At 40.9% G+C, this 142,708-nt stretch overlaps 6 protein-coding genes, 1 long non-coding RNA gene and 1 pseudogene across 20 annotated transcripts; 4 read left to right on the forward strand and 4 right to left on the reverse strand.

The window, feature by feature from the left end:
- Positions 1-253: 253 nt before the first annotated feature.
- On the reverse strand, positions 254-12,885 carry LOC139998627 (serine/threonine-protein kinase RIO2-like; annotated as a pseudogene).
- Positions 12,886-13,300: 415 nt separating this feature from the next.
- On the forward strand, positions 13,301-32,140 carry LOC140001233 (uncharacterized). 7 transcript variants are annotated; one of them, XM_072032400.1, is made up of 6 exons: positions 13,301-13,445; positions 13,765-13,853; positions 17,167-17,229; positions 17,773-17,890; positions 20,530-20,599; positions 23,481-29,193. In XM_072032400.1, exon 6 carries the CDS (start codon positions 24,504-24,506, stop codon positions 28,023-28,025), a length of 3,522 nt encoding a protein of 1,173 aa, XP_071888501.1. In that variant the 5' UTR covers positions 13,301-13,445; positions 13,765-13,853; positions 17,167-17,229; positions 17,773-17,890; positions 20,530-20,599; positions 23,481-24,503; the 3' UTR covers positions 28,026-29,193. The 7 variants fall into 7 exon arrangements, 3 of the variants coding, with proteins under 3 accessions (XP_071888501.1, XP_071888503.1, XP_071888502.1); XR_011806322.1 differs by lacking the exons at positions 13,301-13,445; positions 23,481-29,193 and adding an exon at positions 31,155-32,140 and having other exon boundaries at positions 13,586-13,853; XR_011806320.1 differs by lacking the exons at positions 13,301-13,445; positions 23,481-29,193 and having other exon boundaries at positions 13,586-13,853; positions 20,530-21,564.
- A 6,665-nt stretch (positions 32,141-38,805) lies between these two features.
- LOC140001234 (uncharacterized) lies at positions 38,806-43,091 on the reverse strand. The gene is made up of 2 exons (XR_011806324.1): positions 40,295-43,091; positions 38,806-40,056 (listed from the first exon to the last, which is right to left on the reverse strand). It is a non-coding gene; the product is annotated as an uncharacterized lncRNA (long non-coding RNA).
- Positions 43,092-58,599: 15,508 nt separating this feature from the next.
- On the forward strand, positions 58,600-85,445 carry LOC139998547 (ubiquitin carboxyl-terminal hydrolase 42-like). Of its 7 annotated transcripts, none has more exons than XM_072032410.1 (21): positions 58,600-58,850; positions 59,249-59,354; positions 68,674-68,828; positions 68,910-70,537; positions 72,122-72,359; positions 73,103-73,303; positions 73,898-74,008; positions 74,168-74,270; positions 74,475-74,542; positions 74,699-74,769; positions 75,302-75,384; positions 76,302-76,413; positions 76,791-76,931; positions 77,126-77,226; positions 77,690-77,831; positions 78,512-78,793; positions 79,593-79,681; positions 80,569-81,527; positions 82,224-82,534; positions 83,689-83,843; positions 83,925-85,445. In XM_072032410.1, exons 4-19 carry the CDS (start codon positions 70,370-70,372, stop codon positions 82,334-82,336), a joined length of 2,982 nt encoding a protein of 993 aa, XP_071888511.1. In that variant the 5' UTR covers positions 58,600-58,850; positions 59,249-59,354; positions 68,674-68,828; positions 68,910-70,369; the 3' UTR covers positions 82,337-82,534; positions 83,689-83,843; positions 83,925-85,445. The 7 variants fall into 7 exon arrangements, with proteins under 7 accessions (XP_071888511.1, XP_071888514.1, XP_071888515.1 ...); XM_072032414.1 differs by having other exon boundaries at positions 58,603-58,850; positions 68,674-70,537; positions 80,569-80,714; positions 80,796-81,527; XM_072032415.1 differs by having other exon boundaries at positions 58,605-58,850; positions 68,674-69,291; positions 70,421-70,520.
- A 1,706-nt stretch (positions 85,446-87,151) lies between these two features.
- LOC140001245 (uncharacterized) lies at positions 87,152-89,926 on the reverse strand. The gene is made up of 2 exons (XM_072032417.1): positions 89,110-89,926; positions 87,152-88,998 (listed from the first exon to the last, which is right to left on the reverse strand). Exons 1-2 carry the CDS (start codon positions 89,444-89,446, stop codon positions 87,830-87,832), a joined length of 1,506 nt encoding a protein of 501 aa, XP_071888518.1. The 5' UTR covers positions 89,447-89,926; the 3' UTR covers positions 87,152-87,829.
- Positions 89,920-94,946, forward strand: LOC140001246 (cysteine protease ATG4A-like). The gene is made up of 5 exons (XM_072032418.1): positions 89,920-91,421; positions 91,883-91,981; positions 92,775-92,876; positions 93,432-93,504; positions 94,841-94,946. Exons 2-5 carry the CDS (start codon positions 91,921-91,923, stop codon positions 94,926-94,928), a joined length of 324 nt encoding a protein of 107 aa, XP_071888519.1. The 5' UTR covers positions 89,920-91,421; positions 91,883-91,920; the 3' UTR covers positions 94,929-94,946.
- Positions 94,947-95,461: 515 nt separating this feature from the next.
- On the forward strand, positions 95,462-98,048 carry LOC140001265 (cysteine protease ATG4A-like). The gene is made up of 4 exons (XM_072032439.1): positions 95,462-95,646; positions 95,756-95,834; positions 96,720-96,865; positions 97,951-98,048. The coding sequence occupies exons 1-4, from the start codon at positions 95,464-95,466 to the stop codon at positions 98,023-98,025; spliced, it is 483 nt and encodes a 160-aa protein (XP_071888540.1). The 5' UTR covers positions 95,462-95,463; the 3' UTR covers positions 98,026-98,048.
- A 16,183-nt stretch (positions 98,049-114,231) lies between these two features.
- Positions 114,232-125,544, reverse strand: LOC140001238 (coiled-coil domain-containing protein 138-like). Of its 2 annotated transcripts, none has more exons than XM_072032407.1 (7): positions 125,429-125,544; positions 123,735-123,914; positions 122,409-122,564; positions 121,496-121,612; positions 120,369-120,561; positions 118,200-118,382; positions 114,232-114,389 (listed from the first exon to the last, which is right to left on the reverse strand). In XM_072032407.1, exons 1-7 carry the CDS (start codon positions 125,531-125,533, stop codon positions 114,247-114,249), a joined length of 1,077 nt encoding a protein of 358 aa, XP_071888508.1. In that variant the 5' UTR covers positions 125,534-125,544; the 3' UTR covers positions 114,232-114,246. The 2 variants fall into 2 exon arrangements, with proteins under 2 accessions (XP_071888508.1, XP_071888507.1); XM_072032406.1 differs by having other exon boundaries at positions 123,735-123,917.
- Between the last annotated feature and the right edge of the window lie 17,164 nt (positions 125,545-142,708).

Here is a 142,708-nt window from a genome sequence, read left to right on the forward strand (position 1 = left end):
AATATCTGTTTGTAACCTGAGGGCAGAATTTCACATTTAAATTTTATGTTGTAGGAACAAAGGAAAATTTTTAAAGAGGAATCCTCTGCACACCAGAAGATTCTTAATCTATACAAAAACAGTAAAATTGACCTAAAACAAGATACTGCTGGAAATACTGTACTTAAATGATCGTACCTAGTACTACTAATTTATTTTAAATCACAGTCGATATTTTTAACTAGGAACACAAAATAAAATCATGCAAACAAAACCAGAGGAACCAGCGTGATGTTTATTAGTTTCCAAAAATACACGGTATTGTTAAGAACTTTTTCCTCCACTGTATAAAAGGATGCTTGGTTATTAGGTAACTGTTTTAGCTGTATGTACTGTGAGTTTTCTCATGTTCGGTGGCAGCTATGATAAATTATCCCCAGAAACTAGCTGCATCCAAGCTTGACTTAATGTTGTGCATATTTTCTCGACGTTGTTTGGTATAAACGTTTGCCTCTCCTTTCTGTAGTCGTCGCCTCAGAGCAGACTTCTGCTGTTTTGTCAGCTGACGTTTTATCTTCCTTTTCACCAGTTCCTACAAATAAATAAACAATTCAGTATCAGAAGTTTTTGAACATCACTTAGTACTAACATTACCATAATGATACTGTATTCTCAGTACTAACATGAACATGTGGTAGTGAACCTGTCGAGAAGACCACCATGCGCTGAGCAGCTGGTGATCCACACCAGGGTTAACTCGAGTTTGCCCAGGCCTGCCCTGTGCTGTGCTGCCCATACTGTGTGGCCCCAGAACCCCCTGTGGGGCTGCACAAATCCCTTGGCCTGGGGCAAACTCAGCCAGCTTCTTGGGACAGAGGAGCCTGCAGGCAGCTTTCGCCTGGTTCCAGTGATTACCACTGCTCTGTGGTCTTGCCTTTATCTAACAGAGCAGAAAGAAGTTATAATAAGAACTTCACCTCTTCTCAACAGCAGAAATTGAGCAAGCAGAGTTGTTTCTTTGTAAGAAAATCATGTAATTATCTCAACTGAGTGAAAGGGGAGAACCTCTGCTACAGACAAGGTCTACAGTATAGCTATGTGGTTTGGAGTCAGGGTCAGGGCTCTAGCATTTGAAGGGGTGTACGATCACCTGTGCTATTTTTTTTTTCTTTTAGCGTTAGCTCTAATAAAAAGCATCTTAGGTGATATCTTGCAGAGTTTAGGTGCCTTTCATTCAGGAATCATAATGAACCAGTACTTTTCAGTGCAAAACATATGCCTTCAGCAAAAATGATAATGTCCTGTGCTTGGAGATTTGACAAACATCTTGTAAGTAGAAAAAGGACCAAGAGAGTTTGCTCCAGCACAAGGAGAGATCTCCTTGTCCTTATCACAACCCATGAATATTTTTTACGTCATCATGTTTTCTCCCCCTTTTTCCACCTGAGGACAGGGCTAAGAGAAGCATGGAGGAGCTGAGGTACCTGCTGGTGCAAAATTACCCCACAATCTAGTAACATTTCTTTTGCATTTACCCCAATTTCTCTTGCCTTGTTTTTTGTTTATGATACTGTCAGCACATTAAGTAGTAAGTTGGTAGTTAAGTCAGGAACCAGAAAGAATTCTTTTGGCACTGTTTAAAAACTGCTGTGACTAATACAACTAAATTTTGCAAATACAAGGTAGTAAATAAATCCAGGTACCCAATGCTGATTTCAGTAAGAATGCTGTAGTAATTACATAGTATTCACCTGAATAGTAGTTTCCTAAGCTTTACCACATGCAGGTTGACTATCAAAAATGTGAATAAAAAGAGTAGTATAAGATCTGTCTTTCTTTCCTCGGAAGCTTAGCAGAACTCAGTATTTAAACAAGAGCATTTTGGAAATTAAATCTGTGAATGCTCTTTAAAAATATTCCAAAAGGAAAAGCTGGTAAGAGGAAAGCTGGTAAGAACTAGTTTAAACTGGGCCACTGATGTTTTTCTTCTGTCAGTAAGACAATTGTCATCCTCTGCTTTTTATAGGCAGAGCTCTGAAAGAAGGCTTCTCTACTTCTCCCACTTCAGTGGACAGATGACTTCCTTCACAGTTCATACAAGGCTCGCTAGAAGAAACTTTGCAATACAAATACCAGATATTTTCACTATGCAAAAATGTAAATTCACAAAATACTACTGCTCAACCACAGCATGCAAGTCTCACTAGTCTCTCCATCATCCTAAGCCTGACTGTCAGCAAAATGAATAAACAAATCTATCATTTATTATTTAAATTTTTGCATAGTTTACATTATTTCCTATAATTAAATTGCAGCAGTCCCTACAAAGATTTGTACAAGCACAACAAGACATTTTATTTTGTCTGGAATAGCTTATTGTCTGTAACTCATAAGGCTTTCTTTTTGGCACAGTCACCCAGCTATGACTGCACCTACTGCTATTACTGCTATTGTTTATACATGCCCATATGAATTCCTTCTGTGTGTTTAATCTGGAAACCTGCTTATGTTTTAATGTGTTTCTTCATTGAGAAAGCTATATAAACAACAGAGAAGTGCTAGAAGCAGTAACAGGCATTGGCTCTAAGCAGCTCAGTGGGTCTTACTGCAGTGCCTTTTGTGTTTTTCGTTTTGCAATCACGTTCTGATGTTACAAATAGCTCATCATGCATATCCTTTCTTTAGTTCTAGTATTCAAAAGTTCAAATAAGATTTAACAATGGGCAGAAACATTTTACTTAGCGTAAGAGCATATAAATGGAAAGATTACACAAAGTAAATTGACACAGGATGTTTATGTGGCTGAATCTCTTGAAAGCTGCTTCTGCTTTTATCTTTCTTTTAGAACAGAATATTAGGTACTTAAATGCCATTTGAATATTTTAACAAGTTTGATGTGTCTGCCTACAGAAAAAACATGTGTTCGCTAAACAATCTGGAAGGTTTCTACAGTGAGTGACCACTGCTACCACCTACTGGTGTACAGAAATATAATTTCAAATAGGGATCTATAGGCGATTCCAAAAGAAATCCTACACGTTTAGGTTAGCAAACTGAAAGGGAAAAAATATGTATCGCATGGATCAGAAGCCAGGCAATTCCTAGCATTTATCCTAGCATTTATCCTAGCTCTTCTTTACTTCATTTCATAATTCAAGGCTAATTCTTTTTCTCCTTAATAAGGCACCAGGCCATGTCCTACAGTAAGAACAGGGATGACTAACAAAAGTCTCTCTTTCCTTCACACGAAGTCCTGTAAAAGTCTTGCACAACTTGCAAACATGCTGTTCCCTAACACATTTATTTATGCATAAAACTGGCCTTTCTTCCATTTAAAATTTAGACACACTCTTTAAAATGTGATAGAGGTAGCCATACTGGATAGTATACTGAGTAGGGATGAAGAAAGATGTAAAATTCTGCCACAAAGTATTGATTTATGTAATGCTGAAAGTCAAATTCATATTGCCAAAGACACCATGACTACAATGAATTCATATCTATGTTTCAGAAATGTGGTAAGAGATGTGTTAAAAAGACAGATGAAAAAAGGCCAAGTTAAATCTTTACTCACGCATGCAAATTTAAAATACAAAAACATTAATTATGGGCAACAGAATTGATTTCTAGCAACAGAAATGAAATTAAAGTTGCTAATGCCGGAGTAGAGCTTTTGTGAAAGAGCAAAGAACAACACATGAAGTACAGCACTGGATATAATTCACTTGTAAACATGTAGAAAGCATCAGACCTATTTTCTGTGAACATGGAACTACAAACCAAAGATGTACATAGTAGTAATCAATTAAAGACATTTACTGCTAACTAGGTATTTGTAAAAATATCTTCAACAGCTACGTCCTAAGATGGTATCAGAGTAAACTAGACAGTAGCAGTAATAATTACCGGTGGAATGGTTGAACAGCTCCCAACACTGCTGGCTGACGTACTTTTAGTTCTTGTTCTGTGCTCCGCAATATGAACCATACTGTCTTCATTTCTAAAATATGTAAATTAATGTTTTATTCCATTCAGTGAGCATCATGTTTCAGTCATTTTTTTGATATACAATCAAAAGTGCTAGCAGAACATTTGAGTACTACAGAAAGAACATTTACATTTGAAATATTAACACTAGTTCAAAAAACACATTTTATGACAGGAAGGATTATAGTGCAATAGCCACATACATACTACACAAAGTAGTGTAAGAAAAAGAAGCTTCAGAACACTAAAAAGATTAATTCAGATTCTGTACATTGCCTAGGCGTAGAATTTCATGAAAAAGGAAAAATTCAAAAAGAAAACAGGGTATATGAACTTTATATATGCATTCAGGTACATGGGGAGCTTGCAAACTAATAGTTTGAATTTTATATAAGAAGGGGTTAGCTTAAAGGTAAGAAGGAATTTCCAAGTGTGTCAGTAAAGGCATTAAAAGCCACATGGTATGACGTTCAGTAAAATATATTTGAATAATATATTCCAAAGAGCTTGTTCTTGCTAATTTCAGCCGAATGAGGGGCAGAGGCTGAGAAAGAGCACTCTAATTATAAACTCACTTGTCAAAGCTACTTAGCAGCAGCAGCGTTTTAATATAAAAAAAAACTTTTACTCACATTATTACTAGAAATAAAGAAAAAAGAAGAAAATTTCACCACACCACTAGACAGTAAATATAAGTATTTACCTGTAAGGTCTCAATTCCTTATTTAAAGTTGACAAGTCAACCAGATCAGGGCATTCATCGTTGTCCTTATCACTGCTGCCCTCTGTCTGATTTTCAGCAGCATTGTCAGGTATTCTTTTGTGCTCAGAAAAACCAAGTGCACAACTCTCTGCATCTTCACTGGACTTCGAAAGCACAGGCTGCCCTTCAACCTTTTCTAAGGCTGAACTCAACTCTGACATACTCAGTCCTTGTGAATTTTCACTACTTTCTGTGGCTTCAGCATCTTCACTGTGATAACAAGTCTTCAGAGGTTCTGCTTTCAGAAACCACTTCATATATGAAGTCTGCATTGTTTTCTTTATCTTGGCTGAGGAAGTTGGCGTTACTTTCAGCATCTTCTACAAATTCCCTCTCCTCTGTTGTATGATCATCCTCATCAGAGCACTCTGGGAAAAGCAGCTCATCATCTTCCTGCATTTCCTTTGTATAACCACTGGCAGCAATCTCTATGTCAAGAGAACTCTCTCTCCTGAAAGAAATAGAAGTGAGCTTTCTTTTAATATATCAAATCATTATGCTGTATTTTGGATTAAAAATACTATCCAGTTAGACTATAATTACCATGCTATTAACAAAAAGAGTATACTCCATTGGAACATAGGTAACATATTACAGTGCAGGGCTTTGGGTAGTTAGCAGAATGTAGCCTGACAGAACCAGACTTTCATACAAGATGATTCCATCTTCATAATCAGCACTTACTGAAAGCAAACAATTTGATTTTAACAAATATAATACTTAAATTATGCTTGTGCAAACAGAACGATGAAGGACATGTTGACACACACACAGACAATTCCCCTTTGAGAAAGGGCTCAGAGTGATATAAAACCCTTTTAACTGAATCAGCTTTGCTCTTAAAATATGTGAGAAAATTGTTTGCTTTTCAAAAGGGACAAACTACAGTAGGAAAATTTTGAAGATAATATTTGAAGAGGCGGTCACCACATGTACTAGCATTTTGAAAATTAAATTTAAAATTAAAAACTAAGTTAATACTTGATCCCCCAGGACTGTTAACCATGGTTTTAAGAGTCAGAGAAACTAATTCTGCGTCACCGTAACATTTACGGCATTTGGATGTATCTCTTTCCCCTAGCTGCAAGAGGTAAGACAAAGGAGACAGCAGATTTTAAGACGTGCTTCAGTTTTTGGAAACCACTTTTAGTAACTGCCAGTGAAGACAGTATGGATCCTTTTTACTGTAAGAATGACAAAAATATTTCAAATTGGCTCTTTTTCCCCCTGTTCACTTCTAAAATCATCTCTCAGAGGCATCCATTTTTCTCAGAAAACCAACGTAACTACCATAACATGGGGGAATTACGAGTCAGCTGGCATTTTTTACCTGATATCTTGGAATGATGGGAAGAGCTCACTCTCATAGTTGAAGCGTTTCTTAAAAAACTCCTTAATGCAGTTAACATCCCTGTCAAAATACCTGTTTAAAAAATACAGAATTGTAAAAATGCAATAATCAAGGAAATTAAGTCTACTGGTATGACAAACTTTTACTCTACTTTCTTGCCTTTTATTTGAATATTAATAACCATCAGTGACTCGAAGTGAGAAAGTACACGTGTAGGTATACATACATAAATGCAGATTATTTCTATTCATTTCTTAATTGAAAGAAATAATATTAACTGAGAAGCAATTAATTACACATTTATCCTAAGGAGATTTCTACTCATTCATGAAACAAATTGCATTTGTAATGTATGGTGAAAACAGTAGAAAAAGAATTTGAAGCAGGCTTATGAAAACAAATCATGGTTGACTATTTGTTGTTATCAGCACTTAACTGGTTTATTTTGCATACATCATTTGTACGTACCATTCAGCATTTGGATGTGATGTTGATATCATCTGAGGGAAATCAATCATAGTGACATGATCATCATTATCCAGTATGAGATTAACTTCATTGAAATCCCCATGAATCAAACCATGATTGCCAAGTTTTACAATTAGATCCATTAATTCACTGTAGACAGCAGCAGGGTCTTCGATGTGGTGTACTTGGCATCTGGAAAGTTAAATAAAAAAGAAAATATCCTGAACCCTGAAGGAATTAATTTAAAAATATAGACAAGGCATATGAGTTACATCTGAGAGAATGACAGGGTCACAATTTGAGTCGTAAGGGATCTCCAGAGGTTACTAGTCCAATACTCTGCTCATAGCTATGTCAATTCTGAGATTAGATGAGACTAATCAGAGCTCTACCAATGCGGGCTTGAAAGTTTCCAGGGATGGAAACATACTGTGCAATCTCCACCACACTGCCCTCATGGGGAGAAAGCTTCTCCTATCTCCAGGTTAAATCCCTCGTTTTAACTAAAGCCCTTTGTCTCTTGTACTCCTATCAAACACGATGGTTATGCTGCCTAATTTAAACAATGGATCAGCGAATTTTTATGTCTGGATTGTTTTAGGTAACTTAGGTCTTCTTGTATTCAAATGCCATTCAAATGTCTCACAAAAAAGTGTTTTCAAGACTAAGCTGGGGATAAGGCAAAGCCAAAAAAAAAAAAAAAAAAAAAGCTTAAAGCACTCCAGAATATACTCCAGCATAAACTCCAGAATAAAAGCAAAGTATATGTTTTGCCCCAAAAGTGCGCAGAATAGACATCACCTTATTTTTACAAGCAGAATAAATAGGCAGCTGTCTTATTATACCAGGAGCTGTCAAGAAGCCGTCATTTACAGCTAATTTGTGATATATTTTGGCCTGAATGCAACACTGTAGTGTTATGAGAACATATCAGTTGCACATACAAACAAAACACAATGGAATTCAAGCAGCTCTGTAATAGGCTGCTGTTGAATATTTTCATATTAACAGCAAAATTAATTGGTGACATTTCTTATAGCCAGAGGTCTGTATCATAAAATATATCATTTGTTCTTTGAATCTGGAAGTCATCTAAACTGGTATCTTCTGAGATGCTGATCACCTGAAATAATTTCTCATCTAGTACAGCATCTCCTTCAGGAAATGCTTAGTTAAAATTGCAGAACTGGGATAGCATGGTAAGCCTCACCTGCAATGCCCACATGTAACTTTAAAGCTTTCTGTCTACAGGACAGATGTGGAACTATTTAACAAAGGCGGGGAAACGGGATAGAATAAAGTCTTAAAAGGCACTTCTTCAATGTAACTCTTCAACTGTATACTTTGGGATTAATTACACTGAACCTTTGTTACTGTACATTATATAGAGTATCAAATAGCTATTTTGCATTCTGCTATGGAAACAAAACAAGCCATTCATTCACATACAAAATTCAACATTTTTTCATGTTTCTGGATGTTGAAAAACTGAAGAAAAGTAATCTTCCTTGAGCAAAAAACAGCGTTCAATGCACACAAATACATAAAATAAAAAATAAAACAAACAAAAAACAAACACCCCCCAAAAAAATCAACACAGAAGTTCTACAATGGCAACTGTACAAGTTGTAATCCTACCTGAATCTTTACCACAACATGGATCATGAACTGGAGCTCAGAACGTGGAGGATACACAACTCAATACTGAATATTTGATATACTGAATATATCAATATTGAATATCATTGAATAAATAACATATAGAACATAAAATTTCTGTGTAGAAAATGGTTGTAGCACTAACCTCTGTATCACATTGCTCCTCTGATGTATTCCGTACTTAAAAAAAAAAAGTCTATTTCCACCAGTCTTTTTGGACAAAGAGAGTATGTTTTTAGTTTTCCTTCTCTCACAAATTTCTCCAAATATAATGAAGCAGAACCCTAGCCATTCTGGGCCTGACTTTATTCATGCTTTATTCAGCATGATCAGAACTGACTCACACAATAAGGAAAAATGTCATCCCTGCTGTCTTACTGAACCTATCGTTGTTAGGGTTTCTGTAAAACAGACTTCAAGCTTCCAAACTTACTAAGGGTAGCCATCAAGGAGTTCCATAATAACTGCGTGCCTGTTGTAGTCTACAGGTTTTGGAACAGGAAATCCTCTGTCATACAAAGCCTGGAAAGAGACAACATATTGAAAAAATAAAAGATAACCATTAAGAAAACATTACATACCTGACAAACTACAACTATAAGATAAGCAGTTAAGCACCATTGCGGAAGCAGCATCCTACACATTATTCAACTGCTAACTGTAAAAGTCAAATCATGTGCTTAAGGAGGAAGAGCAATCTGAACTTTCACTACTAACTATGCTTCTGTATTTTCCAGAGTTTAGTTATCCTGCAGGTGGCAGGAAAACACAACGGGATAGAAAAACAGCAGAATCGTATCTGGTCTGTTAGCTTAAGAAACCACCAGCAGATAATTGGGAATAGGGTGTTAGAAAAAGGGTCAACAGTTCTTGTAAATACAGTTTGGCCTGGTCAGGTAATCCACACTCAGTCTCAGTAAGGCAAAAGTTTCTTCTTAAATATTAATATCCAGTATTACACTACATTAAAGATTAACTAAAGGTAGGCCATAGTATTTTGTAGCTCTGTTAGCTTGCTCTAACCATATTTACCAAATCATTCACTTGATTCACAGAATGGCTCAGGTTGGAAGGAACCTTAAAGACCACCTGGTTCCACCCCTTCTGCCATGGGCAGGGACACCTCCACTAGACCAGGCTGCTGAAAGCCCCATCCATCCTGGCCTTGAACACCTCCAGGGATGGGGCATCCACAGCTTCTCTGGGCAGCCTATGCCAGTGCCTCACCATCTTGAGCACAGAATTTCCTCCTAGTATCTAATCTCAATCTACCATTATTTTAATTTAAAACTGTTACTCCTTGTCCTATCACAACACTCCCTGAAAGAGTCCCTCCCCAGCTTACCAGTAGGCCCCCTTAAGTACTGCAGGCTGCTATTAGCATTCCCTTAAGCCTTCTCTTCTCCAAGCTAAATAACCCTGACTCAGCTTTTCTTCACAGGAGAGGTGCTTCACCTCTCTGATCACCTTTGTGGTCCTCCTCTGGGCCCACTCTAACAGCTCCACATACTTCTTGTGCTGGGGGCCCCAAACCTGGATGCAGCACTCCAAGTGGGGCCTCACAAGGGCAGAGCAGAGGGAGACAATCACCTCTCTCCACCTGCTGGCCACTCCTCTGTTGATGCAGCTCAGGAGGCTGCTGGCCTTCAGGGATGCAAACAAATACTTCTGGTTTATGTCAAGCTTTTCATCCACCAGAACATCCAAGTCCTTCTCTGCAGGGCTGCTCTCAGTGTGCTCTCCTCCCAGTTTGAAACTCATCGCTTACAGACCTAACAAATACTCTGTAATTATGTTTGTGGAAGTGATCCAAATTGACAAGACTAAAATACTAGTAGATACTTCACGAATTTTCCCTAGCATATAGTCTTTCCTAAGACAAGGTTAAGTGAAATGGCGATAGTTTATTCACTGCCTTTATTAAGACTCAGATGACTGGACAGCTTCACCTGAAATTTTATGGAAATTGCTTCAGTTCCATTCGACTTCCATGGCAAAGTTTGATTTTGTCACTTGAAAGTATACAAAATGCATCAGCACTGTCATTCTCTGAAATGTATACTTTAAGTCCACTAAAAAAAACAAATAAAAAGCATACATCCTAACATATACTGCAAATATGAAGTGATGAGAAGATAATCTGAGAAGTACATTCCAGACTATTACATCGTTGTTAATATGGTGCAAACAACCACCTACCTTCATGTAGGCAAACTCTTTCATTGCTGCTAGCCGGGATAAATACAGCCATGACATTTTGTGCCTGTGCTTATGGTAGTCACGCTTATTTTTCAGGCTGCGAAAGGAAGTTCTTCCAAGCCTGTGCAATTTCATTGCAAACTGCTGCTCGTCTTCATTTGCAACAATATAAATATCTAGGAGAAAAAACAGCAGCACAGATCTGAGAAATGGTATCTGACAGGTATATAATGCAACAGTGCAGTGAGAAATCGGTTACTTGACTTCTTGTAACTGCTATTTCTGGAATAGCAAAGTCTACTACACTTCTTTTAACAGAAAAGACAACCAAATTTGTATATTATGTATTACAAATCTGAACAAGAAGAAGTCATTGGTGAAGAGATTATGCTGCTCCACTAGTAGAATATCATAGAATCATTACGGTTGGAAAAGACCTCCAAGATCATCTGGTTGAACCATCCATCTGATCTGAAACATATTTCAGACTAGGGGATAAGAAGTAACTTAATGGCACACTAGAAAAGACTTCTCTTGACTGGACAGAAAACTCAAGGTACCTCTTACTTTAAAACAGTGTTAGCAATTGGCTATGTTTCATTTTTACCATTTGTCCCCAATAATCCTCTTTTTTTTTTTCGTCCTTTTTTAATGACAAAAGACATGCTGTGCCAAATTACAATCAACATATGAGCATGAGAAACCAAGATAGCACTCCAATAGTTTGGACTGTATATTACTTTTTTTTTTTTTTTTAGGTGGGATGAAACATTTGATGTTAATCTTTTTGACAGAAGGCTTCAAAATTCTTTGCAAGTCACAAGACAACTGTCACCTGTTTGCAAAATACCTTTTAAGGAACCATCCAAGAATTGTACAAAATGGTCAAAGTGGAACAACACTTGTGAAAAAAATCAGATGTAGTCAAGACTCACACAGAACTTGAAGTGACCATAAATTTTGGTGTTTGATAGATTAACTGATATGACTATCCAAAGGTAAATTCACCAAGTTTCCAACAAATTAACAAAAATACAGACCCATTTCTTCTAAAAAAAAAAATTATATACTGAAAACACTTTTTTAAATTACCTGATTCTTTGCCAACACCCATCTGGTTTCCAACAGAACTGATGACTTGCCGGGAAGACAGAGTTCTCAAGGCAAGGTAATCATATCCTGCATTAGTTAACCGATAGCCCTGGACAGCTAGGAAAAAATAAATTACACAACATTTCATTCCATATTATGCATGTGTTTCTTTTAAAAGAAGTTTCATTTTGGTCTCTTTTTTTTTTTCCTGCTTATGGTACACAACACTCAAATAGTATTTTCACTGTTGGCTAGTATCAACCCAACTTGACAGTAAGTTTAAATTCGTGCAAGCCTTTTGAAAACTAACTGGATAAAAAGCAGACATTTTGTTAGCCCCTTGGTAACGCAGGCAGTGACAATGGTTCAAATTGCATAGGATTACTTTGAAAGATGATTACTTAGGAGACACGGCAAGGATTCAGGATTGTTTCAAAGACCTAAACCAAACCTTAATGGTCTGAAAAACGGAGACAAAAAGGAGATGAATTTCATGAAGACTCCCACATTGTGCTTGCAAAGCCAGATGCAAGTGCAAGACTAAAGGAAATCCAACACTACTAACAGAATGGGACAGAATAAATACTACTTTAGTGATTGTTCCTGACTGGCTGAAGGTATAAGGCTTTTGCAGTCCGCTCCAGTTTGTCTGCTGTAAGACTGTAACACATTTGGGCTGATCCCTATGTGAACTTAAATACTACCTTAGCTAACAATTATTTATTTTATCCACGAATTTGGACGAACGAATCCATGAATTTCAGAAATCACCAACACCATTTGTTGCTGAAGGAGTTCACATTCCCCAGCTAGCCCCAAGGCGAGACGGGGCTCACAAACGCCCCGGATACCCGAATGACCAAGCTACCGCACTTCTGTGGCGCTGAAGAACCGGGAGGGCCGGGAGGAGGCTCCCAGCGCAGGCCCCACACTCACTTTTGGTCCGCTCGTAGGCCAGGAGCTTGTGCTTGGCCAGCTCCCGCAGCACCTTGTTGCAGCCGCCGTGCTTCAGGCTGGCGATGGGCGCCACCAGGCTGCCAGGCACGATCTCGTGGTTCTTCATGCCCATCTCCACCTGCCGGGGGGCGAGAGGGAACGGTCGGCGGCATCAGCGGGGAGGGGACGGGAGGGGAGGGGGGGAGCTGCGCCTTGCCTTCCCTTCCCTTCCCTTCGTTCCCTTCCCTTCCCTTCCCTTCCCTTCCCTTCCCTTCCCTTCCATTCCCCTGTCCCCGTCCCGTCCCGTCCCGTCTCACCGCGGTGAGCACCCTGAAGTGCTGCCCGCTGAGGTACCGCAGCACGGCCATGTTCAGCTTCCCCATGGCGGCCGCGCCCGCACCCCCCTCACAGGCCTGGCCGGCCTCACGCGGACGCACCGCGCATGCGCACGCCCCCCTCTCCCCTACCTCGCCCTACCGGCGGAGCCTGTTTTGGGTCCTGGCAGCTACATAGAGACGCGTGTCCTCCGATGTATCTTCGCATACCGAGCCGGTAGCAAAGTCACTTACAACTCAAAATAGAGACAAAACAAGCCTCTACGAATCGAGACAGAATAAGCCTTAAGGTGATGGCTTAACCCCTCGCTCTACTCTAAAAGAGTTAATGGGGTTGCATGTGTATCTGCCCAGACCGATCCAGTGGGAACACCACCCACGGCACCAGACACCCAGAGCGCTGCCCCGGCTGCAACTGCGCATGCGCGGCCACCACCCTCGGCCATGAGGGTGGGGGGGGTGGAGGCTCCCAGTGCGCATGCGCCTGGCAGCCCCGCTCGGTGCGCACGCAGAGGGCAGTGGGGCGGGGCGGGGCGGTTCCAGACCCGGGGGTTGCGGGTTCGAGTCCCGGGGCGGACACGTTTCTTCGCCGTGACACCCCGTTATTGCCATAACTAATACCGGGGCCCAAAGAGGCAGAAATACAGCTGCAGCCATCCCATCCGTGTGTGGTTAGGTAGCAATACCTGGGAACAAATCATGTCTAACCTGCGGTGTGATGTTGCTCACGGAGGCTGGTTTTCCATTATATGTTATCACGGTTACCTCTGTCTGCACCGGTTAACGCGAAAACGCCCAGCAATGTTTCCCAGGCGCTCAAATTTTGCTCGAATTTTGCAAATTTTAGCTGACAGAGCTGCAGCTCGCGAAACGCTGCCTCTGGGGGGCGGCAGTGTTTTAGAGATGAAACTGAAGTGTTTTTTGGTGGTGGTTCCTTCCCCCTCCGTCCTGCAAGATGGCATGGCAGAGAAATTATTTTCTGGTTTCTCATGTAGGTCCTCGTGTAGTCCTTCTTACAAGCTGCCTATATGGACTAGTCTATAAAGTATTTCTGCTAGAAACATGAGGAATATGTGACTGCAACGTGAGTATCCAAATGAGGTAACTCCATGCAAAAAAAGGGGATGTTAACTCCCTGTATAATCAGCTAATTAAGAGGCTGGCTGTTTCAATATATGCATAATATAGTGGACAGTAAGGCTATCCAGAATTTAATTCTTGGCTCTTAAGGCATCTGGAAAGTTGAATTTGTGAAATCAGATCTTAAATTTCAGCATGAACAGACGAACAGTTCAAACAAACAAAAAAGCAAAAAACAAAATGAACAAAATGTGATCTTAAAGTCAGAAGTTTAACCATGAAACTTCTCTAGAAGTCTGTACTGATGTAACTGTTAATAAGCACTGTAAAAAATACTGTTATTTTTGACTGGTCAGTATACTTCTAAGGACCTGGCTGACATCATGAAGAATACACATAAGTACATTCAATTTTTTGTATTTTTAAGCATTATAGGTTTCACCCATTTTATATGCATGCATGTATATGTGTATGTACATGAATGATCATTGTGGTGTCAGAAAAAACTCAGTGTTTATAAAGTTTTTCTAATGAATAGCAGAATCCATGCCAAGTGTACAAATGCTGCACATTCTCTTCTGCAAGGAGTTTTATAAATCCCCAAAAGCTGTAGGTTAGTGTAAGGTTTGAACAGTGCAGTTCATATAGTGGGCTCTTTCATAGTAGTTTTAGGAAACTACTGTTCTCAAGATAGATATGAATGCTTAGCAGTTTTATTGCTTCAGGTGTTCCGTTTCAAATGAAAATTAGTAATAAACCTAAAGGGAATAGATTGTGGGAGCGTTAAAGTTTATAGTTTAGGTAATTGCTAAGGTGTCTGAATTAGTAAAAAAAAAAAAAAAAAAAAAAAAAAAGTAATTGCTGTATGTATAAAGAGCCCACAGTGGTGGCTCTATGTTACCTACATGTTTATATCTGGAATTTTAGATCAGCATTTGGCACTTGTCAAGGAAGTGTTTAGTCACTTCATGAGCCTTAGTTGGTGGTCAGACAGCTCCGTTTGCATTGGAGTTGAGGCTTGTCTGATACGTGTGAGGTCTAGCTGGGGTCTATTCCCCCATCGTAGCTGAAAACAGCCTCCAAAAGGCTGTAAAGCAGGGTAGTGGATATTTTTAGAGTGGATAACATGGGAACCTTTCAGCTTTAATTCAGTGATACAGAATATTTAACACTTAAGTCTTTCCTAAAATACTTACTAATTCAGCTTTTCAGATTCTTTTATTTGTTAAAAACTATAGGGCTTGCAAAGCACACCATTATTTTAATGCTCATGTTGAGCAGTATGTAAAGCTTAGTGCTCGTGCAGTACATTAGTGAGGTTTCTTTCCACACATGCAGGCTTCTCAGCTCTGCCTCATCGTGGTGGTACTGCTCTCATTAGTAGGGATAAACATAAAGTCTGAAAGGTTGGCTCGTTTGCTAAGCTAGTTAAGTTTCTTATGTTTGGTGAGAGACTTCCAACAAGTTCTATACACGGTAGTGTGTTTTTTAGACATTAAACATTTAACATTAAAGGCAGGTAACAGCCCCTTCCTGCAGACTGAGTGGTGCTAACTTAAGGTGTGTGGCAGTCAGAGGTGGGTACAAGTTGATGCCATGTGGTAAAATTGTATACATATATATGCCATTGGCAGTTCTTCTGACTGGTTACTAAGGTTCTGTAAGCCAAATTCTATAATCATCAATCATCTGTTGTTTGCATATGTCTTAAGGAGGGCAGTCATTTTTCTTTGTCATTGTGATAACTGCTTAGTTTTCAAAAAAGGAAGGAAAGACAGAGAGCTTTATTATTATTATTATTATTATTATTTGAATTTGAATTGCTGTCCAGCCAGAGACATGGGTGCAGAGGGAGTTTGTCTGTCAGATGCCATTTAGAGAGCTCTGGTACATAAATTAGAGTGGAGAGATCAGAATGAGCCTTGATACTACTTCATTTATTTGATCACAGTGTGGGGAGAATTGAGACTTTGAAGCCAGTTTCTATGTGTTCAGATGGAGAATAAAACCATGAGAAGAAAAAGAGTAGAGCTCTCTCCTGGGCATAGAAAACTGGCAGGCTGTGACAAAGCGAGAGCTCTCAAAACCTTCCTATCAAACCTCAAACTTGGACCTGTCATTTTCTGGATAGCCAGTTTCCTGCCAGCCCACCTATTAGGTCATTAGAGATTGGAGGTATGTCCCTTCTAGGCCCTGGGTAGACTACCAGAGGGGCAGTGTCTAGCATCAAATGAACGTAGCTGCTCATTTTTGAAGCAGTAAGGACCTAGTGTCAGAAACTGGTTTTGTTATTTGAGCCAGGTTCTACTGACTGCATATGATTGACTCCAAGCCTGGACAGATATTCTCTCCACTTGAATACGTCTTTTACCAGAGCATAACAATCACTTAACAATCAATTAACAATCGACCTCATCGCAGTCTACAACTTCCTAGTAAGGGGGTGTCGAGAGGCAGGAGACCTTTTCTCCATTAACACCAGCGACAGGACCCGCGGGAACGGGGTTAAGCTGAGGCAGGGGAAGTTTAGGCTTGACATCAGGAGGGGGTTCTTCACAGAGAGGGTGGTTGCACACTGGAACAGGCTCCCCAGGGAAGTGGTCACTGCACCGAGCCTGTCTGAATTTAAGAAGAGATTGGACTGTGCACTTAGTCACATGGGCTGAACTTTTGGGTAGACCTGTGCGGTGTCAAGAGTTGGACTTGATGATCCTTAAGGGTCCCTTCCAACTCAGGATATTCTATGATTCTATGAATTTACGCTGACATACTTCTCAATTTTTATGTTTTTCCACCTGTAGATTGCATCTCACTGTAGGTTGCATTTTAGTCTCCTAATTTATTCCCTGATTTTTATTTTTATTTTTGTACCACCTCATTAGTGAATGTAGAAGAAAATGCATACTAGCTGGGCTGCATCCGGAAGTGCAAACCAAAGTGCTAGAGATAGCATGAATGTAGGAAAAACACACTTTATTGTCTTAATGAAGAAAAATAAGCTTTAAACTGACTTTAAATATGTCATAAGACTTCATGGTATTAGAAAACATGCTAAAACAGGCTGAAAAAACTATTATGAATCTCTCGTTTTCCAATACATTCTTAGACCAAATCCTTTGAGATTCAGAGCTATTGTCCTCACTTTAATGTGACCTTCTTTAATGCAACCTTATAATACCTTGAATATACATCTCTATGAGCCTGTGATAATATTAAACAATCATAAAGTCAATTGTTTTATAACTATTACATTATGAATTCTTTGTGTTTGTGGTACACTGAAAATTTGTTCATTGATCTTTTGCTTAATTCTACAGATACTTTTCTTACTACAGCCTGCATACAGAATGTTCTTTAAATGAGCACAGAATGTGCTTCAGGTAATTTAAAGGCTTCCTGGCTATCTTAAAAATTATATTGATTTTCACCTTGAATATTCACCTGTCCTTTATTTTTAGAGATATACAGGGAATGTGGGAGGGGAAGTGCGCCTTTTCCCCTTTTTTTTTTGTCACTCAGCACAAGGACAGTTATTGCCCAGCAATAACAGTATGTTCCATTTAGAGTCCAAAGCACTAATATCATTACTTTTTCTCTAGCTTTGATGTAAAAAAGATCCTGATTGTGGTTACAGAATCATAATCCTTCAGTATTTATTTTGAGGAGCTGTGAAGCCAACTTTTAACTGCCTTTGTATTCTACAGCTTTTTGTTTACAGCCTTTCTTCCTCTCTTTTTTCAATCTTATTTTTAGAAAAAATATAATAATGTTGCTGATAAGAGAAATGTAGCAGTCTTTCAGGCAAGTAAGAATAACCAGTATTAAACAAAAGGTAGAAAATCAGAAAACTATTGGCTAAAAGCTGCTATCTTGAAATGAGACTTGTTTGTTTTCAATAAGTAATTTTCTTATTTCTCTTCAAGAATGAAAGATTCTCAGTGAAAGCTAGTAGTTAAAATTAATATCCACTTGATGTGAAAATGGAACAAACATCAGAAGGACCAAGCATTTTGCTTGGCTAAAGAAACTGCAGTTCTCAAGGTAGGATAATAATTCTAAGTGAAAAATTTTCGTTTTTAAATACTTTTAATATTTCACTTTTAGAATTTGCATTTGCTTTCAAAAAGCAAATGTGGTTGGATTAGAAGGGTGTAAACTTGTACGTTCTAGTTTATTTTTAAAAGTGTTAACTTATGATTTTTTTATTTTTATTTTTTAACAGAGGAGGAATTTATCTACGTTGGGAATTTGTTAATAGATAATTGATGTATACAATGGATATGCATATACCATTTGGATTTTTTTTCTACTGTAGCTTCACGCAATTTTTGGCATTGTAATCTTCCAAGATGTCAATGCTTCTTTATACATTTCATGCGCTTATATGTAAAGTATGTTTAAATAAGCCACTGTTTTCAGTAGATCCTGCTTTTTCAGTGAAACTCTCGTTTTGAATATTGTGGTTGTCAGAATTCTGAAGCAGCAATGCAATAAAAGAAGTTGTATAAGATCTTTTATATACAGAAACCTAGATGTACACTTTGCATATATGTACAAGTGCTTTTCTCTGGTTACAGTGTTTGCAGTCTAGTGCTAGTAATCTTTACTATGAAAGGACTTTCTATTTTTAATCCTTTAGATAATTTTTCTTTATAAAGAAATATAATTAAAAGTGACTTTATTGCGAACAGTTTTGAAGTGCTGAAATTACACATGCTGCCTATTTTTCAAAGCCTGTTACTGCTAATGAGTTTTTTATCATTATTCTGCAAAGAATGGTGATGTTATGAATTGGTATGTTATATTGTCAACAAGCATTGTTTTTGAAGAAAAGGTTTGAAGATATTCAAAACTATCACTGTTGCAACAAATCTATTGCTTTCTTTTAAATAGTTGCGCCATCCATTACAGTCCTTTGAATTCTGACAGTAATTCAGGCAAACAGGAGGAACCAAAGACCAGATGATGCTTGTGTAGCAGGCATTTTTCTGTTCATTGCCAAGTGCACAGTTCACTGTTCGGTCACCTGTGTCGGCTGGTTTAGTGCCTTTAATGCAGTTCTCTGCATGCTCCCTATTCTATAAAGCTTATTTGGGGACTTCAGACATGGCCTGTCTTATTATTCCCTAAGGAAGGGTAAGGCCTTTACTGTCCAGCTGGAAGGATCACTAATTAGAGCCCTTGCTTTGGCACAGAGTGTGTCAAGCCTGCAAGCCTTCCTGCTGGGATCAATGGCATTCATGTTTGCTTTCATGAATGCACAATGGACAGGGATCTTGGCAAAGAACTGCCTATTTAGCTTGTGCTGAGAAGCTGAGTCTTCACAACATTTTAAAGTAATTGTAGAGGTAGAAAGGGAGCTATAAGAATACACCCTTATTATTCTGCTCAAAAAAAAAAAAAAAAAAAAAAAGAAGAAAAGTATTCTCTCTAACGAGAATCCAATCCGCAGTCAAAACCCAGCATATATTTTTGCCCACGTAATGCTCGTAAAGAAATTTAGAGTCATTACTCCTCTATGCTTGCAACTTTCTGAGAATTTAGGATACATTTATATTTTAACCATCTATAAAAATTTAAAACTTACCTTGCAGTAAATGCAAACTCTGTAAGCAATATGATTAATTCAGACTATGTGTGAGGTGTTGCCATTAATAAATAATGGTTATTGGCAGGGCAAATGCTTCATTTAATTCTTTCTTTTTTTCCTCTTTCCCTTTAGAGACAGGTATGTTTCTGCAAAGGGGGTAAGATTTTTAAAATGAGCTTGTTTTGGCATGTATTTTTCATGGAAATACAGACCTGGGTCTGTATTCTGGAGTGTCTCTTCAGGGGTCACCCAAATACACCATGAATATTATTTACCAGTAAAACAGCTTGACCGTGGCAACTGCCAGGTGCCCACCTAGCCTCCTCCAGCCTCCCACACCCTGTCCTTGACAGGGCAGGGTGGAAAAGCTCCTAACCTGTGATAAGAACATGGAAATCACCAATTACCATCATGGCCAAAAAACCCTTGACTAGGGGAAATTTATTATAGTTTATTGTCAAGTAAAAATAGAGAAGCGTGGTGAGAAACAAAACAAAAACAGCTGCCCCTCACCTGCTCCTTCTTCCCAGGCTCAACTTCACTCCCAACTCTTCCACCTCAGCACCCTGAGCCCTGAATGGTGTGAGAGGCTGGCAGTGGAGGTTGTGGTCTCTTCGTAACAGGTAGCCTCTGTCACTCCTTCCTCCTAACAAGTTCCCCTTTCTCCCTGGCTGCCATTCTTCAAGAACGCTCCAGTGGGGTGCAGTCCTCCAGCAGCAGACTGCTCAGGCATGGGCCCAACTTGGGCCACAGTTCTGCCAAAAAAACACCTGTGTGGGCTCTCCATGGGCAGCAGCATTTTTCAGAGCGCAACCAACTGCTGCAGGGGCCTCCGTGGTCTGCAGGAGGACTGCTTCACTGTGGTCTTCTCCACAGTCTGGAGGACAATCTCTGCCAAAACCTTGCCTCATAAACCCAACACAGTGTGGTAGATACTGGATGCCTTCACTTTATGTTCTTTTATCATTAGAAATAATGGATTTTTTAAAATAAACTTTAGAATAAAAATTTGAGCATGATGTTAATATAATAAAGGATGCTAGCCCCAGTAAATGAAATGTTATCTAATTGTATTTATTTGATTTCACAGTGGAGAAGATTTTAAAAATGACTAATCTAAAGATTAAGAAGAACAAAAGGCAGGCTGCAGCAGGGAAAAGGTAAAGTTGCTTTTGTACTTTGCAAGATGTGGTAAAGTATCAGCCTTTTAAGGCCAATAATAATTCAATTCTCTGATTAAAAAATGAAAGAGGTGAGAGGAAATATGTGAATGAAAGGATTATGGATAATGTTGAGTTCTGCTGTGCTTCTGTTTTTAAAAGGCAACCAAAGTGCAATATCTTGTTACATTTCATGTGTGCTGGAAATGAAACAATACATTCTGGGATAGCTCAAGTTTCATATGAGAGAGAGATTTTTAATTTTAATTTTTATTATTATTATATATTTTTTGAGATAAAGGGGCTACATGAAACATTGTCAGGTTGTCAGGACTTGCATTTTAAAACAGAAGTGCATCAAGATTCTGTTCTGGGTCTTCTATGTTTTCTCTGAACTGTGAAGCGATAGACTAAGCAGTTCTCTTAATGCAGTAAAATTTAGTTTTGCATTGCATTTTGTGGATGCAAATGTAGTACTTTAGCACTGGCAGGTAATTGGTGAAAGAGACAGCTGCTGTCTTTCTCCTAACTTTGCTCTCCAATTTAAAATGCACTAGGTGAGTGGGTGAGTCATTTTTTTTTAAATAATTACTAACTTTTGACTCTGTTTTTAAAACCTTAAATATTCTCTCCTGTCTTTGGTGAGATTGTGGTTTTATTGTTGATATTGCTGATCATAGGACACCTGTGCTATTGCTACTATATGTTTTTGCTCCACTGTGATGAAATTCTTGTTTGTACACGAAAGTAGCGTGTGAAGAGTTCCTCTTTCACTTGTGTGTGTGTGTTAGCTCCCTGTCAGATTTAACCCCCCCACCTTCCAAACCAGTAATTTGCCTTTCATGCCAAATGCTATGTGAAGTTACAGTGTTTGAGTGGTGATCACTCATGTGGGTAACATTGCCTGATTTTTCCTAATATGAGAAAATATCTGGATGCTATAATGTGCTGATTTTTAAAAGAGATACCAGAGAAGAGACCTTGTGCTCTGTATCTCTGTTGTGCTCTCATGCCATCATTGGGTGTGCACCCCTTCCCCCGTGTGCCCTCTGTTACGCACTCTCTTCGTTTTACCTCTGGCTCACTTGCTGTCTCTCATTGTCTTGGCTCTTGCCCTTTCACTTGCTGTTCGTCAGTCTTCTGTATGCTCCTTTGTGTTCAGTCATGGGCACGTGCTCTCTTGCTCTGTCTTTCTCACACATGCTTCTTCATGCTTAGTCTTGTGTGTTGCCCAAGTCTTTTTCTTACACAGTCACATTGTCCCTCTTCATCTCTCATACCGTCTTGTGCTCTGGCTCACTCTACTTTAGTGCTTCTTCCAAATTTCTCATTCACTTATACACTACGTACATCAGGTACAGAGGCATACACTACATCAGTTGTTTATTCTAAATAGTGGATATGTTGAACCCTTCTTTGTAACATGTTGCATGTTTTATGGCTAATCTGATGATCCATCAGTGAATGACAAACTGCTCCATTAATTGGATCATTAATATTAATCCAATATTAGTGCTTGGTTTTGTTTACTTCCACTACTTTATTAATATTATTCTCATTTTGTTTCAGAAACTCCAAGTGGAAAATAAAAAATCAAGTATTAGAGAATTTAAGGTCTTTGGGATTTGCTAAATTCAGTTAAGAACTGATTTCATTATTAATTCCAATGTCCAATAAAAATTGAATCTCACTGGGCAGGGTTTAAAATTCTGGCAAGGGTATTATCCATACAACAGCCTAGTCTGTCAGTGGCTAAGCATGTTGCAGTGGAAAAACTGAAGTCATAGCTTCAGGTAGTACTGTAGTCCAGCAGAAGGAATTTAAAAAAAAATAAAAATTAGGACTGTAGGCCTACTGCTAGCTAATATTTATCGACCCTAGCCTTGGTTAAATGATGCAAACACTAAGCAAATGTTTTCAGTAATATGGTCTATCAGAATTCATTGGAACTTAGAACTGAAACGTAATTAAAGTCAAATATAAATTATTGAGAGCAAATAGTTTCAGGTTAAGGAGTTGAACAAAGATAAGTTAGTAACTACTTTCCTCCATGAGAAGGGATGATGTATGAAGAAATTACATATTTCCATTAACTTTTTGTGTGTTGCCTGCAGTCTGCTTTGGAGAACATACCAGTTCCTCAACCTGAACTTATATATCAAATTCCAGGTGTCAAACCAACAAGTAGATGTGTCAAAATGTTTGATTCCTGGGTTCTCAGTTAGAGGTTCTGAACCCTCTACAAAGAAAAATGGGCAGAAATAAATGGGTCATCTTGAAGTTGGGGACTAATAATGATGGAGAAGAAAAAGAAATTTAAGTAAGCAGAAAATGTGACAAAAAGAAGTGGCTATCTCTGAGAGAAAAACAAAACAAAACAAACAAAAAAAAAAACAGGAATCTGTAGGTGCTGCTAAAAGACTTCATGTAGACCTTTGTTGGGAATTGGCATAATTGTTCGATCTAAGCTTGCTTTAAGCAACCAGGGGTAGGCCTTAGAAATCTCAGGGCCTGCTGTAGCTGAGCAAACCAAGCTGCCAGAGTAACTGTGAGAAGCTCCCACGGCAATGACTCCCACATCACCCAATTAAGGAACTCAGAAAATATTGTTATCAGCAGCTGGCCTCAAGGACTAGGCCTACGTGACCGTTAAGCACAAAGGGGGTTGTTTTCCTAACTTCTAATCAAAAGGTGGTGTTATTTTCTTAACAGTTTGTCTGGGTGCTTTTGACCAATAATCTTGTGTGAAACACTGTCCACCCCTGTAAAATTCACTATAAAAGTTGGGCTATTTGGGCAATAAAATGGTGAAGCATGATCTGACTCTGCTGGTGTCTGTTGTGCTTTCGTCTGTGCTTCGCAACAAATGGCGCCCGAACAGGCTGAGACCTGAACAGGGCCTGAACAGGACATCGCAGCGGGAGACCTGAACAGGACCTGAACAGACATCGCACCGGAGCAGGACATCGCAGCACCGGAGCAGACATCGCAGCCGAGCACGGACATCGCAGCGGCGCTGGGGCAAACATCGCAGCGCAGCGGGACACCAGCGGCGCCGGCACATCCGAACGCAGGTAGACCAGGGGACCAGTGGCGTCGGGACCAGCGGCGCCGGGACCAGTGCCGCCGGGGACCAGCGCCGGGGTCACAGCGCCGAGACTGAGACATCGGAGCGGCGCGGGACATCGGAGCGCCGCCGGAACTTCGGAGCGGACATCGGACCGGCGCTGCAGCTGACCAGACACCGAGCCGCAAACGCTGTACACAGGACTCACGGTGAGACGCGCTACTCCCGGTGAGAGACGCGGGACACGGTGGGACGCGGGGACTCACGGTGAGAGACGCGGGGTACGGAACCGCGCAGGACATTGAAGTAATCGCGGGACACTGAAGTAATTGCGGTAGAGGTAAAAGGGACGATAATCCCCGCACCTGCACTCTGACAGGTGAACGGGACGTAAACGCGCAATCCCCGCACCCGGGAGCGCCCGGGAGCACCTATAGACGGTCCCTGCCAGTCACTTGTCTTGCAAAGGTTGTAACAGTATAAACAAAGGCATGGAGAGACAAGCGGCCTATGATTTGCTCAAATGTTTCTTAGAAAAATGAGGCACGCAGGGTATAGACTGCAAAAAGGATTTACCAGGATTATTAGCATATGGAGTAACAAAGGGTTGTTTTATCAATCCGGATACAGTTTTTGAACAAGCAGAGTGGCGCAAATTTGGGGACAAATTGTTTGATGAAGTTATTAATGACAATAAGACTGCTAAAAAATTATCGAAGCCTTGGAAAACAGTCACTAACGCCTTAGCTATACATCAGGCTGAGCAGAGAGTCGCTGCTGCCGCTACAGAGCGACTGGGATTGCCGGGAAGAGCTGGTAGTGTTAATTAACCCTCAGATGGACGAGGAAATAAGAGAGCAAAAACCAGACAGAAAAAACACCAGCCCGTTTACAGACGGTGTTCAACAGAGGCAGAGGATGTGGAACCAAATAGCAAATGAGGCCCTACGTGAGGGTGAACACGAGATAGCTGCACAATTGATTCCAGAGGCCTTCCCAGTAATATACTCACCACCGGACGCCCAGGGTAATGTTATGGTTAATCTAGTGAATTTGGACTGGAAATTGTTAACTCAGCTGCGGTCCACAGTAAATGACTCAGGTCTGAAAGGTGAACCTACGAGACACATGCTGGACTACATTTGGGGAACAAATATTTTGCTTCCAGGAGACATACGCAACATAATGAAGTTAGTTTTGACCCAACACCAGCAGCTTTTATTTAATGCCCATTGGCAGGCTGCTTGTCAAGAATCAGTCGCAGTGATAAGACCACCGGGGGACCCTTTACATGGGGTCACGCTGGAAGAGTTGATGGGGATAGGACCGTATTTTAGGACAGAAGCACAGGCATTGCTGGGACCTGATAAAGCCAAGGAATCAATGAGAACGGCCAGAAGAGCATTGGATCGGATAAAGGAGCCAGGGGGAATACCTTCCTACATGGGAATCAAACAGGGTAGAGAGGAACCATTTGGGCTTTTTATTGATCGCGTTGCAAATGCAATACAGGCGGCAGGGGTGCCCGATTACCTCCAGGGCATGATATTAAAACAGTGCGCAATTCAGAATAGCAACCCCTCTACTCGCAATATATTGGCTTCCTTGCCCGGGACATGGACAATCGAGGAAGGGTTGGAAAGAATGGCTCAGGTACCAGTAGGCCCACAGGCTATGTTAGTAGAGGCAGTAAAGCAATTAGGTGACAGCATGCGAGAACAGGCACAGGCTGTGAAAGAGCATGCTGAGTTTACACAGAGTCAGGTCCTTGCAGCTCTTGCTCCTTTGCAAACCGCCGGTGGTCAAGTACCACCCCCTAGTAACCAGTTACCACACCGCTGCCGATGTTATCGTTGTGGTGCTTTTGGACACGTGAGACGAAACTGCAGAGCTGGGGCAGTATGGTGCTCAAATTGTCAGTCGAACAATCACAAGGAAGCGGCATGTCGACGCAACATGCCGGGAAACGGCCGGAACAGCGGCAAGAGTCGCAAACGCCTCCCGTGGCCGCTCCGCTCCCGGCCCTGGCCCCGGCGCCGGCACCGGCCGGGGCAGCGCGGCCGCGGGCGGCCACCTCTCGGCTGGGGCCGGTCCCGGTCCCTGTGCCCGAAGTTTCCCAAGCCCGCCCCGCCGAGGCGGAGGATGCAGCAGGACGGCGCGGAGCAGGGCGGCTTCCCCTGGCCGGAGCCGCTGCCCGTGGCCGGCCCGGCGCTGCCGGCCCGCTGCCCGCGCTGCGGGGAGCGCGGTCGGTTCGGCCGTGACGCGCATGTCAGGGCGAAGTTCAGCAGGATGGTGGAGGCCGTGGACAAGACGAAGGAGAAGCGGCTCGACAGGCTGACCGGGGAGCTGGCCCAGAAGACGGCGGAGCTGCTGGAGGTGCGGGAGGCCTTCGTGCAGCTCTCGCAGAAGCAGCAGGAGGTGCAGCGAAGGGAGCGGGTGCTCAGCAGGCAGGTGAACGTGGCGGTGGAGATGATCGCGGCCTTGAAGCAGCGCCTCAGCGAGTTCGAGGAGGAGGCAGAAAAAGAATTGCAGGGAAAAGCCAAGCTCCAGCACTTCATTGAGAACCTGCTGCAGCGCGTGGACCTGGCAGAGAGGCAGCTGGAGTATTACCAAAACCAGCAGATAGCCTGCAGCCGTATAGCAGACGTTCCACTCTCTTTCCTAACTAGTAATCATGTGTCTCATCCATTTGTGGTGAATGGTCAGTGGCAAAAAGAAAAGGGGGAGAGTAAGGGGCGGCAAAGACAGAAACGGTACCAGGAGGATGCCACTGACACTGACGGCACGGGTAATAGCAGTAGTATAAGTGACACAGGTGCGGGGCGGCGGGCACCAGTGTCCTGGAAATGTGATGGTGATGAAGACTGCTCAGATGGCAGTGATGAGAGTGCTTGTGTGAAGAAGACATGTGCTGAATCTGACTTTGTGTGCAACAGTGGTCAGTGTGTGCCAAACAGATGGCAGTGTGATGGGGATCCGGACTGTGAAGATGGGTCTGATGAGAGTGCTGAGCTGTGTCATATGAGAACATGCCGGGTAAATGAAATCAGCTGTGGTCCTCAGTCGACCCAGTGTATCCCAGTGTCGTGGAAATGTGATGGTGAAAGAGACTGTGACAGTGGAGAAGATGAAGAGAATTGTGGCAATGTGACTTGTAGTGCAGCAGAGTTCACATGCAGTAGTGGACAATGTATTTCCAAAAGCTTTGTCTGCAATGGTCAAGGTGACTGCTCCGACCACTCGGATGAATCTTTGGAGCAGTGTGGCCGCCAGCCTGCACCTCTGGTGAAGTGTTATGTGAGTGAGGTGCAGTGTGGCTCAGGTGAAAAAGACTGTGACAGAGATCCTGATTGCAAGGATGGAAGTGATGAAATTAACTGCCCTTCTCAGACTTGCAGGCCAGACCAGTTCAGATGTGAAGATGGGAACTGTGTCCATGTGAGTAGGCAGTGCAGTGGTGTGAGAGACTGTCTGGAGGGCACTGATGAAGCAAACTGTAACAATGTTATTCAGTGCTCTGGACCTGGCAAATTCAAGTGCAAAAGTGGAGAATGCATAGGTATCAATGAAGTGTGTAACCAGCAGAGAGACTGCAAGGACTGGGGTGATGAGCCCCTGAAGGAATGCAACATAAATGAATGTGACTGTCCATCTGGGTTTGAGTTTGTAGACAAGAGAAACTGTGGAGATATTGATGAATGTCAAAACCCTGGTATCTGTAGTCAAATCTGTATCAACCTGAAAGGTGGCTACAAATGTGAATGTAGCCGTGGATATCAGATGATTCCTGCTACAGGAACCTGGAAAAGGCCATACCGGTACAAAAATACAAATAACACCTGTGATTACAATGATGCTGCTAAGCAGGGTTTAGGGGTTCATAGCATGGAGACAAGGGGTAACAACTACAGTGTTTGGAACAATTGTACAGCTTTGGCCTTACCTCCTGATGTTTTTCTGATTTGTGGGGATAGGGCCTGGCAAGGTATCACTGCAAATGCTATCAGAAGTCCATGTTACTTAGATAAACTCATTGTATTCGCTTCTAGCTTGTTGCAGTTGCATGAAATCACCAGACATAAATGGGCATTGCTTGCACCGGATAGCAATGATAATGTTGAATTGTGCGGGGTTGCAGCTAGGGCGGCATTGGCAATTTTAGTGCTTGGAGTGGCATCTGTGGCCACACATAACAACTGCTCGGCTGCGGGGATCAGCTGCGGTGTGGACGCCCGTAGGTGCACCCTGAGCGTTTTGTTCGGAGGGGACTCCACTCTCAGCTGCTCACCGCAGGAGCAGACAAAGATCTCCTGTAGCTGCAGACATACAGTAGGTTTTCAGCTGCTGGAGGGATACTAACTGGAGTATTAATAATTATATGTGTTATTCTTAAATGTCCAGGTATTTTGTGTTGAAAGTATTTGTGTAAGGGTAAGGTTTTAAAACAAAGTGTTGCAAGTCACTTCACGAGGAACACAATGAGACACAATACTTGTTTGTTTGCTTATCATTCTAAATTATATTCTTGTGGTATGATTGAGGTTATGGTATGATTGAGAGTGAGATGTGCCAGAGGCCTCTGGGTGTACGATTGTGCTCTGTATGTGTGATTGTACTGTGTACTGTGTGAGTGAGAGTGCATATAGCCATAGTCCAGGTTATCGTTGCCATAGTGCAGGATTCTGGAATATAGCCTTAGTACAGGTTATTGTTGCCACAGTATAGGATCCTGGGATATAACCACAGTGCAGGCTAAAAGCATAGGTAATTGGTGCCAGCAAAAATCATAGAAAAATGGATTTATTAAAAAGATTCAATATGATATCAATCCTTTCAATCAATGGTTCACTGATTTGTTTGAAACAATACATAGATGGTTACTGGGATTAGTCAAAGGGGCATTAAGGATTCTGTTCATTGTGGTGTCAATCATCATTACACGTAGTATTGTGATAAATGTGGGATTTTGAAGTGGTGCCGGGAACAGGTATCCAGTGGATCACTGTAAAGTGGACTGAAGCAGTTTTAGAATCTGCACACGCTGAAGACGACCATGAAGAGGTTCCTGATAATCATTCTGACAATGACGTGGGCTGTGACACCTCAAGGACTGTCAAGAACAGCCTTTGATCACCATCAAGTGATTAGGTTTAAGTGTGTTACTATTAAGTTGTGTTACTTACTATTAGATTGTGTTACCATTAAATGCTTACAGTAATTATAGTATTATTAGGGTTAAGTTATATAGTTGTGTTATGTTGTATATTTGACGCCTGCTGTAAAACCAAGCACTGCCTGTACAAAAAGAAAACGGGGGAATTGTTGGGAATTGGCATAATTGTTCGATCTAAGCTTGCTTTAAGCAACCAGGGGTAGGCCTTAGAAATCTCAGGGCCTGCTGTAGCTGAGCAAACCAAGCTGCCAGAGTAACTGTGAGAAGCTCCCACGGCAATGACTCCCACATCACCCAATTAAGGAACTCAGAAAATATTGTTATCAGCAGCTGGCCTCAAGGGCTAGGCCTACGTGACCGTTAAGCACAAAGGGGGTTGTTTTCCTAACTTCTAATCAAAAGGTGGTGTTATTTTCTTAACAGTTTGTCCGGGTGCTTTTGACCAATAATCTTGTGTGAAACACTGTCCACCCCTGTAAAATTCACTATAAAAGTTGGGCTATTCGGGCAATAAAATGGTGAAGCATGATCTGACTCTGCTGGTGTCTGTTGTGCTTTCGTCCGTGCTTCGCAACAGACCTTCACTCAGCTTGATGCAGAAAGTGGGCTTGTCCTACACATGTATGGAAGACTGGTGACACTGACTGTGTAGCTTTGTGTCAAGGAAGCTGCAGCATAGTCCTGACTGTACGTGATCGTCTCTAGCACAGAACACAATTATCAGATTCAGTTCAAAGAGAAATTCCAGACTTTGGTCAAACATACATTGAAGGTCAGCTTATGATTTTTTAATTATGTATTTTGTTTCCTAGAGATCATTATCATTATAGATGAAATGGCAAAAATTTTTATCAGTTTACTGAAAGCACAAGTAATACAGTTGTAGAGGCTAGTAATAACGTGAAAGAATGCAAAATTATTACACAAGTTTATATTTCAAAGAATCATTCCTGATTCTGTTTCTTATACAGGAATATCAAAGAATGGCATTCATTCAATTGAAATGAGAGTGCACTATAGCAGTTTCCAAATATTAAGATTGCTGGAGGGAACTCCTGTAACAATAAGTATATATCTTCCAACATACTTAGGTATGCACAGCAGAAACCGATGCCATTTACAACAAAGTGTATTGGTTCTTTTCTTTGTAATCGTCTGTCACTTCTTGTCTGGTAGTAACATGCATTATTCATTGATAATAATTTATATTTGTTATAGTTTTTGAATTTTATAGAGGTTTTCCTCATTATTGAAACATTATGTACACAGATTTTGTTAAACTTGGAACTTAGAAAATGGAAAGAAGTGGTTTCAAGTAGAGTATTTGGAAGATCATAAGAATGTAGATGAAGAACTTCATGCTTCTTGTCATCTTAAATGAATTTTATTATTTAAGTTCCTCTTTGGCTGTATATAATTGCTTTATAAATATTAAAGTGTCTAATAATCACTAATATTGAAACTGTGAAGGTTTACAGATATCTTCAAGGCAAAAATGGCAGGGAGAGTAACATTTTTAGCTAGACCAATACAGTTAAAAAAAAAACAGGCAAGCTTTTGGATATGAAGCCATTTTCTGGCACCTACGCAAAAAGACACTTAAATAAGGCATGAAATAAATTCTCTTATGTTCCTGCAAGATTGAGAACTGTTGCAAAACTTTCATAACGAGTTATAATGTAGTTCAGAAACATCTGTCAGTGCTGTTGGTCTAAATTTCTTGATACTTTTAACATCCATTAATAACTTTTTTTCCATTTAATAACTTTTTTTTTCTCTCTAGATTTATAGTTTAAAGAAAAAAATAGCCTATCACAGAAATATTTTCCTATTAAAACTTTATTAACAATATATCTTCTTATTAACAGTCTCTTATTTAAAGAAAAGCAAACAGACACTATATATATATGTTTATATATATGTTTATATATATATATATAGTGTCTATAGATATATAGATATATATCTATATATCTATATATCTATATCTATATCTATATATAAAAACAGTAATGACAAAAGAGCCTCACAACATTTACATCCATATCTTTGTTTTTTTCTTCTTCCTCTTCTTCTGAATGTTTGTGTAGAGTCTGCTTCCACAGAAAAAATGTTGATGGCTTTATTTCCTCTTTCACATAAAAGCAATATTTAATGCAAGAGGCTATCACTGAAAATTGCAGGTTCTGACCATTTCCTAAATTCCTGGTTTTATGCGTGTCTGAGTATTAAAAAGAGTAGCCACTGGGTGGCTGCTGTGGTTGAGAGAATAATGAAATTCTTTGTAATGGTTATAGCATGACATTCTCTTTCAGAGTAAAGAGTGCTGTAGTGGATGAAGATCTTCATTTTCTTCTGTTATGGATTGTCCTATCATATAAAAGAATGCGTTTTATGTGATATAAAAGTATCTTTAAAAATGTATTGGAACTCTGAGAACCCACTTGCAAGAATCTAAATGATTTTCACTTCATTCTTGAACACGGCTAAGTGCTTTAGTTGTTATTACTGAATATGATTTCATCCTGTAATTAAGTAATTCAGTGTGAGGCTAATAAAAGTTGTGTTTTGCAATTTGTGCATAAGAACAACAGAAAATATCATGAGAATCACCTTGACTAATTTTAAATTAATGAAATAACATTATCTTTAATGCTTTGCTGAAAGCAATTTGCAAATTATGTTAAAAAAACAAACAAACAAACAAAAACATAATGGGAAAGAGTAGTTTGGGGGTTAAATAGTAATTAGTAAGATTAGAATAGTAAGACGGAAATAAAGGATCAGTGCCTTAAAAGATGTCAGGGTAAAAACTTCCATTCTCTAGAAGGACATTCTTTCACTTAAAAAGAAAATTTTGGGTGTCTAGTATGGAGGGGGACGGTAAGCTGGTAACAATGTCACTACTAGCAAAGACTGGTACTTGGAACAAATGACAATTATTTGCTCTAACGAGTAATTGCCCAAGATTAGGAAAGGTGCTGGGGCTATATGGGTGAAATTATTTTAATCCCCTTAATAAATAAATAAATAAATAAAAGTTAAAAAAGAAACAAAAATCACTTCAAGATTCATTTAGAATACCTGACTACAAGGTAACATTCAACGAAATCAAGCTCTTCATGATGGATAGATTCCACTGCAATAGTGTAATCTTCAAATTGAGAGTGGAAAAATAGTAAAAGAAAGTGTCAAAAATGAGACTTCGGAAGAAATAATGAATTCTTTTAAACTAACTTAGTACTTAAGAAGAATTAAAAAAAGAAAATGGCAAATGTAGTAAAAATAGCAAAAGAGTAATAGGAAAAATGGCAAGGGAAAAAGGAAGATATAAATACTGATAATAGGGATAACCAGATATGTAACTCCATTGAAGAATGGATTTGATTATTAATTAGTTGTGGTCAGCATGCCACTATAGAGGTGTTCGTGTGGAATGGGGGAAGTCTCATAGACATAGGAACATATGTCTAGACATAGGAACTTGATCTGCTTGAACCCCAGCTCTATAGGTTAACTAATGAAAGTAATTACAAAAATTAAGATGATGTTCAGAGAAAATAGAAAGGAAGCTAAGATGTGTGGTCAATAACATTGTTTCTTGAGTCAGTGAAGTCTGGAAGAGATACTAAGGAATTTCTGATGAGGTAGTTTTTGGAAACTGTAGATCTCTCTAACAGTATTAAAGGGAAAAAAGTAGATAGGAGTGTTCACTCTAGTCATATATGACATTTTAGCTTTCTAAATATGGATTATGGGGAAAAAAATGGTAGTAATAATCCAAGAGCCTAGGTACTGACATTCAACCAGTATCTTCATTGATTTCTTTGCCATGATAAATCTGATATTGAGGATTAAGAAAAATTTTAGGAAAAAACAAAAGAACTTTAGATCCTATGATTCTTCATTGATTTGCTTTAACTTAAATGGGTAAACAGGAAGAGATTCTTTAATGCCCTTGGTTTTTAAAGGGCAAACTCAGAGAAATGAAATATTTACAAATACAACACTGAGGAGCCCAAATACTCAAAAGTGAGACATAAATTCAACATGAAAATTTGTTTTTGTTCCCAGAAATGTAAGTTGAAAGAGGGCCTGCAGCTGTCTGAGGAGTACTGACTTCCAAAAGGGTAGTAAGGAAAGAGGATGTGAGAATCCCAGAATCATAGAATGGTTTGGTTTGGAAGGTACCTTAAAGATAATTGAGTTCCAAGCCCCCTGACAAGGGCAGGGACACCTCCCTGGTGCCCAAGGACCAGGTTGCCCAAGGACCCATCCAGCCTGGCCTTGAATACTTCCAGGGGTGGGGAAGTGTTCCACATCTTCTCTGTGGGTAAGTGCATCCACAGCTTCTCTGGGCAACCTGTTGCTGTACCTCTCCGCCCTCAGAGCAAATAATTTCTTCTTTATATCTAAACTAAGCCTCCCCTCTTTAGGTTACTCCTTGCCTGTAAAGCAATTCCGTGTTTCTCTTAGATAAACATTATTTTACCTAAAGTTACTTAGTAATGCACCAGGAATTTATTCAAAATAGTATATTGCTTTTTGTGTGTACTAATATTTCTAACTAATTTAAAATTTATGTACTTCCTTGCAGTAAACTTACGTTTTGTCTTCTAATCTTTTCTAAATGAAACATATTTGGTAAGGTGTCACTCTCAGCTCTGTTTCCAAGCAAGTGTTGGAAATAGGTGGAGAATTCATTCAAAATTTTAGTAAACTGCACCAATTTTGTGATTCTGGAGATGAATGAGGTTAACATTATTTAAGAGAGAACATGGTGAAAGCAGTATTGGACCATTTGCATGGAATTGCTGAAGTGCCTAAATTCTCCATACAGATAAGAATGTTTGAAATTGAATGGTTTTCACACATGCCAAATAGTGTATGCATGACTTCCCTGCTTAAATGCTTTATGCTTCCTGAAATTTGGTGACTTGTTGCCTCTTCAGGTGTAGGTAGAATATGTGTTGTTCTAAGACATTAGAAAACAAGAAGAGAAATTATTTTTGTGCCCTTATTTCCTTTGTTGGGGAAAGGGGCATAGGCCAGTAAGATTCTGAACAACTGAAATGTTAAAGCTTGTGGGCGTTGCAAAAAAATGACTACATATATAAGTCTTTGCAACTGTTTGGAGCTGCTTTTATGAAAATGGTAATATACAATGAGAAGTAGTCCATGGAAACTAGTGCCTAGAACAAAAAGCCAATGTATTTTTTCTTTATTATATAATGTTCAATTATATGTGCCCGATAGCCATCCTGTGCAAAGAACATATCAAGAGCTTTAAACAAAATCTGATTATAGTTATATTCAAAGCTATTAGAATTGATTTCAGAAAAGCTCTCCATAACATTTACAGAGCCATTTGCAATTCTGGCTATAGCGGTGGGGGGGGGAGGGGACAAAGAGATTGTGGTCTCCTAGAGTACACAAACCTTTACAAAATCTTTTCTTACTCTTTGCTCCTATGAATCTCTGTGGTCAGTAATTCTGAGAAATTCCTTTGTTACCATTAAGATGGCCAATCCTTTCAGTTCTCTGAAGTACACTTGTCTAAAGCTAAACCCGTAAGTATAGACTATGTTAGAGGGAGGACTGCCATTTGTCTGGAAAATAGGAATTAAACCTGTGTTATCCTCATTGCGTTCTGTTAGGGTTTCTAGAAAAGATAGAAACTGCAAACAATTCAGCTTGATTTCCATATCTGTGTGGACATACAACAGGTCAGGTGCTTGGTAATTCCTTATTTTGTAGCTCAACCGTGCATACGAGAGAAACTGACTTCTTACCAAGAGACACAAATGCATGATGTATCTAACTTCAAAACTGCTCACTCAGAATTAATTTGCTGTTTGCTAAGAAATGTGCAGATGCATATGGAGTTCTTTGTCTTTCTTTTTTCCTTTCAGTGCCATGAGCACTAGGTTAATTGAGGTGCTGGGTACTATCATTTAAATGTTAAAATTGCATTGTGGTTATCTTCTTCAACAAAGATATGTGCCTTGATGTAATAAACTTGGCATGATATTTAATTGTTTGTAATAAGTGTGGTAAAATCACGGTCATTCATATTTTACAAAATCACAGAATCATCTAGGTTGGAAGAGGACTCCAGTATCACCTATTCCAACCTCTGACCTAACACTAACAAGTCCTCCACTAAACCATATCACTAAGCTCTACATCTAAACGTCATTTAAAGATTTGTTACAGAAAATGTCCAGTGCCAACCCATTAAAAAAAAAAAAAAAGTAATAAAAAGGTGTGCTTGTATATATATGTATTTAATAGTGGAATTTTAATTTGCAAGTGTAATTATGCAAATACCCAAAATATATTTGAAGGCTTTAAACTTATGCTGGCTTCGTATTTTTATAGCAAACTTTAATCTGAAAATAGACACAGCTCATAGCCTGTTAATACAAATATATCTTCATCAGTATTAATTTATCTTCAATCCATCCATGATTCTTTTTAATTTTATTGTCCACTTCCCATCCCACAGTTAGAAAGACATAGTCTAGAAATGAAAAATTGAAAACAAGTGGTCTGGAAATTAAAAGTTGTGCTTAGATTGATCATAGCAACTATTAAAGAAGTTTCCTATTATTGTTTTTAAGACGTTCATGAAAATTTTAACTTCCATGTTTAAGGTTTCCATGATTTGTCTACTGTAGCATGCAGTAGGCAAGCAAGCATATTGTCCTTATCATTCTGCTTTCTCCTGAATAGGCAGAAGGCACGGTACAAAAACATACCTGGTACAAAAGGCTTGACAAGCAGAGATAAAACAAGGCACTTACAAAGTTATAAGTTGAGAAAAGTAGTATTGCAGTAAACTGACTGCTCCACCTGATCCTCCTGTGCACATTGGATTACTTGCAAACTAGCTGGATGCAGACGTTCTGTGTCTGAAGAAACAGATTGTTCTACCATTTTCTGAATTTGTATTGACCATGTCTTTCATCTTCATTTTATGACGAGATCAGTTGACTGGACTTAAAAAGGTCTAGGAGCTAATGATTTACCTTGAAGGCTTTCCATCATAGCTGTTTTTTTCCTGGTGGCTACAGCCTGTTGCCTTTTTTTTTTTTTTTTTTTTTACTGCTTATAGTGAATTGAGCGTCCTGCCCTAGAAGTGAAGAATGGGAGATAGTTAGAGAAAGAATGAAGTGATAAACTGTTCCCTCCTTGTCACATTCATCCTGGTTTCCTAATAAGGGACTTTTTAAAATTGAGCCTTGCGCTACTGTGCATCAGGAAGAGATCTAAGCAACCAACAGGTGACATACATAGAAGTTTGCTGTGGTAAGTGGAAAGTTTAAATTCGTGATTTAAACTTTCTGGCTCAGCTCTGGCCAGCAGCCAGAACCTTTTGGAGCCGGCCGGAGCTAGCTCTGCTCTGACATGAGGCAGCTGCTGGGCTCTGCTCACCCCTGCAGCCAAACCCTTACCATGTGTACCCAGTACACAAAGCTTGGCTGGAATGCTACAGTACAGTTCCAACAATTCATAGAATCACAGAATGGTTTGCATTGGAAGGGCCCTTAAAACCACCTGGTTCCACCCCTTCTGCCATGGGCAGGGATACCTCCCACCAGACCAGGTTGCTCAAAGTCCCATCCAGCCTGGCCTTGGGCACTTCCAGGGATGGGGCACCCACAGCTCCTCTGGGCAGCCTGTACCACTGCCTCACCACCCTCATAGTGGGTGAAATTTGTTTAATGCACTTCTTCACAGATTTAGTCTTAATTTCTGACTCTGGGATTAAAGCTACAGCTGCCTAGAGGAGCCTGCTAAAAATTGATCAAGGGAACTGTCATCATCTTTCTTTTTCTCTTATGAAGTATGTATTTCTGTATGGACACCATTGGCACACAGAGATGAGGTAGGAATGGAGCACAGATGTGTTAAAACTTCAATTAAAAGCAAATTTCAAGCCTTAGGAGAGGTGATACTTTGGGATAGGGTGCGTGTGTTTTTCTTTCTTTGTTTTTCATGAAAAGCAGATAAAAACACTCATATCCTTATGGACAGTACTTAATAAGTTTATCTTTTTATTTGACGTGAGGGTATGGAACTGGATTTAATTTTTTTTTTGACCCATACAAGTGACTGGAAATTTTGGTACAGTTGCCAGAGACAACATCTGATTTTTTCACTGGTCTCTATTGCAAATTATATTTCCATCAGAGTACTTTTCATGACGAATTGTTCATGAAAATGATTTCAGGAGGTAGAGCACCTGCTGAAGTCCTGCATTGCATATTAATGTAAAGGCGACAGGTCTTGCAATTCTTGTGTGATGTTCAACTCTGGCAACATGCAAACTGCTTTTTGTTAATGAATTGTGCTAAGTAATGCTTTACTCTTTTATGTATGTAATTATTAATATGTAAATTACCAATGCAGGTTGGCAGTTTGGCAGAGCAAGACCTTTTTATAGTTTGTCTTGTTTAGACTGAAGAAAATCAGAGGCACTTATGGAAAAAAAAGGAAAATGGCTGAAATATATAGTTGCAATAGTTGTAAGCTGTGAGTAGGCATGAAACATTAGTTAAAATACATTAAATGTTTACTTAGTCAAATAGTGACTTCAGTCATGCAACAGAATGGTTCCCTGCTAGTTCAATAAATCTAATGAGGCAAAGCAGTACCTTTCCTGATGTTACTGGTTTACAGCCATTCAAAGGATACTACAGTGAGCAAATGGCTACTTCATTTCTTGATGCCAAGGACATTTAGCATAGCTAATGAGGGACCAAGACAAAAAAGGCTGTAAATTATTTTTGACGATTGGAGCTCCTGGATTAGTGAAAAACTCAGAGTTAAATCTCGGTGTCTGTTGCAGGAAATCTGTGCTTTTGGGTCTGTTCTTGTTTTAAATATTTATTGCCATATGAAATCAGGCTATGTCTAGCAAAAACATTGGAAGACTTGCAGAGAAGCAGGATCCAGAAAGATTAAAAATTTGGGCAAGTGCTTGGGTTATTGAAAGACCAAAGCAAATTTTGTCTGTAGACTTTCAGACTTTGGAAAGAGTTCAGTTACTTTTTGTTTGTGATTGCTATTTTCTGTCTCTTAATGAAATAAAATAGAAATCCATGTGTTCATATGAGATGTTAATTTGCATGTAATTATGAGAAATAATGATTCAGAACACTTCGAATCAAAAACAGTGATAGGATTCAAGTTTCCATAAAAATATCATCTTTAAGTGGTAGTTTTAATTCCAGGTTCTTTGCATTTCAATATGAAATATAAGACTTTACATCAGAGATTTTACATTACTTTACAAGCTATGTAATAAGTTGTAATAAAAACTTCCCATTTAAAAAAAAAAAAAAAGAAAGAAAAAAAAGAAAAAATAAAGATAACCAGCTGATGCATTGCCTGAGTACATATTTTCTCAGCCATTTGCCTCATTTTATGTACAGCTGAAATGTATGTTATGTATTTTCTCTCTACTTTGTCTATAAATATATATTTTCATATCCATAAGAATATACTCATGTTCTTAGTAAATGAAGGCATGCTTTCAATAAATTGAATGTCCAGCTGGCTGAAGATTTAAACAGAAAAAGGATACAAGAAGATATTTGGTAGATAAACATGTTCTTGTTTAGTCTTTTTTGATACTGATTGTTTAGAACTCTGAATGCTTGCTTATGCTAGCTTTGGGCTGTTCTTCAAAAAGTCAATCAGCACAGTCTAGATGGTGGCTTTGATCTTTGTTTTTATATTTGTTTTAAGAGACTAAAAGACACGAAATTTGTGATTACATGGTTTGTGAGATCATCCCCCCCTCCACACATTATCCACAGATGGTTTAAGGGGACTAAAGAAAGGCTGCCCGCCTGAGGTTTTGACATCTTCATTATAGTCCCAGCAGGCTACTTTATAAACATCACCATTTTTGCAGTTGTTCTTGCAGGTGCTTAAAGGAGATTGTGGCCTTTCACCTAGCATAATCAGCTTCCTTTTATTTCACAACATTTACTATTCCTTTGCATAGCCTTATTGTTTTTACACAGTGCTCTTAAAGGAAAACTTAACGAATTATTCCAACACCTGCTTGCCACAAGGCAAACACTGATCTTCATGTTAGTCCTATGAGAGCTTACCACAGCCTCCCTAAGGCACATTTATCATGCAACTAGACGTCATCAGTCTCTGAAGGAATGTGATAGTGACTTGCTTACTTTCACATCGTGTGTCATCTGCACTGTGCAAAATTTACATTTCTAAACTTTGTATTTTATAGTTCAGTAAATAATAAAACCAACTTTTACAGACTTTTGGCAGAATATTTCTTAGGTCCAAATCCTTACATTTTAAATCACCTAAATTATGCTTGCTGCATTTGTCTGTTGCTTTTATGCATATCATTTTCCCATGTTTCTAGTTATGCTTCTCTATGCTTTGGATAAGTGGATAAGTATGATAATCAAAGTTTGTTTGTAATTTAAAATATTTATCAGCATGAAGAGTGATGCACATAAGCAACATTACACCCTGGAAAGGAACTGTGATAAAAAAGCAGATATGTTAACAACTGTTAAACCAGTGCAGAAACTAATTTTGCTTCTATTACCTTCTAAGCTAGCAGACTTAACCTTTGGTCTGAAAGTGGTCAGACTTTCTGTTTGGACGTTATACTGCCGGATAAAGCAACAATATTGTAAGATCTTGTTAATGAACTCTTGATAAAGCATAGACTTACAATGAACCTTATTTTCTCACTGCTACAGTACCGATGCATAGGCAACAGAAATTATTCAAAAAAACCTTTTTATCCGGAATTAATACCTATAGACACACACGTGCTTGAAAGCCATCTTCTGCTTACAAGGGCCAAGTATTTAGAATTTCAGAAGCACAGAAAGCTGTCGTGTTGCTTACATGGGGGGTATGATTTTAAATAGTTGTGATTACTACACACCAAGCATTCCTCTGATTTTAATCCGTCTGTTTATGCCCATATGGAACTATTTTTTATTAGTTATATATTTCAGCAACCATGGCTCCTTATACTGCCCCCCACGGATTAATTCTGAAGCACAAGAAGAAGCATCGAATAGGATTTCTTTACAAATGTCTACCAGAAACACTCCAAAGCCTCGATGGGTATCAAATGCTGCCGGATCCCAAACACATCTTCTGCTCTTCTCTTGCTGATTCTCAGTCAAGGAGGCTTTGCAAGAGCCTGAAATCCTGCTCATTTCAGAAAGGGCACGGCAATCACGAGCAGATACTGAAAACTTACTGACTCCCCCCCCCTCCCAAAATGACACCCAAACCAGTCGCGGGAGGGGAGGGGCGGAGGAGGGGAGAGATCCCATTTCCTACTTCCTCAAACAAACACCAAGCAAAATGCCGGCTCAGCGGCGCTGTGGGGCGGCTCCCCCCAGCCCCAGCCCCGGCCCCGGCCCCGTCGCTCCCCGCTCCAAACCTGCTCCGGGCGGCGGGAGGCAGCCTCCGGGCGGGCTGAGGGGCCGGCGGGCCGCGCCTGGGCCGCCCGCGCTGCTGGTGACAGCGCCTCGCTAGGCAACGGCCGCAACCTTCGGCGGCGCCGCCCCGCCGCGCACAGCGGCCCCCCGCGGCAGGAGGGCGCAGGCGGAGCGGGGGTTGAGGGGTGGGTGTGAGGGGACACCGGGGGGCAGCCCCCGGCCCCCAGGGACGCGCACAGCTCGCCCTCGAGTCCTGGGGAGGGTGGAGGGGGCCGTCTGCTTGTGGTCAAAGCAGGGGTGCGAAATGCGGCTTCCATCGCCGCGCTCGTCATGGAGGAGAGCGTCTCCTCACGGCTCCGGTGGAGCTCAGCGGTAAAGGCTGAGTTTTCCCTCAAACACAAGCGGTCTCCAAGTAGGCGAGCCACGCTCACAACTGCTCGCAGCTGCTGGCCCAGCAGCCGCCGGGAGTGCCCAGGCACACGTCCACACACAGACACATCTGTAGACACAATGCCGACAGAGCTCAAGGAGCAAAACACGAACGGATTCTGTCCGATTTGTATATGAAAAACAACAGATAAGACCAAGTCGGTCCCATTCATGACATGGAACACTGCTTTAGCAATTTGTAAGTGCACAGAGCTTACTCCACCCTAAAGACTTGATAAACAAAGAGACATTTAGAAAGCTAAGCTGTGAAATGACTGAAACAAAAGGGTGTATTTCCAGCTTCAGTTCCCTAAAGCGTGTAAGTACTTCTCAGAAACATAAGACAGGACAATGTAAAGATGTAATCTGCGATTAAGTAGTTCTTCTTTCACAGGGAAAACCAAAACCAATGACTTTTCAGGGACAGCAAAAACTCTTGATGAGACAACAACCTTACTCACTGTTGAAAATATAATCCCTTTACATCATTGGCCTCACTCTGCTGCTGTTCTCTCTTTTTTCTTCTTTTCTCTCTTTTCTTCACATTTATAGATCTACACCCTGAAGCTAGAGATTTACCAGCACGTCGGCCACTTCTGCCTTTTCCAGGCTCTGAATCCGTATCACTTTCCAGTTGTAGTAAGGCAAAACGAGATGCAGTGGTAGGGACTGAACTGATTAGAGCAGATTCCATTGCCATGTCTGAAATTCTACTGAGCTGGCTTCTTTTAATTATCAGTTTCCTGGGAAAGTAGCACAGAAGGTAGAATGAAAACATTGTTTGATCAAACAAGCAATAATTCATATCATTAAACCACAGAAGTGTTTTTTTTTTTTGGCTCAAAAAGCATAAGACAGGGCTGGAATTGGGGGAATGAGGGAGAAATCAAAAAGATACAGTATAATTTATTTATATTGTAACTGACTACACTGTATTACCTTAGGTAAATAAAGAAGAATTACATAAAAAAAAAAAAAAAAAAAAAAAAAAAAAAAAAAAAAACAATCTACCAAACACATTTTAGGCTAATACATTCGCTCTTGAGAGATTTTGTGGAAAAAAAAGGTGGCTCTAAAAGAAGCTGGTCTTCATGTTCTGGGCGGAAAAAGACACAATAGAATAGAATAGAATAATTTAGTGCTTAAAAACTATTTCAGATGCCATCCCCAGAGCCTGACAAACACAATTTAAAAATGAAGTAGATAATACACATACGCAAGCTCCAGTTTGGGGTAAGCAGCCTTATCTCTTCTTTTACAAGGAGTTTAATTTTGTTTGCAATGCACTGGAGATTCAGCAAGCAGTTTTCTCCACAGGGAGGTGAACCCAGCATTTCAGCTGGTACCGTCCACAAACATCAAGTTCACCTGTTCTTACAGCAAGACACAGAGGATACGCTGGGGGGAGACGGAACTAAGCAACACTTATGCCTTCTGTTGTTGCCTGTAGCTAAAAGCAACATGTACATCCCTGGGACACCATTCTAAAGATCAAATCATTTACCTAACATTAAAGCTAGATCCTGGGTATATCTATGTTTGTCCAACTGCAGTTTTTCCATGCAGAGTTTGGTCAATTAGCAGAGTATTGAAAGTGATGATATCCATCTCTGATTACAAATTTCATAGAAAACAGACATCTAGATATGCTGACATATTATGACAGAGGTGTAGTGAGATAATACATACTTCTTGAAATTACTGTTCAAAAGGAATCTTTAGAGTTTGAAACAAGTTCTTGAGTTATCTGCTTAGATAACCTACAAATCTGTTCCTTATTAAGTACTATTACAAAAGAACATGAGACTCTGCAGAAGTTTCCACAGGCTCTCTTTACCACTTAACTCCAGAATTTCTCCAGTCCAAAATTGTATAGGTGCTCCATATATACTCAGGTATGTCAACATGCAACAATAGCATGGCAGAGACCATTCCCCAAAATAATGATTTAAAAGGAATATGTCATTTCACTTTTCAGAGATGAAAGAACCATGCTCTACTCTTAAGTTTACAGGAGACAAAAAGGTTACAGAAAAGAGCATTCTCGTCACACAAAGTTACTCAACTCCATTTCTCTCAAAAGAAGAGAAAATGAAGCTGGTCATCTTAGGAGAAAACGGCCATTGAGCTGTGAATCTACTTGATGCTGATATTCAGATTAGCTGATCAGACCACAACTATGTATCTAGAAAATACAGGTCAATCATATCTACATCATAAGTAATTCATATTTGTCACTCTTTAAATGACAGAACAGGATACATTTGGATCTTTGTGCAGACAAGACTGTGCACATATGCACACGTGTGCATACATTGACAAATATTTTAATGCTAAATAACTATATAGTTAACCAGCTGAGGAAATCAGTTAAAGTTGAGAGACTTCATGCTCTTACTAGCTGGACACGAAATATGTTGAAACTTGAAGCTCAGAGAAAAGATTACAGGTGCATCTTTACAGCAAGAAAAAGCACCAGATAAAAGTGCTCAGTCATGTTCCACAAGAACTTATGATGCTGGATGTTGCTCTAAAGCAGACAACACTCAAAGTTTTGTCTGCAGACTCCCTGCTGTGCTTGGCTTAAGAAAAAAAAAAAAAGAACTATAGTATGACTCTTCAGTAAAAGCTTGGAATTTCTAGTCTCTCTCTACTGTGGTGTATTTATAGTTAATGTAAACAGTACAACGGCACAACAGTCTTTATTTGTACAGTGGCAGCAGTGGCTAATGCTGCCAAATCCTTCTTTTTGCACATACAATCTGAAAACAATTACACGTAGCTGAACCTCTACACAGGTACATAAAGTGGCTGCAAACTCCCTTCTTTCGTCTATAAATACACCAATATAAACACACCAATAAGTATACCTTTGCTGTCTTATCGTAGTTGGCATGCAATTAAGAGCCCAGCTGACAAGTACATTTAACAAGTACTACCCATGGAATTCTGCTGTTCCAATTCACTGAAATACTACAGTGACAACATGATATCAATTTACAAAACCTTATTCCTGAATTCGGTGTTTCTACATCATCATCATCATCATGGATGGCAATGAGTTTATAAAGTGAATTGCAAATACATGAGATTGCAGGTTATTTTCTAGTTGAGTCGCAGATAGTTGTTAACATTGCTAATTCAGTTGGTAGGACATTTCAATATTATTCATATTACAGCAGGATCAAATTATCCCACTTCTGCAACACCTAAAGATGGATCCAGTGATTCACCAAGGCCTACCACCATGCCAGGCTTCATATTTTAGCACCACACCTACAATTCTGGCAGACCCATTTTATTAAGCACCTAGCACTTCAGTTTCAAAGTATGGCTCCCATTCCCCCCTCCCTGAAAAAACAATGGGCTGATACCTCAAAAGCTTTCAGCTAATTAGAGGTGCTTGCTAGCACCCTTTCAGAGGCTGGTATAGTTCCCCCCACCTCAGGAATTATGAGCAGTGTTATTCTGTATTGCTATAGAAATAACCAGCCGTAGAAAATTAAAAACACACTGGTGTAATTGAGCTTGAGGCTGTGTTTAAGGAAGCTTTTTGATCACAGAAAGAAAGTGTTCAAATATGATTCAAAGATCAAAGCCGGAATTCCTTTAAGTGGTATAGTCTTTATTGCAGCGCTGGATGATGCACAGGGGATCTCTCCACCTATCGTGCATACCCAAGGCGGAAAGCAGTCTTGAATTTATACAATCAATCTCTCAATATTCTACAAGCGCCTATACATATTCCTTACCTATCCCCGCCTTCCCTCGCTTCTCATGCTAATTAGCCTTTTGGCACCTTGCACCTGCGTAGAGCCTCACAAGAATTGTGGGCAGGGGTCTTTGGGATGTGGGCAGGGGTCTTTGGGAGGAAGACCCCGAGTCTTCCTCACAGTGTACTTTTCACCTTTGGTCAGGAATCTGCTGAGTTGGCATTTTTCTTAATTGCAAGCGCTGGTTGTTGCTAATTCTTCCAGTTGTTGTATCTTTATAATGAATTCCAATGTCCAGTTTTGAGATTCATAGTCCTTCCATTTGTTTCTCTGTCTGTCTACCGCTTCCTTATCCTGAGTTGCAGCGTCTTGTTTCGAGATATACAGTCCTTGTCTGGGGATTGTCCTTGCCTCCCCAATGCCTCCCCAATGCCTCCTTAATCAAATACCACAAGGAGTTTCATAATTCCACAGATCAAACTATGACCTGAAGCATCATTTCAACTTCTACAGTAGTTTTCAAGGAAGAGTTTTGAAGTGCGGTAAAATATTGGAAGTAAATAACAGCCTGTTGCCCAAACCCTATTTATCTGAACACAATATTCCCTACTACATAGGCTACAGGAAAAATCCGCATGAAGGTAAAAGGAAGCAAAGCCTGCTGGCAAGTATTTGAAATTGTTTCCATTTGTGTCATGTATTAGCAAGAGCCATAGTCTTGAGAGAAGGCTTTCACTAATGTGTCAAGGAAGTAAGTAACCCCGTTACAAAAAGATCCCTCAATAATCCAACTTGCAACACCATCATGGCATGGATTGACAGCTCCCATAAATGACCCAGTTCCCAAACGTTCTGATCTGCATATCACTAGCAGGCTGTTAGTGCAACTCTCTGTGCAGTCTGCTCCAAGCAGTAAGAGTTGTGAACACAGCTCCTGCAGCCAAAAGTACCTGTTACTCAGATTCATGCATCACCAACAGAAGATGAGCATTATATACATGTACCATATAATTTTAAGGAAACATTATAGCAATGGTTATTTCTAGCAAGTAGTAATTTATTTATTTATTTATTTAGTGCTTTACTCATTTGTAGGTCATGCTTTTCTACAAACCATGTCAGCATACGTGAATGGATTATTTCAGATTTTTATATTAAAACAACAGATAAGACAAGTCGGTCCCACTAATGACATGGAACACTGCTTTAGCATGTCTGATGCAGCAATTTGTAAGTACACAGAGCTTACTCCACCCTAAAGACTTGATAAACAAAGAGACATTTAGAAAGCTAAACTGTGAAATGACTGAAACAAAAGGGTGTATTTCTAGCTTCAGTTCCCTAAAGCATTTAAGTACTTCTCAGAAACAGAAGACAGGACAATGCCCTGAAGAGCTTCAGTCTAGTTTTAGACATGATGTAACAAAGCTAACTATGATAAAAGTAACATATCCAGTGTTTCAGTAACACCGAATCCCTTTTCTATGTTACCCACCTTAACCCACACTGCAGGTCAAATAGCTCTACTGTAAGCACTGCTGTAAGCCCCCAACACACATGTTAAGAGGAGCGTAATGCACACCCAGAAACTCAGTTGGAGCATCAGCAGCTTCCTGGTCTGCGTACAGCTTTGTATACATGCATGAATTTACAGTTAACTGGCAAATGTTCAAACACCACAAAGAAATGAGCAGCACATCACAATTTAGGACTCTAGGCTGACATTAGGAGCAGACTTTCAAGCATTTGTGGAATAACCACATAGCTTTAAATACGGTGATCTACTGTTTCAAGGAAAATACGCTGAATAGCCCAAAAACACAACTCAGTTCCTCTTGAACCACTTCCATCTTCAACTAAACTAATAAAGCCACAGATTTCCAAGAACTTTGAAAAGAGCATCTTCCCACACGCTGTCTCCTTGTGTCTATTACTAACATGCTTATTTGCCACCATCTATCATCGAAACACATGCTCAGCTAACACCTAAAGTACTGACTGTACTAACTCACCACTGTGTCTCTTATTTTTTTCCTTCATCTTCTGAGATTTGATTTCCTCAAGTGTTTTTATTCCAAAATTCAGATTGCCCTCTGAAAATAGGAAACAGTTCATGAGACTGGCTTAGAGGCACTCACTGAGGACCACAGCTCCTCAGGCTTCTTAGCGCTCAGCAACTTTCTGAAGTATTTAGAATAAAGCGTGTCAACACTCCTCACAAGTGAAAGAGCCAGAGAACCAAGGGCATTTTGCCCCTCCTTTCATCCTTCAGGCTTAAAAATGTAGTTTTAATTTTAATCCATTTACACGATATTAGATCCCTCTATCGTTAGATATGGCTTATCAACAGTGGTTGCAAGGCTGCACGTGCAGCCATTTCAACTCCATGCTGTGGCCCTGTTTTGTTCTCCAAAAGTAAAGAAAAGGAGTTCACCTTTCTGACCCAATGGGCACATGATGGTATTCATGGCAGAAATGAGATCATGGAAATAACCGAGTCCATTCAGCACCCCTACATTTTGTTGTGTTTTTACACCACACTGCTTTTGAGTTAACTGTCAAGTTCTTCTGATTTATCCTACTAAGGTGCTGGAATACCTTGTTTAGTAGCAGTAGAACTGCCTTTGCGAGTGGAAATCACCCGTAATCCATTTTTGCCTTCCGCAGCTGGTTGCTGGACGGGAGTTTTAGTTTCTTTTTCCTCAGAAAGTTGGTCTGAAGGGGAAAAATCTATTCAGTTATGCATAGACAAGATTGTTCATGATTACGTAGCTCATGCAGTGACACTTCAGCCCATGCTTCATATAAAAAACTTTGTTGCTCTTTTGTTTTGTTTTGTTTTTTAAAGAGCTACATTGACCTGATGGACTCCTAAGTAGAATACACTAGGACAAAACATCTAGGACTCTCTAGATTCTCTCTGCAGCTTTAACTATTACACAACACATTGCTCTTCAGACAGAAAAAAGAAATTTCCTTCCTAGTTTCACATAGAACTTTACACAACAGACCAGCTAAAGCCAGGAGTGGTTCTAAGCTTTCCTCCAACGTTTCAGGTTCTGTCCACTGACTGCCGGACAAAGCCACCAGTGACCTGGCCACACTGCCTGCCCTATCGCTAGTCAGACCTCGGGTCATCTGTGATTTCTACATTCCTTTACAGCACAGATTCCTTCAAGAACCAAAGATTTACACAATCATTTACAGCACAAATTCCTTCCAAGAACCAAAACATGCTCACCATCATCATCTTCATCATCATCTGCAGCATTGATTACAACTGAAGGGTGTGTAGGGCTTGGGACATTTTCAGAGTTTTCCACTTTCATCACCCCCTTAGCTGTGGAGAGGGATTTGACTGGACAGAAAATTTGTTTTGCTGCAGTGACATCTGAGCCACTTTCAAATCATCGTCCGCGGACTCAGGCGGACTTGGCAGTGTAGCTAGAGGAAGAGGAGGATCATCGGTAATATGGCAGTTTAAAACTTTGACCACAATTTAGCAAAGAGGTGGTAGGAAAGGCAGATAACCCGCATAGACAATGAATTCATCATCTCCTTTTGCCCATCCCATCACTGTTTACACCGTCAACAATGACTTCCCTTCGAACAGCAACACATCTCCCTACCACCCAGCAAAAGATGAAACAACAGCAAGCAAACTGCAAGGCAAACATCACACAAAGCCAAGAGAAGCTGAGCACGAAAGCAGAAAACAAACACCAGCAGTACACTCGGTGCAGTACACCTATGACTGCAGACCTTTTCCTGCACTCACAAATGAACAGTTACCTGATGGCCCCTACAGGATTGGCACCCACTAAGTAATACTCCAAATTAAGTCTTCAGCGCTTCAAGAAAAAGGACCTAAACTCACTCTTGCTTGGTGGGAAGAATTGTCCATCGATGTAACATCCCTTTGCATGATGAAAAGCACAGTTGGCTTTCTGACAGCCTCCCGGCTGCTTCTCCCAGTAGCAAGGAATCTCACTGCGCTTTTTCTGAAGACAGAAAGAAAGAAAAGCTCGTGATAACATGCACCTGAGGCTTGCAAAGAGATGCGCAGCTCCAGATCATGACACCTGTCACAACACAGTGCTGAAACATCATTCCAAAGGTCAGTTTCTCAGTTCAGTGGAGTATTTCTGGGCATATTCACAAAGTTTGCATAAGCTGCAACCACTATGCACATTTAGATTTGTCATCATTCAGTTAGAGAAGACAGGCACTCTCAGACACCAGTTGAGGGTGGGTTAAACTAATACACCTAGGATTATACTAGCATTATTCAGAGGGAAAAAGAACATCTGAAATTGCCTAGGTTAACCCTGTCTAGAACTACTTCTTGGAGACTTAGTTCTTCTGCACCTTTAACTTTCCCCACTTCCTACCCCAGGCAGCTAGAACAGCGTTATCGGAAGGACTGTGGGTCAGAAGAGACCTGAGAGTTCATTATCAAGCCTGCTCCCATGACGATAGAACAGCCTGTTTATTACCCCCCTGCTCCAGCAGGTTTTAGCAGTCTATTTAACAGCTATTCTGCATCTGTTGAGAAAACTGTCAGCATCTAATAAAAATATATATATATATATATCTTGCTAAGACACACCTAAGGCATTGATTTTATTTCCCTCTGCTTCCTCCCACCCCCTCTCTTGGTAACAGAAACCAGTATGATTTTGAAGCAAACGAATCTATCCTGCAAAAGCACAATCAGTACACCTACGGCACTGAAAAATGCTTTTGTTGATTGATTTTGAGAACACATCGTTAGGCACTCACGTCAATTTCCATGTGTCTGAATCGGCAGACGTTCCTGAAACAACGACCCTCCTGCCACAGCTTGCAGACCGTCTCATTGCCCAGAGCAGCTTCGCAGTGGCGGTAGGCACATTTGTCTCCCTGGAACCAAAAGGAAACCAACAAGGAAAACAGAGTACAGCCTCAAAAATGGCCATGCTGCTGCCTAATGTTGCTACAACTGAATTCAGAATCTATCTGGTTCTCAAGTTAACCAAAGACCAGCATGCTTCCTCCTCCTAATCTACTCCTTCCTGAAAAAAATGGGAAAAAAAAGCAAAGCAAAGGAAAGCCAGCCATACCTTGGTACAGGTAGAATAGAAATAGAAGTAGCAATCGTCTCCTTGTTTAGACATGACGACGAGTTCTGCTAACAAGCTCGGCTTCTCTCCACAGGGACTTCCTCTGCTCTTGGAGAGAGCTGTCTTCACCCTTGCTTGGGCTGAAAGTCTTCTACTGGCTTGTGATCAGTGAAATCTTCTTTTTAAAAGTAACCCTAAAGAAAGTAACAAGTGAAAAATAATGAGGAACGAACAGTTTTCCAGCTTTCTTCAGTTAATCAAATCAAGTTATCAGTCTCTCAAAGAGAGCAAAGCCTTTTTCCCAAATTCTGGAAATACACACCAAGAAGTGGCATAAGCTTTGCCTTTGCTGAAGGAAGACAAATAACACAAAGAAAATCTGTCTAGTTTGTTTTACAGGCTTGTCTTTCTCAGTATGGAACAAACTGACCTCCCTGGTCTAACTTTGCAGTTGGCTATTCTGCCTTTGTCCTGGAGAGAAGAGCAAGAAAGGAACAAATCTATTTTTGCACTCCAAAAACGCGTTAGAGGAGGATTATCACACCTACCTAAGGGTACTTCCTTGTTTGTTTATAAAGCACCAAGTATTTCTCTTGGACAGTCTCTGTTGCTGGTCTGTTTTGTGCCTTCCATTTACAATAAAGATATTAAGATGCTTACCCCTTGTTTTTTGTTGTTTGTTTTTTGTTTTTTTTTCTAACGAACAGTGGAAGTGGAGAGTCGGATGACAAGCAAGAACAAACACTAGAAACTCCTTGTTCTGCCCCTGCTTTTTAATCACCCAGCATCACCCCGGCTGCAAAACAGCCTCTGCTGATTTACCTGCTTGTTAAAGCACCCCACAGGCTGCAAGTGCGGTGTGCTAGGTGTCAAGTTCTATTTCACGGTGCACAGGTAACCATTTGTCTTCCCACAGTCGAAGCACAGAACAGCCTCTTGCTAACAGAACTCATCCCTGCTGCTGCAAGAAACCTCATGGCCTGCAGGAAAACCTCAAGCTAAGAGTTCCAAAGCAAAAGCAGAAAACGCATGATTTGTACTCTTTATATTGGAGTGAATTCTAGCTGCTAAACGCTGCCTACATCTGAGGGCACGTGCTGAGGCTGGGGGGAAGGACACTCAACACCCACTGACAGCAGGAGTGCAAAGATGCCAGCCAAGAAGGCAAAGGTTAGAGCTGAACGCTGCCTCAGCTTCCTCCAGCAGCCAGCTGGGGGTCACCTTTCACCACGCGCTCTGAGACTCTGAGCCCTGAATTGGCAACATGACTATTTTTTTCCAATATTAAGCTTTTCATTAGTGCTTTTGGTTTGTTTGTGGGTATTTTTGTTTGCTTTTTTTGTCTTAGTTTCTGATTTTTATGGAGCAGTGACTTTAGCTGGAAAGAAGGGAGAAGCCAAGTATTTCTCAGTGAAGACGATAACAATTCTGTCTCTGTATTTGTAGAAAGAGACTGTTTGGCAGGTACAGGATACTTCACTGAGACTGTATTCTAGATAAACAGAAAACCTGACTGAAGAAATCTGTGTCCTTCCAGATTCCTGGGCATTTCAAGCGGTGACTCCTGAACGTTCTTGGGAAGAAGACCAACAACAGGTAAGTGATGAGAACACTGTACAAGTCCCTACAGAGACAGACTACATAGTTATTGTGGATCGCTATGAGCTCAAAGTATGTCTAATTTCAGCTTTTTTTTAATGCTCAAATAGGACATATTCCTGCGTCATGTAAAATTGCAAATTAAGCCCATTGTTCACCAATGCCAATTAAAACAATTAATTGGAAGGACATACAGATAGTGAAATAATTCAGCCTGTAATGCACTGTGACTGTTTAGTTTCCACACCTCATGGAGATTTCTGTAGGCTACCATTTGCTTCTGGTCATCTGTAGTTTAGGAGACAGATTCTTTGCCTAATGTTTAAGACAAAAGGCCTTGCTGAATTTTAAAATACCACACTGACAACCTGCTAGTACTATTATGGATATCATTTTAATGATTCATAATTCTTATGATGGGTTTGAGGGCTTTTATTTGGGGATTTTTTTTCATGCTTTGATGTATTAAGAACCTGAAAAGGATCTTTATTTCTTGCAGTGATGATATTAAACCTGAAGTTAGCAGGTTGACGTAAACTAGCTAGCCATGGAGAAGTGACTACTTTTCTGAAATTCCTTGAAAGTGCAGTATTAGAATTTCTTATATTGTGTGTGTGTGTGTATATATATATATATATACATGAGGGAGGCAGAGTTTGCTGATAAGATGATAAGCAGCATTATTTCCAGGGGGCAGCAGTATTTCCATTTGGTATGGCTGCTCCCTAAAGCTACATGCTTGCAGGCTCACACAGGTAATGGACAGCTGTGGCAGTGGAAGAAGGTGCTGCCACTAGCTTGTCACTGTTGCTGTGCCAGAGATTATCATCTCTGCATCTTTGGTAATAGAAATGACTGTGTGAGAGAGAGGTGATTGCTACAAGCAGTCGCTTTGCTATTTACCCACCCCTGAATTTAAAGGTAGGATTGAGCAAACTAATCCACCTTTGCTCTGGGCGTTTGAGCAATCTGTTCTGCCAGCAGAGTTGTAGGCATGGCACACGTGGGTAAAGGTAATCACCTAAGGGTGCTTCCTTTTCCAGCTGGCACAGCTGTATCTACAAGATCTGCAGCCTTTTTACAGTGCCCCGCGCTGCTGCAATGCTTCTCTAATGAAATGCAACAGTGGCTTTGCTGTGGCAGCAGCTGTCCTACAAAGAGGATCGTGTCATTCCCTGCTGCTTTGGGAGCAGTCGACTTGCAATTACAACCATTGATGTGATAGATTGGTTAGTAGTAAAAGATTGTCCGAAATTTGTAGAAAAGATTGTCCGAAAGTGAGTATGCGCACCTCTGGATAAATTCAGATATGAGGACGCATCTACATCTCTAAAAGAAAAAGGAGGGCAGGATAAAAAGAGAAAGGACTTAGAAGTCCTAACACCGCCCCCACTCTACATTCCACCGCCCGCACTAACAGCTCCTGTCCTTAATGGACTCCCCGAATTAGCTAATCCAGGAGAATCGGAATCGGATCATGAAACACAGGGGCCGGTAACCAGAAGCAGGGCAAGAAATCAGAAATCTGCTTTAAGGGAGGGATTATATCCCCTACGAGAAATAGTGATGGGGGGATCCCAGCCAGGAATGGAATATGTGGCCATCCCCATTAACTCTGGGGATGTCTGAGATTTTAAGAAAAGGACAGGAGGAGGGTAAGCGAGCTTTAATGGCAACTGGCATGTTTGCAGCTGCTGAGGAATAATTCTAACTGGAATAATAACTGTACATTGTATATTGTATATATATAAAAGCCCGGGCATTTTTGTTAAAGTACACTTTTATACATATGTTAATATGTAAATATGTAAATATAAGGACTGCCATTGAGGTGTATGTCTAAGGGAACAAAATTTGCCCAGGCATATTATCGGCTCATCAGGTTTAAATGTCCTCAGTGTAATTGTCAAGAGGCAGTTAATTTACAGTGGTCTGATTTTACTTGTGTATCTATATATTGTGGATTTTGGAGGGATTGGGATTGACTACTAAAGAGCTTCTAGGAAAACAGTGGAATATTGACCACTGTAGATTACAACAGGAAAAGTTCAAAGCAAAGAAATCCCGAGGAAAAGCCCTCTAGGATGTATACTAACACATTGGAGGGATATAGTGGGGTGAAAGGGTACAGAAAGTAAAAGAACTCTTATCAAATATTGTAATCAGTGGTGGCCACTTTATAAACTAGAGGATGGAGCAGAGTGGCCCCTAAATGGAACTATTAATTATAACACCATATTACAGTCAATGTTGTTTTTGTGGAAAGAAGAAAAATGGGATGAAATATGGTATATTGATTGATATGTTGTTTCAGTATCTTGGAGGGAAAAGGTATGGAATTAAGTTGGACTCTGACTGAGCCTTTGGTGCTGGTATTAGAAAAGTACAGGCTGGAGAAAGATAAAGGAAGTGTTAAAAGGGTTGCTGAAGGTGTTAAAGGTGTGGCATGCAGTATTTAACAGAGCTATTTGAAATTGAATGAGCAGGGAAAGGTGATGTAGGCATTATAAAAAGTAACAGTCTAGAAGTTTTGGTATATTTGCTGTGGTGTTTGTTCAGTTTCCCAAGCATTGGGGAGGGGGGAACAGCCTGCTCCACCAGGGGCCTCTCCAGCGGCCGCAGGGGGGCTTCGGCTCCAGCGCCTGGAGCGCCTCCTCCCCCTCCTTCTGCACTGACTTTGGTGTCTGCGGGAGGGTTTCTCGCTCTCCCAACTGCTGTTGAGCAGCAGGCTTTTGTTTGTTTCTTTGTTTGTTTTCGTGGATGTGCTCTCACAGAGGCACGGACTGTGTTGCTTATGGCTTGGCTCTGGGCAGCAGTGGGCCCCTTTGGGGCCAGATGAAATTGTCCCTTATCTATCACGGGGAGGTTTCTGGGTTTTTCTCACGGGGGCTGCCACTGCAGTTTCCCACCCCCACACCCATCACCCCCCCCCCCCCCCCAGAACCTTGCCATCAAACCCAATACACTGGAGCAGCTAAGTGATTACTGACTTGTAAAGTATCAGGGATTAAATTAACTAATGAAACCCTAAATGTGATGGGGGTAGAAGGGACTGGGATAACAGTGCCACTTTTGGGGAATACTAAGCTGAGACCAGGGGATAAAATGATCACTGGACAATTATTGTATGTATCCAAGGCAGGGACTAACTTGATGGGAAGGGATTTGATGATTAAATTGGGCATTCAAATAGTAAATTGTTAGACTGGAATAACAGTGTTATTAATGGAGTGCTCTCTGGCCCTGAGAGCAAACATACATGTATATTCACCTCTGACTGGAAAGACCCTGAAATGGGGGCAGAAGCAACAATATAGGTGGACAATTTTACCTCAGGGCTATACAGGGCCACCTATCTATTTGGGTAAATTCTAAAAAAAGATTTTGGAGCAATTACAACCTCCCAAGGAGGTATTAATGTTACAAATATGTGGATCATTTTAAGGAAAATCGATACTCCCTGATGGGAGAGAAATGCTGAATAAAGTGATAATGAGGCAAATATTAACTGTTTTACATCAGAAGAGTCATTGGGAGGTGCAAGCAATGTGTGATGTTGTTCTAAGAAAGCATGTCTGTGTAGGAATATATACTTTAGGGAAACACACATGCAGAGGATGTACTATATGTCAAAAGGTAAATAAAAAGGTCTTCTGTAACCCATCTAGAGGGGGACGGGAGCCAGGGCTTTGACCTTTCCTAAGTATACAGGTAGACTTTACTGAGTTACTTGTTTGTCCTAATTGACCACGTGACTGAATGGGTGTAAAGCTTTACTGCAAGGATTAAAGCAGGCCTTAGAGATTGAGTGGGATTTTCACAGCCCCTGGCACCCCTTCTCTTCTGGAAATGTAGAGCGAATGAATGGTGAAATTAAGAAACAACTAACAAAACTTATGCTGGAAACTAAGTCTTCTTGGGTAAAATGTTTACCCCTTGCACTGTTAAACATATGGACACAGCCCAGAACTGATGTAGGAATTTCTCCTTTTGAAATGCTGTATGGTATGCCCTATGACTTGGAATTGCCACTTGATCACCCTCAATTCTAATTAAGACTTGGAAAGAGACTTTTTTTAACACCACGATGGGGAAGGCCCCTATGTTGTTTTGCTTACTACAGAAACAGTCGTCCGGACTGCAGAGAAAGGATGGACACATGCCATCCGTGTTAAAGGACCCATCTGTGACAAGAAGTGGGAGATCGCTCCAGGAAACAAAGACCTGAAGCTCACATTGCGACGAACTCGATAGGTACCGTGGGTTAAGGTAGAGGCTCTCCCCTGAAGAACACTACTGCTGCCGAGAAGAACTAAAACCTCGTAGTTGGCTGCAACCCAACTGACGAGTGAGGCAGAGGAGTGAATAAGTGGGGAAAGAAATGGGCCTCAGCCATTCCTATCGGTATTTGGGGGTTCTCGCAGTGATTTCATCCTGCATAGTGACTCAACACCACCCCCACCAACCTTTTAATGGACTTTAAGTCGATTCGAAGATCAACAGGTTATTGCAACCCAGATAACATCGGGGGGGGGCCAAGCTTTACTTCTACACTATGTCAGCTGATCTCGAGGCCCTGATGCTGGGAATATATGGGATTTTATTTCTGCCCAAGTTCTAACCTGGGAAAGGGGTACTGTAAATGCCTGAATGTGTATTATTGTGCATACCGGGGGTGTGAAACCATTGCTACAGACTGGACACTCGGGGCTGGTCAGGATAAATTCTTACAAGTGGGATATGGGCTGCAAGGTTGTAACCGACAATTGGATCCTTGTTACAGGTGGCGAGGGCATGGTATAGGGTATACAGGAACCTTCCACGGAAATAAAGAAATTTGCAAGGTTCTGTATATAAATATAACAAACTCAGACGATACTAGCTGGGTACTAGGGAAAAATGTCAGATTTTACTAACATGGAACAGATAGGGGAGGACTCATACCAATAAAGAAGGAAAAACCCGAGACTTCCAAGGTAGTCGGGCCTAATAAAGAGTTATTAGGGGAAGGTTTGGTTGTCCAGACTGTAAAGATACCTGGGACTGCCCAACCTACTACAGTGTTTTCTAATAAGTCAACAGAGTTATCCTTACCCACACTGCTTCCAAGCATTGTGAAAAAAAAAAAAAAAAAAAAAAAAGAAAGGGGTTGTACCCGAGAGTAGTATGTGGAAAGTTATAAATGCTAGTTTCCAGGTACTAAATCGAACTAATCTTGAGATAACTGAAGGGTGCTGGCTATGTGTAAGTGTTAAGCCCCCATATTATGAAGCTATAGGAGATATGGGGAGGTCTGAATATTCAAACGAGTCAAATCCTTCCAAGTGCAGTTGGGGTCAGGAAATTGGGATAACTTTGACTCAAGTTATGGGAAAAGGTAGATGTATCGGCACAGTTCCAAGAGATAAAAATGATCTGTGCCATGCCACTGAAAAAAAAAAAAAAAGTACCAAACACACAAATGATTAATTCCTGCAAATAACACTAGGTGGGTATGTTCATTGTTGAGAGTCACTCCTTGCCTATCTTTAAAATTGTTTAACACATCTCACAATTTTTGTGTACAGGTGGTCATTATACCAAGGATTCTATACCACACTGAAGAGTATATGTATACCCATCACACAGTGGCTGAATACCATCTGGTAAACATCATACTGGGGTGGTAAGAGATACAATGACTAAATTGCGGGAAGGATCAGAAAAACGCAAAAGGGAAAATGAGGCTCCTCAGAATTGGTATGAATCCTGGTTTAATTACTCACCTTAGCTTACTACACTGCTAACAACCATAGCGGGGCCCTTGTTGTTACTTATATTAACACTGACTTTTGGACCATGTATATTCAATCGAGTAATTGCAATTGTGAAAAGACAATTGGAAGCTGCTCATCTTATGCTTGTGTATGCTAAGTATGAATCTCTTGAGCAGGAGGAGGACGACGCAGAAACTTTGATGCTCAGCAAGAAAATATTGCAAAAATTCAATGAACAAAATATGTTAGAAAAAGAAAAAGGAGGGATTGTGATAAATTAGTAGGGGCTTGTTCATTGTCCTTGAGAATTTAAAGAATCTACTGAGGAGATAAGGTTTCACAACTCACAGCATTGTAACATGGGGACAAATGGGGAAGGGGGGTTGGGTAAACATCCTTGTTAAAACAAGGATTTTGTAAGATACCACCCACCCACCTCAAGACATCCTATTTTGCCCCCACCTGAACACAAGCACAACGCATGATCACCGGAGGAAGAATAACGACCCCCAACAACAGACTGCGCAGCCTCAGAACAAGTCTCGACAAGTCGACAAGTCGACAGGTCAAGTCTCGACAAGCCAGAACTTGAATGCTCTAAAACAGCGACACTGGAAAGGGGAAGTTGCGTGCTGTGGTGGAGCGGAGACTCCCCAGCCACCCAGCACTGTTTTGCTTGTGTCTGCTTACTTGATTAATAAAATAATTTCAATAGACCAGAAAATTGTGTGGTCTAACTTATAACATTAGGGGTGGCAGCTTTTTCCAAGACTGACCTACGCCTGGCACCTAATCTGCGTTTCAGTAGACGTACAGAAGGGAACAAAGAGCTGTGTTGTTAGCACTGTATTTAAAAAGCTACCGTGAAGAAGATGCCTGTGTTGAGCGGACAACAGGAAGCTTTCATTGCATCTCCAGGCAAAGGAGAGGAAAAAAACATATCACTGAGGCAAAAATGTGTTTCTTCTTATCCACTTCAAGACGATGTTGAAAACCTGGTATCCTAAATGCATCTTTACCTATGGAACCACAGTCAGCTCATTGCATTGCAACTGGAAAATTTCATACTTAAAAGGGAATGACAGGCAATGAGGAAGCAGGAGCGTTCCTGGCATCAAAACTTTTGCTCTTTGAAGTTTTGGGCAAACTTCTCCCCGTTATTAGTCGGGAGAGAAGAAGACCTTCACAGTTCATAAAGGCGTAAATCTCGGTTGTACATGAACAGCTGTCACAACTAAGGGTTCCCAGAAGCCCCATTCTGTTTTTTCTGACTTGGGGAAAAGATCAACTTTTAGCGTCTGAGGTAAAAACATTGCTAAAAGCAGCGGTATGTGGAAACACAGCGTATTGAAGAGAAGTACGTAGTGGGAGTTAAAACGTAGACTAAGATATCTGGACACGTACTGAAGGAAGAGCTCCTCTTTATTCAACTTGGAGGTGGAAAAAAAGGGGGTTGGGGGTGGGTTTTTTGTTTGTTCGCTGTTTGTTTGTTTTTTCTCCAAAGGTTTTGGGGGTGTCCCAGCCAGCCCCGGAGGGCATTCCTCCCTCAGCACCGGGCACCTGAGGGGAACTCGGGGCTGGAGAAGAAGCCGAGGTCGGGGAGCCGGGCGCCCTCAGCGCCTTTATGCCCTGAGCCGAGGCGAGCCGAGCCGGGCCGGGCCGGCCGCCGCCTGCCGGGCGGAGCGGCTCCGCCCCGCTCCCTGCCGGGGGAGGCTGAGGCACCGCGGCCCGCCGCTGCCCGCCGCTGCCCGGCCCTGCCCGGCCCTGCCCGGTTCTCAAACCCTCCCGGGGACGGGGCGGGGAGGCTGCGAGGCGCCGGGAGGATGCGAGTGGGCGCCGCGGGCTGCGAGGCGAGGGCCCGGGCGGCCGGCGGAGCTGGGACTCGGCGACGGCTCAGCGCCCGCCCCGCCGGCAGCGGACGACTCCCAGAGACACAAAACGGCGGCGGCGGAGGAGGAGGCAGGCGGCGGGGCTGAGAGGAGAGGGGGGCGAGGCGGCTGCGGGAGGCGACCCCAAGCGGCCACGGGAGACCCCCGGGGAGAAGGCGAGGCGCTCCCCCGGCCGGCCCTGAGGAGAGGGGCGGCTGCGAGCACCCCTTCCCCGGCTCTGTGAGGGGGGAACGGGGCGCGGTTGGGCTGTGACAGAGCCGGGGGTATGGGGGGCACTCGGGCAGGGCGAGCAACTTCGCTTTCCGTGCCTTGAACCGGGACGGAGCCAGCCGAGACCGGGCTCCCCCCCCTCTATATATACACACACGCGCTCGGTGTGGCGGTGGGAGGGGAGCGGGGCCATGTCCCCAGCCCTGCCGGGGGGTTTTGCGGTGCCGGGGGCCGCCCTGACGCCCGGCTGTCCCCCAGGTGCTGCGCGGCGCTGGAGATCGGCAGCCGGCGGGGCGAGGCGCCTAATGGAGGCGGCGGCGGGGCGCTGAGGGAGCGGAGAGGCTGCGGCTGTCAGCGCTGCCCGGTAGGTGCTGGGGCTCCCCGTCAGGCTTGACGGAGGAGTTTGGCTTCGTTGAAGGGTGAGTCAAGGCTGAGGTGGCGGTCCCAGCCGGGACAGGCGCCCCAGAGAGCGCCTTGGGGCTGTCAAAGTGCACGGCGATCCGTGCAAAGGGGGCTTTGTTGTGGAAGGCCTGAGGTGAACACGAGCAGCCCGCTGGAGGGGGAAAGGAGAGGGGAGTTTGGAAAGCTGTGCTGCTGGTGTTAAGCAGCAGCCTGTGCTGCGTTGGTGTTTGCTCAGAGGGGTTTCACGCACGAGGAGCTGGTGGGTGCTCTGAGGAACCTGGTCCAGCTGTGGAGAACAACCTGTATGAGGCAAACCCCAGGACCCAAATGCCATAGGCTGTAAGTCCAAACCTCCCCGAACAAGCAGACATTAAGTAGAAAACCCATTTGTTACCGTCTTGAAACATTGCCAGCAAGGCAGCCTCTGCCAGTTACGCTGTTAATTGGGTTCCCCGGAGCTCGTTAGAAGGAGGTGCCATTTTTTCTAAACGAGGTGACTGCTAACTTCAGGCTGGCAGTCCTACTAGCTTTCCTCAGCCAAAAAGCCCTCTGCATTTCCGTAAAGCACCTGTGCACTGTGCTTGTTTAACAAAGACAAGTTTGAGACATAACACTTGGAGGTAGGGCACGCATTCTCTTTGTGAGGCTTTCCTACTCCTTGAATGCTTCTTGTGGCTCTCCTGGGCTCTCTCTTCTCTTGCCAAGCCCTCGATGACCTGTGCCTGCTTTAGCTGCATCCAGCGCTCCGTTTGCTAGCCGTAATTGTCGTCATTTATCTCTGCTGGTTATTACTGGGAAAACCGATGTTTATCGCTGCGTGTCCACGCGTCCCTGGAGCCTGTTAGAGCTGGCTTTTGAACGGTTCTGCCTTTTGTAAATTTCTCTACGCTGAAGAATTTCTGTCAAGTGATGGACTTTGTGCTGTTGTTAGGATTCCTTTTGTTCCTAATGTACCAAAAAGGCTGTTTCCTTGGGTCTTTTGCTTCCCTTAGCAGTTTGTGGTGTTTCACTTAGGCTTATTACTATCCTTGCGCTGTTTTCTCCCCAGTCACTTACAAAGCCTGAGGGACAGGATTAATTTTTTTTTAATCTAGTTACCATTAATATAAATGATCTTTTTGTTTGGATGTGACTTCTGAATTCATAACAGTCTTACTTCAAAGATCTACGACTGGTTTTGAAGTCTGATGCTTTCTTCAAGTTTGAGTTGAGAATTTCTTCCGTCTTTATGGAACTAACTTCTAAAGCAGCAAGTCAGTGTAAACTGTTTTTCTAGTTCTGCTTGCAGGTAATAAATATAACCGAGGCATACTCGCTTGTGGCTGAGCTCTGGCCAATCTCTATTTCTATGGTCAGTTTCGCTTTGTGTCTCAAGGCTGAAGTCTAGCTGAGAATTCCCCTGTGCCAGATGCAGTCTTTTTGTATATTATGAAATTAGCCTCTCTAATTCTGAGAAATCCTGAGCCTGTTGCAAAATTGACAGAACGAGCTCTTTGGGGTCTGTTTAATAGAAGTCCTACGTGATAAGTTTTGGGGTGATGAGGGGAGGGGACATTCTGACCACATTTGGCGCAGTGCAGGAGGGCCTGGACGCGCTGTTCCCTTCTGTGAACTCACGGTCGGTATTCCCTCTCCGTCCTGTGCCAGAGACGTGAGGTCACTGATCCATAAATGCCCGAGATGGTTTGCCTCGGAGTTGCCGGTGACTTGTAAACAAGTGATGCAATTTTCAGGATAGCACGGTTTCCCCTCCTCCCTTTGTTTCCTCGCTATTTCCCAGTCAGGTACCAGTATCAGTGTTCAAGTCCGGCTGTCGGTTGTATCACCTTTGCCGAGTGTGTGCTCACAGGAATCCAGTTTTGTGGTGTTGTTAATTAACTTTCTGACACTGTCACATCAGGCACTAAAGGTGCTTCCTCCTGCAGTCTACACAAGGGATGTGATGACTCAAGTTTTCAACATCTTTATTGTCATTGGTAGTATTAATTCTGATGTTCATCTTTTATTGCAGTCCATCATGTTAGTTTGGTTTGGTTTCGGTTTGGTTTGTGGTTTCGTTGTTGGTTTTTGGGGTAGCTCAGGGCCTCCTGAAATACTCCAACCACTCTGCTGCATAAATAGTTGTTTCTTTTTCTGTGGAGATGGGAGCCACCAAAAATGCCTCCTTTCCTTATCCTGTAGCAGCCAGATGGCATTTCGTAACGCTGCGCCGTGCCTCCCTTTGGCTGATGGTTCATTTCCAGTTCTCTTGCCTTTCTGAGAGCTGGAAGGAACCACACCAGGACCACTCACCTCTTTTCGTGTACCCTTCAGAGTGCAGTGAGCTGCAAGGTGTTGCATAAAGCAGCATCTCTGCTTCCAGGGGATCCTTTCTACCCAGCTCTGGAAGTCAGCCCAAAGGGAGCACACGGCTGCTGACGTGGGAGAACGTGAAGGGAAAAACAGGCAAGAACTCTGACCACGTTGCTACTAGCTCTTAGAAGACCTTGGAGATGGATCATGGAGAGCTTAATGATGCAAACATGCTTTGAAAGTTTGACTTCTGCTTGCACCTAACAGGTCCAGAAGAGCTCACTTCCAAAAAAACCAACAGGCTTCCAGTTGTGTTTGGAGCCGTTCCAGAAAGCCACTTGGTGTTGCAGGTTCTCGTTGGGTGTCTTGGCCTTCTTGACCCACAGCTTGAAGCCGCTGCTGGAGCCAGCCTTGGAGCCAGCAGGGAGCTCCTGAACTTTGTCATGGTTATGGCAAAGGCTGCAGGTGTTCAGCGCCCTGAATCTGGAGAGCATCTCTCAAGCCACATATAGTTTGTGAGACCAGAAAGAGCTGCCGGCTTATGTTGCAGGAAGCACGGCCGAAAGCACGACAGACACACAGTAGAGTCAGATCATGCTCCATTTTATTGCCCGAATAGCCTAACTTTTATAGAGAACTTAACAGGGGTGGACAGTGTTTCACACAAGATTATTGGTCAAAAGCACTCAGACAAACAACTGCAAGAAAACAACCCCACCTGCAAGAAAACAACCCCCTTGTGATTAGCAGTCACATAGACCTTGTCCTTGAAGCCAGCTACTGGTAACAATATTTTTCTGAATTCCTCAATTGGGCGATGTGGGAACACTGTCATGGGAACTTCTCATAGTTGCCCTGGTAGCTTGGTTTGCTCAGCTACAGCAAGCCATGGGATTTTTGCTGTTTCAAGAAATCCCTCAACAGGCTTATAATGAGTGCTGTGACTTAGGCGCACGGTTTGTAGAGGTTTTAAGGCGTAGTGCATGAGTGCCAGGCTCCTGTTTGGTCACTGGGACAAAACGAGATCTGGGAATGTTGGATGTCCTAAAAAGAGTACAGGGGAGACAACCGGGGAGGAGATGTGGCTCTTGTTGGCCTTGTTTAGCCCCCAGCCCCTCTACACCCCACAAACCTTAGTTACAGCTGTGGGCTTCTGCAGAACGTCACAATGCCTAGTAAATCTTCGGGATATACTTTAAAAGCAGGAAAATACTGTGTTGGTTTCTTTTTTTTTTGTATACATAGGGCAGCTGCCAGCAGCAGCACCTGCTGGAGTCGAGGGTGCTGAGCAAGGCAGGGTCGTGTCCCGAGCAGCAGTCACAAGGGGAGCTGAGCGGAGCCCGCCTGAAAACTCGGGGGGTTACTGCTTCTTAGTGTTATAAATGGCTCAGGATTCAAATTAGGATTAAATAAAAAAAATAGGATTTATTAGAAGAATATAAAGGAATAGAGGTAAGCAAACAGCGCTGGTTGCACTGGGAGTCTCCGCTCCACCAGGACGCACACCAGTTACATCAAGCAGCTGATTTTTATGCACCTAGACTAATACATATTCATTACTACTTCTAAAAAAGTAGATTATTATAATTAGCTTCCGGGGTCCAGTTCCTCCTACTGGAGCATGCGCATCAGTCTCCTCTGGGGGTCTCTAGGGGTCTTTCATGCTGAAGGCTCGTAGTCTTCCTCTCACCCTTTGTACTTACTCGGCACTATTCCAAGTTTATGGAACACTCTCTGTACACTCTCCACAGGTCTTGTCTCCCAACCGTCCTTCAGCTTCTTTTCTCTTCCTCTTAATCTCTTGGCCCCCCTGGCCAGATACCAAGGATCCCATAACAGTCACCAGCAGTCACCGGTTATTATCAGTTGTTCTGAAACTCCCAAACAGGTTGACGACTCACGAGCAATTAAAACATTCTTTCCCAGCTATTCACAGTCATCTACATAACATCTATAGCAGTGTTAAATCAATCTCGAAGAAGACAGAAAAGAAAAATTGTAACTGTTAGAACTAGAAGTCAGGAATAACAAAAGCAAACAGGTTCATAAATTTAAGGAGTGTTTTCTGAAGACGTGATAAATTGACTGGAATGAGGGGGAGACTGGGACACACTGCATCTGTGGTTCAAGAACTAAATTGCCAGTGCAGGGCCCAGGCAGACAGGATTCAAACAGAATTATTCTTTATGGACACGAATTTATGGACACGAATTGGAATTGTTAAAACATTCCTCACATTAGCAAGCCGAAACACAGCTCCCCGTCCCCAGTACTCCTCGCTGTGAGGATGAGGACTGAGGAAGGCTCACCCTGCCTGCAGCTTCTTCAGTTCTTCGTGCGGGGAACTCTTGGAGGAGCTGGTGCCTCTGGAAAGAAAGCACCTGTTGGTACTGTGGGCATCTGAGCGTGATGCTAACCCACGCAGCGCTGCCCCTTGCATCTGACAAATGTTTTACAACTTCAACTTCTTTGCAGGTTCTACTTAAATTTGGTGGAGGAGGCTGTGGCTGAGCAGAGAACTAATTTGTTATTTCAATAACTGGAATAATTTACAATGGAAAGAAGCTTTTTTTAGTTAAAAGTTGTGTTTCTGATTACAGCTTCCGGTATTTTACCTCGCAGTCCACAAACACTCTTCTTAAACTTGATTCCTGACAAGTCGCTTTTCTCAATTCTCGCGTTCTTGGACTCCACCAGGGGAAAAGGAAGGCCCTGCTAATATTGCTTGGCTGTTTCCTTCCGGAGGAAGGAGGGGAGAGTTGAGAAAAAGAGGAATGAAGTAAAATGAATTTACTCTTTGCACATGTGCTGAAAGAATAGGCAGGTGTTCTTGGGAATATCTCATTTAAATCTCTGTGTATGTGTTTCGAGAGGATGCGTCCTCACTTAGAGGAGCCAACATCCCATTGCCGGACCTAATCCTGATGGGGCTGGCATCTGAGGGTTACGCGGGCTGCTCCCGGCAGGGCTCTTCCCACGCGGGGAGGCCGAGGGAGTCGGTCGAGCACTGCTCCGCTGCCTGGAAAGATTCAGTCATTTCCACCCAAAGCGAGGAAATAAAAAACTCGGTCAGCCATTTCATCTGGAGATACCCCGCCCTCCTCCAACAAATACGAAAAAGGGAAAATGTAGGCTTGGGCCCTCACATATCCCAGCAGTTTGCACCCATTTGGGCGATGCGATTGGGGTCGGGGCAGGCAAAATAGAAGTTACCTTTATTTTTTTTTTTAATTTCGGCAGAGGAAGTTATAAGGTTGATGTTGCCCCTTTGATATTTGATTTAACCCACTGACTGCCCGGGAAGGAAGGAGTCTGTTTAGTTTACCTTTGTCCTAGATTCAGTTTTAATATCTCATGTTTAAATGGGGGGGGATCTTTATTCTTAATGATTCATGCCGCCTCAAAGCACAGTGGCTTCTACTTGTGTGCTGCCTTTCCCACTGGGGGATGCAAACACAAGAACAATCATTTCAGACTCCTCCTTCAGTTTCCAAGAGAACCTTAGCTGCTCAGGGATAGCTCTGAATTTTAAAAGCATTTTTTTCTTCCAAATTATGTATTGATTGCACATAAAATAGAAGCACCGTAATATGCAATTTCAAACAAATGCACGGGGGTGCTTGGTTGCTTTTAATGCTCCTCCTTTATTTTTATTTTATTTTTTTTCCTCCAGCAGAAAACAAAAAGTGGATTCTGTTCCCATAAGCCGCTCTTGCAAAATCCGCACAAACATTTATTAGTCTAGACACAAAATATTCTCAGCCGGCCTCAGCCTGACGATGGCAAAAAGAAATAAAAATAATAATAATAAAAAAAAAAAAAAAGAAAAGGCAAGCTAATATTGTACTTGGCTGCGAAAAGGGAAGGGGGGAATCATGCCCCAGGCTAGTGAAGCTGTAACATTTTGCTGGGGCTGCCTGCAGCAACAGATGCATCTCGTTCCCCTGGGCTTCCAGTCCTGCCTATTCTCTTCTGCTGAACTTGGCCGCTCGCAAACATTCCCTGTGAGTACCACACCCCGGGCTTCTCCTGGACGCTTTTGATTTGATTGAATGATGGCCCCAGGCATGCTCCTCTTCACCAGGCCTGCTCTTGTGCCCCATAAATCATGTAGCGAATTCATTGATTGGAAAACGTGCAAAATAGGTGGGGTGACTGGTAGAAATCAAAAGGGTTTGAAATAGGTGATGTGACCGCAGCTTAAACCTGCAGGAAGGGAGCATCGACCCGAATGGTTTATCTGAATCTTCAGCTGCAACTTCTGTAAATACCAGCTCCTTCTCCTCATTTGCTACCATGGCAGTTTGCAGACTTTTGCTGAGTTAAAAGGACAAATCATAGTTGTGCGCGTTTGTTTGATCAGGCCTTTACCTCAGTGCTCACGTTCTCAGACTGCTGGGGTTTTATATTTTTGTCATTTTCTTAGAAAATGGCGAATGATGCATATCCCGGCTTCCAGATGATTAGTTCCTGTTGCTCCCAATTTGTGTCAGGCTGCGTTTGGTTGGAAATGCAAATGTAATTGCAAATTCCCCTAAACAGCACAACATGTCTGTGGTATTAATTAAAGCACTGTAAATACGTAGAATATCTGAGAATGCATTCCTTCAAGCGTGGCCGTGTTTTTTTAAACCTACAGAGGAGGCAAAATACGGTATTTAGGCTTAGTAGATGTTATAAATGGCTCAGGATTCAAATTAGGATTAAATAAAAAAATAGGATTTATTAAAAGAATATAAAGGAATAGAGGTAAGCAAACAGCGCTGGGTGCACCGGGAGTCTCTGCTCCACCAGGACGCACACCAGTTCCATCAAGCAGCTTATTTTTATGCGCCTAGACTAATACATATTCATTACTACTTCTAAAAAAGTAGATTATTATAATTAGCTTCCGGGGTCCAGTTCCTCCTACTGGAGCATGCGCATCAGTCTCCTCTGGGGGTCTCTAGGGGTCTTTCATGCTGAAGGCTCGTAGTCTTCCTCTCACCCTTTGTACTTACTCGGCACTATTCCAAGTTTATGGAACACTCTCTGTACACTCTCCACAGGTCTTGTCTCCCAACCGTCCTTCAGCTTCTTTTTCCTTCCTCTTAATCTCTTGGCCCCCCCTGGCCAGATACCAAGGATCCACATAGTATCTCATAACAGTCACCAGCAGTCACCAGTTATTATCAGTTGTTCTGAAACTCCCAAACAGGTTGACGACCACGAGCAATTAAAACATTCTTTCCCAGCTATTTACAGTCATCTACATAACATCTATAGCAGTGTTAAATCAATCTCGAAGAAGACAGAAAAAAAACCCTGTAACTGTTAGAACTAGAAGTCAGGAATAACAAAAGCAAACAGATTCATAAATTTAAGGAGTGTTTTCTGAAGACGTGATAAATTGACTGGAATGAGGGGGAGGCTGGGGCACACTGCATCTGTGGTTCAAGAATTAAATTGCCAGTGCAGGGCCCAGAGGCAGACAGGATTCAAACAGAATTATTCTTTATGGACACAAATTTATGGACACGAATTGGAATTGTTAAAACATTCCTCACATAGATGAAATGTATTGCTTCTGTGGTGGCAGATCCGTGTCTTGAGACTTTAAACCTGGTGGATCTCGTGCTCGAGCCTTCAAAGGAGATGTTACATAGACAATAAAACGTCCTGCTTTTCGGGGAGGGCTCTCCTTAGGTCACTCAGAAAACGCCTTCAGTCTTCACTCACTGCAGCATTCACAAAGTGAATGCCTTCCTGTAAGGTTAGTCACCGATGGCCACTCATTCCATGCTTTCACTAAGAAAAACCTTCGCAGCTTTGAATCCGAATTTCCTGCCCCGCGTTTAGGTGAGCCCGGAGCGGCGTCAGGCATTGCTGGGCTCCTCGTCCGGCGGCGCTGGTGAAGTGAAAGATGCCAAAAGTGAAGTTTGACAGTGAGCTCGGGGGCTTGTGCTGGCCCGGTGGCTCTCTAAGCCCCCGTGTCTGAGCAGCGGGAGCATCCGAGCAGCACAGGACGGAGCTCAGCAAGAGGCTGGGGTCAGGGCACTGCTGCAAATAGCAATGCTTTGCTGGCTGCAGAGGTTAACCAGGTACGCAGCGCTGTTTTACTACATGGTGGAGACCTACGGAGAGTGTTTCTGCCCTCCTTTTTAGCTGAAACATCCCCAGATTCTAAGGGGAAAAGGAATAGAAGGGACTTGCGGAGTAATGTTCTAGTGAAACCCAGCCTTCCTAAAGAAGCCTGCCTGAATAATTCCTGTGAATAACAGACTGTGTTCAGCTATTTCCTAACATAGAAAGGGTGCTGACTGCTTCTTCAGAGTAACATAAGTTAGTGATGCTACTGAAATAGTTGTGGTTCAGACGTAGATCTGATTTCTCCTAAGCACGCTGAATTCACAGCTGTTGATCCTCCAGAGGAGGCTTTGCAATTGAACACCTGGAGAACAGGTAAATTTCCCACTGCTGTTCTCCTCTCCTCTTGTTTTGTTTTGTTTTGTTTTGTTTTGTTTTGTTTTGTTTTTCTTAGTAGCATAGGCTTAAGACTCTGAAGAAAGAGGCTGCTTTTTTTCATTTCCAACACTGGCTGTTCTTCCTGAGCCCCGCCTTCTATTTTTGCAGTCACAGGATATGTGAATGTAAATTCTTGGGAGAGAGGTAGAAAACTCTGTTTCAACTGGTGTTTTTTTCGGCTATGTGGGGAGACCAAATAGGGTGGTTTTGAATCTTCTGGCTCTTATTCAGAGCAGCAGCATGTGGAGGGAGACAGATGCGTTTGCATTTTTAGTGCAATGGGTTCAGAAGCACGAGGGGAAAAAACACTTTCTCTGGGAGCTGGAGAAGGTGTCCTAATCACAGGAGAGGTTTCTAAATGGCATATCTTTGCGAGTGTTCCTGTAGTCCGGAGGTTTTTGTTTGTTTGTTTGCCTTTGGAAGGTTTTACTGTTAATCTTCACATCCTTCAGCAGAAGTGAGAAATGTGATTTTATTTTGTGCAGTGTCACGGACCCTCTGAAATCTACTGGGAAGGATGAATACCTCGCACAGTACCAATGTGATGACGGTGGAGACAAGGAGAAACCAAGAAGATCAAAAGAACGTGACCTCATTTCAAAAGAAAACGTTTTGTACGGCAAAGAGTCTTCTGAGCCTGGTGAGAAATTGCGGCAAACTTCCTCTCTCAAGTGTGACACTGAATGTAGCTCTAAAAAGCTTTCCTCCTCATCTATTGCAGAGAGATGCCAAGGTAGAAAGGACAAGACTAAAAACACTGAGAAAGAGCATTACCAAAGCAAGAGGGAACATGCTCCTAGTGAAGAGAAGGAGAGTCAAAAAGCAGGTCCTTCCAGCGGCCAGGTTCAAAAGGCGTCACGCTGGAGCTCCGAGTTCGGCGGCGTTCCGAGGCCGTTGTGGCGGTTGTGGAGACGGCCCTGGCTGAGGTGGCTGCTGCTGTCGCTGCTGTCCCCTCTGTCCCCGCTGTTGCCACTGTTCCCGGACCTTGGAGACCCCCGGTGGCTCCCTGTGACAGGCCCTGTGGCCCCGGGGAGCTGCCCGCCGCCTCGTCGGCCAGCCCGGCAGCAATCCTGCCAGCACAGAATAGCTCACTGCGTTTCAGGGTAAAGTGACGATTAATTTCTATTTCCTGGCCTGGGTGCTGCTTCCTTCTTTAAGGAAGCTTCAAGGTTAAAGGTTAAGCTCAGTTATGTCAGGGCCCAAGTCCGTTTCTTGAAGGGGCTCTTGTACGAAAGCTTAAGCTGGGATTGACTCTCCGCTAAGCGGAGGCCAAACGCGTACCTACTGAGAAGCAGGTCCTAAGTGATAACGTTTTCTAAAGAGACTGCTAAACACATCTGAACAGTGCTGCTGCAGAACTCTGAATGGGGGGATAGCAACTGTCTTAACTGATCTGGAATCTTGAGTTTACTTTTCAGTGGACAAGAGGTGTGTCTCTCAAGACAAACAAAGAGAGGAGTAACACCCGATACTCATGTCAACATAAATTTATGCTCAGAGCGTAGGTGTAGGAACAGCATCGGTATGTATATGGAACATCGGGAGAGGAAGCTCTGTCGGTATTTACAGTTTTTCTACTACCTTGTCAGAGAGACGTTATCTCCACATTAGAAATGGATGTATTTTGAAAAAGTGGTGGTGGATCGGATTTCTTCTTTCTAGTGTTAATATTTGCTCTTGAATCGTACTTAATACCTGGTAATGCCTCAATCAGTTGTCAAAAATAAACTTAAAAATGTGTAAGGCTTATCTCATTGGTCAGTATAAAGATCAAGGCCTTTCCTTTTTTCCTTTTCCTTTTCCTTTTCCTTTTCCTTTTCCTTTTCCTTTTCCTTTTCCTTTTCCTTTTCCTTTTCCTTTTCCTTTTCCTTTTCCTTTTCCTTTTCCTTTTCCTTTTCCTTTTCCTTTTCCTCTTCCTTTTCCTCTTCCTTTACCTCTTCCTCTTCCTCTTCCTTTTCCTTTTCCTTTTCCTTTTCCTTTTCCTTTTCCTTTTCCTTTTCCTTTTCCTTTTCCTTTTCCTTTTCCTTTTCCTTTTCCTTTTCCTTTTCCTTTTCCTTTTCCTTTTCCTTTTCCTTTTCCTTTTCCTTTTCCTTTTCCTTTTCCTTTTCCTTTCTTCTTCCCCAGTATTGTTTTTCTGTTCTCCTTCTCACTGCAGTCTTGATTTTGTTTCTTGTCCCTTAAATGTGTTTTCAGTGTGTTGCTGAAACATTTTCTCTTTCAATCCGAAAAAAGGAGCTGTCACTGGTGAAGATCGGAGCTTATCTGAAAATCCCTGAGCCCAGGAGCTGTCACCTTAGTCTTCCAATCGGACAAGGACGACTTCATTTCTCGTGTAAATGCATTTTTCAGGTTTGCGTATTGTTTTTTCAGGAACGGGAAGTGTGTATAGAATGGATTTAAAATCAATCTTAAATGTAAAATGTCAAGGGAAAAAAGTTCTAGTTACAACCTCTGCACACAATTTGCCAGCTGTGGGACTAGGAGTTTTCTTATTTACTGTGTTTTGTTTAACGTGTGTGAAGTTTAATGGATAGCAATCAAGGCGTGCTAGAAATCTGAAAGCACTTTATGCTTTGTTCTCTCAGTCATTTTGGTATAACAAACTAGCTTATGTTTTAAACCCTCCATTAGGTTAGTGGTTTCCCTACAGGTAACAAGTCCCTGTGTGCTACAGTAAGACAGTAACAAAACATGAAGTATAGAAGTTCATCCTGTCATTATTCAGCTTCTGCCTACGGACACACAATTATGCTTATTTAAAGCGGTATCACCTTGAAACCTAATCAGCATTTTAAAAAGGACTTTGTAGCAGTTATTGGCTTTTGTCCTGGAGGGCTGAGGTTTGTTTTGTTTTGTTTTACATTCAGCATTTCCGTTTCTAGCTTACATTCCCCTGTTGTTTTGCATGAGGAAAACGTGCAACTTTAGAAAGCAGAACGGAAAGAGCTGCTTTTTAGTCTAACGTTTCAGTTTTTTGTAGGAGTTTTAAATGTGGTAGGAGTAAAACACCAGAAGTACTGCTGCCAAAGTTCTATTCAAACTTGTATTTCTTGGAGAAGCAGAAGAAGCCCAGGGAGAAATAAATTTGCAAACGTGCTCTTCATGCTCTCCTTTCCCAAGATTTCTCTGAGATATAGCCCATCCTCTGTGGGTTTTGAGGTATATGGTTCCCAGGAGTGAGAAGGAAGGCCAAACATCTCTCTTCTTGGATCTCAACATGCCAGGGCTTTAGTGTACTGCCACTTACGGCTCCGCTTTTTCACCTGGAAAAAGCGACCACATGATGTAGACTGAGGAGCTCTCACAAATTAACTTGCTATCACAAAGTGACGCCCAGAAAAGGTGTATTTAAAAGCTAGGCTCATTATAGAATAACAACAACCCCCTCATGATTGGTGCAGTAGACAGTGAGGTAGAGGGCGATCCCTGGAAAGACAGAAGAAAAGGAGCAGTGAGTTCTGGGTACCTTTGTGCACACGAAACAGAAAAACGCAGGCAGTGAAGTAATAGTGTTCCGTTACTAACGCCAGCAATAGATAATTGCAACAATTATCTATTAGATCATAGGTAATAATTAACAGATAATTGTGCAACTCTGGAAATCAATAAATAACTGATTCCCCTCAGAGAATGTCTTCTACATTTTTATATTAAAAAGACTCCAGAGTTGTAATGGATTAAAATCCTACGGAAGTGAAAGAAATGGCATCAGCCACTAGTTCTGCAGAAGCTAAAAGTAATACCGATAGAGTTTAGATGGAAATTTTCACTTTGTGTGTTTAGTTTGGGGATTCTTTTTAAATCATTCATACCAGCGATTTAGTTCTTAAGGCTGTTTCTTTGAGATTAAGTGACAGGACTTCTGCTACTCTTTTCTTCTTGGAATGCTTCTTGATATTCTTACGTCAACCAGAACTTCTGTCTCTGTCGCAGATGTCAACAATGACCGTAGTTAAGAAGCCCAAATCTTCAAAGTCTAAAAAGCCCTCTTCAAGGCGGTCTGGCAAATCCAAGAAACCAAGTACTAAAATACTGATGTCACGCACCGCAAACTGGGGCCAGATACCGCCTGCAGAAGATTCAAGCCAAGTCTCTGTGGCCCAAGGACGTGGAGGTGCTTTTTACTGTAGATCATCTGAAAAATCTAAGGCTTTTGCCCCAAGAGATCTAAGTAAGTGTGAGCTTTATCCTGACTCCATTTTCTTCAAAGCAAAAGTAGAAAATGCAGTTCTTACTTGTTGCACTGATAGAGAAGGGGACTAGTGTGAACAAAGACTTCAAAAGCAAATCCCCTGAGGCAGCTGAAGTGACTGATGTTACAGAAATTAATTTTGATATATTTACAGTCAACAGAGAAATCTGGGGAGCTTTGTGTAATGCACAGATTCATCCATGTCTTTTCCGTTTTGCAAAGAAAAGTGTTTGATTGTTGCTATTCACAGCTTCCATTTTTCACACGTTTTTTGAATGATAACATTGCTCAGGAAAAGATCTGGTATCTGTAGGGGTACCGTCATTCCTAGTTACTACTTTTTACCTTTTTTCCGTATAATTTCAAGTCTAAGCTTGTGGTTTAAGTTATAATAAGGAAAAAAACAGTAGTTGAGTTAATCAGGTTAAAGATTATAGATGGAGAGGAACTTGGCATTAGGTACTACAAACAGAATGGCAGTTAGCCTTGCCTTAGAAAAATTAAAATGGTTGACGAAAGTTGTTTGTTTTGTTTTTTTTTCCCCAAAACATTGTGTTGACCAGCCAATTTGAATTTGGCGGTATTAAAGCTGTCTGCAATAAGTTTTTCTGGCTGCGATTGTAGCTAGCTCCTCTAGGTGCTCCTGCAGAATAGTATTTTTTTAAATACCTTTCTTAGAAACAAACAAACAAAATCTCTTTTTAAATTTAACTTTCTTGCAGTCGTTAATGATGGAATTGCTCCACCACAGAGCATTCTTTTTCCACCTGAGAAGATTTGTATGGATTGGCGAGAAACACAAAGTGTTGGAGTTGGCCTGTACAATCTTGGCAACACATGTTTTCTTAATGCTACTCTACAGTGTTTGACCTACACACCCCCACTTGCCAATTACATGCTTTCTCTCGAGCACGGCCAGTCATGTGAGTACTTTCTAACAGTATTTCGAATCTGTTGGACAGCTGTGAAGGTGAAAGAACAGCAGTGATTCTGAGACAAACTTGTTTGCCTGATTTTACCTGTAGAAGCTGGCTTTGAGCACTGTATTAGCAGTGGGCTCCGAATAGCATATGGAGTGCAATTAATGCACTATGTTTGTTTAATGAATTTATTTATGTATTTATTTATTTATGTATTTATTAAAGGATCATTTATTGCTTCGTGGGAATAATGAAGTGCATTGGACAGTAATGCATTTAGTAGTAATTTTAGAGAGTAATACATTTTTCAGCCTGTGGAGTTCACATTCCTGTCAGCCTTTACAAATGTGACTTTGCAGTAGTCTTTTAGATTTCTCATCACAAAATGCATTTGAATACAGGCTTAGTGGATATTTTTATTCTGTAAAGTTGTGTGAAATGAAATGTTACAAGACTGTTGGGACATTGGCATCTTGGGAGAATAGAATGTAGCAAGGAGAGTGGATATCGTATCTATAGTTTAAATTTTACTTAGATGTTTGTTTGTAGTTATGGATATTTTGCTGGACTGGGATGCTTTCTTCTTTCACTCTTCAGGTCGTGAACAAGATTTTTGCATGATGTGCACAATGGAGACTCAGATTAACCAGGCCCTGCGTTGCACTGTTGATGCCATCGAGCCTACGCATGTTATCAGTAATCTCAGTCGTAAGTGGCTTCAGATGTGTTTCTTTTCGATAGCTTGTAATCTTCAAATACTTATTTGATGTGTATAAGTGGTTTTAACACTAGAAAGAAGAGAGATTTTAGAAATAGAAGAATGATTTCATTTTTAAATGAGGTGAATACTATCATCTTCTTCTTTAGGAATAGGACAACATTTCCGTTTTGGCAGTCAAGAAGACGCACACGAGTTCTTGCGCTATACTGTTGATGCTATGCAGGAAGCGTGCTTGAATGGAAGCACCGAGTAAGCATAAACAAGTTCACTTTCATACATTCTCTAGCACCTTCTAGTCCTTTATTTACTATCAAAAATGATCTCTAGCACCTTTTAGTGCCTTATTTACAATCAGCAACGAAAGTCTACATCATCCTTAGTTTTCATAAAACTCTTTGAAGAGTTAACTGTGCGCCTTAAATCTTCTGAGGTCTGATTCTAATTTATTTCCAGATTGGACAGATCTTCTCAAGCTACCACCATCATTCATCAAATATTTGGAGGATTTCTAAGATCGAGAGGTACTTTAAAAAATATTCCTGTCCTTAGAACTGATCTGTGTCTTTTGTCGGTAGTAAAGCAGTCTGTAGTTTGTCTAAAGTAGTATCTGTCAACAACTTGAATTTGGACAGTTAGTCTCCTTCACATAAGGTTAAGCATTTATATTTTGCTTCCAGTGAAGTGCTTGAATTGCAAAGCAGTTTCGGATACGTATGAGGCATTTCTTGATATCGCTTTGGATATAAAGGTAAGATGTTTTCTAAATATAATTCATGATGTTTAAGTACATGCATAACTTTCTAAATTAAACTTGTTTACCTTAAAAAACCAAACCACATATAATGTTAAAACGTAAGAGCTTGGTGGTGCTAAGGAAGTGGATTGGACTTTGTCCGTCTGTGGAACCCATGTAAATAGTCTCCACATTTGCATTGGGTTTAAGGGCAAAGAATTCTCTTTCTGCAAAAATTATAATGCTGTCATACTTCTCTGTTGTTCTACCCCAATGTACATCTAATTGTTAGACTGATGAATTTGTCCCCAGTATTGATGACAAAGCACACTATAGATGCTGTCTAGGCTACTGGAAAAGTATTTGTTCCGAAGTCAAATGACTTCCAGGTGAGGTCAATGCTGAGCATGCTCTTTCTGCCTCCTTCTTCACAGTGCTCATAGTAGATCGCTTGAGTATGTTAGTAAGATTCTCTTATAAACCACTAGTACGTCTCTGGAATTTTGAATTTACGGTGACTTTACGCTCTTCTTTCTCGCTCCTCTAGGCGGTTTCATCTGTTACCAGAGCTCTGGAACTCTTTGTGAAACCTGAAGAGCTGGGTGGAGAGAATTGCTATAAATGTAGCGAGTAAGATTTTGACGAATTAGGTCTTAATCCTAGATGTCAGTTTTATATGTTGCATGACTCTGTTGGACTACCTCTAAACTTTGGATCTACTTACGAGTTTTGTGGAAGTTTATAAAACACTTGGATTTTTGTTTCTTTGGAGGGGGGAAGTCTTGTTCAGAGGCATTCCCTATGGGTTTGCAATTCTCTGGCTCGTATTTTGCCATCAGAATTCAAAAAGAGATACTTTTGTTCTTTCTATTTATTAGCTCTCGACAGTACTTTTCTTGATGTAAACTGCCCAGTTTCCGTTGTTCTCTGGGCTAGCGGCTAATTTTCACTGCTTACGCTGTAGGTCCTACCTTGGAGCGGGCAATGTATCAAACTGAACTATTGTGTTTCAAAGGATGGCAGACAGTTTCAGTGTCTTTCCAGACAAGCTCAGTACATGAAGACTTCCTACTGTTAAATGTCTCCCTCCTGTAGAATGACCACGTGCTTCTGTTGTATTTTTGATGTTGATAGACGACCCATGTTGGAGATTATTTGCAATTTCTAGTCCTGGGGACCAAGGCCTTCTTGTTCCACTTTCATTATTTGTATTTCCCTTGAAAGCTGAAAGAATGTATTCAGGATTGGAGTTCAAATAGCCACTTTTGTAGACCAAGAAATGGTACCTTGCCATCCAACCTGGTAATACCCTTTCGTGAGAGATTCCTGTTCCCGCTATGCCCGGGGTTTTGGGAGAATTTACCTTCTTCACTGTATTAACAAACCTGACACGCAGTGCATGGGTTTATGAAAAGAAAAAAGACCAACCTATTATGCAAGTAAATGTCATTCAAATAGCATAGGCATGCGTGAGACATTAAAACGAGTTTGTTTTGGGGGCGAAAAAAGAAGATGCCTTCAAACACTTATCTCTGCTTGTTTTTAAGGTGTAAAAAGATGGTTCCTGCATCCAAGAGATTTACCATACACCGTTCTTCCAAGGTTCTCACAATATCACTGAAAAGATTTGCAGATTTCACAGGTGGAAAGATCAACAAGGTATATTTACCACTGTAATGCAACTATATCATCGTGTAATGGGACATCCCCCAAAGCTGAAAGTTGTTAATATTTTCAGACAATAATTGTAGACTAACGACTATGGCTTATTCTTTCTCTTACTATCAATAAAGTTCCCGCTTGACAAGAAGCATATGCTTTCCTCTGAGAAGGCTGATTCATCAGGAAACAGTTCTCTGCAACTTCTAGTCTTCAACATTGTTTATGGGAAGACTTATTTGTAGTGAATCAAGAAATATCTTCTAGAAATATATTCTAGAAATAAATTCTAGTCTGTGTTTTTTGGAAGTGTTTTTCTCTGGCTAGTCCACGAAGTACTCTGGGATAATTTTTCTATCTTCTTGGTCTCTCTTTAGGAGGTGAAATACCCGGAGTATTTGGACCTGAGAGCCTACATGTTACAGTCAATGGGAGAACCAGTGCTCTATGCCTTATACGCGGTGCTGGTACATCACGGTGTCAGCTGTCACTCAGGACACTATATATGCTATGTAAAGGTAGAAGTCAACAGCATTTCTAACAGGGTAAAGGTTGTGCTGGCAAACCAATGAAAGCGTGACTAGCAGCTACTGTTTCTAGGGAAAAAGATTTCATTATATTTTTATTTGACACGTGTGTATTTTGTTCCTATCCGTGATTTCATTTGGAACACGTGCAATTCACCTAAAGAAATGGTTGTCTTTATTTGCAGGCTGGTAATGGACTTTGGTATCAGATGAATGATGCTAAAGTAGTCCGTACTGACATTAAGAGAGTTCTTGGTCAGCAACCTTACATACTTTTTTATATCAGGTAATAACAAATCTTAACATGTGTTCAGAAGAGATTTACTTTCTTGTTATTGATATTTTTCTGTTTTGCAAGTGTTTTTCTTGCTATCCCAGGGAAAGATTATTATTTGTCTAATTCAGTTCTGTCTAACCTGAAATTCTCTGTGTCATTTATTATCTTTTGTTGCTTGGCCTGAAACTGCAGCACTTGTGTAAATTGCTATCTATGTGTTACCTGTAGCTGGCTAATTTAGAGAAGGAGAGAAATGAAGGTCATCTGTGGTGTAAGAATGAATTATTGCTCTGAAAGTGATAGTCTTAGTAGGAAGACTGTTCTCTCCTTTTCAGTTTGTAGTCTTGGCGAAGCCTTCTGTAGAGAAGGCTTCCATATCGTATGAACTGTTCCTCTAAAATTATAGGATGGGATTTAATCCAAGAGTAGGCTGAAAGAAAAACTAAACTCCGATCACTGCTCTTTTCTGAAGGCGCTATGATTTGACACTTGGAGAACGTGCGTTTTACTTGCCAGCACCATCTTATCCCTGTTCATTCCCTCCTGGTCAGCAGGGGGCTAATAGTAAGCAGGCTGGATTTATGGGACCACGACTTCTTTCTCATATGATTAAGGTAATTCAGGGAAGTGGGAGGGCAGGTAACGGCACCAAACTGCTAGTGGGTTTGGGGTTTGGTGTGGGGTTTTTAGTTTGGTTTTCGGCATCTTAGTTTTGTTTTCCTTCCCATGCTGCAGCTTTCTCCACAGCCCTCATGCTACAGCCAGAGTCATTCAAACAGTGGTTACTGCTAAATTGTGCAGCCATGCGACTCCATTACTTAATACCTCCAAGACAGCTTTCTAAAGCACAGAGAGCTACGCTCTTTGACAATTTAAGCAGAGTGTACTAATCCTCGAATCATTTAAAAGAGGACTTGTTTTTCCTATCGTTGTCACTTTAGCTAAGACAGGGAAAACTAATTGTCTTATTCCTGAGCACCAGAACAATTACTTCAGGCTTTTCAGGGTATGTTTAAAGGGGAAAATAAATATATTTGGGAATAGCAGCAGGTAATGTTAAGTTGTTTGGCTGGTTTTCAAAGATGATGTTAATTTGATTCCAATCGGCTGTAAACCAAAAGCAGGAATTGAATACGCTTATTGGACTTGCATTTATCTTTAAAGGGCAGTGTGTTTTTCTTTGTAGGTGTTAAGACCATTTGTAGAAATACTCAGTAGGAGAGTTGTGTGTTTCAAAATGTTAAATGCAGTGTTTGCGTTAATCCATCTTGCCATTTCTTCTTTTTAAATACAGAATTCAAGCCGTTTAAATGGAAATGGATCCATAAAAGAGGACGCAAAGACCACTGGTGTCACCCTAAAAAGGCCATCTTCAGCACCACCAATGGCCTGTGTTCAAAACCAGACAATTACCAGGCCTTCAATTACTGATCCGTCAAGAAAACAGAAGATCACCACCAGTATTCACAATAAATTGCCTGCTCGTCGGACTGTGTCACAGCCTGACTGTCTTAGCAGTGCTGCGGAGGATGAAGATCTCTACCAGGCTGTTCCTTCATCCACAATTACAAATTCGGTAATGCAAATGAAGCAAATGCAAACAAGCAAAAAAGTTTCTGATGAGATTTTTGTGGAGCCAACAGTGAATGAAAATCCTAAACTCAGCTCTGATAACACAGTCCCTTACGGTGCAGAATCTTCAGGAAAATCTGAGGAGGAGTCAAAGGGCTTATTTAAAAGGAATTGCAATGCAATGTCCTCTAATGGAATTTTGGTTGGAAAGGTAGTCCGTACATTGCAGCATTCCAGTTCTTCCTGTCAGAATGCTGACGAAGGAAGATCCCAGCATGAGCTGCCAAAAACCAATTCACTAAATGGTGCTATTAGGTTAGTTAATGAATCTAAAGAAAACGCACTGAAACTTGATGATTCCACTTGCCGAGTTGAACCTGTTAAACCTTCTGAGATGTTCTTTTCCAAAACAAACGGATTGCTTGAAACATAGATTCGCTCCATCGAGAATTTCTCACCTATGATGTATTCGGGAGTGTTTAGTGTGTTCCTAATTCAGGTGAAATACTGAGAAAACACAGCACAAATGTGATTGTAAGACTTTGTGGTATTATCCCATTAGAATTTGCAGACCTGAGCTTACATTAGAACTTGCCAACTTAAGCTCAGCTGAGATAAAAATTCCTAAGTTTCATAAAGTAGATTTTGGGAGGTGAGTTGGGGTTATCTTTGAAGTGTAGATAATGCATACAACTCAAAACGGTCTTGCTTACCATTTAATGGAGAAATTCTGACAAGACTGGTCCTCAGTACTACTACAAATAGTATTTTTTTGTCTGCTGACTTGTGCGTTTTGATTGCAGATGCCTGGAGCTATGCCTTCAGTCAATCGAGAAGTCATCACGGAGTCCCTCACAGCCAGCCAGCTGAACAGCTTGTCAGAGGAAACGAGGTAAAATGAGCACAGTCTGATTAAGACAAGACCTTTTGGAAGTTCGTTACGGTTTTATCTGTCTACTAATAGTATTTAATGGAAGGATTGAAATTAGTACAATTCCATACTGTATGTCCAGCGTTACGAACAGAACTAATGATCAGCACTGAGCATATCACTCTGATGCAGGTTGGTGCCTCAAGGAGAACTCGTGTTCCTTCATAGAATGTTTTTCCATTTTTCTCCACTGTCTAGAGAAACATTGGCTGTTCCCCGCTTGCCCCTATGCCTTTTTTCTCAGAGCAGCAGGTATAAGGAGACGGATGTGTTTGCTTTTTTAGTGCAATGGCTTCAGAAGCAAGAGGGGAAAAAGCACTTTCTCTGGGAGCTGGAGAAGGTGTCCTAATCGCAGGAGAGGTTTCTAAATGGCATATCTTTGCGAGGGCTTAAGACTCTGAAGAAAGAGGCTGCTTTTTTTCATTTCCAACACTGGCTGTTCTTCCTGAGCCCCGCCTTCTATTTTTGCAGTCATAGGATATGTGAATGTAAATTTGTGGGAGAGAGGTAGAAAACTCTGTTTCAACTGGTGGTTTTTTCGGCTATGTGGGGAGACCAAATCGAGTGGTTTTGAACCTTCTGGCTCTTATTCAGAGCAGCAGCATGTGGAGGGAGACAGATGTATTTGCTTTTTTAGTGCAATGGCTTCAGAAGCACGAGGGGAAAAAACACTTTCTCTGGGAGCTGGAGAAGGTGTCCTAATCACAGGAGAGGTTTCTAAATGGCATATCTTTGCAAGTGTTCCTGTAGTCCGGAGGTTTTTGTTTGTTTGTTTGCCTTTGGAAGGTTTTACTGTTAATCTTCACATCCTTCAGCAGAAGTGAGAAATGTGATTTTATTTTGTGCAGTGTCGCGGACCCTCCGAAATCTACTGGGAATGATGAATACCTCGCAGAGTACCGATTTGATGACGGTGGAGACAAGGAGAAACCAAGAAGATCAAAAGAAAGTGACCTCATTTCAAAAGAAAACGTTTTGTACGCCAAAGAGCGTGGTGAGAAATTGCGGCAAACTTCCTCTCTCAAGTGTGACACTGAATGTAGCTCTAAAAAGCTTTCCTCCTCATCTATTGCAGAGAGATGCCAAGGTAGAAAGGACAAGACTAAAAACACTGAGAAAGAGCATTACCAAAGCAAGAGGGAACATGCTCCTAGTGAAGAGAAGGAGAGTCAAAAAGCAGGTCCTTCCAGCAAGAGGAGGTGTTCTCAGAGCGTGCAAGTTGTTGAGCAAAAGCGTCACAAGCAGGAGCACTGGGAGGGAAGCAGGTGCAGATCTTTCCCTGGTGAAAGAAACAGCCCTGAGAATGGCAGAAGAGCAGTCAAATATTCAAAGTCCAGATCTGGCAGCGGAGGAAGATCAGAACAAGGTAGCAATAGATATTACCGATCCAAAGGGGAAAGAAGTTGGAGCAGAGAAAGATACTATCGAGATGAAGCACGGAGATGGGAAAGATGTAGCTATTCCAATGATTACTATTCACCTCATGCGACAGGAGACAGTAGAGAGAGGAAGTTCTCTCACGGCGATGCAGCCTTTGACAAATGGACTGCAACTTACTACGGCAGGTCACATAAGCATTATCATTACAAAAGTGGATGGCCTCACGGTTCCCTCTTGAGAGATGAAGATGTACGTCGCTTTAGCACACCCCGAGCAGACTTGCATCGTTGCTCGGTATCTCAGCAACATTCTGGAAGACATTCTCGTGAAAGACATGCGCTTCCACCTGTGTCAGCTCATTTGGAGAACTGTCGCCAGAAAAATGAAACAGAAGGAAACAGAAAAAGAAAATGTACCCGTGCAGAAGGTAGTGAAAGTGAAATAGAAAGGAAAGACAGAAAGATAGAAAAGGAGCTTTTAGGTGGTGAAAAAAATGCAAAAATATCACAGGTTCTAGAAGAAAAAGAAGTCTAAGGATAAACATGGAGAGAAGGATTCCAAGTAAGCAAGGATTCCAGCATACTCCGCATTTTTTATCCTAATTCTTTTCTGGGTGCTTCTCATGTATTCCTTTTTTTTTTTCTCCTTTTTTTTTTCTCCTTTTTTTTTTCTTCTCTATTTTCTTCTTCTTTTTTTTTTTTTTTTTTTTTTTGTTCTGGTAGTTTCTAAGTTACTTAGATAGCATCAGCTGGCTGGGGATCATGTTGTTAGGTTGATCGGTGAAGATAGGAAAGCTATTGCTGAATTGTGTCAGAGCACTAGCTTTGGACCACATAGTTGGAAACACATCCGTACACCATTCTGGATTAGGTTAAAAGTTTTTTTCTGCTTGCACGTATTCCAGAGCTAGCCATTGTTAATGATCTGTGTACAAACCAGGACCTATGGTCCTTCAATCTGAGGGCTTAAGTTTGCTACATCTAAAGTAAGTTGCGTGTGCACAAAGCACCACAAAATAGCTGACATGCTGCAAATCATCACCTGTGGTAAAATAAATAAAGTTTCATATAGGCAACAAGTGCCACATCTTTTTTTCTCTTTTAAACTTGCATGTTTCTTTCAGACTTCACGATTTGTGTTTCTGTGCGCTCCACTTTGACAGTGCCAAACGCAAGCGTAAAAAAAGAAGAAAAAGGAGAAGAAAAAGAAGAAAAAAGAGAAACACCAGGAAAGTGAAGGGCTCCTTGGAACACTTAGATCCTCGTTTCCAGAAGATAACGCGGGAGAAGAAGGAAGAATCCCATCCTCCAGATGGCTCTTCATGTGAGCAATGCACAAGTGAGAGCAGTAAACAACCTTACAAGGAAGGGAAGCCTTCCAGTGCAGGCGAAAGCAAAAAATACAGCTCCGTCTCATCCAACGAGTGTATTAAAGGTAAGCGGCCGCAGTGTGTCTGAGGAATTCCTTTTCTATTAATGTAGAGATTATTTCAAACAGTCTTGAAGTGCTTGATGACTTAAGAGTCTGCTGAATATTAAAAAAAAAAAAAAGTTGATGGACTTTTTCTTTCCGTTTTTAAATGACCACTAGGAAAGAAGGCCTGAAATAAAGAGGTGAAAGGCAAATAGTTTTCATTTGGTGTGATGATTAAGTGGCAAACAAGAGGAAGAGTTGCAGGATCCCTTCTTAAATTCAGTCCAGCCAAGTAGGAAAAGTAAACGTGGACAGCTGTATCTTGGCAAAGAAGATAGTAGGGAGCAAGGAGGTTTAGCAGTCAAGATGGAAGGTGATGCCATGAGGCTTACAGGCTAGTAATGTTCTAGTGAAACCCAGCCTTCCTAAAGAAGCCTGCCTGAATAATTCCTGTGAATAACAGACTGTGTTCAGCTATTTCCTAACATAGAAAGGGTGCTGACTGCTTCTTCAGAGTAACATAAGTTAGTGATGCTACTGAAATAGTTGTGGTTCAGACGTAGATCTGATTTCTCCTAAGCACGCTGAATTCACAGCTGTTGATCCTCCAGAGGAGGCTTTGCAATTGAACACCTGGAGAATAGGTAAATTTCCCGCTGTTGTTCTCCTCTCCTCTTGTTTTGTTTTGTTCTGTTTTCCTAGTAGCATAGGCTTAAGACTCTGAAGAAAGAGGCTGCTTTTTTTCATTTCCAACACTGGCTGTTCTTCCTGAGCCCCGCCTTCTATTTTTGCAGTCACAGGATATGTGAATGTAAATTCTTGGGAGAGAGGTAGAAAACTCTGTTTCAACTGGTGTCTTTTTCGGCTATGTTGGGAGACCAAATAGGGTGGTTTTGAATCTTCTGGCTCTTATTCAGAGCAGCAGCATGTGGAGGGAGACAGATGCGTTTGCTTTTTTAGTGCAATGGCTTCAGAAGCAAGAGGGGAAAAAACACTTTCTCTGGGAGCTGGAGAAGGTGTCCTAATCGCAGGAGAGGTTTCTACATGGCATATCTTTCTTTGCGAGTGTTCCTGTAGTCCGGAGGTTTTTGTTTGTTTGTTTGCCTTTGGAAGGTTTTACTGTTAATCTTCACGTCCTTCAGCAGAAGTGAGAAATGTGATTTTATTTTGTGCAGTGTCACGGACCCTCTGAAATCTACTGGGAATGATGAATACCTCGCAGAGTACCGATTTGATGACGGTGGAGACAAGGAGAAACCAAGAAGATCAAAAGAAAGTGACCTCATTTCAAAAGAAAACGTTTTGTACGGCAAAGAGTCTTCTGAGCCTGGTGAGAAATTGCGGCAAACTTCCTCTCTCAAGTGTGACACTGAATGTAGCTCTAAAAAGCTTTCCTCCTCATCTATTGCAGAGAGATGCCAAGGTAGAAAGGACAAGACTAAAAACACTGAGAAAGAGCATTACCAAAGCAAGAGGGAACATGCTCCTAGTGAAGAGAAGGAGAGTCAAAAAGCAGGTCCTTCCAGCAAGAGAAGGATCAACTTGAATACAAAGAATACAAACTTGAGCTCCTGATGGGCTTCATGCTGAACTCTGTGCTGTTCTTGTCCTACTCTTGGTCTGTCCATAGATACTATGGTTTAAATCCAAATAGAATCATGCGATGAGGAAGATGTATCTGCAACAAATTCAACATCTAAAATCAAAGTTTACATTTTCCGTGATTTTCTTCCTGAGCAGAAGTTTGGAGTACTCCTTTTCTATTAATGTAGAGATTATTTCAAACAGTCTTGAAGTGCTTGATGACTTAACAGTCTGCAGGTTTATTATCAAATCCAAAAAAAACCCGACTTGGTAGACTATTTTTTTCCCAGTTTTGCATGACCACTAGGAAAGAAGGCCTGAAATAAAGAGGTGAAAGGCAAATAGTTTTCATTTGGTGTGATGATTAAGTGTCCAACAAGAGGAAGAGTTGCAAGATCGCTTCTTATATTCAGTCCAGCCAAGTAGGAAAAGTAAACGTGGACAGCTGTATCTTGGCAAAGAAGATAGTAGGGAGCAAGGAGGTTTAGCAGTCAAGATGGAAGGTGATGCCATGAGGCTTACAGGCTAGTAATGTTCTAGTGAAACCCAGCCTTCCTAAAGAAAAAAGAGCTTTTCTCCCAGAGAAAGAGAGACAGACAGACAGACAGAACAAAAGGGCGCCGGGGCCCTTTTGGAGCTATCTGGAGCTGGCTGTTGTCTGGACTGTTCTCACAGACGCCATCCCTGCAGGCCCCTGCTACCAAACCCTTGCCACGTAAATCCGATCGAAGTGTATGCAGCAATTACAAAGCCGCTGTGCTTTGGGCTGTCATGATCCTCCTGCAAGTGCAGGGGAGGTGCAGGGTTGCTTTGCATTTCCAAAAGGAGGAAGAAAGCCTCCAACCCCACTGGACCTCAGCCACTTGCAGGATCCAAGCAACGCTCCCCACCTTCAGTTATCTCCCTCCCATGCACACAGTGGGAGCAAGGTTGAACAAGCACATTTTTGAAAATGTTTATCTTAATGAAGAATAAAAGAAGTCTACAACACCCAATCCCTCTGTGCACCCAAGGCAAAAATCGTGGACTATTCTGCCTCAACACTATTTTCAGACCCAATTTGTAAAGCCATCTAGCAGAGGATTTCTCTCTTGTTCACTCACTAGCTTAGTAGAGCACCAGTTTACATAGGTGCTGGAGCAGATTCCTCAACCATCTGAAGGGACTTGATCCCAGAAAAGTTCAAAACTGCAGATGACTCATGATTTTGTGGTGAAGCATCTATTAAATGAGAGCTGTTCCGCTTAGGGCACAGTGAGACAATGTGAGAAGAACCCTGTATCTCACTGATTGAGGCTTTATAACTCTACAGAATTGTCAGTCAACAATAAATGGAAAGTGCAGGAGATATGTTCTTTCTTCCTCCTTTCCCTGCCATAAATTAGCAGAGACATAGGTTCAGAGCCTCACAGAAGAAGGATTTGAAGCCAGGCTCTCCACAGTCTGCACCACTGCCTTCCTGACGGCTTTTGACTATTTTAATTAATTTTATTATTTTATTTTATTTTATTTTATTTTATTTTATTTTATTTTATTTTATTTTATTTTATTTTATTTTATTTACTTTATTACTATTATTCTTCTTATTTTTCTGGATGGTGTCTAAGTCTTGGGGGGGAAGAACCAACTGTGGGAGGAGGGAATGCTACTACTGTCTGTGACAGTGGTGATTTCTGGACAGTGTTAGCAACAGGGCTTCTGCAGAGAAGAGAAAATGACAGGCAGTCTGTCTTGTTATTCCATGTACTGAGTACTGAGTGCAGTTTTGGGCTCCACAGTATAAGAAAAAGTATAAGAACAAACCAGTGCACTGTGATAAAGAGAGTTTAATAGGGTACAAAAGGAATAAAAACAAACAAAATAAGAAATGAGAATATTGATAATTTATAATGTATCATAGAATCATAGAAGCATAGAATATCCTGAGTTGGAAGGGACCCTTAAGGATCATCAAGTCCAACTCTTGACACCGCACAGGTCTACCCAAAAGTTCAGCCCATGTGACTAAGTGCACAGTCCAATCTCTTCTTAAATTCAGACAGGCTCGGTGCAGTGACCACTTCCCTGGGGAGCCCGTTCCAGTGTGCAACCACCCTCTCTGTGAAGAACCCCCTCCTTATGTCAAGCCTAAATTTCCCCTGCCTCAGCTTAACCCCGTTCCCGTGGGTCCTGTCGCTGGTGTTAATGGAGAAAAGGTCTCCTGCCTCTCGACACCCCCTTACGAGTATAAAATATATAAATATTGTTTAATTAATAATATTAAATACTTATCATTTTATAATAATGAAACAATGCCATACTGTACAACACAGTCAATAAAGTGGATTTAATTAAATAAATAATAAAACCCAGGAAATTAAATAAAATTTAAAAATGTAAATTTAATACAAATAAAACCCATTTTTCCCATCCCAATGAGTTCCTATCCCCATCATCACTTCCCATCCCACTGATCATTTCCTATCCCAATAACCTCCCAGTTCTGATCCCAAGGCTGAATTCCCAACTCCCACCCAGCCATCCATCCAGCCATGCACCCATTTTCTGCCGTCCGTGCTGGCCATGCCCACATCCATGCCCGGCCTGAGCATGGGCAGCGGAAGCGGGCTGCATGAAATAACTGAACATGAAATTATGAAATAACATGAAATAATAAATAAGGTAACTTAATTGTTGCTGTTGTTAACATTGCTTCATGACAACAGATGCAAACATGGATCTTGAGTTGAGGGCAAAGGTGACCTTGGATCTGAAGCACACAGGCGTTCGCTAATGTCCCCCCATCCGGAGTGAATCCACAACGACTCGGAAGGAAAACTAAAGTCCAAAGCAGTGCACTGGGATAAAGAGAGTTTAATAGGGTAGAAAAGGAATAAAAACAAACAAAATTAGAAATGAGAATATTGATAATTTATAATGTATAAAATATGTAAATATTGTTTAATTAATAATAGTAAATACTTATCATTTTCTAATAATGAAACAATGCCATACTGTACAACACAGTCAATAAAGTGGATTTAATGAAATAAATAATACAACCAGTAAATTAAATAAAATTTAAAAATGTAAATTTAATAAAAATAAAACTCAGTAATTTAAATAAAAATTAAAAATGTAAATTTAATACAAATAAAACCCAGTAAATTAAATAAAATTTAAAAATGTAAATTTAATACAAATAAAACCCATTTTTCCCGTGCCAATGAGTTCCTATCCCCATCATCACTTCCCATCCCACTGATCATTTCCTATCCCAACAACATCCCAGTTCTGATCCCCTCGGTGTCCCAGTGCAAGAAGAGCTGCAGGCAGAGGCCTTGCTGAGTGAGCACCTAAGGAGAGGAATGTAATCCAGAAGGCAGCAAAGAAGAGCAATGCCCCGAAAGAAGAGCTAAGTCTTGTCTCTCAGCCCTTTGGTGTCCCAAGCAGCAGTTGCCATGGGCAAGCTTTCCCAGCCCAGCTGCTGCCAGCATCCCCCCAGCTTGCCATTGCCACCTTCCTGGGTGAGGCGCGCGCGCATTTGCCATTGGCATTTGCCGTTGCCCATCCCTGAGAGTGGCAAGCAGTGCGTAGGTCCAGCACGAGAGAGGGGAGAGGGCAAGCGAGAGGGGCAAGGGCTGAGGAGCGTGGCTGAAGCTGGAGCAGGCGCCTGCAGAGGTCTCTGTGCCTGCCTGCGTGCTGAGCGGGCCTGGGTGCTGCGGGGGCCGTCGAGGAGAAGCCCGAGGTCGGTCACGGGTAGCCGTAAGAGTAGGCTCTGGCGTGGTCCTTCTGCCGCTGCTCGAAGAATTGCCCGGGGCCGATCCTCATGTGGTGGGTCGCCCGCTGCCGCTCCTCCTGGGCCAGCTTCTTGAGGCGCTCCCGCTCGGGACGCTGCTGCGGCGTGATGGGCACCGACGACTCCTGCTCCTCCAGCGGTGTGGGCGCTGCGTCGCCGCCCGCCCAGGGCCCCACGCAGGGCACGTAGTCCCCGCGGGGCTGCGCCGGACGCTGCAGCGTGCGCGGCTGCGTGGGCAGAGCCGTGGGCAGTCCCCTCCAGAGCGGGGGGCTCTGGAGGGGACTGCGAGGGGGACTGGGCAGGGCTCTCCTGAGGGCTGGGAGAAGTTGAGGCCTCTTGAGGGGAGCCAAGGGAGGCTGGGGCAGGGTTCTCTTGTGGGCAGGGATGAATTCCTGCTGGGGGGGCCTTTTGGGGAGAGGCTTGGGCATGGGTCTCCTGCGGGCAGGGTCGGGGGGGCTCTGGAGGGGACTCAGGCGAGGCTTGGGCAGGGCTCTCCTGAGGGCAGTGAGGAAGTCAGGGTCGGGGGGGCTCTGGACGGGAGCCTGGGGAGGCTGGGGCAGGGGTCTCTTGCGGGCAGGGAGGCAGTCAGGGTCGGGGCGCCTCTTGAGGGGAGCCAAGGGAGGCTGGGGCAGGGTTCTCCTGCGGGCAGGGATGAATTCCTGCAGGGGGGGCCTTTTGGGCAGGGCTCTCCTGAGCTGGGGCCGGGCTGCAGGCTTGAGGGGGGAGCTGAGTGGTGGCACAGCAGCTGCAGGGGGCTGCAGCGCCCGCCCAGCCTGCACCTTGTCGGGGTGCAGCCCAGGGCTTGAGGGGACCTCACCCAGCGCTCTGGTGGCTGCCAGTCCCTGTGTGCTGGGCTCCTCGATGTCCTCGCAGAGGTCGGGCAGCTGCGAGAGGAAGCGCTTGAGGACAGGACTGCTGGGGACAGCGGCGAAGGCATCCACGGCATCGAGGCAGCTGAGCAGCTCCTCCAAGCCGGAGCTGTCCAGGTCGGCCGGGAGCTGGTCCTGCAGGTGCTGCAGCTGCTGGCTGTCCCCTGCCAGCTGGGGAAAGGCCTCGGCGAAGGCATCGGGGCCCAGCTCCAGCAGCTCCAGGGGCTCCTCAGGTACCTCTGCAAGTGTCGCCGCTGAGGAAAAAGCAAGCCAATGCAATCCCCCAAGCATCCCCCGCTGCCAGCTTTGCCATGGCTCCTGGGTGTGGGGCGCCCAGCGGCCGGCTGGGCCAGCCCCAAACTCACCGTCGGGCGTCGCCGTCTGGGTGCTGGCAGTCGCTGGAGCCTGGGCAGGCTCGGGGGGAGTGGGGCCGGGCAGCGGGGGCCCCTGGTCCTCGCTGAGCCCCACGGCATGCAAGCAGGGCTCCGGCAGCTGCCCCCGGCTGCTGCTGAGGGTGCGGGGCGCGGGGAGCGCCTGCCCCCGCAGCGGAGGCCCTGTCATGAGGAGTGGTGGGGGGCCGGGGTAGGCAGGGGCCTGCAGCAGGCAGGTGCCTGCGGGGTGCAGGAGCTCCCCATGGAGCACGGCCCTGGGCCCCAAGCAGAGGGGAGCACCATCCTGGGGCACCAGCGTCCCCGTCCACATCAGCAGGGGCTGGGAGACACTGGGGGCACCCACAGGAGCGCTGTGGGGGAGCTGCCCCACAGCAGGGAGCTGCCGGCGGGGAGCTGCCTAAGCTGCAGGTGGTGCCCCTGGGCTGGGAGGTGCCCCCCAGGTGGCAGCTGCACCCTGGCGGGGAGCTGCAGCACCTGCCCCTGGACCCCCGGCACCACGTGCCAGACGGTGGCCTGGGGCAGTGCGGAGGGGAGGGTGGGTACCTGGGGGGGCTGCAAGGGCAGCGCCATCGCTCCGGGGAGGGAGGGAAGCAGCCAGGCAGCCACCGTTGGCGGCACGGCTGGGACGACGAAGGGGGAGTTTTGCGTCTGCGCAACCCGCAGAAGCCGTCTGGGGAAACCCTCTGTGGGAAAAAGGGCGCTGGGCTGAGCTCTGGGGCGCTGGGCTCGCCAGCAGGGCCGCAGCCCCGGGAGGAGCGGGAGCCGGCTGCTGGACCTGCCATGGTGGCTGGAGAGTGGGGCGGTTGCTTGGGGAACGCGGGCAACGGGGGTTCCGTCCCAACGGCTGACCAGCCCCTCGCCGACATCTTGGGGAGGACTGCAGGCTTTGGAGCCAAGCAGGCTGCCCAGCGCAAGACTTGGCCATCCCCAGCAGGCTTTCCCTCCCACGCAGCACTTGCCATGCCCAGGACGCTTCCACACCACCACTTGCCCGGCCCAAGGCTTGCCCAGCCCAGGACCAGCTTCTCGGCCTCAGCGGCAGTGCCCATCCTTGCCATTTCACCGCATGGCACATTCCCAGCAACCCAGACGAAATCTGCCCCATCAACACGAAGCGTTTCTTCAGCCAAAGAGACCTCGTCCCAAAGAGAGTCCTCTCTCTTGGAGGACTTCTCCAAGCACTTCCTTCCCCAGGGAATGGTACCCACCCCATTCAAGACTTCCCATCCCAAGGCTTTTGCTTCCCAGGGATTTCCTTCCTAGGGAACATTGCCCATTTCCTAGCCCAATGGCTTCCCACCCCAAGGAAGTCTTCCCATGCTGTAGCCCCGAAATGCCCCCAGAGGGCACCTGGCAGCTACTGGGAAGGAAATGAGCTCTGTCATGGTGAGCTAGCCGCTCAAGGCCCTGCTCTTTGGCCCAGGTGTCTGTGAGGCGGTGTTGGCAAGGAGTCCTGTTGTGAACATAAGAACATAACATAACAGAAGAACATAAAATCACATAAGAGAGAAAAAAATATAGAATAACAGAACGCGACATAAGAACATCAAACAAAGACAACTCTCATGATGTGGTCTGATAGGATGGAGGAGAAAGCAGAAATCCAGCAATGCTGTCTTTCCTACTCCTCAAAACCAATTCCGTTGACAACTGGGAATGCTTCCAGCTGGAAAAAAATGCCAGAATGAAGTGGAGGACTCCTTGCCATCACTGTGTTTCTGGAGCACACCTCTACCTTTCTGTCCAACAGGGGGTTCTTCTTGGGAGATAATTGCCCAACATGAAAAAACACAACCAAAGCCAGAGGACCCATCTCCGCAACAACACGATAAATAGAAAAGACATCTCTAGATGCAGACCCCAGAGCTCCAATTCACTATGTCCCACTAGTGGAAGTTATTTTTTAGGCTTTGTTTTTAAGGCCACTGGCTGCCTCCTCCCTTATGCTGCCCATTCTCCCTGTTGTCCTGTCTTCTTTCTCCTGCATTGCTTCCTCTCCTTGGTGGACCTTGCTGAGCTCTTTGATGTTTTGTTGTATATTTATGTATGAAGACATAAAACTGTTAGAGAGTGTCGAAAGAAGGGCAACAAACAAGAGGGTCTCTTTTAACAGGGGGATTGAGGTTTGTGGCAAGGTTTTGGTAGCAATTTAGGGGCTGCACTGTGCTGGACACAGCAACAGACGCACCATAAGCCAAAGTCAGACAATAAGCCAAGGTGTGTTCACGTGTGGTTTACTGTGGTTTACGTGTGGTTTACGTATAGAAGAAAGTTTTCGCCTATTGGTGAGTATACTGCAGATTTGCTGCATTGTTCTAAATTAAATAGCAAGATAAGTGATGGCATCGTAGGCTGGGAAAATATTTCTAGAGTATTAGCGCATTTTGAGCATCATTTTAACTGTTTATGCAAACATGAAGATTATTAAAATCAGTGTTTATTTAGGTCTGTATGTAAACAGGTGATCATGTTGTATAGCATGCAGTAAATGGTTTGTGAATGCTGCTTGAAGAATGAAGAGTAAGTCAGCTCCACAAGGAATAAATGAATTTTGTTCATTTGTGCAATGCAGAGATTAGAATTAGACCAACAGCATGGAACCAAAGTCTTGCTCTGTGCCTTTTATCTGTAGGACAGTTCATGGAGGCTTCAGCAGCCCTATCTGTTTTCTAGCACTCTGAAATGTCCTCTGTGGTGCTGCACCCAGTTGAAAGCCTGCACTGATTGTGCTGAACTTTCCTAACAGGAGGCACGGGTCCTTCGTCGGACGCTGGCTGGGGATGTATGCTGCGATGCGGGCAGATGATGCTGGCCCAAGCACTGATCTGCAGACACTTAGGGAGAGGTGAGTGCTGGTCCTGAGGGAACTTCGGTATTGTCTGCAGACGCTTCTTCGTAAGTACTCCATTAAAAGCACAAACCCTGAATTTATTAGTGAGACTTTCTTTGATGCCCTGGTAACAGTTCCTAATGAATCGATTCATATTCAGCTGGGTGTAATCATCCCAGCCTGAAGCAGAGAAATAGGCATAGAAGGAGAACAAATGGGGAATCCTGTCGCCATTATTTTATAAACCTTTTAGTGTAACACCCAAGTTGAGGCCAAGGGAAAACCTGCCACCGTGGGACAGTGCTCTTACCCTTCTCTTCACTACTCACTTGTCAGCAGCACGAGGTCCAAACCCCCCTGGTGCAAGCTCTTAAGCATGCATGTCACATCCCAGGATGCTGCCAGTGGAGTGTTTGGACTTTCTGTATGGATCTTATGTTGTTATTTAATGGGTGCTTAGAAATCCAACAAGGTCTAAACACAGCCTGTAGTTTTAAATAATCTTGGAAGCTCAGAGATACTGGAATGGCTATCAACACGCAGCATGATCCGTCAGAATATGTTTGCAGTTGATGTTTTTGTTTTGTTTTATTTTCCCTGTTTTTACAATCTAGCCTATGATGATAAAGTGCAGCTTGATGATAAATAACAAGCTTGGAATTCTAGGAGCTCTACACAAAATGTAAATATTCGAGATGAATTGAAATGTCTTTTAACATCTCATTATAAAGCTTTCTGCTGTCTAGACATTTGATCAGTGTAATGAAAACGTCACCATTTTTTATTCTATATCAATTTTTCCTTTCAGATTGGCAATGGGAAAAACACAAAAAACAACCAGAAGAATATCACAGAATCCTACGATGCTTTCTCGACAGGAAGGCTTGCTGTTATTCAATCCACCAGATGGGTAAGAACAAACATAAACTTTCAGGTTTTTTCCACTGAAATTTCTACTGTGTTGAATCACTAATTTGCAGTATGTTAATTCATAATTTTAAGAAGTGGATGTGAAGACAATGTGTATGCTTATACAAAAATAAAAAGGTATGCAGATGGGCGCAAAGACTAGTAGTACAGAAACATTCCCTGAGACCTAAATAAAGCCATGTACTAGAATCTAGCTCTTGATAAACTCTGTAAGCCTTGGGTACCAGAGTCAGTAATGCTAGAACAGACAGTCTTGTAGCTTATTGCTGTAATTTGTAATAAGGGGCACTAACATTTGTTAACTTGTAATTCTCATTATAGTTTAGAAGCCTTTTGTTTATTAAAGAAACTGGCACTCCCTAAGTTTTGAAAAGAGCATAGATTGAGAAAATAATTGTTATTGCTAAATACAGATTGCAGTTACTCTAGAATGTTTGACAGTCACGGTATTTACTGTATATTGTTCCCACATTCTTTATGGTCTCATTTTTCTTTGATTTTGTGTACGTGTGTCTTTTTTTCACTGTGAAAACAGCACAGGTGTGTGTTGGAGAGGGGAAGTCAATTGGAGAATGGTTTGGACCAAATACAGTTGCTCAAGTACTAAAGTAAGTGAGATCATACCAGTCTCATTCAGAACGTACTCCCCTGGGGCAGCCAAGAGAAGGCCCAGGCAGAGTTTTGAAGGCTGCATCTCCCCCTGTCCCACAGTCAGGAATGTACTTGCCATCTATTTACAAGTGCAGCATGGAATGTCATGCCACAGCTCGGTGTGCAGGTACTGAGTTGGGAATGGGTGACCTCTAAATTTTAATAAAGGAAGAGCCTGAGGAGAAGAAACTGCAGGAAAGTCTCCTGCTATGCCGTCTGCATGCCCTCACCAGTCACACCACAGATGTATATTCCTTTCTGCACAGTGGCACAGCTCTGGCAGGTCGAGAGTGCCACCGTGTAGGTCGGAGTGGTGGTGTGAAACATCAGAGAGAAGCCATCTCGGCTGAGGAGGGAACTGAGCTGCAATTCCTCCCTTTCTGAGCAGCAGTTCTGCCAGCAAGGCTACTGGATAAAGATGGGCAGCTCCTCATAGTCTGGGAGCCACACTTAAAGGAACTGAGGCTGCTCAGTTCTCCAGGGGTACGTGGAGGTGTCTTACCTCAGGCAGGGGCTAGGCTACAGGTCCTGCGAGCTCAGCAGCAAGTCTTTGACACCCTGGAACAGGCACATGATCTGAAGAGGGAGGGGAGCTGAAGCATGCCCTGGACTCCAGATCTTTCATGGCCAAGTTTTTCATGGTGAAACGCTCACCCCCATTTCTTTCTGGCTTATTTGAAACAGCTAATTCTGCCAGTGCAGCTTAAGAGTGTAGCTCCCTTCCCCAAAGGTTTGGATTTTGCAGAAGTGGACATAAAACTGTGTGCTGCTGTCTCCCACTGAAGTTTTGGTGCCCCAAACCCTTAGCTGATTTAGCTTTTAATGCCCCATTTCTGCTGTGCACGCAGGCTCAGGCAGAAGTAATTCCACTGAATTCAGTGGAATTTCTTAAGCAAAAAGTAATCTGCAAAACTGGCATAGGAATTTTTTTCTTTTCCAGATGAGAAAAGACACAACTGGGCAAGAACCCATTGCAGAGACTGTCGAGTGCAATAAAAAGTAATAAACTTGATGTAGTTGGACTGTTACTGTCACTGCACTTAGCAGTAAGACAAAACAGTTTGCACATGGTGCAGCGCATATGTTTTTCCTGGTACCACTCAGTACCTATTTTTCTAAAGATATTAAACATTTAATGTTTAAAGTTTTCTTTTTCTTACATGGAGACTTTAAAAAATGCAGAAAGAAATTTTTTTTTAAGAAAAAAAAATAAATAAATCAAATGGTTCTGAGTGTAAAGCTACCCTTTTGATCCAACTAGTTTATATTAATTAGTACCTTAATGTTTTCTAGGAAGCTTGCTTTATTTGATGAATGGAATTCATTAGCAGTTTATGTATCTATGGGCAATACGGTGGTCATTGAAGACATCAGGAAGTGACACCTCATCAGTTTTCTGGTAACAGTTTCTGATTTGACTCCATTTGCCAGCATGTATCTAAACATGAACAAATACTTGGGGGGCCATGGCTCTGTCTTGCAAGGGTAAGAAGAGGGAAGAAGGACATACAAACTCAGTTGTGTTTTTTTGATCCCTGATGCCAACTTCGTGCTCACATCACTGGATGTGAAGAGCTCCTTGAAGAATTTCTACTGTCATCATTGCTGCCATTTCATTTCTCTGCCGTTTTATAGGCAAAGCTTGACACTATTAATAACATTAATAGTACATGTCACTGCAGTCTTAAATTGTCATCCCCCAATCATTTATCTAACGTCTCACTTGGACGTGCCAGCACATACTGTCTGCTAGAATCACTTCTACTAAATAGCTGTAATTGCCATGCCCGGCTTGTTTTGTCTTGGGTGCCCTATAAAGATCCCAGGCAAACTAGCTTAATTCACTACTGAGAGGAAGATCTGCTTTGTGTTCCTCTGTGCGTTGACTGATTTCTAGTTTTATTCCCGCAGAAAAAATGTGCTGGTCCCCTCCTCAGAGCAGCAGCGCGTCCCACAGCAGTGCACATTTGCACAGAAGTGCTCTTGGCCGAAGCAAGAACGCAGGAGGACTCTGCACAGGCTGGAAACCCCTCTTGCTTATTATACCTCTACGACTAGGGATAAATCACATAAATCCCGTATATATTGATGCATTTAAAGTAAGGTTTTCTTTCGATTCATTGCTCGTTACTGTCAAATAAGTTTGGGTATCTGTGATGTCAGTAAAGAAATGAATTACAATTTCCTTTATTCCTTTTGAACTCCTAGGAATGCTTTAAGATGCCACAGTCTTTGGGAGCATTAGGAGGGAAACCAAATAATGCCTATTATTCCATAGGATTTTTAGGTAAGGAAAAAAGAAACTTATTCCAAATGTGCAGATGATCAAAAGAGAACATTTTTTGAAGGGGAAATAGTAAGGAGTCTAAGCGTGAACCTCTAGAAGTAAAGAAAGATGAGAATAGAATAAAATAAATGAAGAAGCATATCTAAAAGAGTTTAGAAACAGTATGAGATGATCCTTAACAGGAGCAGAAAGTTAACAGCAAAGCTAGGTGTAAAAATAAGTGATGACATCAACAAGAGCAGCATACTAAGAATAGCTGATAGCATTTGACAAGTGTATTGGTCAAATGTCACTTTTATTTTCTTGTATTTCAAAACTGTTTCTGATAGCAGTATCTTTTTCACCTTTTGCATACCTTCTGTTATTAAGTATTGCTCTAATTAATTTAAAATGCATTCCTTCAGATTTCACCCCACTTTGGGCCAAAATTTTGCAACCCTATTTTGTCCTTTTGTAAAACCTAACCTGTTTTAGTTAGGCTTTTTTGTTCCAATTTCTGAATAAATGCCTAATGGGATTACAGATTGCATCTGTGAACATCCTGTACCTTTTAATCTGTCAAATGTTAGTGTTTACAACACTTGAGATTTAAAAAAAAAAAAAAAAAAAAAAGTACTGGATCTCACATGGAAAAATAAAAGTATGTGACAAAGATAGAACATAACCAACCAAAAAATTACAGTAATAGGTCACAATAGGAAGTTATACTAAATACCCTGTGGGAAACGTTGTGTCTAAACCTTCCGATTCTCTTAAAGAATCCCTAGCTGGAAAGTCTAGATTATACTGACTGCGATGGCAATCTAATTTCTATTTTACAGTTCTGGACCAAGTGCTTATTAATGTCACTTGCTTATTTTTAACATACGGCTTTTACCCATCCAGGCAATGAGCTGATCTATCTGGACCCTCACACCACTCAAAGCTTTGTAGATTCAGAAGAAAATGGCACGGTTGACGATGAGAGTTTCCACTGCCAGGAAGCCCCACATAGAATGAAGATCATGAATTTGGACCCTTCAGTAGCTTTAGTAAGTGTCAGGAAATCTGGAATGCATGTACTTTATCTCAAAGTAATGTCTCTCTACATTGGTAAGGGCAGCAATGCATCTCCTTGAACAGAACCAAGATCACAAAGCTGTCTTCTGTGATCAACACATAGTAGTTTGTACATAACTACATGGAGAATCTTAGGGCAAGTGGGGAGCTGTCTGTACTGTAGGGAGCTCGCTTTGTTTTCTTTACTGAGCAGCTTTTACTTCTTTCAAGAGGCATTATAATGGTCAGAGCAAGGAACTGAAACAGGTTTACGTGTTTTATTCTATCACTACTTTAGGTTTGGTCACAAACATAAAGTTACTTAAAGACAAGTTACTTAAACTTACGTTATATCATAAGTTAAAAATGTTTAAGTGGAATTATTGTATTTCACCCCAAATTACAAATACAAATGTATTATTTGTAATTCACCCAAAATGTCATGGGGGTAGTGTGGTATTTGAAAAAATTGGATCTGATCCCATGCCAGTATCCTGTGATTGGGTGATTGGCAGTTGTCACCAGTGGGATGTGTTTCTAAAGCTTTAATCTGTAAAGATACCGGTATCTGTCATTCATTCACATACCTGTTTTTTAATACTGCTGCTTTTTAGAAAGTTTTTTTGTTTTGTTTTGTTTTGTTTTGTTTTGTTTTGTTTTGTTTTAATACTTAACTACGTAACTGTGCAAAATGTGGCATGATGCAACGAGACAGACAAAATCATAAGGAAGAGCAAATATTTTCAGTATAGATACCAGAATGGAAATGTTCCTTAGGTGGTCCATCATCTACAAGTTTTCAGCTTCTGCTGATACCTGGACTGTAGGAACTGGGTGGCGCTCCATGGAGGAGCACACAGGAGCTGCTGCTATTTTTTGCTTGACTATTTCGTTAGGGGTTTGCAGGGCCTTGTTCTCCCCGTGGGTTCTCTCCCTAGAGCTGCCACATATTTGGAGTCTTATATCTACTGATCGTACAGGGCATTACTGTATCAGAGGTCAAACCGCCTTACCTGCTGGTACCACATACCTACCATCAGCAAAGGTAAAACTCTGTGTGTTTGTTTTTTCCCCTAAGGGCTTCTTTTGCAAAGAAGAATGTGATTTTGATAACCGGTGTAGTCTTGTACAAAAGGTAAGAGTGGGAACTTAGCATCTCGATTTGTTCTTTATAAAGTCTGGTTTTTATTGTTTGTTTTTTGTAAAATTTTCCTTTGCATTTTCCCTTGTATACAAATTGTATGAGCCATGGAGAAGAATGCATTAAAGCATCAGGGTAAGGCAATACTACTGAATTGCTAATTGGAAATTGTTCAGCACTTTACCAGCCACAAACCCTGCCAGTTGGAAAATGGGTGTAAACATCCACACTTGAAGGTGTTACTGGGTGACACTTGCTTTTAACTTCTAATTCTCACTAAATGACTAAGGTTTAACTGCCATATTGTAGTGATGTATCAATGATTTGCTTCCTGATCCTTTTTTATTGTTTGACATAATAGATTGCGTGTTCTAATTATGACTGTTAGTCCCTGCTATCTTAAAGATCTGATTCTGTAAGTGCTGCAGGCCTCTAGCTCCTGCTGATCTAGGGAGAACAGAAGGTGCTGGCTGCCACAGGAAACAGACTTGAGGATGTTTCTGCATGCAGCTGTTAAGCTAAGCACCAGACGTCTGAATGTAAAGTACCATCAACCTCTAAAGGCATTTATTTAAAAAAAAAAAAAATCAGTTTGTAAATAACTGAAATACAGGACAGAAGGTAACTTCTCTTTGAAGAGGAATAGCGTTTGGCTTCAGGAACACCTTTTTTCCTGACCAAAACCTGTCCTTCAAAATCTGATGCGTTTTTTTTTTTTTTTTTTCCCCTTTGGAGGAGCTGATAGATCTGTCTTTTGTGCTATTGATCAACAGAAAACTTGAGGAGAGTTCTATGCAAGCAACTTTCTTTTAAAAAGCAGAAAATATTGTTATAAATGGCTCAGGATTCAAATTAGGATTAAATAAAAAAATAGGATTTATTAAAAGAATATAAAGGAATAGAGGTAAGCAAACAGCGCTGGGTGCACCGGGAGTCTCTGCTCCACCAGGACGCACACCAGTTCCATCAAGCAGCTGATTTTTATGCACCTAGACTAATACATATTCATTACTACTTCTAAAAAAAATAGATTATTATAATTAGCTTCCGGGGTCCAGTTCCTCCTACTGGAGCATGCGCACCAGTCTCCTCTGGGGGTCTCTAGGGGTCTTTCATGCTGAAGGCTCGTAGTCTTCCTCTCACCCTTTGTACTTACTCGGCACTATTCCAAGTTTATGGAACACTCTCTGTACACTCTCCACAGGTCTTGTCTCCCAACCGTCCTTCAGCTTCTTTTTTCTTCCTCTTAATCTCTTGGACCCCCTGGCCAGATACCAAGGATCTCATAACAGTCACTAGTTGTTATCAGTTGTTCTGAAACTCCCAGACATCAAACACAAACAGCTTTCTTATTTGACGCTTCACGAGTAATTAAAACATTCTTCCCCAGCCATTCACAGACACATCTATAGCAGTGTTAAGTTAATCTCGAAGAAGACAGGAAAAAAGGCTGTAACTGTTAGAAATAGAAGTCCGGAATAACAAAAGCAAACAGGTTCACAAATTTAAGGAGTGTTTTCTGAAGACGTGATAAATTGACTAGAATGAGGGGGAGACTGGGACACACTGCATCTGGGATTCAAGAACTAAATTGCCAGTGCAGGGCCCAGAGGCAGACAGGATTCAAACAGAATTATTCTTTATGGACACGAATTTATGGACACGAATTGGAATTGTTAAAACATTCCTCACAATCCCTTATCTTCTTTTTACTATCCCCAATTCGTGTCTCTTCTGTTATTAATAATTGGATTTCATCAGTTTGTTCTTGGAGGGTCCAATCCTTAAGCATCATATTTGACATATTCCCTTCCTTTTTTAATGAAGTTATTACCAATGTACTATTTATCACCCGGCGTATTGATAATGTAAAACAAGGTATCATACAAGGTACAAATAATAACGTCATTACACCACATAACAATAAAAATAACACTCTTTTAACCCATGGTCCACCAGGCAGCCATGAAAATAAATCCCATTCCATATCCTTCCAGGTTTGTGTTTGCTCGCTCACCTCCCCCCTCTCCTTCTCTGGGATGGGAGAGAGAAATGGGAAAGTGAAGCCTATGAGTTAACAAGAAAATAATAATAATAATAATAACAATAATAATGATGATAATATTACTACTAGTAATAATGTATACGAAACAAGTGATGCACAATGCAACTGCTCACCACCTGCTGTCCGATGCCCAACCTAACCCCGAGCAGTCCGGCCCTCCTCCCAGCCTGCCTGCTGGCAGGACAGTGAGAAGCTGAATTTGGCTTGGTCCTTGGCTTGGTGTAAGCACTGCTCTGTAACAATTAAAAACAATTAAAACATCAGCATATTATTAACATTCTTCTCATCCTAAACCAGAACATAACATTCTATCAGCTACTAGGAAGAAACACCCTTTTTATCAATCTTTAAACAGCAATTACTAAAGCTAAATTTTCCACAGACTTCTCCTTCTTGTGCTAGTAAATAATCCAAAGCTAGGCAATTTTGATACAAAGCAGTTCTCATCATTTATAACTATTTCTATTACAGCTAATAACCTAATTATTCTATTAAGTATATATACTGGGGTCCTATAGTCCCACGATCTGTCTTCTGCCCACGTATCTGGATCATAATAGGCAAACACCTTCAGGGTTGATTCAGGCTTGTGTTACCGTTCGGCCTGTCAGGGTGATCCAGCTCCTGGAAAATGAATCACAATTTTATATAGGTTAAAAAAAAGGTTCTTATGTTATTTTCTCAGGACAACCTGACCTTAGTGTGGGAGAAGTCCAGTCGAGGCCCTCTCACTCGGCAGTCAATACCCATAGGGGTTGCCTCCCTCGGTAGACCATACACACCACAGTGGAGGGTCCTGCCCTGGTCTTGCCTTCTCCCTTTCCTCCCTTCAGGCTTGTCCCCTTTATTTGGCATCCTTAATTCATGCAGAGCCTGCAGAGCCTCGTTGCCAGAATATTAGTTCTTCCTTAGCTTGAGTTTCAGTTTCCCAGGAGCGGACTCAACCCTCCGAGTTTCAGTAGTTACTGGTCCTTTTATTCTGGATGCATGGGTCCCTTTCTGCGGTTCTCACAGCTGTTTCAGTAGTCAGTAAAACAAGGTACAGTCCCTCACACCGAGGGTTCAGTGATTCTTCCCTCCCGTGGCTGCTTGTTGAAACACTTTCTTTTTTATCTTCTGACAAGTTAAATAACAGTTATCTAATTTGCTTTGCCGTATGGCCCTTTCCAGGTTCCTGTAGCAGGATTCATCTGATAGCCTTTCAGGTTGATACAGATTTGACTACAGATACCAGGGTTTTGGCATTCATCACTATCTCCACAGTTTCCCAGCTGGACAGTCACATTCATTTTTGTTGCATTCCTTCAGGGGCTCATCACCCCAGTCCTTGCAGTCTCTCTGTTGGTTACACACTTTATTGATATCTATGCACACAAAGTCAGATTCAGTACACATCTTCTTCACACAAGCACTCTCATCACTGCCATCTGAGCAGTCTTCACATTTTACTCTAGCACCGTCGGCAGCAGTGCACAGTCAGGCGAAGGTGAGCAGCAGGCAGAGCACCCAGCACCCCGCACCGTCACCTGTGTCACTTATACTACTCCTATTACCCATGCTGTTAGTGTCAGTGGCATCCTCCTTTTCTTTTTGCCACTGACCATTCACCACAAATGGATGAGACACATGATTACTAGTTAGGAAAGAGAGTGGAACGTCTGCTATACGGCTGCAGGCAGTGCCAGCTGCAACCTTAGGTTTGTGAAAGAGCCTGCCGGTGGGCATTTGGCAGTGTGATCTGCGTCTCTGCACTCCTGCCCTGCAATAGAGCTAAGTCGTCATTAGTAATAGTTATAACACCGATCTGGGGACGAATAGTCTTTTTTGCATTGCAAGATAAACCTTTTATAAAAAGAATGCCAGAGTGAAGCAGCACAGCCGCTGCTGCCGCTGCCTCCATGGTTATGTCAGACAGGCTGCAGGGTCCTGATGTCCGCCCCTCTGCTCTGTGCCGACTCGCCACACGGTGAGGGTCAGCTACCGGTGTCCACTGACGCCTCTGGTCTCCCGTAGCAACTCGATCTCGGATGTTCCGCAATTACTTCAATTTCCCCGCGTTTTGCAGCTTCTGTCAGGTCTATTCTGTGTCTCTCAGAGCCATCTGTGGCTCCGCAGCGTCTCTCAGGGCTCTCTCCGTCCAGCGGTAGTCCCTCCGTAGTGTCTCGGGTCTCCCAGCACTGCTCTGGTCTCGGCCTGTTCAGGTCTCAGCGAGTCCAGGTCTCGCCCTGTGCGGGCCTCATATGTTGCAGGAAGCATGTCATATCATGCTCCTGCCTTTTTCTTGTCACAGTCAAAACATTTAAGAGCAAAAATAGGATACACAAGATACACCGGGCCCATATATTAGGCACCACCACTCAAAACTTGGATAAAACAGCACTTCTTTTCAGTCTGTCAAGCACTTTGTTCGTCTCTGCCCACTCCCCTTGCGGAGAGTACGGAACAACAGATCGGAACTCTGCACTCGCTTTGCAGCAACGCTGCGTCTCACTCACACAGCACAATCGCACATGGAGGCCTCCAGCACATCTCATTCATACCACAGGAATATAATTTAGAATGATAACCAACCAAACAAGTATTGTCTCTGACTGTGTTCTTCGTGAAGTGACTTGTAACACTTTGTTTTGATTAAGGAGGTATTGGGGAGGCATTGGGGAGGCAAGGACAATCCCCAGACATGGACTGTATATCTCAAAACAAGACACTGGAACTCATGATAAGGAAGCGGCAGACGGACAGAGAAACAAATGTAAGGACTATAAATCTCAAAATTGGACATTGGAATTCATTATAAAGATACAACAAACGGAAGAATTGGCAACAACCAGCTCTCCCAATTAAGAAACGTGCCAATTCAGCAGATTCCTGACCAAAGGTGAAAAGTACACTGTGAGGAAGACTCGGGGTCTTCCTCCCAAAGACCCCTGCCCACAATTCTTGGGAGGCTCTACGCAGGCGCAAGGTGCCAAAAGGCTAATTAGCATGAGAAGCGAGGGAAGGCGGGGATAGGTAATGCATATGTATAGGCGCTTGTAGAATATTGATAGATTGATTGTATAAATTCAAGACTGCTTTCCGCTTTGGGTATGCACGATAGGTGGAGAGATCCCCCGTGCATCCAGCGCTGCAATAAAGAATATACCACTTAAAGGAATTTCGGCTTCGATCTTTGAATCAATCTGGCACCCCAGATGGGACTACCTCTCTGCCGGTCCGCAGGACCCGCTGGGGACAGGACTCCCTAGGGTACCCCCGGGATTTCCCGGAGGGACTCCTCGACTCACCGGATCACTGCGGAGGCAGACAAGGACCCCATCATTGTAAGTGAGTATATTCTTTATTCTGGTTTGGTTTTCTGGTAGGCCGGTCATCTGGGACTGTCCAGTAAGTCGGAAGGTGACTTCTGCAGGACAGTATTTGGTATATACTTTGTGGTTAGTACCACAAGTATATCTGGGGACCTTGAGGTCCATCTGTATCTGGAACTGTCTGTAAGTCGGAAGATGATCTTCTGCGAGGCAGTGTTTGGTATATACTTTGTGGTAAGCACCGTAAGTATGTTTGGGGACCTTAAGGAAAGAGCTCGCTTTAAGGTCCATCTGGAATTGTGTTGTTTATTTCGGTTTTCTGACTCATGGAGTATGGTATTTAACTCTGGTTATTGTTACTGTGATTTTGGCTATTTTTCTGGTGGTAATAGTAGGTTCGTGGCATTGTTATAAGAAAGATATCGTTATGGTGTTACACAGTTCGGTTTTCTGACTTATCGCATGTGGAATTTGACTCTGACTATTGTTATTGTGATTTTAGCAATATTGCTGGTAATAGTAGCTTTGTGACATCGCTACTGAAAGATATTGCGTGCCTGTAATTTTGTGAGTGATACGTTTTTGTGATACGCTTTTGTAAGTAACACGTGTATTCTGAAAGTGTAAACTGGAAAATGGGGGGGCGAGTAAGCAGTGAAATTCCTAAGAAAAGTGCGTTAGGATGTGTTTTGAGTCACTGGAAGGATATTGGAGGATCTGCCGGTGGAAGTGTGAACAGGAAAACATTGATAAAATATTGTAATCAATGGTGGCCGCTTTATAAGCTGGAATGTGGAGAAAAGTGGCCCCTAAATGGAACTTTAAACTCTAATGTTTTGCTACAGTTAATGTTGGTTTTGAGAAGGAGAATAGGATGAAATGTTGTATACTGATGTTGTTTCAGCATCTTGGTGGGAAAAGGTACGGAATTAAGTTGGCCCCTGACTGAGCCTTTGATGTTGGCATTAGAGAAGTACAGGCTGGAGAAAGATAAAGGAAGTGTTAAAAGGGTTGTTGAAAGTGTTAAAGGTGTTTGAAGTTGAATGAGCAGGGAAAGAGGATGTAGGAATGTTAATAGTTCTGTCTCTGCTCTAGGCAGAGATCTTAAAATCATGGGTGTTAGCCCTTTGGGGCAAAGGGATCATGATGGGTCCGAGAGAGAGTTGTTATGGAAACAGAAAAACAGTTAACTCTTAAAACAACCTGAGTTCATGTGCGAGCTCAGATTACCGATGGGACCGCTCAGGGAACTGTGGACAACTGCATTCCCCTGACCGACCCCACTGAGACCCGAATCATCCCTAAAATTATGAATGGCTAAGTAAATACTAAAATCTGGATGAATTGGGAATTGAGAATATGCTTCCAACAAGGTCTAAAAGAAACCCCTACGGAATTTTTGGACCAACTCTGAAATGTAATGAAAATAAATAAATAAATAAATAAAACAAAACGGTTTGGACCTGGCTTCGGAGGACAAATTGACTAGCCTTTTTCTAGGGTAATCATTGGTCCCTGATTTCAACAGGAATAACGGGGACCTGGGGAATCTACCCTAGCGGATCCTCCACTGATTATAATGAAGCTAGGGGAGGAATGGAAGTGAAATTTCTTATTGATATGGGGCAACGTATTCAGTTCTAAATCAAGCATTAATGCCCTCACAGAATTATTATGTTAGGGTAAAAGGTGTGTTGTGGTTTAACCCGGCTGGCAGTTAAACACCACGCAGCCGTTCGCTCACCCTCCCCCTCCCTCTCTAGGACGGGGGAGAGAAATGGAAAGTGAAGCCCGTGAGTTGAGATAAAGACAGTTTAATAAGACAAAATAATAATAATAATAATAATAATAGTAATAATACAATGATGATAATAGTACCACTACTAATAATGTGTACAAACAAGTGATGCACAATGCAATTGCTCACCACCCGCTGACCAATGCCCAGCCTAACCCCGAGCAGTCCGGCCCCCTCCCCCTGGCTAGCCACCCCTATACATTGTTTAGCATGACGTCAGATGGTATGGAATACCCCTTTGGCTAGTTTGGGTCACCTGTCCTGGGTCTGTCCCTTCCCAGCTCTTACTGCACCCCCAGCCTGCCCGTTGGCAGGACAGAGCAAGAAGCTGAGATGTCCTTGGCTTGGTATAAGCACTGCTCTGCAACAATTAAAGCATTGGGGTGTTATCAGCACTCTTCTCATCCTAAGCCAAAACACAGCATTCCACCAGCTACTAGGAAGAAAATTAATTCTGTTCTAACTGAAACCAGGACAAGGTGTAACCGAAAAGGCTTATTTTTGTGAACCTTTGAAGTACAAGTTAGGGAAACAATGGGGCATACACAGATTTTTATATATGCCTAACTCCTCATGGGCACTCTTAGGTAGAGATTTATTAGAGCAATTAGGAGCAGAAATTGTCGTTGAAAAAGGGAAAATGAAATTAAGAATAGGAGAAGAACAACTAATAAATGTGTTAAGCTTGGCACTAATACAAACTGACCCTAAAAGTGAAATACCTTTAGAGATCACAGATCAATATGTCCAGGAGTTTGGGCTACCGAAGTCCCTGGAAGAGCAAAAATGTGACCTTAATAATTATTAAATTAAAGCCAGGAGAGAAACCCGTTAAGGTTAAGTAATATCCTTTGAGGATAGAAGATAGGAAAGGAATTAAAGAGATAATTGATAAATTTTTACAGTATGGATTATTGATTGAATGTGAATCAGAATACAATACACCCATATTGCCAATTAAAAAGGCAGATGAAAAAAAGCTATAGGTTAGTTCAGGATTTGAGGGACATAAGTAAAATCACTGAAGACATACACCCTGTGGTAGCAAGCCCTTATACGCTATTGACCAAGTTAAGGGACAAGTTGGTCTGGTTTACCGTACTGGATTTAAAGGATGCCTTCTTTTGTTTAACCTTGGCCCCAGAAAGCCGAAACCTCTTTGCCTTTGAATGGGAAAATCCTGACTCAGGACGAAAAGTCCAGTTGACATGGACAGTGCTTCCTCAGGGGTTTAAAAATAGCCCTACGATTTTTGGTAATCAACTTGCAAAGGAACTTGAATCCTGGGAAGCCCCCACTTCTGCAGGGGTCCTGCTGCAATATGTTGATGATCTCTTGATTGCTACCGAAGACAGGGGAAGCTGCATACAGTGGACGGTGAGCCTCCTTAATTTCCTAGGAATGAATGGATACCGGGTTTCACAACAGAAGGCACAATTGGTTCAAACCCACGTGACATACCTAGGATTTGAGATCTCAGGAGGACAACGTGAACTGGGGACGGAACGCAAGGAAGCAATCTGTCGTACCCCAGAACCACAGACTGTTAAAGAATTACGAACTTTCCTAGGAATGACAGGTTGGTGCAGATTATGGATCAACAATTATGGATTAATTGTAAGGCCTTTGTATGATTTAATTAAAGATAACTGCATAAGACTAATATGGACAGGAGAAGCCCGAGCAGCCTTTAAGAAGTTTAAGATGGAGTTGATACGAGCCCCAGCTCTTGGTTTACCAGATTTGTCTAAACCCTTTTGGTTATACTCCTATGAAAGACAGGGTATGACCTTAGGGGTACTAGCACAAAAGTTGGGACCTTACAAAAGGGCAGTGGCTTATTTCTCTAAACAATTGGATGAAGTAAGTAAAGGATGGCCAGGCTGCCTGCGAGCAGTGGCAGCCGTAATTATGAATATACAAGAAGCCCGGAAATTTACAATGGGGCAGAAGATAACAGTGTTTGTCTCACACACTGTGTCAGCAGTTTTAGAACAAAAGGGGGCTCATTGGTTATCTCCTCAGAGATTTTTGAAATATCAAGCAATATTGGTAGAACAGGACGATGTGGAAATTGTGATAACTAATATTGTGAATCCAGCCTCTTTTCTTAGTGATGCTCCGGCGGAACCTGTGATTCATGATTGTTTAGAAACTATGGAGACTGTGTATTCCAGCTGACCAGACCTTAAGGAGGAGCCCATGGAAGATGCAGAAGAAACTTGGTTCACGGATGGGAGCAGTTTTGTTACACAAGGACAACGTAAAGCTGGATATGCTATAACAACTACTCAGCAGGTAATTGAGTCTAAGCCTTTACCCCCTGGAACATCAGCTCAAAAGGCGGAGATAGTTGCTCTCACGAGAGCATTGGAACTGGCAGCTGGAAAAAGGGTAAATATTTGGACAGATTCTAAATATGCATTCGGCGTGGTACATGCTCATGGAGCGATTTGGAAAGAACGTGGATTACTGACTGCTCAGGGAAAACAGATAAAACATGCTGAAGAAATTTTAAAATTATTACAGGCTGTAAAACAATCAGAAAAGGTAGCTATGATGCATTGTCAAGGACACCAAAAGGGAAACTCTGATTTTGAAATTGGAAATCGATTGGCAGATCAGGAGGCTAAACAGGCAGCTGAAATAACTGAGGTGAAGGCATTGTCTTTAATACCAGACGGTAAAATCCAAACTATATATATGAACCAAAAAGCCAAATTATACAAAAGAAGACTTAAAATTAATTGAAGATTTGAAAGGTAAAATGAAACCAGATAGATGAGTATATTTAAAAGATAACTGTGTAATAATACCCTCTAATTTGATATGGCCCATAGTTCTTACAGAACACAATAAAACACATCGGGGAGCTGACACATTGCATAAGAGCCTGAGTCAGACATTAGTGGAACAAAATTTATATACAACAATAAAACAAGTAACTCAACAATGTAGCATTTGCTTACACAATAACCCCAATACCAAGAATAGAATAAAATTTGGAATAATCAGTAAAGGGAATTATTCGGGGCAACTGTGGCAAATTGATTTTTCAGAACTCCCTAGAAAAGGGGGGTATTGTTATTTACTGGTTCTGACTGACATGATTTCAGGAAGGCCTGAAGCCTTTCCCTGTCGAACAAACAAAGCAAGAAGAAGTGGTTAAAGTCTTGTTAAATGAAATAATACCATGCTTTGGGATTCTAGTAGCAATGTCTTCTGATAGAGTTTCACATTTTTGTGTGCAAGTGGTACAACAGATAAGTAGGATTCTAAAGATATTCTAAAGACAACTGCATACTCTTTATAGACCGCAGGCAAGTGGACAGGTAGAAAAAATGAAACAATTAAACAACAAATAGCTAAAATCGGACAAGAATCTAATTTGTCATGACCTCAATCCCTCCCTTTAGCATTACTTAGAATTTGAGTTAAACCTAGAATAAAAAGGGAATTTGAGTCCCTTTGAAATCTTATATGGAAGGCCATATCCATTTCTATTTAGTGGAGAGGATCGAACGCAGTTAGGATTAGAATATTTATATGCATATATAACTGAACTTCAGAAATAATTAAATAAAGTACATAAATTTGTTCTCAGGACCTGGGCTAGATGGTTGGATCAACCAATCCACCCTTTTAAGCTCAGGGATTATATATATGAAGACTTTTTCAGGACAACCCCTAGAGGAAAAATGGAAGGAAAGTGGACGGGACCATACCAGGTATTACTGACAACACACACCGCCATTAAGATTAAGGAGCAAGCAGCTTGGATCCACGATTCAAAGGTGAAAAAGGCCCCGGCGAGGATATGGACCATGACCCCAGTTGGACCAGCAAAATTGTGTTTTTCCAGATCCTAATGATTGTGGGGATATGGTTGTCAGATTTGGGATGGGCAACTTGGGACGAGAACTTACACCTGACCTTAATACAAACTGCATCTCAAGTGATTAATAAGACGAACTGTTGGGTATGCACCCATCTGCCACAGCATGGGAATAAGGGTATATCGATAATTGGGATTCCCTTGCCTGCAAACTTATCTTGGACTAATTTGTGGGAAAACACATCTTGGGTCAAAAAAATATGAAGAAGTTTTGGAACTAGAAGTTAGTAGCTTTGTGCCATTGGAATCTTACTATGTATGTGTACAAAGGTGTAACCCGCCTAAGGGTATGGGAAAACAGGATTGTATAAATACGGGTACTACTTATGTGGGAAATCAGACATCTTGTAATCAAACAATTGATATTAGTACAATTAGCAGTTGGGAAAATTCAACCAGCTGGCTGGTTCCAGAAGGAAAAGGGTGGTATTGGCTATGCAATGATACAGCCCGTAAGGTCTTGCCCGAGAATTGGAAGGGAACTAGGGAACTTGCACTCTTGGAGCAGTAGTCCCCAATTTGACCATACATGATGTAGCGCCTCGAGGTTATTTGAGAAATCATATCCGGAGAATTAGACGAAAAATTAACAATCCATTGATAGAGAGACACACCGCTTTTCATAGTTTTGTTCGATGGTTTATCACATGGTTAGGAGTGAGTGAATTGGAAAAGGCGATAGTTAATATTTCTGCAATTATAGAGAAGTTAGAAAACAAAACTCTGGATGCTATAAAGGCTCAACAAGAAGAGATTCCTAGTTTATCACAGGTAGTATTACAAAATCCGATGGCCCTAGACTTGTTACTGGCCGCTCAAGGGGGAGTCTGTACAGTAATAAATACAAGTTGTTGTATGTATGTAGATCAGAGTGGAAGGATCTCTACCGACCTGGAAGAAATATGGAAGCAGACAAGGTTCCTACATGAGATCAGTAAAGATGATCTTTCATGGAGTTTTAGTGAAATATGGAATAAGTTAACCTCCTGGTTGCCCAATTTCCAATGTTTGAAACAAGTGTTCATTGGTCTATAACATTAGTAGTGTTAGGAATATTTGTGTGCATGTTGTTTAGATGCCTGCTTTGTTTTGTTACTGTAAATAATGAAAGTATCTGATGCAAAAGAATTTGCATGGGAAAAGAAAAGGGGGGATTGATTAAGGAGGTATTGGGGAGGCATTGGGGAGGCAAGGACAATCCCCAGACATGGACTATATATCTCAAAACAAGACACTGGAACTCATGATAAGGAAGCGGCAGACGGACAGAGAAACAAATGTAAGGACTATAAATCTCAAAATTGGACATTGGAATTCATTATAAAGATACAACAAACGGAAGAATTGGCAACAACCAGCTCTCGCAATTAAGAAACGTGCCAATTCAGCAGATTCCTGACCAAAGGTGAAAAGTACACTGTGAGGAAGACTCGGGGTCTTCCTCCCAAAGACCCCTGCCCACGTCCCAAAGACCCCTGCCCACAATTCTTGGGAGGCTCTACGCAGGCGCAAGGTGCCAAAAGGCTAATTAGCATGAGAAGCGAGGGAAGGCGGGGATAGGTAATGCATATGTATAGGCGCTTGTAGAATATTGATAGATTGATTGTATAAATTCAAGACTGCTTTCCGCTTTGGGTATGCACGATAGGTGGAGAGATCCCCCGTGCATCCAGCGCTGCAATAAAGAATATACCACTTAAAGGAATTTCGGCTTCGATCTTTGAATCAGTTTCAAACCCTTACATTTACACAAATACTTTCAACACAAAATACATACATAAAAACACATACAATTATTAACACTCCAGTTAGTATCCCTCCAGCAGCCGAAAACATACCGTTTGTCTGCAGTTTCAGGAGATCTCTGCTCCTGCGGTGAGCAGCTGAGAGTGGAGTCCCCTCCGAGCAAAAACACTCAGGGTGCACCTAGGGGCGTCCATGCTGCAGCCGATCCCGCAGCCGAGCAGAGTGTCTCCTGCCTGGCTCACCAAAATGACTCTCAGAAAGCTGACTCCACAATCAGTAGGATTGTAAAGTAGGTATGTTTACTCAGTGCCGTGCAGCACGGGGCGGGTAGTCCCCCCCAAAGTCGTGCAGGCCTAACGTTGCTTTAGTAAAAAGTTACATATACATAAACATTCCTATACATATACATAACCTGTCCCTTTGTGAACAGTCCTCCTTATCTTAGGCCCCTTGGTTAAAGTCTGAACCATGAGGTTGTTTTTGATCTGGTTCTCGGGGTCCGAGAGGCTCCTGTTATCTGGTGGTATAAGCGCAGCACAGGCACAAATGGAGCACTTATTCATCCTTAATCAATTGCTCTCTAATTTCTAATTCCAATGTTTCAGCTTGCTCTTTTCTGGATCCACGGGTATTCTACTATTAATGTTCAAAGCCTGACAGACCCCGTCCTCCATGGATCAAAATACAGGGGGTCTTAAGGGTTCTTTTGGTCATTCTGTCATAAAATACTGGATCATTTTTAATTTACTCTTTAATTTTCTGGGGCCCCTATTGTTCCAATTTCTAATCATTATTCATATTGGACTTTTTGGTCATATATCTGGTAATTTGCTCCCTTTCTGGTCCTTGGTCTTCGATTTTATCTGACCCATCCGGGAATTTTACTAGTGGCACAGCCCTTGGTTGCCCAGTGAGAGTGTCTTGCAGGGGGTTTAGGACCTATCACCCACCCACGTATCCCTCTTCTCACCAGTCCAGCCCCCCCGACAGGAGATTAGAACCAGTGAGAAAACAAAAAGACCTCCACGCTGACTTTAGAAGTCTCAGTTACACTCTCACACACAAAAACTGGCAACCGTACCCTTACCCAACCGGACGGTATCTTACGAATCAGTCGTCTTCGTCCAGACTCCAATCGGACGGTATCTACCAGCGTCTCTGCTGTCTTCGTCTGGGATCGAACCAGACGGTATCCAAACGACTGTCGTCTTCATCCGGTTCGATTCCGGGCACCGGAATCCAACCGAACGGTATCCAAACGACTCTGTCGTCTTCGTCCGAATCTTCGCGCGCAGAATTACGGGCAAAAAATAGCCGGCAACAAGGGAGCTCAAAAAAAATCAAATTCTTTGCTTACCTTTATTCAGGTTCAGGATGGCATTAGTCCCGATCTGACTCAAACAGGAGCCACCAAATGGTGGGGCACCTCTCCTAGATTAAATCAGAATTCAGGAACTATAACCATCCCGGACGAGCCCCCAAATTGTTATAAATGGCTCAGGATTCAAATTAGGATTAAATAAAAAAATAGGATTTATTAAAAGAATATAAAGGAATAGAGGTAAGCAAACAGCGCTGGGTGCACCGGGAGTCTCTGCTCCACCAGGACGCACACCAGTTACATCAAGCAGCTGATTTTCATGCGCCTAGACTAATACATATTCATTACTACTTCTAAAAAAAAATAGATTATTATAATTAGCTTCCGGGGTCCAGTTCCTCCTACTGGAGCATGCGCATCAGTCTCCTCTGGGGGTCTCTAGGGGTCTTTCATGCTGAAGGCTTGTAGTCTTCCTCTCACCCTTTGTACTTACTCGGCACTATTCCAAGTTTATGGAACACTCTCTGTACACTCTCCACAGGTCTTGTCTCCCAACCGTCCTTCAGCTTCTTTTCTCTTCCTCTTAATCTCTTGGCCCCCCTGGCCAGATACCAAGGATCTCATAACAGTCACCAGCAGTCACCGGTTATTATCAGTTGTTCTGAAACTCCCAAACAGGTTGACGACTCACGAGCAATTAAAACATTCTTTCCCAGCTATTTACAGTCATCTACATAACATCTATAGCAGTGTTAAATCAATCTCGAAGAAGACAGAAAAAAAAAACTGTAACTGTTAGAACTAGAAGTCAGGAATAACAAAAGCAAACAGGTTCATAAATTTAAGGAGTGTTTTCTGAAGACGTGATAAATTGACTGGAATGAGGGGGAGACTGGGACACACTGCATCTGTGGTTCAAGAACTAAATTGCCAGTGCAGGGCCCAGAGGCAGACAGGATTCAAACAGAATTATTCTTTATGGACACGAATTTATGGACACGAATTGGAGTTCTTAAAACATTCCTCACATCAAGAACTATGCTTTCTCTTGACTAAATGGTATTTACATGTAGTACAGTGGAAGATCAAGGAAAACCTGTAAAAGGATTTCCCCAGTGAGAAGCAAGATTTCAGAAACAGGATGTGTACAGAAAATCCACAATAACATCGAGGCAAATACAGTAATGAACTACTACAAAACCAAGGATAAAAAAATTAAAGAATATTTCAAGGTTCATTTCTTAAGATTTATGGCACCACCTGTGAGGTTGTCTTTTAATTAAACAAATTAAAAAATCTGGATTTCTGAGTACACTTTTAGTTTATTTCCGATGAAAAATATGATTTAAATTAGAGTATTTTACAGGAAGTTTTTTTTTTTTTCCCCCAGAGTTCAATTTTGTTCCTAAGAAAAATCAAACAAAACCCTCAGTTTTGTAAATAACTAACTCTAATGTAAGCAACAGTTTAGTGTAAATACCTGCTTTTATAAATGAAACAATCCCATTAAATAATGCACATCAACGGAACTCAGCAGCATTCTACCACTGACATGCTGAAGGTCTTTGTTATAATAAATTAGTAACCAGTAAGCAACAGAAACCTATTCTGTAAAGGTTAACATTCCCCCAAAGTCTTAAATGGCTCAAGACTTTAAACCGTGTGTTGTTTTTTTGTTTGTTTTGTTTGTTTGTTTTGATAGAGATGAAAATTGACAAAACTGAAATTTAAGTCACATACAAAACAATTTTCAGAGGACATTTTTACCAAGTAACTCAGTAAAACCGAAGGTCGGGGGAAGAAAAGAAGGGTTTTCTTCTAAGCATTCTCGTCATCTAAATAAATGAGGAATATATGTTCTTTAGGCTAGTTATTTTTTAGTTCATATTCTGAACTACACAGATATATAGGCAAATTGAGAGATTCATCTTACATATCTGTGACAAACATTTTAAACATAATTGCTAACAATGAAAGTCCAGCATTATTTGTATTGGAGCAAATGAACGTCAAAACAGAGATGCGCTTTTAAAAAAAGAGAAAGGTCCCCAAGTTCAGTGATCTAATGGCAATTAACAGAAAAACGGTAGTAAAGGATTACTTTATTTCAGAGACTTTCTGTAATATAAAACAAATCCTTTCCAAAATCGAAATGTCTAGGTCGCGATTCTGAAGCAATGCAGCCAAAGTATGGAAAAAGCGTTCATTACTGCAGTCTTCCAGGAAAATCTTTAAGTAAACTGTAAAAGAAAATAGTTAAAAAGTTTAATCACAGCACTTGGCTCATGGAAAACTAAATCATTGATTTATAGCTTTTGAGGGTTTTATATGCGCCTCATGCTGTGCAACCATGAGAACAATGTACTAACTGGGTATATTCTAGGCATGTGATGCAAAAATCAGGTAAAACCACGAACAAAACTCACCCAAGTTCCTAAGAATTCTGATATTACCAGCACTTGTGGTATTAAAACAAGGCCTATTCCCTTGAGAACAAAGGAAAACAGGACACTGAGCAATTTTAAACTCAGATAAAAAAATCTCATCTTCAACATGTTTATTCAATGCTCCTTTTCTTATGATGACATGAGGAGAACACTAAGCTATGCTAAAAAAACTGACAAGGAAATATTTTAAGCTGCTGCAAAATGACGTACGGAAATAGTACATGTAGACACTGATGACTAGACAGCTTTTCATTATCAAAACTGTCACCGTACCGTTTCAAGACAGGCAGAATCGTAATTGAGAGGTCAGAGTTGGATAAGAACACCTGAATATCAAAACAATTCCTGTAAAATGCTGGATAATTTTTAAACATGGCCATATAGTATAATCTTTTCTATTTATCCTGCTCCCCAAAACTTAGTCAATTCAGAATAAAGTAAAATCTGTTCCCTTGTGTTATTTCACTCTTGATTCTAATAGTACAGACTGATTTAGAGCAACACCATAAAGAACATAAGTACCGATTTAATAGGTCACAGAACTGAACACATTTGTTAGGAATCCAACAAAACAAGTCACTATTCACTGCACTCTGCCCTTAGCGTATAAACACACTTGGTATGCCCCAGGATATAGTTACTTAGAATATGCCATTAAATTAATAGTTATTGTAATATTATTCTACTTTTACTGTAGAAGAAGGAGGTCCTACAATTTATTCCTATAAATATCTAAAAATGCCTTAAATTCCTTTTTGTAGGTGTAAACAAATACCATATTCTGCTTACTTGGGCATTTCTTTGCTGGCTTGTTCTTACTGGTCTCAATAATACTGTATTATTTTATTATTAAAAATACCGGTCTTAAGGTATCTGAAGAAAACTTTATTAATATATATACACACACATATACATACAGATACACTGTAAAATGTTTTAACTGTGAGGTTTATAAAACAATATAAAAAATACGCTGAGGGAATTTTACCATAAAGCAGAAGAGCCAAAGTGGAAATAATACCTCAAGTTTCACAAAGTTCAATCACATGAAAGCAAACTGATAAAGACATGCATTTAAAGAGATTTTTCCTACATTGTTTATCTATTCATTTTATATATTCATTTCAAATAAGCTTTTGCAGAATAGATTTTAAATCATCACAAATGTACAAAATAAGCATATAATTTAAATGCCTGTCTATCTGATGAACTAGAAGAATAAAAACTGTGTATTTTTACATATTTTTCTGCATCATCTCTGCACAGATTTTGTTTTTATTAACTACTGTAGAAAAACTAACTTGGAATCTATCCGGTCAGGATTTGACACAATTTTAAATAATCTGCAAAAGCCTCCCATAGGAGCCATAAAAAATTGCAGCATTTGGTAGTTACATTAACTTAACTTCATTGGTAGACTGTAATGAACAATGAGCAATTTATCACTGTTGACAGAACTCATCTGAAATTTACCCTCAAAGTGATCAGTCACTCACAGCATCAAGTCTCACCAGCTATTGTCATTCAGAAATTTCTGTTTTATAGCTAAAGCTCTGTCACCTCAGAAAATGAAGACTGTCAGGAACACCAGCTTGAAGTTCATGTTTTAACAAATTAACCATTACGGTTTTGCCTCGTTTCTAATTGCATGTGGATCTGCCAGGAGAGCGGACCAACCCAACAGAGTGATGGAGAGTTAGCTCGTGGAAAAGTTACATAAGGACCACAGAAAAAGAACCAGTAACTACACTGAACAGCTTGCTGATGAGCTGCTGTCTCTTACACAGTCACTGGCAAGATTGGAACCATTTGCTGAGTTTAACTGATTCTCGTCGTCAACAGCTGGGCCTGGTAAGAGCCAGTGGTTATAGCACAACGGAGGGCAGGCGAGGTAACAGTCAGTGCAAGGCCCCTCGAGTGTGGATGCCTTCGTGGGTGACCCCGAGTTAAGAGAGCCCAAGGACAGGTCCAGCCCATCACCCAGTACATGTTGACCTCAGGATGGTATCAATTGTTCTTCAGCTTCCTAGATGTGCAAGACCTTCACGCAGCTATGACACAGGATGTACGGGAGGCCACCCTCATTCTTAAATGACCATCACAAACATACACACACAAAAAAAAGCAATAAAAAAGGTTAAAAACAGAACAGGATTCCTTATGTCACAGAAGTAAGTTGGACTGAACAGAAGTTTACAAAGATCAGAAAAGACCAGAACAAAAACCTACACCTTGGAAGCCAGGAACTACCTTTATAACAAGACAGATTGACAGGATTCTGGATGTGAAACACCTGAACCAAACAGGGATGGGGTACATGAAAAGCTGCGTGCCAGTAAAGATGAACAGCAATAAGACTATTAATTCTAATTTGTCATTAAGATACTACCTATAGATAGGAAACAGATGGTACCAATACCTGAACGGTTACATTTGACATGCAACAAGGTTACAAGCAACATGGCAAAATGTGAACTTGTCACAATTTATCTCCATTATTCTTCCAAATCTAGGCATCCAGCAGATCGAAATGACTACTACTAGATAACAGAACATGTACTGTTAGTGGAATTTTTCTTCAAAGTAATGTCAGATACCATCAACCCTGCTTAGGTTTTTCTTTCCCAGTTACTATACCGATCAAAATTATGATGATTAGAAATACTTTAGTGTAAAAAAAATAAATAGATAAACTAACCACACGGTCTTAAAAAGGATGAAAACAACATCAGGTAAATCTTTCTGCCACTTATCTCACTACAAAATGCCTTCTAACTCAACGTTGTTCCATCCCAAGTCAAACACGCTTTCTGTTTTTGCCCCTATAGTACATGGTAACAAAATACCCCAAGCCAACAATATACATTTCACAAATAGCAGCAGTCCCTTCTCCTTCCCTTTTCTGTTCCAAAAAACAATGAATACTTTTTATTTTAAGAAAATTAACAAGGATTGTTCCACATGACACTGGAATGGCTCACTACTTGTGTGTTCATCCAGATTGTTATCAACTGATTCTTTGCCTGTGTCACCTGGAAAACCACTGTGAAGGAGACTATTAACCCTTTTATAGGACCACACCACAGTACAACTCATTGAAACATAACCATCCCTTACAGATGTGCCATTTCCAATTACTTTAAAGTGAAAAATGGCTAGGGGTGAGCTGTTCACATTAGGGGGGTAAAAAAAGATAAAAGTTTATTTATTTATTTATTTATTTATTTTATCTCCACCTGCTAACAGGATTTCATGAAATGGCTGCCCTGGCACAGCCTTACTTCAAAAGAAAATTACTCATTGGCAAAACATCAGCAAGGTAAACCAGTGGAATAAACAGAAAAGCTAAACTAAACATCAAAAAAAATCACACCACTAAGAAAGCAACCAGGACAAGATGTAAAGCTTGGATGCTGACAGTGAGAAGAGACGGACAATTCAGAAACATACTTTATATCTCTAATGAATTTAAATGACACAAATGAATGCTAATGCTAGATCAGGTTATTTATAGAGAAGCAGCACGTTATTTTTGATTTGGTATTTATGCTTACCTCACCTACTTTCATCATAACTTTGTATGTATTTTTTTCAATTACTCACTTTTATCGTTGTTCATGGCCATCTCAACTAATGTATTAAGTGCAATAAAAAGGAGACATTTTTTGGATATAGTTAAGTGGCTTAGTATGATAGGCACACATCGGTATTGCAAAAATAAGATCTTTCCTTCATCTGTCTTCAAGTCCACGCAAAGGGAATGAAATGCCTGAGTCAGGTAATCCACTGAAAGATAACAGAAAACAGGGAATAAAAATTATGTAATCACAGTTCCATTAGATGATCACAAATACATGAATATTTATCCTAAGAGTTACTGTTGCAGATATATACTAATTAAAAAAAAAAATTAAATGGCTGAAAATATTAATTTACTTATTTGTTTAAATGCATCTTCTGCCTATTTTTATTCCTTACAAAAATTGTTGTGAGTGGAAAAAAAGACAAGTTACAACTCACAAATTGAGCAAAATATATTTGCAAATATAACACCTTTCTAATCTCTTCCTTAAGAGAGAAAAGAAATCACAAGCTGCATAGTTTGGGACTATATTGGTTTCAACATCTGGGAAGCCTCTAATAAAGGAGTAAAAGGCTCATTCATCTGAATAACTGCAATTACTGCCATGACAGCAACTATTCACATTCCTTTCCATAAAAAGCTGTAGTTTAAGTTATATATGCATCCACGTTATATATGCATCCATTTTGGAGAACACTAAATTATTCAGAGAATTTAGATTAAGTGAATCAATTCAGTTTTCTTAATTTCATGATGTCAAATCTTCCTCAATATCTTGGAATAGCATTGATCATCTGGAGCACAGAAAATTAAGAGTAAGGGAAAAATTTATCACATAGCAAAAGTTTAATTACAGTGCCATCTGCTGGATATTAGCATCTTGAAGGGAACAGGATATATATGTTTAAACTGAATGTGCTGCTTTGTCATCGCTAGATCATTAGACATGTGGTCAGTGATGAAAATTCATACACGGTAAGTTTCAACATAAATTTAACAGGTAATTTTTTTCCATGTTCTATAGGCTCGCAGTAAAAACCGACCATGAGAAGCTAAACTGATTCATTCTGATCAACAGCTTTCATCTGCTTATAGTTAATCTCTGCAATAAGTACTTTTTTTGTATTGTAATTCATTTGCATCATTTTCATCAAACATTTCTAGAAATGTGAGTTTCAATTTCAGGGTAATCATGCTTCACCAAAATATTCTGACTGAAACTATATGATACTGAAATTGAAAATACACTGATTCTTCCCTCCAACAGCTGAAATACTGTATTTGTTTATTAATGGTGACAGGGTGGTCTTCCAGAATGTTTAAATCCTACTTATTCTAAGTACTACCAGTATAAATACTGCACAGGTCAGTATTTTTGTCATCACTTCAAAGAAAACGTTTTTTGTCTTTTCAGGCCCTGTTTGTTTTTAAAGAAACTGCTGCTGAGAAGAGATACTACGGCATCCTGGAAATTGCACAAGCGGAGTAACTCTCATGAACTGAAGCAAAAGTCACTAAGAACTGCGATATCTCCAGACAAGTACGACCTCATTTGCTTTTGCCTGTTAACAAAATACATTACTATACTGCATCAGCATATGGTAGCATTCTTCAATGCTGATAATGTTTATGGGTAGCCACTTGCAGTGACAGACTTGGTAGGAGAAAAGGGGAGACAGCAGAGAGGTAAGAGCTAGATAGAGTATGAGCTTTACATTAAACTTTGACAAAGCAATGAAATTCTAGAACTGTTCTGAATTTGCTACTGATTTCAGTTTACTGAGGAGCAATTAGCTGTACCATTATATGCAGTGCAGATCTTGACAAACAAATCACTGCTACGGTGATTGCTTGAGAGAATTACCAACATCTCTTTTCCCCTTTGTCACAAAATACGTTGATCTCACTGACATAAATAAAGCATATTAAAATGACCACACAAATTATGACATGAATAATAGCAAGGTTCATACTTGCTTCCCTATATTATGCTTCATCAGGTGGTAAAATTCAAATAAAACATCCTTTACTACTAAAGCATTACAGATGCTACAGTATCATTGAACTGCTGCATTTTGTACATTTGTTTTTTTGTCTGGGCACATACCTGAAAATAAGATTTAAAAAAAAAAAAAAAAAGAAAAAGAAAAAGATAATTTAAAAAAGACATAATAAAAACCAGAACTTACTTCGTTTTGCTGTTCTAAGCACAACTAAAGTTGACAGAAACCTCAAAGGCATAGAGGAGCTTTTAAAGAAATGTGCAGCTTTTGGTTTACTCCGTGTAGACTTTTTAGTCCATTTTTGCATGCTTCCCTTTTGTACTGCGCCTTTGAGAATAACTTCTGCAAGTCTCTCCATTGTTGCTGTCATGCTTGCATCCTGTTTCAAACAACGTGCACATTTAGCGTAAACATTAAAATACATGAAAATCCTGTCTGCTAAGTACGTATGTTCCCCTAAGGATTAAATATTAAATAGCAGATGTCGTGACCGTGTATTGCAATATAGTCTGTACATGGGATACTACTTTGCGTTCCACAAGCAGTTGAACAACATTAGCACAGGGCCTAGTCAACACACACTTCACAAAGAAACAAGGTAGTCAGGGCCCCTGATATGCTGACATTATTTAATTTGCCTCTGGTTCCAGAATAAAGTCAGTTCAAACTCAGCTTTAATCAGTGCTGCCTACTACACTACCCTCTTTTGTGAAGATGCCTGAAGCTAGGTCCTACAAAAGCGTTTACAGAACTAAGGTCTAAACATGACCCTTAAGAATACTGTACAGGTAAGATGTATTGGACTTTTCAAAAACCGGTGCAGAAATATTACTTCAGAATCAAACTTAATAACAAGCTCATTTAAAATACCTTCTCATTAGCACTGGAACCACCAGCTTAGTTCTATTCAGTTAGACACTGAGTAGAGAACAAAGAAATCAAAATACCTTTGCTACTTTGCCACACGTTGCCATCAATTTCAACAAATCTCATGCATAAAGCGAACAAAAATATATTTCTTTTCCTAGTTCACAAGTTTTGTAAGCACATATGGAAAATACCATTTCTGAGATGCTACACACTACTGCAACAAAGATCACATATGTGTGCAAAAATATGTTTACAGACACAGTGCAAAATATTACAACGAATGTGAGAAAGTTAATTTGGTGAGAATTAGTTTTTCATTTGCTATGTATCTGTGGTAGGCATGTATGCTTTGCAAAGACAGCAAAGTTTCTTTTATATATACTCCCTGAAAATATCTACTTTTCATACTCATTTATAATACAAAATATCTCTTGGGAATTTACCTGACTACCAGTGTCTATCTGCCTTAGAGACCAGTAGATAAATTGAATCACAGACATATGTAGTTTAGGATCCACAAATGGCATCCACTGGAGCTGTCCAGTGACCATAGGCAAAAGCTGTAAAAATACAGAATGGCAAAGTTACGTGCAGTATACGAACTTACAGTACAAGCTAACCACAAGTAAAAAGCAAACTAAGCAAAACTAAACCAAACTAAAATCAACGTATTCCCGGAGTTTAACAGACTACATGTACAAATACTCACTGGGCAGATCTGGTACAGGTAACAGAATTATATACTGAATTTACATTTTACACAGGTTTACACAAAAAGTGGAAAGACATTGTGTGAGCTCAAGCTCTGAAGTCTAATACCAAGGGCTACAAATTTTAGATAGAATAATAATTAAACAAACAAACAAACAAACAGAAAAAGCAGATTTCCTGAACGCTTCACTGATTTCCAAGCCTCGGTATCCCAAAAAAGCGTTACAAGTATAGCACGGTATCATCTTTTATAAGACATAACTTGAACTTTTAATACCTAGTATCAGCACTAAAATACTTTAAATTAGACGTGTGTATCTCCTTAGGAAAAAGGAATTACATACAGTATTACAGATAAAACACGAGATAAATTATCAGCTGAGAAAAGTGACTTAAAATAGAAAGACAGGTGGAATCTCAAGGTCAGACTGCACACTACACATTTCCTTAAAAATGATCTGTATAAATATCTGTATGAAAAATTATCTATTACATCTCACTGTTGGAATTAATACTGATGGATTAACTGCTGTTTTCTTTTAATTCATGTATTCAAAGCGTGTGTAAAACAGGCAGACCTGTTACACTCAGAAATAATACAAAGAATCTTAACATTTCAACCTAAACAAATTCAAATGCCTTTACCTTCATACAATTTTCTAGAGTGTAGTTTTCTTTAGCACACTGAGCTTTCTCACTGCCCTCTCTCTCTTCTTGTATTTCTATTTTGCTAAGGTGTTGGTCTGAGATCCAGTCCATAAGAATAGTTAAGGGGTCGTAAACTTTTGAAATCCGTAGTAACTGTAACACATCCACAACATCAGTTATTTCAGTTTTCAAGTCTATGATTTTCTAAACCACAATACCAATAGACTAAAATATACGAGTACATTAGTAATACGCACATGCTTTATTTTGTGCTTAAACAAATGTTTATGAAAGCCTTGGGAAGAGATTTTCACATACAAAATCACTCTATTTTATAATTCTAACTAAATGGATCATAGGAGAAAGAAAATATTTAATGATCTGTGCATGATCCTCATTTTAATACATTTAATACACTCCTTTGCTTTATTTCATACAATCTACTTAGGCTAAATTTTAACTGTGTAACTAGCATTGTTGGAAGAATAAAGATTTCGTGAAATTGTCATTCTGTCCCTCTGCTACAACTGTACAGAAAAGCTCTGTGAAAGGTATCCAGACGTTCCTGAAGACAAACTACACGAACATCTCTCTAAAACCTTCACAAGTTTTCTTGTATCTACCTTCAGACAACTGTTCTTCTCTTCACTCAGAATTCTAACTACTGATACTGCTCATATATCACTTGCGACTGTGAGAAAAGAATATGGGGCAAACTATAACCGCCATTTAAATATAAGTAGCATACTCTATGGATACAACAAGCATCCTGATCATCATGTAAGTCCTCTATGAATACTTCAGTTTGCACAAAAGAGAAAGAGAAAGAAAGATTTTACTGAGACTAGGAAGCAGATGATTTTAATCATACTCAAGAGCATCAGAACTGCAATTCACTGAAGGAGCAACGGTCAAAAGAGTTTAGGCAGCAATTTGCTTGTCAGCATTTAGGTCAGATTTAAGTCAAGTGAGAAGAAAACTTTAACTTTGTATTCGTGTGAACCACTGTCTCAGCGTGCCTTTAAGAACAGAGAAAATACTCCTTTAATTAACACTTTCAAAAATAACTAACTCTAAAGTCTTTAATACTGCAAAAGCTCTGAGAGACTAAATTTCATGTACTAGAAAACGAAGCAGAAAGTATTTACAACCATTCACACAATTCTTGTCTTAAAGAAACAAAATCAGCAATTTTGCAAACAACTTGTTCAAACATTTAAAATTGTTGACTGTAACTTGCAAAGCTACTTATAAACTTGACTGTACTGCTTGACTACTTGACTGTAACTCGTAAAGCTAGTAACAGGAAATAATTAATCTTGCCTGGGTTTTTAGCAATTCGTTATTTTCCCTCAGAGAGTTAAGCGATGACCTCAGTTCGTTATTTTCATCAGTCATTTTTCTCAAGGTTTCTCTCAGTTGGCTCATTTTTGTCTCATGCTGCTTATTTTCATCAGTCATTTTTCTCAAGGTTTCTCTCAGTTGGCTCATTTTTGTCTCATGCTGCTAGAGAAATATCAAATTTTAAAACGTGATTAACAAGAGAGTCTTTTTAGAAATAATTCTCAACTAAGTTCCATTTCAGTGTTAAAAAACAGGACAAACTTTCAAAGATCAAATTTGTAATTCTTCATGGTCCAATCTGCACATACCACCAGTAGTGAAGAAAGCAACATCCACACCACATATTAAGAAGAAATATAAAGAAAATGGGAGCCATGGTGTACAGCCTATGGATCTTTTTTTTTTTTTCCAGAAAATACCTAGATCTTCTCATTGATCCTCTTGTACATTCCTCAGTTAAGTCAGGTGTGGGAAAGAATTGTGAATGAAAACAAATGTCAAAGCTTTTGTTTACACTTAGCTCTTTTTTTTTTTTTAGCATCCATTTTAACCACAAATATGCCCAATTCTCCCTTTTTTGAATCTTTCAAATATTCTAACTATTCACTGCTGATAGTTAAGACGCTTTAGTTCACCTGTACTTAAACACCTGTCCTGCAATGTCCAGCAATGTATCCAATACGTGCTACATTTCATTGAATTGGAAAAAAATAATTGTGAAACTCAAGATAGTAATCTTTTAATATTTGTTATTATTATTAGTCCACAATATAATTTAATACCAGTACATACCATTGAAATATAAGCAAAAACGGACAAAAGAAACTGCAACAAAGGAAAATTGAAGCGACAATTACTTGTAACAGTCAAAAACCTGCGTGCCTTGAAAAAGAACCAAAGGAATGTGTCTTTTTTCCCCTTCACTGGAAATTTGTAATATAATTAAATATTTTCCAGCAGATTCTGAAAAAAAAAGCCAACACTGAGGCTTTGAAGCTGAGCATAAAACAAATGTTTTCAGAAAATAACACTGTTACTGAGCATGATCTGTGAGAAAACAATATGGGGCAAACTATAACCGCCATTTAAATATAAGTAGCATACTCTATGGATACAACAAGCATCCTGATCATCATGTAAGTCCTCTATGAATACTTCAGTTTGCACAAAAGAGAAAGAAGGATTTTACTGAGACTAGGAAGCAGATGATTTTAATCATACTCAAGAGCATCAGAACTGCAATTCACTGAAGGAGCAATGGTCAAAAGAGTTTAGGCAGCAATTTGCTTGTCAGCATTTAGGTCAGATTTAAGTCAAGTGAGAAGAAAACTTTAACTTTGTATTCTTGTGAACCACTGTCTCAGCGTGCCTTTAAGAACAGAGAAAATACTCCTTTAATTAACACTTTCAAAAATAACTAACTCTAAAGTCTTTAATACTGCAAAAGCTCTGAGAGACTAAATTTCATGTACTAGAAAACGAAGCAGAAAGTATTTACAACCATTCACACAATTCTTGTCTTAAGGAAACAAAATCAGCAATTTTGCAAACAACTTGTTCAAACATTTAAAATTGTTGACTGTAACTTGCAAAGCTACTTATAAACTTGACTGTACTGCTTGACTACTTGACTGTAACTCGTAAAGCTAGTAACAGGAAATAATTAATCTTGCCTGGGTTTTTAGCAATTCGATATTTTCCCTCAGAGAGTTAAGCGATGACCTCAGTTCGTTAGTTTCATCAGTCATTTTTCTCAAGGTTTCTCTCAGTTGGCTCATTTTTGTCTCATGCTGCTAGAGAAATATCAAATTTTAAAACGTGATTAACAAGAGAGTCTTTTTAGAAATAATTCTCAACTAAGTTCCATTTCAGTGTTAAAAAACAGGACAAACTTTCAAAGATCAAATTTGTAATTCTTCATGGTCCAATCTGCACATACCACCAGTAGTGAAGAAAGCAACATCCACACCACATATTAAGAAGAAATATAAAGAAAATGGGAGCCATGGTGTACAGCCTATGGATCTTTTTTTTTTTTCCAGAAAATACCTAGATCTTCTCATTGATCCTCTTGTACATTCCTCAGTTAAGTCAGGTGTGGGAAAGAATTGTGAATGAAAACAAATGTCAAAGCTTTTGTTTACACTTAGCTCTTTTTTTTTTTTAGCATCCATTTTAACCACAAATATGCCCAATTCTCCCTTTTTTGAATCTTTCAAATATTCTAACTATTCACTACTGATAGTTAAGACGCTTTAGTTCACCTGTACTTAAACACCTGTCCTGCAATGTCCAGCAATGTATCCAATACGTGCTACATTTCATTGAATTGGAAAAAAATAATTGTGAAACTCAAGATAGTAATCTTTTAATATTTGTTGTTATTATTAGTCCATAATATAATTTAATACCAGTACATACCATTAAAATATAAGCAAAAACAGACAAAAGAAACTGCAACAAAGGAAAATTGAAGCGACAATTACTTGTAACAGTCAAAAACCTCTCTGCCTTGAAAAAGAACCAAAGGAATGTGTCTTTTTTCCCCTTCACTGGAAATTTGTAATATAATTAAATATTTTCCAGCAGATTCTGAAAAAAAAACCAACACTGAGGCTTTGAAGCTGAGCATAAAACAAATGTTTTCAGAAAATAACACTGTTACTGAGCATGACCTGTGAGAAAACAATATGGGGCAAACTATAACCGCCATTTAAATATAAGTAGCATACTCTATGGATACAACAAGCATCCTGATCATCATGTAAGTCCTCTATGAATACTTCAGTTTGCACGAAAGAGAAAGAAAGATTTTACTGAGACTAGGAAGCAGATGATTTTAATCATACTCAAGACCATCAGAACTGCAATTCACTGAAGGAGCAACGGTCAAAAGAGTTTAGGCAGCAATTTGCTTGTCAGCATTTAGGTCAGATTTAAGTCAAGTGAGAAGAAAACTTTAACTTTGTATTCTTGTGAACCACTGTCTCAGCGTGCCTTTAAGAACAGAGAAAAAACTCCTTTAATTAACACTTTCAAAAATAACTAACTCTAAAGTCTTTAATACTGCAAAAGCTCTGAGAGACTAAATTTCATGTACTAGAAAACGAAGCAGAAAGTATTTACAACCATTCACACAATTCTTGTCTTAAAGAAACAAAATCAGCAATTTTGCAAACAATTTGTTCAAACATTTAAAATTGTTGACTGTAACTTTGATTAAGGAGGTATTGGGGAGGTATTGGGGAGGCAAGGACAATCCCCAGACATGGACAGTATATCTCAAAACAAGACACTGGAACTCATGATAAGGAAGCGGCAGATGGACAGAGAAACAAATGTAAGGACTATAAATCTCAAAATTGGACATTGGAATTCATTATAAAGATACAACAAACGGAAGAATTGGCAACAACCAGCTCTCGCAATTAAGAAACGTGCCAATTCAGCAGATTCCTGACCAAAGGTGAAAAGTACACTGTGAGGAAGACTCGGGGTCTTCCTCCCAAAGACCCCTGCCCACGTCCCAAAGACCCCTGCCCACAATTCTTGGGAGGCTCTACGCAGGCGCAAGGTGCCAAAAGGCTAATTAGCATGAGAAGCGAGGGAAGGCGGGGATAGGTAATGCATATGTATAGGCGCTTGTAGAATATTGATAGATTGATTGTATAAATTCAAGACTGCTTTCCGCTTTGGGTATGCACGATAGGTGGAGAGATCCCCCGTGCATCCAGCGCTGCAATAAAGAATATACCACTTAAAGGAATTTCGGCTTCGATCTTTGAATCAATCTGGCACCCCAGATGGGACTACCTCTCTGCCGGTCCGCAGGACCCGCTGGGGACAGGACTCCCTAGGGTACCCCCGGGATTTCCCGGAGGGACTCCTCGACTCACCGGATCACTGCGGAGGCAGACAAGGACCCCATCATTGTGAGTGAGTATATTCTTTATTCTGGTTTGGTTTTCTGGTAGACCGGTCATCTGGGACTGTCCAGTAAGTCGGAAGGTGACTTCTGCAGGACAGTATTTGGTATATACTTTGTGGTTAGTACCACAAGTATATCTGGGGACCTTGAGGTCCATCTGTATCTGGAACTGTCTGTAAGTCAGAAGGTGATCTTCTGCGAGGCAGTGTTTGGTATATACTTTGTGGTAAGCACCATAAGTATATTTGGGGACCTTAAGGAAAGAGCTCGCTTTAAGGTCCATCTGGAATTGTGTTGTTTATTTCGGTTTTCTGACTCATGGAGTACGGTATTTAACTCTGGTTATTGTTACTGTGATTTTGGCTATTTTTCTGGTGGTAATAGTAGGTTCGTGGCATTGTTATAAGAAAGATATCGTTATGGTGTTACACAGTTCGGTTTTCTGACTTATCGCATGTGGAATTTGACTCTGACTATTGTTATTGTGATTTTAGCAATATTGCTGGTAATAGTAGCTTTGTGACATCGCTACTGAAAGATATTGCGTGCCTGTAATTTTGTGAGTGATACGTTTTTGTGATACGCTTTTGTAAGTAACACGTGTATTCTGAAAGTGTAAACTGGAAAATGGGGGGGCGAGTAAGCAGTGAAATTCCTAAGAAAAGTGCGTTAGGATGTGTTTTGAGTCACTGGAAGGATATTGGAGGATCTGCCGGTGGAAGTGTGAACAGGAAAACATTGATAAAATATTGTAATCAATGGTGGCCGCTTTGTAAGCTGGAATGTGGAGAAAAGTGGCCCCTAAATGGAACTTTAAACTCTAATGTTTTGCTACAGTTAATGTTGGTTTTGAGAAGGAGAATAGGATGAAATGTTGTATACTGATGTTGTTTCAGCATCTTGGTGGGAAAAGGTACGGAATTAAGTTGGCCCCTGACTGAGCCTTTGATGTTGGCATTAGAGAAGTACAGGCTGGAGAAAGATAAAGGAAGTGTTAAAAGGGTTGTTGAAAGTGTTAAAGGTGTTTGAAGTTGAATGAGCAGGGAAAGAGGATGTAGGAATGTTAATAGTTCTGTCTCTGCTCTAGGCAGAGATCTTAAAATCATGGGTGTTAGCCCTTTGGGGCAAATGGATCATGATGGGTCCGAGAGAGAGTTGTTATGGAAACAGAAAAACAGTTAACTCTTAAAACAACCTGAATTCATGTGTGAGCTCAGATTACCGATGGGACCGCTCAGGGAACTGTGGACAACTGCATTCCCCTGACCGACCCCACTGAGACCCTAATCATCCCTAAAATTATGAACGGCTAAGTAAATACTAAAATCTGGATGAATTGGGAATTGAGAATATGCTTCCAACAAGGTCTAAAAGAAACCCCATCCGAATTTCTTGAAAGGCTGAGGGCAGCAATGCAGAAGTTTACCACTATAGACCCTTCCTCTGAGGGGGGGTAGACTTCAATTAGTATCTCTATTTTTGGGTCAATCGGCGGAAGATATTAGACGAAAACTTCAGAAAATGAAAGAACCAGACGTAAGGGATTTGGAAAGATTAGTAGAAGAAGCCTGGAGAGTGTTTAGAAATCGTGAGGGGAATGAAAGGCAAAAGTTAGGTGAGACGATTGCAGCAGCCACTGTGGCAGCCCTGCGAAAGCAGGAAGAATCTTTTCGAGGCAGGAGAAGGGGGGGGGAAGGTAATTCGACTCCCCTTGCGGGCTGAACAGTGTGCCTATTGTAAAGAGATAGGACACTGGAAAAGGGAATGCCCGAAGCGGCAAGAGGAAAATAAGCTATTAATGGCTACAAAACAATGAAGGAGACCGGGGGACTCTACCCTAGCAGATCCACTGGTTAAAATTAAGCTAGGGAAATTGGGTCGGGAAGTAGAATTTTTAGTAGATACAGGAGCTACATATTCAGTGTTAAATCAGAAGTTGATGCCAGAAGATAAAGATTTTGTGACAGTGGTGGGGGCAATGGGTAGACACGAAAAAGCTTTCTTTTTAAAGCCATTAGAATATGAATTGGGGAAGCAAATGGGAATACATAGGTTTTTGTATTTGCCGGGATCTCCTAGATCTTTATTGGGACGGGATTTATTAGAGCAATTAGAAGCTGAAATTGTTTTTGAAAAGGGAAGGGTAGAGTTAAGAGTAAAAGAAGACCGACTTATAAGTGCACTAAGTTTGGTATTGATCCAAACTGATTCTTTTAATGAAACCCTTCCGGAAATCCAGGATCAGGTTTATCCAGGGGTGTGGGAATCTGATGTCCCTGGGAAAGCAAAGAATGCTGCACCAATAATGGTAAAATTAAAACCAGGAGAGAAGCCAGTAAAGGTTAAGCAGTACCCCCTTAGAATAGAAGATAGAAGAGGAATAAAAGATACAATAGATAAGTTTTTGAAATATGGGTTACTGGTCGAGTGTGAATCAGAATATAATACTCCCATCTTACCAATTAAGAAACCGGATGGGAAGAGTTATAGGTTAGTACAGGACTTGAGAGCAATAAACAGGATCACTGAAGACATACACCCTGTGGTAGCAAACCCTTATACGCTATTGACCAAGTTAAGGGACAAGTTGGTCTGGTTTACCGTACTGGATTTAAAGGATGCCTTCTTTTGTTTAACCTTGGCCCCAGAAAGCCGAAACCTCTTTGCCTTTGAATGGGAAAATCCTGACTCAGGACGAAAAGTCCAGTTGACATGGACAGTGCTTCCTCAGGGGTTTAAAAATAGCCCTACGATTTTTGGTAATCAACTTGCAAAGGAACTTGAATCCTGGGAAGCCCCCAATTCTGCAGGGGTCCTGCTGCAATATGTTGATGATCTCTTGATTGCTACCGAAGACAGGGGAAGCTGCATACAGTGGACGGTGAGCCTCCTTAATTTCCTAGGAATGAATGGATACCGGGTTTCACAACAGAAGGCACAATTGGTTCAAACCCACGTGACATACCTAGGATTTGAGATCTCAGGAGGACAACGTGAACTGGGGACGGAACGCAAGGAAGCAATCTGTCGTACCCCAGAACCACAGACTGTTAAAGAATTACGAACTTTCCTAGGAATGACAGGTTGGTGCAGATTATGGATCAACAATTATGGATTAATTGTAAGGCCTTTGTATGATTTAATTAAAGATAACTGCATAAGACTAATATGGACAGGAGAAGCCCGAGCAGCCTTTAAGAAGTTTAAGATGGAGTTGATGCGAGCCCCAGCTCTTGGTTTACCAGATTTGTCTAAACCCTTTTGGTTATACTCCTATGAAAGACAGGGTATGGCCTTAGGGGTACTAGCACAAAAGTTGGGACCTTACAAAAGGGCAGTGGCTTATTTCTCTAAACAATTGGATGAAGTAAGTAAAGGATGGCCAGGCTGCCTGCGAGCAGTGGCAGCCGTAATTATGAATATACAAGAAGCCCGGAAATTTACAATGGGGCAGAAGATAACAGTGTTTGTCTCACACACTGTGTCAGCAGTTTTAGAACAAAAGGGGGCTCATTGGTTATCTCCTCAGAGATTTTTGAAATATCAAGCAATATTGGTAGAACAGGACGATGTGGAAATTGTGATAACTAATATTGTGAATCCAGCCTCTTTTCTTAGTGATGCTCCGGCGGAACCTGTGATTCACGATTGTTTAGAAACTATGGAGACTGTGTATTCCAGCCAACCAGACCTTAAGGAGGAGCCCATGGAAGATGCAGAAGAAACTTGGTTCACGGATGGGAGCAGTTTTGTTACACAAGGACAACGTAAAGCTGGATATGCTATAACAACTACTCAGCAGGTAATTGAGTCTAAGCCTTTACCCCCTGGAACATCAGCTCAAAAGGCGGAGATAGTTGCTCTCACGAGAGCATTGGAACTGGCAGCTGGAAAAAGAAGGGTAAATATTTGGACAGATTCTAAATATGCATTCGGCATGGTACATGCTCATGGAGCGATTTGGAAAGAACGTGGATTACTGACTGCTCAGGGAAAACAGATAAAACATGCTGAAGAAATTTTAAAATTGTTAGAGGCTGTAAAACAACCAGAAAAAGTGGCTATTATGCATTGCCGAGGGCATCAAAGAGGATCCACTGACTTCGAGATTGGGAACAGATTGGCTGATAAAGAGGCAAGAAGGGAGCCGGAAAGAGGTCAAGTGGAAGTGCTTGCTTTAATACCAGACGGTAAAATTCAGACATTAGAGAAAGGACAGGCTCCTAAATATTCAAAAGAAGATTTAAAGTTGATCGAGGATCTAAAAGGGAAGCTGAATGTTGATGGGTGGGCTCATTTGAAGGACAACAGGGTTGTTATGCCCTCTAATTTGGTGTGGCCTATGGTTTTGGGGGAACACAACAAAACCCACTGGGGAGCCGATGCCCTGTATAAACTATTAAATCGAGTCTTGGTAGCAAGAAATCTGTATACCACAATAAGGCAGGTAACCCAACAATGTGACACCTGTATGCGTCATAATCCCAATACAGGAAATAGGGTGACATTTGGTGTCATTGATAAAGGGAATTATTCGGGGCAACTGTGGCAAATTGATTTTTCAGAACTCCCTAGAAAAGGGGGGTATTGTTATTTACTGGTTCTGACTGACATGATTTCAGGAAGGCCTGAAGCCTTTCCCTGTCAAACAAACAAAGCAAGAAGAAGTGGTTAAAGTCTTGTTAAATGAAATAATACCATGCTTTGGGATTCTAGTAGCAATGTCTTCTGATAGAGTTTCACATTTTTGTGTGCAAGTGGTACAACAGATAAATAAGATTCTAAAGATATTCTAAAGACAACTGCATACTCTTTATAGACCGCAGGCAAGTGGACAGGTAGAAAAAATGAAACATTTAATTAAACAACAAATAGCTAAAATTGGACAAGAATCTAATTTGTCATGACCTCAATCCCTCCCTTTAGCATTACTTAGAATTTGAGTTAAACCTAGAATATAAGGGAATTTGAGTCCCTTTGAAATTTTATATGGAAGGCCATATCAATTTATATTTAGTGGAGAGGATCTAATGCAGCTAGGATTAGAATATTTATATGCATATATAACTGAACTTCAGAAATAATTAAATAAAGTACATAAATTTGTTCTCAGGACCTGGGCTAGATGGTTGGATCAACCAATCCACCCTTTTAAGCTCAGGGATTATATATATAAAGACTTTTTCAGGACAACCCCTAGAGGAAAAACGGAAGGAAAGTGGACGGGACCATACCAGGTATTACTGACAACACGCACCGCCATTAAGATTAAGGAGCAAGCAGCTTGGATCCACGATTCAAGGGTGAAGAAGGCCCTGGCAAGGATATGGACCATGACCCCAATTGGACCAACAAAATTATGGTTTTCCAGATCCTAATGATTGCAGGGGTGTGGTTCTCAGATTCGGGGTGGGCAGTTTGGGATGAGAACTTACACCTGTCCCTGATACAAACAATTTCTCAAGTAATTAATAAGACGAACTGTTGGGTATGCACCCATCTGCCACAGCATGGGAATAAGGGTGTATCGTTAATCAGGATTCCCTTGCCTGCAAACTTACCTTGGACTAATTTGTGGGAAAACACATCTTGGGGTCAAAAATATGAAGAAGTTTTGGAACTAGAAGTTAGTAGCTTCGTGCCATTGGAATCTTACTATGTATGTGTACAAAGGTGTAACCCGCCTAAGGGTATGGGAAAACAGGATTGTATAAATACGGGTACTACTTATGTGGGAAATCAGACATCTTGTAATCAAACAATTGATATTAGTACAACTAGCAGTTGGGCAAATTCAACCAGCTGGCCAGTTCCAGAAGGAAAAGGGTGGTATTGGCTATGCAATGATACAGCTCGTAAGGTCTTGCCCGAGAACTGGAAGGGAACTTGCACTCTTGGAGCAGTAGTCCCCAGTATGACAGTACATGATGTAGTGCCTCGAGGTTACTTGAGAAATCATATCTGGAGAATTAGACGAAAAATTAACAATCCATTGATAGAGAGACACACCGCTTTTCATAGTTTTGTTCGATGGTTTATCCCATGGTTAGGAGTGAATGAATTGGAAAAGGCAATAGTTAATATTTCTGCAATTATAGAGAAGTTAGAAAACAAAACTCTGGATGCTATAAAGGCTCAACAAGAAGAGATATCTAGTTTATCACAGGTAGTATTACAAAATCGGATGGCCCTAGACTTGTTACTGGCCGCTCAAGGGGGAGTCTGTACAGTAATAAATACAAGTTGTTGTATGTATGTAGATCAGAGTGGAAGGATCTCTACCGACCTGGAAGAAATATGGAAGCAGACAAGGGTCCTACATGAGATCAGTAAAGATGATCTTTCATGGAGTTTTAGTGAAATATGGAATAAGTTAACCTCCTGGTTGCCCAACTTCCAATGGTTGGAACAAGTGTTCATTGCTCTTATCACATTAGTAGTGTTAGGAATATTTGTGTGCATGTTGTTTAGATGCCTGCTTTATTGTGTTACTGTAAATAATGAAAGTATCTGATGCAAAAGAATTTGCATGGGAAAAGAAAAGGGGGGATTGATTAAGGAGGTATTGGGGAGGCATTGGGGAGGCAAGGACAATCCCCAGACATGGACAGTATATCTCAAAACAAGACACTGGAACTCATGATAAGGAAGCGGCAGACGGACAGAGAAACAAATGTAAGGACTATAAATCTCAAAATTGGACATTGGAATTCATTATAAAGATACAACAAACGGAAGAATTGGCAACAACCAGCTCTCGCAATTAAGAAACGTGCCAATTCAGCAGATTCCTGACCAAAGGTGAAAAGTACACTGTGAGGAAGACTCGGGGTCTTCCTCCCAAAGACCCCTGCCCACAATTCTTGGGAGGCTCTACGCAGGCGCAAGGTGCCAAAAGGCTAATTAGCATGAGAAGCGAGGGAAGGCGGGGATAGGTAATGCATATGTATAGGCGCTTGTAGAATATTGATAGATTGATTGTATAAATTCAAGACTGCTTTCCGCTTTGGGTATGCACGATAGGTGGAGAGATCCCCCGTGCATCCAGCGCTGCAATAAAGAATATACCACTTAAAGGAATTTCAGCTTCGATCTTTGAATCAACTTGCAAAGCTACTTATAAACTTGACTGTACTGCTTGACTACTTGACTGTAACTCGTAAAGCTAGTAACAGGAAATAATTAATCTTGCCTGGGTTTTTAGCAATTCGTTATTTTCCCTCAGAGAGTTAAGCGATGACCTCAGTTCGTTATTTTCATCAGTCATTTTTCTCAAGGTTTCTCTCAGTTGGCTCATTTTTGTCTCATGCTGCTTATTTTCATCAGTCATTTTTCTCAAGGTTTCTCTCAGTTGGCTCATTTTTGTCTCATGCTGCTAGAGAAATATCAAATTTTAAAACGTGATTAACAAGAGAGTCTTTTTAGAAATAATTCTCAACTAAGTTCCATTTCAGTGTTAAAAAACAGGACAAACTTTCAAAGATCAAATTTGTAATTCTTCATGGTCCAATCTGCACATACCACCAGTAGTGAAGAAAGCAACATCCACACCACATATTAAGAAGAAATATAAAGAAAATGGGAGCCATGGTGTACAGCCTATGGATCTTTTTTTTTTTTTCCAGAAAATACCTAGATCTTCTCATTGATCCTCTTGTACATTCCTCAGTTAAGTCAGGTGTGGGAAAGAATTGTGAATGAAAACAAATGTCAAAGCTTTTGTTTACACTTAGCTCTTTTTTCTTTTAGCATCCATTTTAACCACAAATATGCCCAATTCTCCCTTTTTTGAATCTTTCAAATATTCTAACTATTCACTGCTGATAGTTAAGACGCTTTAGTTCACCTGTACTTAAACACCTGTCCTGCAATGTCCAGCAATGTATCCAATACGTGCTACATTTCATCGAATTGGAAAAAAATTGTGAAACTCAAGATAGTAATCTTTTAATATTTGTTGTTATTATTAGTCCACAATATAATTTAATACCAGTACATACCATTAAAATATAAGCAAAAACAGACAAAAGAAACTGCAACAAAGGAAAATTGAAGCGACAATTACTTGTAACAGTCAAAAACCTGCGTGCCTTGAAAAAGAACCAAAGGAATGTGTCTTTTTTCCCCTTCACTGGAAATTTGAAATATAATTAAATATTTTCCAGCAGATTCTGAAAAAAAAACCAACACTGAGGCTTTGAAGCTGAGCATAAAACAAATGTTTTCAGAAAATAACACTGTTACTGAGCATGACCTGTGAGAAAACAATATGGGGCAAACTATAACCGCCATTTAAATATAAGTAGCATACTCTATGGATACAACAAGCATCCTGATCATCATGTAAGTCCTCTATGAATACTTCAGTTTGCACAAAAGAGAAAGAGAAAGAAAGATTTTACTGAGACTAGGAAGCAGATGATTTTAATCATACTCAAGACCATCAGAACTGCAATTCACTGAAGGAGCAACGGTCAAAAGAGTTTAGGCAGCAATTTGCTTGTCAGCATTTAGGTCAGATTTAAGTCAAGTGAGAAGAAAACTTTAACGTTGTATTCTTGTGAACCACTGTCTCAGCGTGCCTTTAAGAACAGAGAAAATACTCTAATTAACACTTTCAAAAATAACTAACTCTAAAGTCTTTAATACTGCAAAAGCTCTGAGAGACTAAATTTCATGTACTAGAAAACGAAGCAGAAAGTATTTACAACCATTCACACAATTCTTGTCTTAAAGAAACAAAATCAGCAATTTTGCAAACAACTTGTTCAAACATTTAAAATTGTTGACTGTAACTTGCAAAGCTACTTATAAACTTGACTGTACTGCTTGACTACTTGACTGTAACTCGTAAAGCTAGTAACAGGAAATAATTAATCTTGCCTGGGATTTTAGCAATTCGATATTTTCCCTCAGAGAGTTAAGCGATGACCTCAGTTCGTTATTTTCATCAGTCATTTTTCTCAAGGTTTCTCTCAGTTGGCTCATTTTTGTCTCATGCTGCTTATTTTCATCAGTCATTTTTCTCAAGGTTTCTCTCAGTTGGCTCATTTTTGTCTCATGCTGCTAGAGAAATATCAAATTTTAAAACGTGATTAACAAGAGAGTCTTTTTAGAAATAATTCTCAACTAAGTTCCATTTCAGTGTTAAAAAACAGGACAAACTTTCAAAGATCAAATTTGTAATTCTTCATGGTCCAATCTGCACATACCACCAGTAGTGAAGAAAGCAACATCCACACCACATATTAAGAAGAAATATAAAGAAAATGGGAGCCATGGTGTACAGCCTATGGATCTTTTTTTTTTTTTTCCAGAAAATACCTAGATCTTCTCATTGATCCTCTTGTACATTCCTCAGTTAAATCAGGTGTGGGAAAGAATTGTGAATGAAAACAAATGTCAAAGCTTTTGTTTACACTTAGCTCTTTTTTCTTTTTAGCATCCATTTTAACCACAAATATGCCCAATTCTCCCTTTTTTGAATCTTTCAAATATTCTAACTATTCACTGCTGATAGTTAAGACGCTTTAGTTCACCTGTACTTAAACACCTGTCCTGCAATGTCCAGCAATGTATCCAATACGTGCTACATTTCATCGAATTGGAAAAAAATAATTGTGAAACTCAAGATAGTAATCTTTTAATATTTGTTATTATTATTAGTCCACAATATAATTTAATACCAGTACATACCATTAAAATATAAGCAAAAACAGACAAAAGAAACTGCAACAAAGGAAAATTGAAGCGACAATTACTTGTAACAGTCAAAAACCTGCGTGCCTTGAAAAAGAAACCAAGGAATGTGTCTTTTTTCCCCTTCACTGGAAATTTGAAATATAATTAAATATTTTCCAGCAGATTCTGAAAAAAAAACCAACACTGAGGCTTTGAAGCTGAGTATAAAACAAATGTTTTCAGAAAATAACACTGTTACTGAGCATGACCTGTGAGAAAACAATATGGGGCAAACTATAACCGCCATTTAGATATAAGTAGCATACTCTATGGATACAACAAGCATCCTGATCATCATGTAAGTCCTCTATGAATACTTCAGTTTGCACAAAAGAGAAAGAGAAAGAAAGATTTTACTGAGACTAGGAAGCAGATGATTTTAATCATACTCAAGACCATCAGAACTGCAATTCACTGAAGGAGCAACGGTCAAAAGAGTTTAGGCAGCAATTTGCTTGTCAGCATTTAGGTCAGATTTAAGTCAAGTGAGAAGAAAACTTTAACGTTGTATTCTTGTGAACCACTGTCTCAGCGTGCCTTTAAGAACAGAGAAAATACTCCTTTAATTAACACTTTCAAAAATAACTAACTCTAAAGTCTTTAATACTGCAAAAGCTCTGAGAGACTAAATTTCATGTACTAGAAAACGAAGCAGAAAGTATTTACAACCATTCACACAATTCTTGTCTTAAAGAAACAAAATCAGCAATTTTGCAAACAACTTGTTCAAACATTTAAAATTGTTGACTGTAACTTGCAAAGCTACTTATAAACTTGACTGTACTGCTTGACTACTTGACTGTAACTCGTAAAGCTAGTAACAGGAAATAATTAATCTTGCCTGGGTTTTTAGCAATTCGTTATTTTCCCTCAGAGAGTTAAGCGATGACCTCAGTTCATTATTTTCATCAGTCATTTTTCTAAAGGGTTGTCTCAGTTGGCTCCTTTTTGTCCCATGCTGCTAGAGAAATATCAAATTTTAAAACGTGATTAACAAGAGAGTCTTTTTAGAAATAATTCCCAACTAAGTTCCATTTCAGTGTTAAAAAACAGGACAAACTTTCAAAGATCAAATTTGTAATTCTTCATGGTCCAATCTGCACATACCACCAGTAGTGAAGAAAGCAACATCCACACCACATATTAAGAAGAAATATAAAGAAAATGGGAGCCATGGTGTACAGCCTATGGATCTTTTTTTTTTTTTTTCCAGAAAATACCTAGATCTTCTCATTGATCCTCTTGTACATTCCTCAGTTAAGTCAGGTGTGGGAAAGAATTGTGAATGAAAACAAATGTCAAAGCTTTTGTTTACACTTAGCTCTTTTTTTTTTTTAGCATCCATTTTAACCACAAATATGCCCAATTCTCCCTTTTTTGAATCTTTCAAATATTCTAACTATTCACTGCTGATAGTTAAGATGCTTTAGTTCACCTGTACTTAAACACCTGTCCTGCAGTGTCCAGCAATGTATCCAATACGTGCTACATTTCATTGAATTGGAAAAAAATAATTGTGAAACTCAAGATAGTAATCTTTTAATATTTGTTGTTATTATTAGTCCACAATATAATTTAATACCAGTACATACCATTAAAATATAAGCAAAAACAGACAAAAGAAACTGCAACAAAGGAAAATTGAAGCGACAATTACTTGTAACAGTCAAAAACCTGCGTGCCTTGAAAAAGAAACCAAGGAATGTGTCTTTTTTCCCCTTCACTGGAAATTTGAAATATAATTAAATATTTTCCAGCAGATTCTGAAAAAAAAAACAACACTGAGGCTTTGAAGCTGAGTATAAAACAAATGTTTTCAGAAAATAACACTGTTACTGAGCATGACCTGTGAGAAAACAATATGGGGCAAACTATAACCGCCATTTAGATATAAGTAGCATACTCTATGGATACAACAAGCATCCTGATCATCACGTAAGTCCTCTATGAATACTTCAGTTTGCACAAAAGAGAAAGAGAAAGAAAGATTTTACTGAGACTAGGAAGCAGATGATTTTAATCATACTCAAGACCATCAGAACTGCAATTCACTGAAGGAGCAACGGTCAAAAGAGTTTAGGCAGCAATTTGCTTGTCAGCATTTAGGTCAGATTTAAGTCAAGTGAGAAGAAAACTTTAACTTTGTATTCTTGTGAACCACTGTCTCAGCGTGCCTTTAAGAACAGAGAAAATACTCCTTTAATTAACACTTTCAAAAATAACTAACTCTAAAGTCTTTAATACTGCAAAAGCTCTGAGAGACTAAATTTCATGTACTAGAAAACGAAGCAGAAAGTATTTACAACCATTCACACAATTCTTGTCTTAAGGAAACAAAATCAGCAATTTTAAAAACAACTTGTTCAAACATTTAAAATTGTTGACTGTAACTTGCAAAGCTACTTATAAACTTGACTGTACTGCTTGACTACTTGACTGTAACTCGTAAAGCTAGTAACAGGAAATAATTAATCTTGCCTGGGTTTTTAGCAATTCGTTATTTTCCCTCAGAGAGTTAAGCGATGACCTCAGTTCGTTATTTTCATCAGTCATTTTTCTCAAGGTTTCTCTCAGTTGGCTCATTTTTGTCTCATGCTGCTTATTTTCATCAGTCATTTTTCTCAAGGTTTCTCTCAGTTGGCTCATTTTTGTCTCATGCTGCTAGAGAAATATCAAATTTTAAAACGTGATTAACAAGAGAGTCTTTTTAGAAACAATTCTCAACTAAGTTCCATTTCAGTGTTAAAAAACAGGACAAACTTTCAAAGATCAAATTTGTAATTCTTCATGGTCCAATCTGCACATACCACCAGTAGTGAAGAAAGCAACATCCACACCACATATTAAGAAGAAATATAAAGAAAATGGGAGCCATGGTGTACAGCCTATGGATCTTTTTTTTTTTTTTCCAGAAAATACCTAGATCTTCTCATTGATCCTCTTGTACATTCCTCAGTTAAGTCAGGTGTGGGAAAGAATTGTGAATGAAAACAAATGTCAAAGCTTTTGTTTACACTTAGCTCTTTTTTTTTTTTTAGCATCCATTTTAACCACAAATATGCCCAATTCTCCCTTTTTTGAATCTTTCAAATATTCTAACTATTCACTGCTGATAGTTAAGACGCTTTAGTTCACCTGTACTTAAACACCTGTCTTGCAATGTCCAGCAATGTATCCAATACGTGCTACATTTCATCGAATTGGAAAAAAATAATTGTGAAACTCAAGATAGTAATCTTTTAATATTTGTTGTTATTATTAGTCCACAATATAATTTAATACCAGTACATACCATTAAAATATAAGCAAAAACAGACAAAAGAAACTGCAACAAAGGAAAATTGAAGCGACAATTACTTGTAACAGTCAAAAACCTGCGTGCCTTGAAAAAGAAACCAAGGAATGTGTCTTTTTTCCCCTTCACTGGAAATTTGAAATATAATTAAATATTTTCCAGCAGATTCTGAAAAAAAAAACAACACTGAGGCTTTGAAGCTGAGTATAAAACAAATGTTTTCAGAAAATAACACTGTTACTGAGCATGACCTGTGAGAAAACAATATGGGGCAAACTATAACCGCCATTTAAATATAAGTAGCATACTCTATGGATACAACAAGCATCCTGATCATCATGTAAGTCCTCTATGAATACTTCAGTTTGCACAAAAGAGAAAGAGAAAGAAAGATTTTACTGAGACTAGGAAGCAGATGATTTTAATCATACTCAAGAGCATCAGAACTGCAATTCACTGAAGGAGCAACGGTCAAAAGAGTTTAGGCAGCAATTTGCTTGTCAGCATTTAGGTCAGATTTAAGTCAAGTGAGAAGAAAACTTTAACTTTGTATTCTTGTGAACCACTGTCTCAGCGTGCCTTTAAGAACAGAGAAAATACTCCTTTAATTAACACTTTCAAAAATAACTAACTCTAAAGTCTTTAATACTGCAAAAGCTCTGAGAGACTAAATTTCATGTACTAGAAAACGAAGCAGAAAGTATTTACAACCATTCACACAATTCTTGTCTTAAAGAAACAAAATCAGCAATTTTGCAAACAACTTGTTCAAACATTTAAAATTGTTGACTGTAACTTGCAAAGCTACTTATAAACTTGACTGTACTGCTTGACTACTTGACTGTAACTCGTAAAGCTAGTAACAGGAAATAATTAATCTTGCCTGGGTTTTTAGCAATTCGTTATTTTCCCTCAGAGAGTTAAGCGATGACCTCAGTTCGTTATTTTCATCAGTCATTTTTCTCAAGGTTTCTCTCAGTTGGCTCATTTTTGTCTCATGCTGCTAGAGAAATATCAAATTTTAAAACGTGATTAACAAGAGAGTCTTTTTAGAAATAATTCTCAACTAAGTTCCATTTCAGTGTTAAAAAACAGGACAAACTTTCAAAGATCAAATTTGTAATTCTTCATGGTCCAATCTGCACATACCACCAGTAGTGAAGAAAGCAACATCCACACCACATATTAAGAAGAAATATAAAGAAAATGGGAGCCATGGTGTACAGCCTATGGATCTTTTTTTTTTTTTTCCAGAAAATACCTAGATCTTCTCATTGATCCTCTTGTACATTCCTCAGTTAAGTCAGGTGTGGGAAAGAATTGTGAATGAAAACAAATGTCAAAGCTTTTGTTTACACTTAGCTCTTTTTTTTTTTTAGCATCCATTTTAACCACAAATATGCCCAATTCTCCCTTTTTTGAATCTTTCAAATATTCTAACTATTCACTGCTGATAGTTAAGACGCTTTAGTTCACCTGTACTTAAACACCTGTCCTGCAATGTCCAGCAATGTATCCAATACGTGCTACATTTCATCGAATTGGAAAAAAGTAATTGTGAAACTCAAGATAGTAATCTTTTAATATTTGTTGTTATTATTAGTCCATAATATAATTTAATACCAGTACATACCATTAAAATATAAGCAAAAACAGACAAAAGAAACTGCAACAAAGGAAAATTGAAGCGACAATTACTTGTAACAGTCAAAAACCTGCGTGCCTTGAAAAAGAAACCAAGGAATGTGTCTTTTTTCCCCTTCACTGGAAATTTGAAATATAATTAAATATTTTCCAGCAGATTCTGAAAAAAAAAACAACACTGAGGCTTTGAAGCTGAGTATAAAACAAATGTTTTCAGAAAATAACACTGTTACTGAGCATGACCTGTGAGAAAACAATATGGGGCAAACTATAACCGCCATTTAGATATAAGTAGCATACTCTATGGATACAACAAGCATCCTGATCATCACGTAAGTCCTCTAT

Source organism: Anas platyrhynchos, chromosome 39 (assembly GCF_047663525.1).
Source record: "Anas platyrhynchos isolate ZD024472 breed Pekin duck chromosome 39, IASCAAS_PekinDuck_T2T, whole genome shotgun sequence".
NCBI lineage: Eukaryota > Metazoa > Chordata > Aves > Anseriformes > Anatidae > Anas > Anas platyrhynchos.

What these genes read in the sequence shown, in the direction of transcription:
- LOC140001233 (XM_072032400.1), top strand. Translation starts at nt 24,504, where the DNA reads ATGGACGAGGAAATAAGAGAGCAAAAACCAGACAGAAAAAACACCAGC.
- LOC139998547 (XM_072032410.1), top strand. Translation starts at nt 70,370, where the DNA reads ATGTGTTTTCAGTGTGTTGCTGAAACATTTTCTCTTTCAATCCGAAAA. An exon ending in TGTTATCAGTAATCTCAGTC is followed by an intron (nt 74,009 to 74,167) that starts GTAAGTGGCTTC and finishes CTTCTTCTTTAG; the next exon opens with GAATAGGACAACATTTCCGT. An exon ending in TACATACTTTTTTATATCAG is followed by an intron (nt 77,227 to 77,689) that starts GTAATAACAAAT and finishes TCTTTTCTGAAG; the next exon opens with GCGCTATGATTTGACACTTG.
- LOC140001245 (XM_072032417.1), bottom strand. Translation starts at nt 89,446, where the DNA reads ATGTGGACGGGGACGCTGGTGCCCCAGGATGGTGCTCCCCTCTGCTTG. An exon ending in CCAGACGGCGACGCCCGACG is followed by an intron (nt 88,999 to 89,109) that starts GTGAGTTTGGGG and finishes CTTTTTCCTCAG; the next exon opens with CGGCGACACTTGCAGAGGTA.
- LOC140001246 (XM_072032418.1), top strand. Translation starts at nt 91,921, where the DNA reads ATGCTGCGATGCGGGCAGATGATGCTGGCCCAAGCACTGATCTGCAGA. An exon ending in CTGCAGACACTTAGGGAGAG is followed by an intron (nt 91,982 to 92,774) that starts GTGAGTGCTGGT and finishes TTTTCCTTTCAG; the next exon opens with ATTGGCAATGGGAAAAACAC. An exon ending in TTATTCAATCCACCAGATGG is followed by an intron (nt 92,877 to 93,431) that starts GTAAGAACAAAC and finishes CTGTGAAAACAG; the next exon opens with CACAGGTGTGTGTTGGAGAG.
- LOC140001265 (XM_072032439.1), top strand. Translation starts at nt 95,464, where the DNA reads ATGTGCTGGTCCCCTCCTCAGAGCAGCAGCGCGTCCCACAGCAGTGCA. An exon ending in TATATATTGATGCATTTAAA is followed by an intron (nt 95,647 to 95,755) that starts GTAAGGTTTTCT and finishes TTGAACTCCTAG; the next exon opens with GAATGCTTTAAGATGCCACA. An exon ending in TTATTCCATAGGATTTTTAG is followed by an intron (nt 95,835 to 96,719) that starts GTAAGGAAAAAA and finishes TTACCCATCCAG; the next exon opens with GCAATGAGCTGATCTATCTG.
- LOC140001238 (XM_072032406.1), bottom strand. Translation starts at nt 125,533, where the DNA reads ATGAGCCAACTGAGAGAAACCTTGAGAAAAATGACTGATGAAACTAAC. An exon ending in ACGAATTGCTAAAAACCCAG is followed by an intron (nt 122,565 to 123,734) that starts GCAAGATTAATT and finishes GATGTGTTACAG; the next exon opens with TTACTACGGATTTCAAAAGT. An exon ending in CTCTAGAAAATTGTATGAAG is followed by an intron (nt 121,613 to 122,408) that starts GTAAAGGCATTT and finishes GTATTTTTACAG; the next exon opens with CTTTTGCCTATGGTCACTGG.